The sequence below is a fragment of the Tursiops truncatus genome, chromosome 16 (assembly GCF_011762595.2).
Source record: "Tursiops truncatus isolate mTurTru1 chromosome 16, mTurTru1.mat.Y, whole genome shotgun sequence".
Classification (NCBI taxonomy): domain Eukaryota; kingdom Metazoa; phylum Chordata; class Mammalia; order Artiodactyla; family Delphinidae; genus Tursiops; species Tursiops truncatus.
Window position 1 is genome coordinate 16,075,064 of NC_047049.1, and position 143,984 is coordinate 16,219,047.

The following is a 143,984-nucleotide window of genomic DNA, read 5'->3' on the forward strand; positions in this document are numbered from 1 at the left end:
TCCATTCCTACAGCACCTATAGTTTAAGTTGTGGGCTCCAGTGGGGTGTAACCATCCAGCCAGCATCCGTTCATCCACCCATCACATAGTTATTGAGCAAACTGCTCTGAGTCTTCCACTATGAACCACGGATATGGAAATTATTAGGACAAGATCCTTGTTCAACGAGCTTATAGTCTAATCAGAGAGAGAAAACTTGTCTGCAAGTAGCTGGACCTCCAACAAGACTCCTTCAATGGAGTGCAGACTAGCTCCCACCTATCAAACCATTTGAAGAAGCGGAGAAGAAATTGTAACTAGAGGACATGGTCCTCTATTGACCTATATAATTTGAAAATTTTTTGGAATATATATTTGAATTTTTCCAAATACCTCTGATTTTAAATATTCTTTTCAGTTCATGCATCCTGACTACTGGTAAGGAAAAGCTAGATGTCATTGCAGTCAAAGGTTTTCTCTACCCAGTCTGTCTTCTCTGCTGTGTTCCTTCTCTGACTCAGACAGATTCATTCTTTGGACTTCAATCTTGTTACAATGTATCTGTCCTTGGAAGGGTAATACCCTAAGCCATATATCAGGTCCATCTTCATCCATCACCTGAAGCCCTGCTCTGGATGGGCTTTGGATGGGGTACTGCACAGGTGATACAAAGGTGCTTAAGTATGTCCAGGAGCCCTGGGCTACTGGGCTGAATAGGGGATGGAATCTTATAAATATCATGAAAGAAGCACCAACTGAATGCTTAGGGGATATTACCACTGGGACTTGGAACAAGTATTGGGGATGACTGGGAAGAAACTGAGAGAAGATCATGGGAAGTGGGAGACAATCAGAGAGATTCTTTTGGCCATTTCATCACTTTGCCCAGCGTCAGCTCTGTTGGACAGGAGCTTACCGGATGGGGGCCTGGAGACAAACCATTACAAGGCAGCATCTTTCAAGTCTCTGTGTTTCAGTTTTATAGATAAAGGGAGCCCTGCTGTCTCTTTCCCCGACAGCTTAGAGAGAAAACAAGTCAACATTGCCTTTTAGGTTAATGCAAATACCTTTTCTCTATGTGTAGGGGCAAATGGTTCCCTGAGAGACAAATATTCACGCAATCATGGAAAAATTTAACCAGAAATCAGGGAGCATGCCAGGGAGTGGCCACAAGGCATCAGAACTTTATCCAGCCTGGTAGCCCTGACACATGTCCCTGTGCTGTCACAGAGGTCCTCATCCCCCACAAAGACTTTGCCTTACTGCTGTTTCAACTCCAATTGTCAAGGTAATTTAAAAATAAATATGTTCTATAATGTGCATATCTAAGTGGATGTACAAGTTTAGCATAGATTTGTTATAAACAGACATTTTCCCTCAAGAAAACATACTCTGGACTTCCCTGGTGGCGCAGTGGTTAAGAATCCGCCTGCCAATGCAGGGGATACGGATTCGATCCCTGGTCCGGGAAGATCCCACATGCCGTGGAGCAGCTGAGCCCATGTGCCACAACTACTGAGCCCGCGTGCCACAACTATGAAGCCTGCACACCCTAGAACCTGTGCTCCTCAACGAGAGAAGCCACCGCAACAAGAAGCCCGTGCACCATAACGAAGAGTAGTCCCCGCTCGTCGCAACTAGAGAGAGCCCGCGCACAGCGACGAAGACCCAATGCAGCCAAAAATAAATAAATAAATTTAAAAAAAAAGAAAACATATTCTGTTCATCTAAACATATTTGGAGCACCAACTGTTTACCAAACACTAATGGGGCTGAAAAGCCAAGAGTCACCGACGTGAGGCATGGTGTCACAGTCTTCTGAGAAAGAAGCAGAAGTTGCGATTCATGCCTGCTGGGGGCGTTTCCTCTTTAGACCTAAAACTGCTCTATAAGCTACACCATCAACTCAAGCCTCCTGATGGACTCTCTTAAGTGCCACTACAAGGAATCTAAAGTGTTGTACCAATGTTCCTCTCCATTGATATTGTCTGAAACAAAGTTCAGAAAACCTCTCTTTTATCAATGTTTCAACTTCAGTCAAATGACTGGTTGCTTTCCGCAGTGGTGCTTCAAGCACTCGGTGGGCTGTGTTCTCTCAGTCAGCAATCTTGTCAGGAAGACCGAGGTCAGGAAAGACCTCGGAGCAAGGTCCAGAGAAGGTCAGTGACCTCTTCCAGGTTGGACAGCGAGTGAGGATGCCGGGTATGGCCTCCCACATATGCCGATTTACCAGGCGATACGTTTATCTCACCTCTGGCTGGGAAGAACCTTAGATGTCTATTGTGTATCAAAGCCCTCACTTTCCAGATAAGAAAACTGAGACAATTGAGACCAGAGTGAGCTACTGACTGTCTAAAGCCATGGAAGTATATGTTTTTAGAGAGAGAAGTCACCTTTGGTCTTTTATGATCTAGTTTCATCTCTAACCCAAAGGAGAATCACTTTTCACACGCTCTTCACCAGGTGATCACCCAGCCTCTGCTTGAACACCTCTGGCGGGGACGACATAACTTTTCCTGTCCATTCCATTCACAGATGTGTCAAATTGTTGTCTCGCCCTTCTCTATAATAAGAGGGCATCTGCTTTCCTGCTGCATCCATGGACAGCTGCTTCCAAATCTACCAGAACAAAACCTGGAGACTTCTGTGTCCCAGGGGAGTTACTCCCCCCATGGATCCCTTTACTGACTTGACTGCTAAGCTTGCCTTGCCTTAGTTTCCAGTGAGGGTTAGGTCCAGATAGACTTTATTTAGTGTAGCTTAGTATGTTTGTTTATTTTGCTTTTATTTATTTTTATTTTTTTAAACATCTTTATTGGAGTATAATTGCTTTACAATAGTGTGTTAGTTTCTGCTGTATAACAAAGTGAATTAGCTATACATATACATATAACTCCATATCTCCTCCCTCTTGCATATCCCTACCACCCTCCCTATCCCACCCCTCTAGGTGGTCACAAAGCACCGAGCTGATCTCCCTGTGCTCTGTGGCTGCTTCCCACTAGCTAGCTATTTTACATTTGGTAGTATATATATGTCCATGCCACTCTCTCACTTCGTCCCAGCTTCCCCTTCCCCCTCCCTGTGTCCTCAAGTACATTCTCTACATCTGTGTCTTTATTCCTGTCCTGCCCCTAGGTTCTTCAGAACCTTTTTTTTTTTTTATAGATTCCATATAGATGTGTTAGCATACGATATTTGTTTTTCTCGTTCTGACGTACTTCACTCTGTATGACAGACTCTAGCTCCATCCACCTCACTACAAATAATTCAGTTCTTTTATGGCTGAGTAATATTCCATTGTATATATGTGCCACATCTTCTATATCCATTCATCTGCTGATGGACACTTAGGTTGCTTCCATGTCCTGGCTATTGTAAATAGAGCTACAATGAACACTGTGGTACATGACTCTTTTTGAATTATGGTTTTCTCAGGGTATATGCCCAGTAGTGGGATTGCTTGGTCGTATGGTAGTTCTATTTTTAGTTTTTTAAGGAACCTCCATACTGTTCTCCACAGTGGCTGTATCAATTTACATTCCCACCAACAGTGCAAGGGGGTTCCCTTTTCTCCACACCCTCTCCAGCAATTATTGTTTCTAGATTTTTTGATGATGGCCATTCTGACTGGTGTGAGATGATATCTCATTGTAGTTTTGATTTGCATTTCTCTAATGATTAGTGATGTTGAGCATTCTTTCATGTGTTTGTTGGCAGTCTGTATATCTTCTTTGGAGAAATATCTATTTAGGTCTTCTGCCCATTTTTGGATTGGGTTGTTTGTTTTTTTGTTATTGAGCTGCATGAGCTGCTTGTGAATTTTGGAGATTAATCCTTTGTCAGTTGCTTCATTTGCAAATATTTTCTCCCATTCTGAGGGTTGTCTTTTGGTCTTCTTTATGGTTTCCTTTGCTGTGCAAAAGCTTTTAAGTTTCATTAGGTCCCATTTGTTTATTTTTATTTCCATTTCTCTAGGAGGTGGGTCAAAAAGGATCTTGCTGTGATTTATGTCATAGAATGTTCTGCCTATGTTTTCCTCTAAGAGTTTGATAGTTTCTGGCCTTACATTTAGGTCTTTAATCCATTTTGAGTTTATTTTTGTGTGTGGTGTTAGGGAGTGTTCTAATTTCATTCTTTTACATGTAGCGGTCCAGTTTTCCCAGCATGACTTATTGAAGAGGCTGTCTTTTCTCCATTGTATATTCTTGCCTCCTTTATCAAAAATAAGGTAACCATATATGCGTGGGTTTATCTCTGGGCTTTCTATCCTGTTCCGTTGATCTATATTTCTGTTTTTATGCCAGTACCATACTGTCTTGATTACTGTAGTATAGTCTGAAATCCGGGAGCCTGATTCCTTCAGCTCCGTTTTTCTTTCTCAAGATTGCTTTGGCTATTCGGGGTCTTTTGTATCTTCATACAAATTTTAAGATTTTTTTGTTCTAGTTGTGTAAAAAATGCCATTGGTAATTTGAAAGGGATAGCATTGAATCTGTAGATTGCTTTGGGTAGTGTAGTCATTTTCACAATGTTGATTCTTCCAATCTAAGAACATGGTATATCTCTCCATCTGTTAGTATCATCTTAAATTTCTTTCATCAGCGTCTTATAGTTTTCTGCATACAGGTCTTTTGTCTCCTTAGGTAGGTTTATTCCTAAGTATTTTATTCTTTTTGTTGCAATGATAAATGGGAGCGTTTCCTTAATTTCTCTTTCAGATTTTTCATCATTAGTGTATAGGAATGCAAGAGATTTCTGTGCATTTATTTTGTATCCTTCTACTTTACCAAATTCGTTGATTAGCTCTAGTAGTTTTCTGGTGGCATCTTTAGGATTCTCTATGTATAGTATCATGTCTTCTGCAAAGAGTGACAGCTTTACTTCTTCTTTTCCGATTTGGATTCCTTTTATTTCCTTTTCTTCTCTGATTGCTGTGGCTAAAACTTCCAAAACTATGTTGAATAAGAGTGGTGAGAGTGGGCAACCTTGTCTTGTTCCTGATCTTAGTGGAAATGCTTTCAGTTTTTCACCATTGAGGATAATGTTGGCTGTGGATTTGTCATATATGGCCTTTATTCTGTTGAGGAAAGTTCCCTCCAAGCCTACTTTCTGCAGGGTTTTTATCATAAATCGGTGTTGAATTTTGTCAAAAGCTTTCTCTGCATCTATTGAGATGATCATATGGTTTTTCTCCTTCAATTTGTTAATATGGTGTATCACGTTGATTGATTTGCGTATATTGAAGAATCCTTGCATTCCTGGAATAAACTCCACTTGATCATGGTGTATGATCCTTTTAATGTGCTGCTGGATTCTGTTTGCTAGTATTTTGTTGAGGATTTTTGCATCTATGTTCATCAGTGATATTGGCCTGTAGTTTTCATTCTTTGTGACATCCTTGTCTGGTTTTGGTATCAGGGATATGGTGGCCTCGTAGAATGAGTTGGGGAGTGTTCCTCCCTCTGCTATATTTTGGAACAGTTTGAGAAGGATAGGTGATAGCTCTTCTCTAAATGTTTGATAGAATTCGCCTGTGAAGCCATCTGCTCCTGGGCTTTTGCTTGTTGGAAGATTTTTAATCACAGTTTCAATTTCAGTGCTTGTGATTGGTCTGTTCATATTTTCTATTTCTTCCTGATTCAGTCTTGGCAGATTGTGCCTTTCTAAGAATTTGTCCATTTCTTCCATGTTGTGCATTTTATTGGCATAGAGTTGCTTGTAGTAATCTCTCATGATCTTTTGTATTTCTGCAGTGTCAGTTGTTACTTTTCCTTTTTCATTTCTAATTCTATTGATTTCAGTCTTCTCCCTTTTTTTCTGGATGAGTCTGGCTAATGGTTTATCAATTTTGTTTATCCTTTCAAAGGACCAGCTTTTAGTTTTATTGATCTTTGCTATCATTTCCTTCATTTCTTTTTCATTTATTTCTGATCTGATTTTTATGATTTCTTTCCTTCTGCTAACTTTGGGGTTTTTTTGTTCTTCTTTCTCTCATTGCTTTAGGTGCAAGGTTAGGTTGTTTATTCGAGATGTTTCCTGTTTCTTAAGGTAGGATTGTATTGCTATAGACTTCCCTCTTAGAACTGCTTTTGCTGCATCCCATAGATTTTGAGTCGTCGTGTCTCCATTGTCATTTGTTTCTAGGTATTTTTTGATTTCCTCTTTGATTTCTTCAGTGATCACTTCGTTATTAAGTAGTGTATTGTTTAGCCTCTATGTGTTTGTATTTTTTACAGATCTTTTCCTGTAATTGATATCTAGTCTCATAGCGTTGTGGTCAGAAAAGATACTTGATACAATTTCAATTTTCTTAAATTTACCAAGTCTTGATCTGTGACACAAGATATGATCTATCCTGGAGAATATTCCATAAGCACTTCAGAAAAATGTGTATTCTGTTGTTTTTGGATGGAATGTCCTATAAATATCAATTAAGTCCATCTTGTTTAATGTATCATTTAAAGCTTGTTTTTCCTTATTTATTTTCATTTTGGATGATCTGTCCATTGGTGAAAGTGGGGTGTTAAAGTCCCCTACTATGAATGTGTTACTGTCGATTTCCCCTTTTATGGCTGTTAGTATTTGCCTTATGTATTGAGATGCTGCTACGTTGGGTGCATAAATATTTACAATTGTTATATCTTCTTCTTGGATCGATCCCTTGATCATTATGTAGTGTCCTTGTTTGTCTCTTCTAATAGTCTTTATTTTAAAGTCTATTTTGTCTGATATGAGAATTGCTACTCCAGCTTTCTTTTGGTTTCCATTTGCATGAAATACCTTTTTCCATCCCCTTACTTTTAGTCTGTATGTGTCTCTAGGTCTGAAGTGGGTCTCTTGTAGACAGCAAATATATGGGTCTTGTTTTTGTATCCATTCAGCCAATCTGTGTCTTTTGGTGGGAGCATTTAGTCCATTTACATTTAAGGTAATTGTCGATATGTATGTTCCCATTCCCATTTTCTTAATTGTTTTGGGTTCGTTATTGTAGGTCTTTTCCTTCTTTTGTGTTTCTTGCCTAGAGAAGTTCCTTTAGCAGTTGTTGTAGAGCTGGTTTGGTGGTGCTGAACTCTCTCAGCTTTTGCTTGTCTGTAAAGGTTTTACTTTCTCCATCAAATCTGAATGAGATCCTTGCTGGGTAGAGTAATCTTGGTTGCAGGTTTTTCTCCTTCAACACTTTCAATATGTCCTGCCACTCCCTTCTGGCTTGCAGAGTTTATGCTGAAAGATCAGCTGTTAACCTTATGGGGATTCCCTTCTGTGTTATTTGTTGTTTTTCCCTTGCTGCTTTTAATATGCTTTCTTTGTATTTAATTTTTGACAGTTTGATTAATATGTGTCTTGGCGTATTTCTCCTTGGATTTATCCTGTATGGGACTCTCTGTGCTTCCTGGACTTGATTAACTATTTCCTTTCCCATATTAGGAAAGTTTTCAACTATAATCTCTTCAAATATTTTCTCAGTCCCTTTCTTTTTCTCTTCTTCTTCTGGAACCCCTATAATTTGAATGTTGGTGCATTTAATGTTGTCCCAGAGGTCTCTGAGACTGTCCTCAGTTCTTTTCATTCTTTTTTCTTTATTCTGCTCTGCAGTAGTTATTTCCACTATTTTATCTTCCAGGTCACTTATCCGTTCTTCTGCCTCAGTTATTCTGCTATTGATCCCAACTAGAGTATTTTTCATTTCATTTATTGTGTTGTTCATCATTGTTTGTTTCATCTTTAGTTCTTCTAGGTCCTTGTTAACTGTTTCTTGCATTTTGTCTATTCTATTTCCAAGATTTTGGATCATCTTTACTATCATTATTCTGAATTCTTTTTCAGGTAGACTGCCTATTTCCTCTGCATTTGTTTGGTCTGGTGGGTTTTTATCTTGCTCCTTCATCTGCTGTGTGTTTTTCTGTCTTTTCATTTTGCTTATCTTACTGTGTTTGGGGTTTCCTTTTTGTAGGCTGAAGGTTCGTAATTCCTGTTGTTTTTAGTGTCTGTCCCCAGTGGCTAAGGTTGGATCAGTGAGTTGTGTAGGCTTCCTGGTGGAGGGTACTAGTGCCTGTGTTCTGGTGGATGAGGCTGGAGCTTGTCTTTCTGGTGGGCAGGTCCACGTCTGGTGGTGTGTTTTGGGGTGTCTGTAGACTTATTATGATTTTGGGCAGCCTCTCTGCTAATGGGTGGGGTTGTGTTCCTGTCTTGCTAGTTGTTTGGCATAGGATGTCCAGCACTGTAGCTTGCTGGTCGTTGAGTGAAGCTGGGTGCTGTTGTTGAGATGGAGATCTCTGGGAGATTTTCGCCGTTTGATATTATGTGCAGCTGGGAGGCCTCTTGTGGACCAGTGTCCTGAAGTTGGCTCTCCCACCTCAGAGGCACAGCACTAACTCCTGGCTGCAGCACCAAGAGCCTTTCATCCACACGGCTCCTTAATTTGGGATGATTGGTTGTCTATTCAGGTGTTCCACAGATGCAGGGTACATCAAGTTGATTGTGGAGCTTTAATCCACTGCTTCTGAGGCTGCTGGGAGAGATTTCCGTTTCTCTTCTTTGTTCTCACAGCTCCCAGGGGCTCAGCTTTGGATTTGGCCCCCACCTGTGCGTGTAGGTCGCCAGAGGGCGTCTGTTCTTTGCTTAGAAAGGACGGGGTTAAAGGAGCCTCTGATTCGGAGGCTCTGGCTCACTCAGGCCGGGGGGCGGTAGGGAGGGTCACGGAGTGCCGGGCGGGCCTGCGGTGGCAGAGGCCGCCGTGACGTTGCAGCAGCCTGAGGCGCGCCATGCGTTCTCCCGGGGGAGTTGTCCCTGGATCCTGGGACCCTGGCAGTGGCGGGCTGCACAGGCTCCCCGGAAGGGGGGTGTGGATAGTGACTGTGCTCGCACACAGGCTTCTTGGTGGCGGCAGCAGCGGCCTTAGCGTCTTATGCCCGTCTCTGGGGTCTGCGCTGATAGCCGCGGCTCGCGCCCGACTCTGGAGCTCCTTTAAGTAGCGCTCTGAATCCCCTCTCCTCGCGCACCAGGAAATAAAGAGGGAAGAAAAAGTCTCTTGCCTCTTCGGCAGGTCCAGACTTTTCCCCGAACTCCCTGCCGGCTAGCCGCGGTGCACTAACCCCCTGCAGGCTGTGTTCACGCCGCCAACCCCAGTCCTCTCCCGGAGCTCCGACTGAAGCCGGAGCCTCAGCTCCCAGCCCCGCCCGCCCTGGCGGGTGAGCAGACAAGCCTCTCGGCTGGTGAGTGCCGGTCGGCCCTGATCCTCTGCTCTAGAATCTCTCCGCTTTGCCCTCCGCACCCCTGTTGCTGTGCTCTCCTCCGCGGCTCCGAAGCTCCCCCACTCCGCCACCCGCAGTCTCCGCCCGCGAAGGGGCTTCCTAGTGTGTGGACACTTTTCCTCCTTCACGGCTCCCTCCCGCTGGTGCAGGACCCGTCCCTATCCTTTTGTCTCTGTTTATTTTTTTCTTTTGCCCTAACCAGGTACGTGGGGGGTTCCTTGCCTTTTGGGAGGTCTGAGGTCTTCTGCCAGCGTTCAGTAGATGCTCTGTAGGAGTTGTTCCACGTGTAGATGTATCCAGGTCTTGTTTTTGTATCCAGTCAGTCTGTGTCTTTTGGTTGGAGCATTTAATCCAATTACATTTAAGGTGATTATTGATATGTATGTTCCTATTACGCTTTTCTTGATTGTTTTGGGTTTGTCATTGTAGGTCTTTTCTTTCTCTTGTGTTTCCTACCTAGAGAAGTTCCTTTAGCATTTGTTGTAGAGCTTGTTTGGTGGTGCTGAATTCTCTTAGCTTTTGCTTGTCTGTAAATGTTTTAATTTCTCCATCAAATCTGAATGAGATCCTTGCTGGGTAGAGTAATCTTGGTTGTAGGTTTTTCCCTTTCATCACTTCAAATATGTCCTGCCACTCCGTTCTGGCTTGCAGAGTTTCTTCTGAAAGATCAGCTGTTAACCTTGTGGGAATTCCCTTGTATGTTATTTGTTGTTTTTCCCTTGCTGCTTTTTTTTTTTTTTTTTTGCCATACGCGGGCCTCTCACTGTTGTGGCCTCTCCTGTTGTGGAGCACAGGCTCCGGATGTGCAGGCTCAGCAGCCATGACTCACGGGCCTAGGCGCTCTGTGACATGTGGGATCTTCCCAGACCCGGGCACGAACCCGTGTCTCCTGCTTCGGCAGGCGGACTCTCAACCACTGCGCCACCAGGAAAGCCCATCTCTTGCTGCTTTTAATATTTTTTCTTTGTATTTAATTTTTGATAGTTTGATTAATATGTGTCTTGGTGTGTTTCTCCTTGGATTTATCCTGTATGGGACTCTCTGCACTTCCTGGACTTGACTATTTCTTTTCCTATATTAGGGAAGTTTTCAACTATAATCTATTCAAATATCTTCTCAATCCCTTTCTTTTTCTCTTCTTCTTCTGTCAGTCCCTGTAATTTGAATGTTGGTGCATTTAATTTTGTCCCAGAGGTCTCTGAGACTCTCCTCAATTCTTTTCATTCTTTTTTTCTTTATTCTGCTCTGCAGTTGTTATTTCCACTATTTTATCTTCCAGGTCACTTATCCGTTCTTCTGCTTCAGTTATTCTGCTATTGATTGCTCCTAGAGAATTTTTAATTTCATTTATTGTGTTGTTCATCATTGTTTGTTTGCTCTTTAGCTCTTCTAGTTCCTTCTTAAACGTTTCTTGTATTTTCTCCATTTTATTTCCAGGATTTTGGATCATCTTTCCTATCATTATTCTGAATTCTTTTTCAGGTAGACTGCCTATTTCCTCTGCATTTGTTTGGTCTGGTGGGGTTTTATCTTGCTCCTTCATCTGCTGTGTTTTTCCCTCTCTTCTCATTTTGCTTAACTTACTGTGTTTGGGGGTCTCCTTTTCGCAGGCTGCAGGTGCATAGTTCCCGCTGTTTTGGTGTCTGCCCTCAGTGGCTAAGGTTGGTTCAGTGGGCTCTGTAGGCTTCCTGGTGGAGGGTACTAGTGCCTGTGTTCTGGTGGATGAGGCTGGATCTTGTCTTTCTGGTAGGCAGGACCGCACCTGGTGGTGTGTTTTGGGGTGTCTGTGAGCTTATTATGATTTTAGGCAGCCTCTCTGCTAATGGGTGGGGTTGTGTTCCTACTTGGCTAGTTGTTTGGCATAGGGTGTCCAGCACTGTAGCTTGCAGGTCGTTGAGTGGAGCTGGGTTTTAGTGTTGATACAGAGATCTTTGAGAGAGCTTTCGCTGTTTGGTATTACATGGAGCTGGGAGGTCTCTGGTGGACCAGTGTCCTGAACTCGGCTCTCCCACCTCAGAGGCACAGGCTTGACACCCAGCTGCAGCACCAAGACCCTGTCTGCCACACGGCTCTTTTGGGAAGTCTGAGGTCTTCTGCCAGTGTTCAGTAGGTGTTCTGTAGGAGTTGTTCCACATGTAGTTGTATTTCTGATGTATCTGTGGGGAGGAAGGTGATCTCCACATCTTACTCCTCTGCCGTCTTGAAGGTCTCCTCCCTATTTTGCTTTTATATATTAATGATAACCATCACCTTCAGAAAGTCCCACCCGTTTTCCATTCCTTTCTGAAGTGCAGAAGGCTCTCATTAGAACCTCCGTGAGTTCACTGCACTGTTTAAAATCAGGCACCAACAACAAAAAGCTTGCGTGTGCCTCCCCTGACACGCCTGCTTAAATATAATTATAGATCTGTCACAAAATGTGCGGGCTTATGACGGGTTGTCAGAGTCTTTCCCGAAGTGGGAGAGGTTGGGGGAAAAAATTTTTTTTAAGTTAACTGAAAAGGAACAAAGAGGAACAAATCAAGGACCAAATGTTTTTATGACAGTTTTGCATAACTACAGCGTGGCAGGCTTTGCCTGGATTCATGATAATGCAGAGGGTTCCTGGAGGAGAGAAAAATGAAGCTGTGTGCTGTACACTTAATTGGTCTTGACATCTCTCTTCTCTGAAGTTTTTATTCTTTTAACCCAGTGAGGAAGCAGGTGAGATGAAAGAACTAAAAATGTTCATTTTCGGGCTTCCCTGGTGGCGCGGTGGTTGAGAGTCCGCCTGCCGATGCAGGGGACACGGGTTTGTGCCCCGGTCCGGGAGGATCCCACATGCCGCGGAGCGGCTGGGCCCGTGAGCCATGGCCGCTGAGCCTGCGCGTCCGGAGCCTGTGCTCCGCAACGGGAGGGGCCACAACGGTGAGAGGCCCGCGTACAGCAAAAAAAAAAAAAAAAAAAAAAAAAAAAAAAAAAAAAAAATGTTCATTTTCTCTCATGCAGATGCAAACTGAGTAGACCAGAGGGCAGCCACTGAATACACACCCGGGTTTCTTTAAACGATGCCCTGCTCACATGATTCCTGTTATTAGTTGCGTTTCACGTCATGATGCCAGAGGGTGATGGGCTCTTAAGGATTTCTCGAAAAAGATTTAAAAATTTCTCTTTAAAGCCATTTGGATTTGCATCACAACACGAAGGAGAAGAATTCAGATCCTTCTGGGTTCTGTAAATGGGATCGGCAGAGGGTGTTCTCATTTTCTTCATTTCTTGGGGCCGCCTCTTTGAGGTCCTATGGGCAGCAACCCAGGCCTCCAAACGCTGAATGGATTCCTCTCTGGCCCATGCATCCGGTTGCTTCAAGGGCCAGTGTAGACACAGCCCCACCTTGCACAGCATTTGCAGAAACAATTTCATGTGGGATGTGTGACTGACCTGGTGCAGTGGCGCCTCTGCGGCCGTTGGGCTTTTCCATGGGCTTCCCTGCAAACTTCCCTCCTTGTTGTCCAAAACTGAATCTCCCTAGCGCTCTAGTGATTTGGCAGTGACTCAACAGAAATAAGATTTCAGAACTCTGCCTGGTTTCGAATGTGCTTTCCACTTTCTCACCAACCCACTTTTCTGACCACACCTTGCCCTGAATGAGAAGTACATCAGCAGGAAGACTCACTGGTCCTTAAATTGCTCCAGTGGCATATTTCTATTTAACTCTCCAGTGAACTTCCCCATCCTTCACGCAGCCAGGCTAAAGAGGGCATTTCATTCAGACATGGCTACAATGCCCTGCCCCAAAAACAGCATCATGAAAATCAGCTTACCGTTTCTTCCAAATGAGAAAGCAATCCCACCCTTTTTAACTCCCAGGAGCAATTGTAATGAGGATATGAACAAGCACCACAGATATCAATTGTCAAATGTAAGAACCTTTTCAAGTGCCCTAACCCTAATTGTAGACTATAGCAGTATGATGGTTTTAAAAGCCAGGTTGATGATGCCTCAAGTTAAGTTATATTATACCTGCACGTGCGAGGGAAAGGGACATCAAAGAAAAAATGGATTTGGATGGCGAACAGAAATAGATGCCGGGCACAGACATTGAACACCTCTGGCTTTCCTGGAGCCTGATGTTCGTTTCTTAGGCGAGGACAGTTAGGGACTTTCGTGAGAGCTGGGTGTGGCTTTGTTACGCCCTCTTACTTTCCTGTGAGTCTCTGAAGGCTTCTCATTTCCAGGCACCAAGGATGTATCAGTTGTCTTAATTGTTACCCTTTAAAGCCTATTCCTTTTTTTTTTTTTTTTTTGCGGTACGCGGGCCTCTCACTGTCGCGGCCTCTCCCGCTGCGGAGCACAGGCTCCGGACGCGCAAGCTCAGCGGCCGTGGCTCACGGGCCCAGCCGCTCCGCGGCATGTGGGATCTTCCCGGACCGGGGCACGAACCCGCATCCCCTGCATCGGCAGGCGGACTCTCAACCACTGTGCCACCAGGGAAGCCCTAAAGCCTATTCTTGTATTTTAACAAAGGAAAGTAATCTTTCGGGTGAGAAGTCAAGGTTGACCCAATGAATGCATGCAAAGTCAGGATTAGGTTATTATCAAGGAAATGCAGCTTCCTTACTCTCAACCTAGGGGACTAGAAAATTGCTTGGGAGAGGGAGGTCTTTGGGGGAATTGCTCAAGTGGAAGAATGACAACTATTTGTAATTAATATGTCATTTGTCTTTTTTATGGGCTTTGCGTTTTTGAATTTATTCTTGTATGTAATTTTAACTCTACCTCTTAAGATCTTTTTACCCTTTGATTTATCTAAATGTATCAGGTTCTAAAGTGACAGTATCTTAACAGAAAGGGTTTGCCCTCTATGAAGCAGTATTGGTGGCTGTAGCGTCTCGGACTTGGGTTTGAGTCCTGGCAGCGCTCTCTGGGTGACATTGGGGGCATGACTCCTAAGTGCTGTCTCCTGGCTGATAAATGGGGGATAATAACACCCTCACTTCCTGTGGTGCTGTGAAGGGTAGGATGACATAATGCACACAGCCACTTATACCAGGGCCGGGCACATGATGCAAAGAACATTAGCTCGTTCAGGGATTTCCGAGGAAAATGGCACTGAGTTTCCGATTCATCAGGCAAACGCCTGCATCTGTAAAGGTCTCTGCTCTCTATCATGCTTCCTAGGACCAAACCAGACAGCAAGAACACCCCGGCTGTGCCCACGTTTAAGCCCTAAGTAAATAACAGATATAATCTCATGGGGAGCAAGTGCATTTTGTTATGGGTATGGAAATATTTTATCAGTCTTCAGACAAAGTAAACAGTAGATGAAAGGACGCTTTTTTCCAATTTTTCTGACGTGTACAGCGAGAAAATAGCAGTGTGATCATCTCAGCGGCCTTAGGGGCACCTGGGGTACAGTAAACAAGACCATGATGGTGTTGAGTGCAAAATAAGAGTGCTGGACGGGCCTTTCTGGACTCCTGGGTTCTAAGCCCAGTTCTGCCACTAACAGTGGGACTGGGATAAGTCACAAGCTCCATGGGTCTGATTCCCTCTGAGAATGTGGTGGCTCGCCTAGTTGGTCCCCATGGTCCAGTAAACCTCTGAGTCCTCAAATCAGCTCTCAACAGCTGTCATTTCCCACTCTGGGGGTTAATAAAAGCGTTTTATGACAGCAGCAGGCTCAGAAAAAGGCTCAAGGCAAGATGTGTTTTTCTTCCCAGATATCTGTGTCTAGGGAAAACGACTCCACTGGCTATGCTCTGGGGTGACACAAGGCATCCCAGCCATCACCTCTCATCGGGATCCGCTTGGGGAATATGAGGTTGAGGGGACTTATGGTTAAATGGAGTCTTCTCCATTTGGAGGAGAAACACCTTTAACTGAAGCCTGCGGTGATTATCAGATGGCCGAAAAAACCTACCCAGTCTCCATCAGCATGATGGAAGGTCTTCACAGGGAGTTTTAGAACTTTCCATATTTAGTTCCAAACTGCACATACTAGTCACTCTTTTGCAAACCGGCCAGCTGTCTCTCAGTGGGAGTGCATGCTACTGTTTCTTCCTGACGTGGGTTTACTTGACACTGTCGTGCCTGCTCCGTCTGAAAGCAGAGTCCACTCGCCCTAACCAGAAGAACTGGAGAATCACATGCAGATCTCTGTGGCTCTTATATGAGGAAGGAGCCTTTTGCAGGAAAATGGGCCACCAGTTTGGTCGTGTGTCTGGTTTAATTGCTCATGATTTGTCAAGGTATAGCTGTCCTTTTAAAGTGCTACATAAGCAGAATGGAAGCAGAATTAACCCAAAGAATGCCTCATTTCCCATAATTCACTCCCCGAGTAAGCTGTTTACCTTCCATCAGCTCGCCAGCTACTGTGACATCTGTAGTAAGGGTGTCACGAGAAGTCCCTCGGCTTTGCTGCCGTCAAGGGCTTGCTTCCCACAAAGTGAGTGACACTCTTGCTGTTCTCTTAATTGTTTTTATTTAGATTCTTGACTCCAGTTTAAAGAAGGAAGGCCTTATTTAATCGATCATTTTTTAAAAGCAAAGGCTGGTATTGAGACTCGGGGTTGAATATGTGGTTGTGAGGGGCACACCTAGATACTGGTGAAGCTAAGTGCAGGATGGTGCTAAAAACAACAAAGTAAAACAAACAAACAAAAAAAACCCAGAAGCAATGAACTTGTGAGACTGTGACAAACCGTCCGCGAATTAGTGAATGAATGCTTTCCACCCAGGCCTGGTGCCTTTATATAGAGCACACAGCCTGGGCTTCAGACCCACCAACCTTTTCAAGGAGAGCAGCTTTATAAAATAGGTTGATACAAGATGGCAACACCTTTGCTGGGCTAAGACGGGAGAGGCTCCAAGGCCTGCTTTCCTTTTTTTCCCTCTCTCCTTTCCTTCTTTTTTTCTTTAAACCAGAACTTCCTACTTGTCTTAGTTTCCTGTTGCTTCTGTAACAAATGACCACAAACTTCGTGGCTTAAAACAGCACAGATTTGCTCTCTAACAGTTCTGGAGGTGGGAAATCGAAAATGTCTCACTGGGCTGAAATCAAGGTGTCAGGACTGCGTTCCTCCTGGACGCTCTGGGAAAGAATCTGTTTCCTTGCCTTTGTCAGCATCTGGAAGCTGCCCACATTCCTTGGTGACGTATTCAGAGGTTCCAAGGGCCAGGATGTGGTCATTGTCAGGGAGCCCTGATTCTGCCTTCCACACATCCAGAATCACTGAGTGCTCTGAGCGAGGGTGTGGGATGGGGTTAGGGCAGTGATTCCACACGCCAGTGATGCTCAGCGTGCTGCTCTAGCTCTTGGAGTCAGCTAGGAGTCCAGAGCTTCTGGAATGGATTCGGACCAAACGTATCATTCTGGATTCTTTCTTGCAAAACCATGCGGCCCGCTGTGCATTTTACCAAAACATGAACTCAGTGCACATGACAGAGGCAAGTGTATAAAAAAATATAAAGAATTATCCAGCATATTTTACAAATCTGAAGGCACCCGGAGACAAAAGGAAAAGATTTTCTGTTGAATTTAGCCCTTATTCTTCACAGGTAGACGAGTCTCTCAGATAAGAGTTTAGGAAGGGGAACCTTGTCTGCAGCGTAAGATACGAAAAATCCCAGAGTGCTTTTGAAGCAAGGATAAAGGGAGTTTTCACCAAGCGAGTGCATTTATTTTGACCCAACCCATACTTACCATTGTCTGCACCTGTTCCTTACCCTACGGTAAATACCATTAGGATGTTTTTCTTAAGCAAAGACCGTTGCTGAGTTTCCCCTTAGAAAGCAAAGGGCTGCCACTACCACCAAAAGCAAGAGCAACAGATATATTCTAATGCCTTTGGGACAAAACACATTTTTAAGGAAAATGTTCTTTTTGGGGACCTAAAATTGTCTTTAAAAGATTCCTTCCCGGGACTTCCTTGGTGGTGCAGTGGTTAAGAATCTGCCTGCCAATGCAGGGGATATGGCTTCGAGCCCTGGTCCGGGAAGATCCCACATGCCGCGGAGCGACTAAGCCCGTGCGCCACAACTGCTGAGCCTGCGCTCTAGAGCCTGTGAGCCACAACTACTGAGCCCATGTGACACAACTACTGAAGCCCACATGCCTAGAACCCACGCTCCGCAACAAGAGAAGCCACCACAATGAGAAGCCCGTACACCGCAACAGAGAGCAGCCCCTGCACACCACAACTAGAGAAAGCCCACGTGCAGCAATGAAGACCCAATGCAGCCAAAATAAATAAATAAATAAATTTATTAAAAAAAAAAATAGATCCCTTCCCTTCCTGCCCCTCCTCCCTCCACAGAATCACAATCTCCAAAAAAAATAATTTTGAAAGAAGAGGAGGTAGGTTGGATAAATGTCCATGGAACTTCTGGGCTATTCTCACTTCTTTTTGAGGGCCAGCAGCCTGCTGTGGGTTAGAAGATTATGTTCATTTGTAATAAATTTTGAGGCTAGGAAAAGCCAAGCTAATAGTCCTTTGACAAAGACCAATTTCATGCCCTTGTTTTAATCTTTAATCTAGTCACCATATGTTGTTTCTGAAGGATTAGTTAACTAAAAGGCCTTATTTTGAGGACAAGCTGGACTAACGTTGGCAATATGCCAGAAAAATGAGAAAATAATTGCAGAAATGTCTGCAAAAATGCTTAATAATTTCTTTTATTAATAAAAATTTTAAAACTTAAGTTGGACTGGAAAGAGAATATAGATTTTACTCCAAATTCACGAGCTTTTAACCCACAAGAAACAAATGCCCACAATTCTTTTAGAGAACACAATTAAAGGTCCACAGATAATAGTAATGACAGTACCTATGGGGTAGAGACATCTCTAAATCAACTGTATTTCTGAGGTAAAATTTAAACCAGTAAGCAAGCACTACCCAGTTAGAATTCAATATTGCCTTCTTGTTATTTTTTTTATACAATAGTAAATATTTGCATAGAGTTAATTTACATAGTTGCTGTATTGTTTTCCTAAGGCTGCTGTAGCAAAGAACTACAAACTTCGTGGCTTAAAACAATAGAAAAGTTTCTCTCCCAGCTCTGGAGGCTGTAAGTTCAAACTCAAGATGTTGACAGGGCCATGCTTCCTCTGAGTCCGGAGAAGGGTCTGTTTCATTCCTCTTTCCCTAGCTTCTGAGGGCTTCTGGCAACCTTTGTCGCTCTTCTGAGGGCTTCTGGCAACCCTTGTCACTCTTTAGATTGTAGATGCATCATTCCAGTCCCTGCCTCTGCCTCTGTCTTTATGTAGCCTGATCTCTGTGTGTCTCTGGATCTCTGTGTCTTCACATGGTCTTCTCTCTCACGTGTCTGTGTCCAAATTCCCCTCTTTTTATGAGGACACTGGTCACTGGATTAGGACCACCCTAATACCTTATGACCTCATCTTAAATAAGCACATCATCAAATACTTCCAAATAAGGTCACATTCTGACCGTTACCATTTCACTGGCTCTGCATTTCCATCTGTATAATGGGAATCACATTTCTTGTTCCTGTCTGGTTTTAGTATAATGGATGTATTATTCATTGTTCTCCAGTAAAATCTATCCTTTGAGTCTTACTCCTGAGATCTAGTAAGATAGGAGGTAAAATTTTCTGTGGAATTATTTTCATGTAACATGAAAATTATTAAGCACGGAATCTTTTTTCATATAAGTTTTTCAGACTTGCATTTCCTAGAACATACCTTGGGGAAGATCAGTTTAAGAATTTGCCCTATGTATCCAGTAAAAATAATAAAACTAAAGACGTAGGTATGTGGTCTGAATGCTTGTGTCCTTCTCACCGCCCCCCTCCAGTTCATATGTTGAAATCCTACCCCCCAAGGCAATGGCATTAGGAGGTGGGGCCTTTGAGAGGTGCTTAGGTCATGATGGTGAGCCCTGTTGAATGGGACTAAGCTCTTATAAAAAAGGCCCCAGAGAGCTAGCTCCTCCCTTCCACCATGTGAGGACACATGAGAGACTGACAGTCTGCACCCCAGGAGAGGGCTTTCACTGGAACCCAACCATGCTGGCACCCTGATCCTGAACTTCCAGCCTCCAGAACTCTGGGAAATTTGTATTGTTTACAAGCTACCCAGTATATGATATTTTGTTATAAGCAGACTGAATAGACTAAGAGAGTAAGTAATATTCTTATCTTCAACACACACACACACACACACACACACACACACACACACACACGCTGAACCACTGAGTGCCGCATGAGTTTTTGGCTTTAGGAGACTGTTTGGAGTTTCTACAAGTGCTGCTGAACATTTTCATTAGCTCTTGGATAAAGGCCTTCTTTCGTTGACAACTTTAAAAGATTTATGATGACTTTGGAGATGGCTACAGTTGCCAGTCATAAAAGAAAAAACAATCTCATGAGCACAAGGCAGGGAATGATGGTCCTTGCCTGGAGTACAACCCAAGAGGATGGGGGAGAGGAGGTCCCTTGTGGAATGACAGCGTGCAGGGCTTGGCTGACTCACTCCCCGGGGAAACTGGTTAAAATGATAAGAAAGGAACCATTAAAACCTCTGGAAATGGTCCTAAGGACAAGCAGTAAATGAAGAAACGTCTATTCAAGAAAAATCTACAAGAATGTGGTGAAGAGTTGAGTCTGTGGTATTTGAAACAAGACTGCTTCCTCCCTCATCTCTCCAGCTCAGTGAGGTGAGGACTCCACTCCAGACTGCTGTAGCCAAGAGCACAAGGCTGCCTAACCCCCCAGCTCCAAAATGGGGGGGCTTCCTTCCTGCAAAAAAGCAGGACTTGAGTGTTTCCAGCTCCCAGCTTCCTGCTTCTGAGGCTGAGTCCCAGGCCAGTGTGGTCAGGAGGTGGGTGCTCCCTGCTTCTCTCCAGCCCTCGCTAGTGGAATGAAGGCTGTACCTTGGGTAAAGTGCACCAGAAGCACTGGGGCCCCTATTGCGCTTGCCTGGCTCCTGAGATATTGGTAGAGGCAAAGCCAAGAGGACCTCCAGCTGCGGCCACCCCAACCCGCACTGAGCACTTAACCCCAAAACAGGAATGTCACTCAGGGAGAAGCTGTTGTGTCATTCCTGGTTCCAGAGCCCCGGCTCAGAGATTTTGCCCCAGGGGAGAGGGAGAGCAGGCTGTTAAACAGTTAGCTCCTAATCTCTTTCCAAAGGAACTGAATTTATTTATAACAGAGTGAAAAAGCGCAAATATAAAGGCACTCTGAAGAACAGTGGAGGCTGTGGTTAAAGGCAATACAGAGGTGATTCATGGACTTAAAGGACAGCCTAGATTAAAAAGATTTGGCTTAGACCATGGGGTGGCCGGTTTGGAGGAGAGAACTGAGAAATAAAACAGCTGAGGAGGAGCCCTCGTGAGGTCAGAACAAATCACAATTGCTGACCTCAGAGACTGTTCCTTTAAAGGAGCCACCATTTGATTGGACTCATTTGTAGAGCAGTTGAGTGCACTGTTGAAAACAATAGAGCAGTCTGCTGGAAATTAGTAGAGTTTAACAAACAGCTGGGTGTGGTCAGTGGAGGGGGAGAAAAGCCCTCTCGATACCGCAGTCACTCAGGGGTTATGGCAGGCACACCCAGAGCTGCACCTTCCTAAGGAGCAAAATCAGTCTTATCAATGTGTGTATGTATTGGGTTGGGGAAGGGGTGGAGAGACTTACAGTAAAATAAGCCAGCCAGTTACTAAAATTAAACAAGCAAAACAACAATAAGAAGTGGATGTCAGTATCCAGAGTTGCTATGTCATTGAATATGTCCAGTTTCCAACAAAAAAAATTGTGAGGTATGCAATGAAACAGGAAAGTATGACCCATACACCAGGAAAAAACAAAACAAAACAGCCAACAGTAACTGCCTGTGAGAGCACCAGATGTTGGATTTAACAGAAAAAGATTTCAAAATAGGTACAATAAATATGTTCACAGAACTAAAGGAAAGCCTGATTAAAGAAGTAAAGGAAGGTATGTTGCATTAAATAGAGAATGGCAATGAAGAGATAAAAATTATAAAAGAAGCAAATGGAAGTTCTCGAGTTTAAAAATATAATAATTGGAATAAAAAAATCACTAGATCAAGAGAATGAGAAGACAAGTGACAGATTGGGAGAAAATATTTGTAAAAGACTTATCTGATAAAGGACTAAAAAGCCAATAATAAGAAAATGAGCAAACTGATTTAAAAAGGGCAAAAGACCTGAATAGACACGTCTCCAAAGAAAATATACAGATGGCAAATAAGATGCTCATCGTTATATGTAAAAGATGCTCATCATTACATGTAATCAGGGAAATGCAAATTAAAACAACAATGAAATATTACTACACACCTATCAGAATGGCCAAAAACTAGAACACCAACAAGACCAAAATCTGCTAAAGATGTAGAACAACAGGAACTCTCATTCATTACTGGTGGGAATACAAAAACGGTACAGCCACGTTGGACAGCTTGTCAGTTTCCTTACAAAACTAAACATACTGTTACCATACAGTCCAGCAATTGCACGCCTTGGTATCTACCCAAATGAGTTGAAACCTTATGTCTACACAAAGACTTGCACACAGATGTTTAGAGCAACTTTATTCAGAATTGCCAAAACTTGGAAGCAACCAAGATATCCTCCAGTAGGTGAATGAGTAAATAAGTTGTGATACAGCCAAACAATGGAATATTATTTGGCTCTAAAATAAATGAGGTATCAAGCCATGAAAATACATGGAGGAATCTTAAATGCATACTATTAAATGAAATAAACCAATCTGAAAAGGCTACATATTGCATGATTCCAACCATGTGACATTCTGGAGAAGGGAAAACCACAGTGACAGTGAAAAGGTCACCAGTTGCCCAGGGTTAGGTGGGAGGGAAGGATTAACAATAAGAGCACAGAGGATTTTTAGGACAGGAAACTATTTGGTATGATACTGTGATGGTAGATACATATCATTATACATTTGCCAACGATAGAATGTACAACACCAAGAGTGAACCTTGGTGTATGTTATGGACTTTGGGTGATAAGGATGTGTCAGAGAAGGTTTATCAGTTGTAACAAATGTACCCCTGTGGTGCAGGATGTTGATAATGGGGCGGCTGTTCCTGTGTTGGGTCAGGGTACATATGGGAACTCTGTATTTCCTGCTCAATTTTGCTGTGAACCTAAAACTGCTCTAAAAAATAAAGTCTATTAAAAATTCACTAAAGAAGCTCAAATGTAGATTTGAACTAGCAGAAGAAAAATTAGTGAACCTGAAGACACATAAATAGAAAATATGCCAGCTGAAGAATAGAGAGCAAAAAGAAAGATGAATGCAGCCTCAGAGAAATAGGGGAAACCATCAAGCATGTCTGTATACACACCATAGAAGTATTGGAAGGAGAGGAGAGAGAGAAAGGAGCAGAAAAAAAAAACAAATTTTCCAAATTTATTGAAAAACAACCTACACATCCAGGAAATTCAATGAACTCCAAGTAGGATAAATACATAGAGATTGACAAATAAACATATCATGGTAAAAAATGGTGACAGTCAAAGACAAGAGAAAAATCTTGAAAGCAAGAAAAAAAAACTTGTCACAAGGGCATCTCCGTAAGATTAAGCACTGACTTCTCAGCAGAAACAATGGAGGCCAGAGGTTGGGGAATAACATGTAAAGTGCTCAAAGATAAAAACTGTCAACCAGAGGAGTTACTATAGAACCCACTAGTTGAAGGACATGGTCTACAACAAGACTGATCTTATGTTAAATCAACTGACTACAAGCCCGGTGGGATTCAGTAGCAAGCCACAGAACTCAGGACAACACTATAGTTACATGCAAATGAAGACACACGTAGTGTGAGGTCTGGGAGGACCCCAAACACAGAGCTTCAATGCCTTTTCCCAAGGGAATCAGTGTATGTCACCCTTCTGGCTCAATGATGTGACCAACCAGGAGCTCTACCATTCATGCCCAGAGTTTTTATTAGGTTATCATTACATAGGCACAATTTATTGAACACTGGACATGTGATTGAACTCTGTCTCTAGCTCTTTCCTTCCCTCTCCTCCCTGGAAGTCAGGAGGTCAGGCTGATGTCATGTGACTCAAAGTTCCGTCCCTCTAATCACATGGTTGATCTTTCCAGCATGAGCAGCCCCCATCCTGAAGCTATTGATACCTAGGGGCTCACTGTGAGTCAACTCATTGGCATAAATTTAGTTGTAATCCAAGGGGCTCATAAATAACAAAGATACTTCATCACTCGGGAAATTATAAGCGTTTTAGAAGCTCCATGCCAGGAACCTTGGGCAAAGACCAGATAAATATAATATTTATCATACCACAGTCATGGTGTGGCATTCTTTTTATATTGTATTGATATTCTTTTTATATCTTTTTAAATATATATATTTATATATTGAGTTTGTTGGTATTTTTTATTGAGGATTTTTACTTCTATATTCATAAGAGAGATTGGTTTATAGTTTTCTTGTGATGTCTTTGTCTTCTTTTTGGTAGCAGGCTGATAGGATGAATGGGGAAGTATTCTGCTATTTTTTTTGGAAGAGTTTTGTGAAGAATTGATGTTAATTCCTCTTTGAACATTTGGTAGAATTTACCAGTGAAGCCATCTATTGCTGGGATTTTTTTGTGGGAAGTTTTGCAATTAATAATTCAATCTATTTATTTTTATAAGTCTTTTAAGACTTTCGATTTCTTCTTGAGTCAGTTTCAGTCATTTTTGTCTTTTCAGAAATGTGTCCATTTTATCTGTTAAAATATTCATTTTATTCATTCATAATCCTTTTTATTTCTGTAAGTTCAGTAGTAATGTCCCCTCTTTCATTTCTGCTTCTTTGTATCACTGTTCTGGAGATGGTAGTGGGGATAGTGCCCTACATTTCTGGAGCGACACTCATGCTTTGTGAGCGTGGCACTGAGTGGGGGTGGCAGCCTCTCATCTTCTTGGCTTGTGTCCTATGCTGTGGAACCTCTGTCGAATGAGTGAGGTGGGGTGAGGTGTTCAGGGCCCCAGCGTTCTTGGCTTGCTGTGCCTGGGGTAGAGCCTTTACTGTATGAGTGAGGCTAGGTGGAGGAAGGCAGCCCATGACTCTTGGCTGCACTCACCTGGAATTTAGCAGAGAGGCAGGCATAAGAGGGAGGTGGGTGGGGGGAGGGGGATAAGAATGCAGGCAGCCTGCCCTCCTGGGGAACTACTGCAGCCCTTACCTGGGAACTGGAGAGAGGCCACACCCACCCAGAGTGGGGCTTCTGTTATACTGATCTGGGGCAAAGGGAGCGAGGGAATGAATGGGTCATGGTTCTAGTGCCATGGATTCTGGAGGTTTTAGTAGATTTTCTTGAATAAATGTTGCTTCCTTTGCTGTATGCAATTGGGACAATTTACAGAGATAGTTATTTATAGATAGTTTTCACCAGTTATGATTCACTGGAGAGAGGGTCCTCAGAACTCCTCATGTGACATTCCAGAAGTATGCCTAATCTCCAGCATTAGTTTGCCTTTCCACAGAATGTGCTTTACGTTTTTGCTTTATAACTTTAGGTGGCTGTGGACAGTTCAGGGAGGGCTGGTGAAAAACAGGAGACTAAGACAGACAACAGGGCTTCCCTGGTGGCGCAGTGGTTGAGAGCCCGCCTGCCGATGCAGGGGACGTGGGTTCGTGCCCCGGTCCGGGAAGATCCCACATGCCGCGGAGCGGCTGGGCCCGTGAGCCATGGCCGCTGAGCCTGCGCGTCCGGAGCCTGTGCTCCACAACGGGGGAGGCCACGGCAGTGAGAGGCCCGCGTACCGAAAAAAAAAAAAAAAAAAAAAAAAGACAACATAGGAGGCATATATATGGGGAATTAATATTGAATTGAAAAAAATGTTAAAATATGATATGATTAACTTTGAAAAGAGAAGGTTAAGGTTATGAAGAGCTTAGTACAAAGTGGAATGCTTATAATGCAGAGCAAGACACGTAGGTTACACACATAATCTCTTTGCAAGGTTGTTATATAATAGAACATCTTGCCCATAAAGGTTGCAGAATAGCATTTTAAAACAGACTGGATCCTTTACTTTAGATGGTTGGTCTCCTGAGTGACTAAAATGCAGCTTCCCCATCACCACATTCATTATGGTAGAATTTGACAGAGGTACTTTATTAACATAAATGGTTAAAATAACATCAGTGTTGTACCTTTTACCTACAACACTGAGCCAGAGTGAAGCACCCACGAATATTTTAAAGTTTTTAATAGCAAAGTGCAATTAAACCGAATGAGGTTCTGGGCCACGCGGATGATTATTTTGTTCTTCCTCCAGAAAGCTAAACAAATAAAAGCAGCTGTCTTTCCTACTTGACTTTCCGCAAAAGGCTGAGTTGGGCTTGTTGCTCCCCAGACTGGGGCACAGGGTAAACAGCCTCGTTAGATCCCTGGCAATGCTTGGATTCTTAGGGCATGTCAGCTTCCTGAACATGGGTAAGCTATTGTTTTTCCCTTTCCAGGATGAGGAGATAAACCCTACTTCAAATATTTATCCTCCTTATCTTTTTTTTTTTTTTTTTTTTTTTGCGGTACACGGTACACGGGCCTCTCACTGTTGTGGCCTCTCCCGTTGTGGAGCACAGGCTCCGGACGCGCAGTCTCAGCGGCCGTGGCTCACGGACCCAGCCGCTCTGCAGCATGTGGGATCCTCTCGGACCGGGGCACGAACCCGTGGTCCCCTGCATCTTTGGCAGGCGGACTCTCAACCACTGTGCCACCAGGGAAGCCTTATCCTCCTTATCTTGCTTACTCTAGCAAGGGACTTGGTTGTGGTGTCATTTCAAATGAAATGCCAAATATAGAACAATTTAAATTTAAAAAGATAGATATTATTTAATGAGATGCCTCTTTGCAAATTAAAATCTCAAAAATATTAGGGGAAATGCATGCTCTCATATGTTGGCAAGATTATAGAACTTGGCCTTTCTTTGGGATCCTCCCACTCTTCCAGTGGCAGTTCAGTAATTTCTTCAATAAGAGGAAGAAGTAGCCGGTATAGTGATACTACCTGACAGCTTCTCTTAGCAACAGAAAATATACGGAACATATATTTAAATGGTAATTTGCAAAGTTTGGTTAAAATTACTACTTATTAAAGTTATGCTCTAAGATACTAGGATTTGACTTTGGGGTCAAAAAGGGAAAACTAGTAACTACAGGTGGTGAAATATATACACAAATTATACATACTAAATTATATATGTATGTCGTGATTATATACATATAGATATATAGATTTAGATAGTGATCAATATATATATTAATATATATTGAGTATTATAGAGTCCTAAGGCATAAAAGTGGTTTAAAGTTTATAGAGATGTCTTTAAGCTAAAAAGCTAAATTCTATCTGAGATAAAAGTCAACTTAAAATGCTTTGATGAACAGCAAAAGTACAGTACTCACTAATGTGAAAAAAATTCTCATCTTAGTTTCACTAAAACCTAGTGATTTAAAAGCTGATTTGAAGCAATCCTGTTTATTTATTTTGAGGGGTTATCCCCCTCCTGGAAAATAACTAGCTGCACTGACACATCCGTGGATGCTGACAAAGTGTTGTTTCACGTACTGAAAGGCAAACTCCAGACTGCAGGAGTTTGGAAATACATTTGCCTGTCATTTCAGTTATCCAGGTTCCTTGATTATATCTGCTCCTAGACAGTTGACAAGATAAGGACTGAGCACAAAATATCACCAATGTCGATGTATTCCACGTGTCATGAAAAAAATCACATAATAAAGAGCAATATATTCTTTGGAAAGCTTTGAAGATCAAGGTCACAAGTCTGTAAAATAGCACAATTACTGTACGTTGGGCAGCCCATGATTTCCTGTAAACCTTCATTTTAATGGAGTTTAAAAATATCCTAAGTAAGGTTTTATATACATAAAGGATATTTAAAATATTTATTGTTGCATATTCATAAAGCAGAAAAGGGAGGGGATGAATATCCAATTTTTTTTTAACTCAAGATCCTTTTCTTTCTTTCTTTCTTTCATTTTCGGCTGCGTTGGGGCACGCGGGCTTTTCTCTAGTTGCAGAGAGCAGGGGCTACTCTTTGTTGCGATGCGTGGGCTTCTCATTGCAGCGGCTTCTCTTGTGGAGCACTGGCTCTAGGTGCATGGGCTTCAGTAGTTGTGGCACTCGGGTTCAGTAGTTGTGGCTCGCGGGCTCTAGAGCGCCAGCTCGGTAGTTGCGGCGCATGGACTTAGTTGCTCCGCGGCATGTGGGATCTTCCCAGACCAGGGCTCAAACCCATGTCCCCTGCACTGGCAGGTGGATTCTTAACCATTGCGCCACCAGGGAAGCCCAAGATCCTTTTCTTAGTAAGAAGTTTCTTAACTGCGTTAGGAGTTCAAAACGGCAATTGCATTAGGTAGAGATTGGATTTGCACAAAATTATAATAACAGAGTTACATTTGGTTACCTAAAGGTGTTTTAAATCATTTTCTGGGTCCTATTAAAAAATCTGTGTATCTTTATAAACATACTGATATTTGAATTGGTTTATAGTGTGTGTTTCATTCTAAAAAATGTTATAAAGTCCTAAGGCATAAATAACAAATTATTATTTTGAAGTAAAACTAAACAAAAAGATTTTTTCCATATATATTCCAAATCACAGAATCTTAGAATGATTCAGAACTTGAGGTCATCTGGTTTCATTTCCCACCCACTGTGATAAATACTTGATCCAACTACCTTATAGCCTCTATTTGAAGACATTCATGGGCAGAGAACTCAGTGCTCTCTGTGGCATGAATGACTCAATGTTTGGAGCATGGACTAGTTGTTAGTCACTGGGCTAAGTGCTTTTCTAATATTATCAAAAAATAATTCTGTGAGGTATTAATATCCAGTTAGACAGATGAAGAAACAATGTTGGAGGTGAAGGAAGTAACTTGCTCAAGGCCATTCTGTTATTAAGTGACAGTGTCAGGTCAGCTGGAACAAAATTGGTGTTTTAGACATGACACTTTGCTGTGTGACAAATTCACTCTCATTTTACATGAATTCTCTTTGCATATTCTAAGATAACCATCACAGGCTTTCCTCACTCCTACCCCCAAACAAACATTTTCTTTCTCATATTACTTCTCATTACCCTCTGGTTACCCTTACCAGGCCACCCACAAAGCTAGCAGTGCAATTGTGGGAAACAGAAGTAATCTTTTTCCCACTTTAATTTGCTCTAAAAAGTTAGAAATATTAATTTGCAAAAGTTCAAACAATACAAAAATATATCAGGTCAATAAATACTAGTCTTTCCCTATCCTCTGTATTTAACTCTATATAGTTATTAGGAATTTGTTGTGTCCTTCCAATTAGCTATTTCTTGTTTCTCTCTGTATATGCAGGCAGCCCTTGCTTTGAACAATTCTGATGTGCACAGTTTCAGTGAGTATAGTTTAACACCAGTTCCCCAACAACACAACTCCAGTTTCAGTTATCACAGTATACTAACTGTAATTACCTATGTACAAACCTCACTGCCAGCTCTTCAGTCCACAAATCACTATGTAATAACAGATGTGTCCCATGACCATGACTAATGTCACTTTCAAAGTCTGTTAGTGACTAGTCACTGTTCATATTATTTAGTTCATGCACAGATAGCAAATCATGCAGTTGTGTTGCCTTGTCTTCTAGTGATAGAGCCATGTGACATTTTACAAAAGTGGAAAATCGAAAGAGGGAATTGGCCTAAAAGACAAAAGGTACAGCAAAGAAATGAAAAGTGAAAACACTGGAAGTGAAATTTGAATGGAACGTAAATAGAGTTACAGAGGAAACAGCTGCCCATGGGAATGTTTGATGGGCTCTAGGTACACAACCAGAGAAACTGAGTGAACTTATTAACATAAATGAGGAAAGTGGCTGTGATGAAAAGAATGATGATGTCTCAGAGGAAGTGACACTGGCAAAAAAAAAACACTTCACATTAAAGGAACTCTTGGAGAATATAGCACAGTACTGAAAGCACAAAGATTAAAATGTTGGTAGCTCATCCAGACTTAGAAAGGAGTGTGACAATTTGCCAGGGCAGAGGAAAGGTACTTGCTCTATCTCATAAATTTATGATGGGAAGAAAGCAAACAATGTTCAAATACTCTTGATAAGTTTTCTTAACAAAGAAATGAAAACTTGAACTCTCAATATTTGTAATGTTTTAAATTACAGTGTGCTAAATATTAGCTTTATTTTAAAAAATTTCCCATACATTTATAACACTAAGAGTTTTTAATATTTTTAAAGGTCATGGAAAATACTACTTTCTCCCATTGATTATTAAGATTGCTTTGCAGTTTCAGCTTACATGCATGGTCTTTTTTTAAAAAAATTATTTATTTGGTTGTGTGGGGTCTTAGTTGTGGCACACGGTCTCCTTAGTTGTGGTATGCGAACTCTTAGTTGTGGCATGCATGTGGGATCTAGTTCCCTGACCAGGGATCGAACCCGGGCCCCCTGCATTGGGAACAGTCTTATCTGCTGCGCCACCGGGGAAGTCCCTGCATGGTCATTTTTATAATCTTGCATTACTGTACAAAGATTGTCTGTCATTTGTGTGTGTGTGTGTAAACAAGTATGCACCTGTATAGAACTAGTTTTTTTTTTTTTTTAACTAGAAGTTGGTACCTTTTGACCCCCTTCACCGATTTCACCTATCCCTCACTTCCCAGCCACCAGTCTGTTCTCTGTATCTATGAGCTCAGTTTTTTGGCTTGTTTGTTTGGGTTTTTGTTTGTTCTTAGATGCACATGAAAGTGAGATAATATGGTATTTGTCTGTCTGACTTATTTTGCTTATCATAATGTCCTCAAGGTCCATCCATGTTGATGCAAATGGCAAGATTTCTTTTTATGGCTGAATAATATTTTGTGTATATACGTGTGTGTATATACACACTCGTATATACACGCACATATATCACATTTTCTTTATCCATTCATCCATAAATGGACACAGGTTTTTTCCGTATCTTGGCTCTTGTAAATGCTGCTGCAATGAACATGGGGGTGTATATATCTTATCAAGTTAGTGTTTTCATTTTCTTCAGATAAATACCGAGAAGTGGAATTACTAGGTCATACGGTAGGTCTATTTTTAATTTTTTTAGGAAACGCCATACTGTTTTACATAATGGCTGCACCAATTTTAATGCATTCCCACCAACAGTGCACAAGGGTTCCCTTTTCTCCACATCCTTACCAACATTGTTTTTTTTTGTCTTTTTTGATTATATAGTTAAAAAAATAAAATAGGATATTTACATTAATTCTGTTGATGGACATTTAAGTTGTTTCCAGTTTTTCACTATTACAATTGCTGACACACTTTTGCGCACATATGCAAGTACTTGAACGAATCGATTTCTGTTAAGTACAACTACTGGGTCAAGACATTTATGCATTTAAAATTTTGATAGATATTGCCAAACAGCCCTTGAAAAAGATGTATAATTTATATTCCTTTAAACCATTACAAAAGTGCACATTTCCATGTGCCCTCACCAAGACTTCTTAAATTTTGCCAATTTCATGGGCAAAAAGTCAGATCTATCAGCAAATCCTATTGGGCTTACCTCTACAATGTGTCAAGTTCTATCCACTTCTCCCATACTAACCCAATTCATAATCCACTCTTTATTGCTTGGGCTAATAGCTTCCTAACTGCTTCCTCTCTCCTGGCCCCATTCCTCATAATCCATTTTTCACACAGCAGCCACAGTGATCTTCAAAAACATAAACTAGATCACATGACTCCCTGTTTAACATTCCTTAATGGCTTCTAGCTGAACTTTGAAAACTCAGAATGCAAATCGCTCAAAATGTGGCTGCTGCCTACCCTCTGACATTGTCCCCATCCTCCTGACCCCCACCCAGTTCAGCAAGTTTGTGCCAGCCTGATTGCCTCTTGTTTTTTAATGGAATGCAGGTGCACAAAATTGTATTATCCATAACCCTTGGTTTTATCACTCTCAGTAAAAACTCCTGAGTCACTTAACACACAAGCTAGGCTGTTGATACAACTCACATCTAACGGTCACCCTCATCTCCCTGCCTCCCACCCAAACTACCTACCAGTCTTAATCTGGTAGTTATCATTTGTTTCTCCTTTTTGACAGAATTTTATCTATATGTATTCCTAAAATATTTTCAGTTGTTTAAAATGCTATAGAAAGAGTATCATGACTTACTTACAGGATTCTAAGCAGTAAAATTATCTCATGATATACTTAAAACAGCACAAAAGAGAGAAACATGGCTTTAGAGGGAAAATATTTAATCTATTTCCTGAAAATAATGTACAAAGCTTTAGAAAAGCGGCATTAGGTTTCAGTGTACAGTATAAACAGATTCTTGTTTTCTATAATCACACATATTATACACTTCTTTTGAGTTGGTAACGAAGGCCACTGTGTACTCATTCCAACCATCTTCTGTTAACACATGCACTTGAAAGTCACTGAAAATAGACTTGAAATAAATGTAGAAACAGTGTTGTATAAAAATATATTACTCTATCTACATGACATGCTTAAAAATGCAGACCAAGTAAATTCTTTTAGAACTTGACCATATCTAGAAATATCAATAGATGACCCTGTAAATTGGATTTTCATTGCTTTCATTATTTTTGAAGAAAAAATAGATATAATCAAACCCTTGGAATGACAGAGATGAAGTTAGCACAGCAGACCAACTCTATTCTCAAAAATAAAATCACAAGTTTACACACAGAAGAAGGCAAGAGTCTGAGTTTTTAAAATCTGACAGATTTATGAAATGTTACAATTTGAGTGACTGTGTGTGTATATGTATGTGTGTGATATATTGATTTGTCCATAATCCACACATGAAGTAATGACAGCAGTTCAAACACTTCTAAACTGGCTCTCGATGTACCCTAACAGTGAACATTTCAAACTTTAAAAAAATATTAACCTATGTATAACATAATTAGAAACATATACCTCCAAGTAGAGAGAAATTACTTCTAAAGTCATGTCGGGTACTGTTCTCCTCCTTTGGAAACTGACGTATTAGGAATTTTAGAAGAAAAATTTACCAGAGCAAAACCAATCTACTGTTATCTGTTATTCTGGAACCATATAGTTCCTCACTGAAACTTCTATAGAAACTACTATACTATTGTTTTCCAAAAGCGGGAAGCCTAAGGTGTGGAGAGGAAGTGGTCGTGTGTTTTTACAGGTAGATTTGGACGATGAACATCAGAGGCACTCGGGGAAAACACATTCCAACTCCATACAAACACACACTTGTTAGTGTTTGAACAGTGTAACGAACACAACAGGTAGCCATCCTGCACGTGCTCACAGAATGAATATATTTCTGGTGGGATTAAGAATAATGACTACAACATCTAAAAATGGAAGATAGCTCCAAGGCTGAGCCCTTCTTCATTTTCAGAAAGGAACGTGTCTATTTTTACCCTTTGTTACCATAATTTATCAACTGTTTTGCCCTATATACCTTAACACATACTTTTCATGAGCATAGCACACTAGTTAAAGAATAAAAAATACTGTTTAAACTGGTTCTATTCAAATCTGAGGGCTAATTTTTTTCCCCTCAGTATTATGAGGTCTCATTTCATTTTATTGCAAATGTAAATATGTAACCAAGTATATTAAAAGCAAAAGGTAGTAAATTCTGCTTGTCCATCTAACTCATAAAAAAATCTGACACTCTTGCTTAATTCTGTATTACTGAAAAACACCAGGTCTGCAAGGTGCTGCTTAAAGAGGAAGGAATTCATACCGTGCCCTGACATGTTACAGAAATACTTCTGAGTATATGGCTGTTAGGCGCTCCGCTGTGCTTGTTTAGTGCTTCTTAGTATATGGTTGTTGGTATAGGCCGGGAAGTAGATTTGGAAATACTTGCGATTCTTTCCTTTTGGTTGTGGGGCTTTCAACAGAACAAAATGTCCTTCGGTCCACTTGAGAGCAACATGCCAGTGAGGAAGAGGGACACACCAAACAAGGAATAACTGTAGCCGGACAAACATTCCACAAGTATCTAGGGTTCGTATTTTCCAACTCCAACCTTTGAAAAAAACTAAACCAAATCAGCACACTAAGAAATGGAGGGGATGCAGTCAGAGAAGCTGACCACGCTGCCTCCTGTTCTGCTTTTCCCAGGCTGTGGTCAGACCGGCAGCCTCGGCCTGAAGCAGCCAGGCTGACCTGCAGTCTAATAATATGTGAAAGGGCCAAGGTCTGCTGGTCACAGAACACACACAGGAGATCAGTCCAGGCTCTACCTCTTAACGCCATGCTTTCTATTACCCTATTGCAAGGAAATGGGGGGAAAGAAAGCAAACTTTTAATTATTCAGGACAAAATCATGACTTGTGGCTAGCGTGAATTCATTTAAAAAAAAACCATGTGCCACAGGAGTCGGAAGAGGAGGAAACCTTGGTGATTAACAGTGAATTCTAAAGTATGACGCTATCATTACCTTTTCAAGTTGATGTACATTTCTTTAAGGGTTTCAGAAGTGGACTTTTATAACAATGTTAACAAATTATAATATTTAAATTAGCAAACGATTTAAATGAAAAACATCTGCATTCTTGTATTTAGATGACCATGAATCGTAATCAATGGTACGTAGCATTTTACTTCATACCTTTTAACAGTACCTAAAGCTGGAACGATAGGTTGACCTGGTGAAAACTTTACTATAATAGAACTGCAAATATCTGAGTCTTGCGGGGTGGGGTGAGGCCTACATACTTCAGTGCTATTTACGAATCAAGTAGGCAGATGACTTTGTGTTAACAGATTGGCCAAATATTACGTTTCTAGGGCTCACTTTGGTTATTAAAACGGTATTTTCTTAAATATGAATAAGCTTTTAAGGGTTTGAGAGAGTCCTGTGCTAAGAATTCTGTGAGAAGGTCTTACAATTACGTTCTGAAGACTAATTAAAATAGCACGTTTGGAACTAGAACTGAAAAGCTATTTAATTCTTTAATACATCCATCTGCTAAGAAAAACTGGATAATATCTGAATTTAAGAAAGAATGGTACATAAAATCTTCTGGGAAAAACAATTATACAGACTGTTCCAAACCCTGAAGGATAACTATGTATAATGAAAAGTCCCCAAAGCCAGTAAAATTAAACGGATTTACATTTCAGTCACCACTAGGATTTTTGGGGTTCTTTGTGTTGATTAGTTACTATATATAACTATGAAGATTTATGCTTAAAAAAAAAAAAATTGAGAGACAGGCATCACAGCATGGTAGTTGAGTAGATGTACCCAGGCTTGGCCAGTCCTCAATGTGTGATCTCCATTACACTGGTGTAACTGCTTATAACTTCTGTATGTCTCAGTTTCTTCATCAGGGAAATAAGGAAAATAGTACCTCCCTCATAAGGTGGTTGTGAGGATTAAATCAGTTAATACACAGAAAGCACTCAGAAAAGTGTCAGGCACATAGTAAGCAATGAATAAATTTAGCTATTATTACTTTAAGTACTGCCAAAGGCTTAAGAAAGCATTCACAAAAGTAAGTACTCTTAATCCCAGTCTGTTTTCACTCTACATGTAGGAGTACAGCTAGGAATTAGGAGATCTGTGTTCAAGTAAAAGGTCCATCACTCACTAGTCACCCTTAGTCATTCAACAAAACTGGCTGAGCAACTGCCCGCACCAGGCACCGCTCCAGCATCAGCCGTTATTCGGGGAGCGCTGATCTCGAGACACGTTGCCAACATTCTAAAGCTGCTTCCTCATCTGTAAAATGGACATAAGATCTACCTGTCTGATTCATAAGGTTATTCTGAAGCTCAAATGAGGCAAAATGCATGAAGGCACTTGGAAGATTTAGGAAAGCACCGTCAGAGTATGTTCCAGGAATGTGGTTTAGGGTATGTCTGGACCCTCTAAGGAAGTGTATTACTCAGTTCCAGGTCTTAAAAAAACAAAACTGTAGGTGTTTCTTTATAACAACGTTTATAAAACAGTACTATGTTTATTATAAAACTTTCTCTTCTTGAATTCCAACTCTGTGGAGAGTATTAAATACCAAACAGTTGATAGAGCAATTCGTTTCCTTTAGAAACTGTGGTTGCAAAGAAAATGTGAAGCCATGTGTTTATAGACATAAGTTATTATCATTATTATTAACTAAGCCAATAACTAGCAGTTTCATTTTTTACTAACTGCTATACAAACACTATTTCATTGATTCCTTACAGCAACTCCATAAGGCAGGTATAGCAACCCCAGTTTATAGGGCAGAATCCAAGCGACTGCAAAGTCTGTGCTCATAAACGCTACGCTACATCACACGATAAAAACTCCAGCAGAAAAAGCCATAATCATTTCTGTCTCCACCATATCACATACTTAAGAGAAGTGGTAGATCAAAGAGCTCTAAACTGTTCTGATCTTTGGTAATAAAAGTGACGTTAGAAAAGCTATTATAGAACAAGTCCTTACTGTTCAGTTCATTTTAAATCTTTAAAGCACATTCCCAGTTGGGTTTTTTTTTTTTTTAAATAACCCATTGCTCAATTTAAAAAAAATTACGGAAAAGTAGAAAACAAAAATATTCACAAGTCCACCATTCATAGTCCGCCACTGACACAGTCCCTCTGCATATATATTTTTATGCAACTTGTGAGCTATGAACTTTAGTTTTTGATGACTGTTCTTAAACATGATGCCAAATATAATGGCTAGACTGTTTTTAATTGGCAGATATAAACTAATGCTAAACGTTGGGTAAGCAGAGAATTATATTACAGAGGTATGTATCATCAATGTCTTCGCAAATTTTCCAACTATGGAAAAACAAGCAGAGAATAACATTTCAGTGGTACTAGCTCCAAAGTATATTGGCCATGTGAGAAATTGAGTTGATCTTTGTATCTGCATAAGTATATATACACATACATATATATATATATACACTCATCTACCTATACTAAGCTTTTTTTGGCTGTTTTAAGATTTATAGGTTTCTGCAGACCTGATAACACTATAGCTAAATATATTATTAGAACAGTTAAGGAGAAAATTGTTTAGTCATTGAACTTTACCAAAGTTACGCTTATGGGTGATTAAACTGTAAAGCTTCCCCTGTGAAAAGGTTAAATATTTGCTTCAGACAGCATTTTCAAGATAAGCAAAATGCTTTTCAGAGCTATCAATCCTGACTACAAATTCAGAAAAGAAAATTCTACCGTTTGTGAAATGATATCATAACGAGTGGCAGAAAAAATGGTGACAAAGCAGAATAATTTAGGGCAAAGATCCCAGCTATCATGTCTAAGTGTATGTAATGCCACATTACTGGCACTTCGATTACAGTGACTAACACTAAAATCTTTTTTTAAACTATCACTGAACATAACTTTTGCTTTTCCTCATGCATAAATTAAAAAAGATGCAGAAATCTTTATAGAAAACAAAGTCAGGAATCACAAAGTTTTTAAAAATAGACTTTCTAGTGCTTCCTCTTACGTAAGAGATTTATGTTAGTCATAAACTCTAGGAACCTATTTATATTGCTTAATATGATTTACAAAAAATCATACCAATCCATATAAATAATACTTTGAATGTAGAAAACAATGCAGACTAGTGGCTGGCTAAGAATAAGAATGTTCAGTAAAACTGTACTTTGAAAGTCAAGAAGAGCATAAGCTTAATACTAACAGAAAACTGTCTAGATAAAGTGAACATCTAAAATATTTTTGGATTTTAGTGTATATGAAAATACATACAGTGTGTATATTTGTGTATAATACTGAAAAAACAGTTATCAGGCATTCCTGAATTAGCAATTTAAAACTGTATATACTTCTTTCAGAGAGTGAAATTATTGTCCTTAAATAGGAAAAAATTAAGCCAACCTATCCTGTCCAACTGGAAATGAGAACTATAATAATAAAATGAGATTAAAAAATTACCATGGCCTATTCTCCATAAAAGAGCAAATTAATGTTATATATCCTTTTATTACAGAACATATTTTTTTTATGGAGAGAAAAGGTTTATGCGGTACTTATATATAATTTTAAACAGAATTCCTTTTAACTTTACATTTATAATACTTCTCTTTGAAAATATCTTTAGCAGGCTACAAATTAAATGAAAGTCATGATCTATGCATTTCCTTACTTCAGATTTAGGTAACTTGAATAAAAGAAGTGAATAGTATGTTCAAAACTATAGTTCAAAAAAATATAAAGATATGGGCAGATGATCATGCTTAAAAATTACACTTCAAATTGAGCACTGGTTTTGAAGGGAGAAGGCATATTATGCTATATTGTCTATAAATATTTACTGAATAAATATGATTCTCCTGTTTTTAAAAATCTTATAAGCTGACTAAACCACAAACATGTTGAATCAGTTTTAGTAAAAACAAGCAGAGGCTTTTAAAATAGTTATAAAGAGAAATTATGATTAAAAAAAACCTTTCAATATCTTCTGGTGACTATTTCTTTTAAGGTTAAAAAAAACCCCACCAAAAAAGTGTCATCAAATCACTGTATGTTTCAGCCTTAATATTTTAAAGTAATATATTAAGATATACTATACATATTAATAGCATGAAAGTACTTCACATTGAAATTTTCACTTTGAAGCCTTGACAGTAATTTTTAAAAACATCACAATAAATGGTCATAATTTAAATTCTGAATATGGGAACCAAAAAAACCCCCAAACCCAACAACATCTGCATTTAACGCTTCAACTGAAATGTAAACTTCTAAGACAACATACATACCCATTTGCATCAGATTCAGTGTCACAGTTCTTTAAGTGGTATCACAGACAGTAATGTGTCCCAAAGTCCCTTTCTCCTCGAAAGTCATAACATTTCTGTGGATTCATCCGTTATTTGGTAAGACTGTTCATTCAGAAAAAAGTTAAAGGAGTGAGCCTGTATGTCCTTAGAGACTCTAACTTTTAGAAATATAGAAATATATTTTCTGTATATTGAAACATACAGAATATTTAACATACCATTAATAATGGTATGTTAAAATAGCAAATAATTTAAAATAGACTGAATAAATATATCTCAAATGAGAAAATCGCAGAAGAGAACAAAGAACATTTTTACCACCTAGGTACTCTTTAAGCTGCTACTGTGATGAAAAGACGTTTTTGGGGGCCTAAAACAGAACTTGCACCTTGAATGGCAGGCGTCCTTTAAATATGTGGACTGGATCTTAACTCTGTTTAAAGTTATTGTGCAATTTACACATTCAGATGTGCTGCTTGATAAATGTAAAAAAGTTAGTTAAAATATTTGGTATCGGGGCTTCCCTGGTGGCGCAGTAGTTGGGAGTCCGCCTGCCGATGCAGGGGACACGGGTTCGTGCCCCGGTCCGGGAAGATTCCACATACCGCGGAGCGGCTGGGCCCGTGAGCCACGGCCGCTGAGCCTGCGCGTCCAGAGCCTGTGCTCCTCAACTGGAGAGGCCACAACAGTGAGAGGCCCGCGTACCGCAAAAAAAAAAAAAAAAAAAAAAAAAAAAAATTTGGTACCATTATTGTTATCAGTATTCACTGCAAATTATCTCATGATAATATTCTGTCCTATAATGTGGACTTAGGTCTTGTGCCAAATAGCAGCACAGATTACAGGATCATGGTTCAAATCATGGTCAATGACTTAGCTGGTACACAGTGAGAAGGAAGGAATTTGTCTATAATAAATAAATAAGGAGCCTAGCTTTATTTTAGTATCAGTTGCTAGAACTCAACAATGGGTTTCTGGGTACCCAGAGGCAGAAATAAAGTTTCTTTTCATAAATTACACAGTGATGGTGGGGATGGAGAACAGGAGGCACTGGGATGCTAGCCAGCTTGCTAAAATATATACTTGAGTTCTACTGGAGGTATGTAGTCTTGTTGTGTATCGGTTATTTGTAAAGGCTGACTGAACAAAATTCCCTTCATCATACAGGCACTGCTGTCTGCACTACAGTAATAAAGAAATACGCTGATAGAGAGAACGGCTTCGAGTGATAAACAATCCCCAGGGATCTGCAGTGAGATTGTTGGTTGACTGGAAATGCTCTCTATCTCTCCAGATGGTATCTGTCCTTGAAGAAGCCATTCATTGCCTAGAAAATAAAAAGGTAAATTATTAAGACTGCATAAGAAGTCAAGTAGGAAATTGGACAGACCTTACGAACACTAGATTCATTCAATCAACAAATATTTACTGAAAGCCTCTAAGTGCCAGGCATTGTGCTCTGTGTGGAGGATACAAAGTAAGATAGAAGAAGTTCCTCGTCTAATCATGTTGATGTCAAATTAAAATTCTTCCTTTGAACACTGTAAAATAAATTATAAAGTTATTTCTATTGAAATCCAGATGAATACTGCCAATATGGTTATAGATTTAAAATGTGATTATGGAATTTAAAATGAAAACTATTAATAAGTGCTAGAAATAAACATAGGATACTTCAGAAAATAGATCATTTTTACCAGATAAGTGTCTAGAAATATAATATGCAAACTACAAAATAATCCAGGGAATACAAATGTATGTATAACTCTGCAGTGACTTTCAAGACGATGAATTATTGAATATCCAAAGGTGGTAATAAAAAAAAGCCACTGATTTTTTTAGAAACAAGTAACACTGAATACATTATTCCAAGGGACTCAATGTAGAAAACGAAAAGACTTTGTCTACCTCATTTTAACACACAAAACTCCTCTGAGACTTAAATACATAGATTATCTATGTAACAAAAGTCTAAAAAACCACTAAAAATCATTGTCTTCTAGTATTAAAGTTTTTAAAATGTTTTTATTCACCCAGTGCCTTCTCTCAGAAGGAACATATGCGTCATATTGAGGAAGTGCATACTTAGGCTGACACTCAGCATTAGCTAATTAAGAGCCATCACTTGGGAAATGCAGGACCTGCTTTCCCGCCATCTTAAATAGAATACATTGAACGTAATCTCACGATTTAACGACAACTCGGGGCCATCTGTACAAAAACTGGACCATCTACTGAGTAGTGATGAAATTCTATGTCTACTTTTTAGCTTTTCTCTCTTTTGACCTCAGGATGAGTCAACAGACTAGAGCACCTGCCTCTACTGGTCCTCTTCATCTCTCCTTTAGTTTATTGCTTCTAATATTCTGTTGATTGAAAAATTAAATCTGAGATACATATATCAAATAAGAGTAAGGAGAATGTGAAAGGCTGAGAATCTAAAGAGTTAAGTGCAGAGCTTTTAAACAATTCTTTTAAAATTCTCTGGCCTTTTTGCTTGCTTCTGGACTGAAGAATATGTTTTATTTTAATGTTTGATTTTGTTAGATAGCAGGCTAGTGGGGGAACTTCTTATGTTAAATAAAAACAGGAAAATAGTAAATTACACTATCTTAATGTCCAATTCTAGAAATACAACAGTGTTTCTCTAGATAATTTTTGGACACATCACGTGTATCTAAAATAGACAGCTAAAAATAGCTAAGAACTTTCTCTTTAGATCACTTCACTTTCCTTTAATACTATCCATGTTTTGTACTCCAATAACTTGATACTAATTAACTTGTGTATTTGACAGGGTTAAAATAAACATGTTAATTTACCAGTATCCTATTAAAAAAATACTCTGTTAATTTAATTTTTCTGTGTGCGGTTAAAGAGCAGTTATCTCCAAATGATGCAATGCTTTCAGACTAATGGACACAGGCAGGACAGTTAAACTGGCAGTTGAGGACTTGCTCTGAACATACAGAGGACTGCGGAATGAATGGCCAGGGTTTGAGTTCTCTTCTGCCCAAACATCCTCGTCTAGTACTGCACGGGTCAGCCCTCTCCTTTGTGGGGAGTAGATGGGGGTTATTTCCCCACAGGCTCAGTCAGTCACTCCAGAGCCAGCAAACTCTAACTCAGCAGTTCCTTCCGGCAGATCTCTCTGTTCTCTTGGTGTGGATACCAAGTGGGCAGTTGCAGGACAGTAGCTGCTGCTCTGAGAAGGTACCAAGGTAAGAAGGCATAAAGCCTGGATCTGGGTGATGTACAAAAGAAAAGTGTGTGAGAGGGCCTGAGACAGGAGGAGTCGGGCAGCAAATTCAAAACTGAGTGAGAACCTGTGAAAGAGCACGGGAGGCTAGGACACAGCAAGATCACTAGGGACGGGAACTTACTACTGTTCACTTTCAAATTGTTGCCTACTCTCTTAGAGATGTTGGAAAGCACTGCTAGAAGACAAGCAGTACACTGATTACTTATAAGTTCATGAAATAAGTTCACACTGTGATTCAAACACACACCCAAATCTTTACATAATTTACAGTAACTGAATACTTTCAAGAATAGACTCAAACAGGAAATGTTCTGCGATTAAGAGATCACAAATTAGTGACTGAGGACAAAGGCTCTGCCTGGACTCTAATCATAGTAATTCATCTGTATTTAATTACACATCCTCCTCCAACGATGTTTTTTATTCTACTTGAATGGCATACTTTTAAGCAACGGCTTTGGCATTCTTGTAGCAAGAAAGTTAATGGGGCTCAAATTCTACCTTTGGAATCCCTAGAGGAGAAAACACAGCTTCAGGCTTAATAACTGGTAAGTCAAGTCCTAATGATACTACCGAAATAAAATGAACAGCAACTGAAAGCTCTAAAGCGTTTGACAGACGCTATCTGGAAAAGTGAAAGATAATAATAAAACCACCAAAGAACTGAATTAGAGTTTGTGTCAAGTTAATTCAGTTAAAAGCAAGAATATATTAAAAAAAATCAAACTCCAGGGAAAAATCAATTTAATTCTTTAGAAGAGAATCTGAGATTTAGTGGTATAGTGGTAATCATAATTAATACTGGATCAGGACCCCAGAGACCTGCTGATTAAACTGCTTAGCCAATACCTACACTTCTGCTCCCTTGTGCCTCACCTTGGCTGGAGACAAACAGCCTCCACGTGGACTAGCCTAACTTTCAATTCATGACAGCCAGCCTCAAACACAGCCTCCCGGCCGTTCAGCAATCACACTGTATTTCCCTCATGCAGTCACCCTCCCACCTTCCTGACCTTCTTCTTTTTTCAAACCGCCAAAACCTCCCCCACCACCTCTCACTCCCACTCTCAGCTGATAGCTGTGCTTCCCAATAATTAAGAAAACAGAAGCATGCAGAAGAGTGCTTCCACAAGCATCCACTTCAGTTACCCATCTAGATCTCTGGGTCGCATACCGGGCCCTCCCTCCTTACCGTGGAAATGAGGTCCACATTCCTGGCAAAGGCCAGCCTGCCACCTCTCCTATCCTCCTATCCTTTAGGATACCCCGCAACACATACCATCAGTCCTTTCCTCTACTGATCTTTGCCATCAATATAACAAACACACTGCTCGCTCAACTCCGTTTTCCCCTGAGGGCAAGTGCTCTCTTTTCCCTTATCTTTTTAGCTCAGCTCCTCTAAGAGCTATCTATATTTACTTTCTCCAGTTCCTCTCCTTCAATTCTTTTTTAACCTGCTCTAATCAGGCACCTCCTCCATCACTCTGAAACGGCCCTGGTCGAGGACATCAATTAACTATAACATTGAATCAACGATCAGTTCTTAGTCCGTATTTCACCTGATCTATCAATCGCGCTCAACACAGCTGATCCTTACGCTCCTTAAAACACCTGCTCCAGGAAACTACCCTCTCTCTTGGTTTTGCTTCTACCTGCTTATTCACTCTTCAGTCTTCCATGTGGGTCCCTACCTCCCTCCTTGATCTCTTTATGCTGCAGTGCTCTAGAACGGGGTCACCAAAGTATAGTCTGTGGACCGGTGCTGGTTCACAAACCATGGTGAGTTAAGTACAGAAACCGAGAGTGGGGTTTGGAAACTTTTGTAACATCCCAATGCATAACTGGTGGCTTTGAATTTTATGTCTTTAAAAAACTAACTTCGTTTTTAGGACTAATAACCCTAGAGCTAGTTTGAGATGGAGTAGCACAATGGAAAAGACACTACACTAAGAACCAGCAGAGCTGGGTTCAAATTCCATCTTTTGACCTAATTCAATATATGCCCTTCAGCAAATCACTTTATCTCTTTGAGCCCGTAGTCTCACTTATAAAATAAGAGTTTTAAAACAGATGGTGTCCTTTGGTGCCTCTCAGCCCTAATATTCAAGGGCCTAACATTCTAAGACCACACGAGTCTGTCTCATGTAATGAATTTGCTTAATAGCAAATGGCGGCAATTATGATTAACTTCAGGTGAGTTACACTGTTATTTAATAAAAGAATCTCAAAGGCTAAAGAAAACTGCTAAAGTGGGGTTCAATCTGGATCTTTCTGTTTTACAAGACCTTCCTCAAATCCTGCCCAACTGTAAACATATCACAAATGAGAAAAATTACTAGATCAAATCTCAAGAATTTATGAAATATTTGCATTTGCAAGATTATTGTCATACCTTCAGCTGATAGAAACCAGCAACTGGGTGCTCCTTCAGTTAGCTTTGTTCCTGATGGGAGGTCTAACCTTAGCTTGAACTGAAGAGTTTGCCCTGGAGATGCAGCCACCGGGGAAAGTCTAATGTCTGGAGCAGATTTAGGTAGTCTGGGTAAGGTCTTCTGTTTTTCTGCTGGGAATGGGCCGTCCACCATAGCACTTTCAGATCTGAAGACTGGGAGCTAGAAAACAAGAAAATCTGTTTTTTAAAGCACAAGTACTTTATAGTATTCTAGACTGACAGAGCTTATTTTCAGACTTCAGTACAAACATGAGATTCTGTGTCAAGGAAACTTAATTGCCATTCTCTTCTGAATCAGAAGTTGTTTACTTAAATTTCCTCATGATTATTTTGCAGGTTCAGAAAAATATTTCATCCTGGCCAAAAAACTGCCAACATTTATGAATGAAACTGAATTAACTGTCCAATATGTTTATAGATAGCAGGAAATTAAAATAAAACTTTATCAATTTAAATGTAGTGGATATAATATACACCCTCTTATAATTTTCATTGCCAACTATAAGATGTCATTCATCTTGTATCAGAGATCTATGTCAAGAGAAATGACACTTATGATGGGAATCTGTGTTTTTATTTTAAAACACATCTTGGAAATTCCTAGAATTTTAGGAAAAAAACTTGCATTTTTCCAGGCAAATGTGATATATAAAGGGCTAACTTGTATTAGAGACCATGTCCATATCTTTAAAATTAGAACTTACTTAAGTTTCTTCCAATCTTATTTTTAAGTCTTGAGAAATGTGGCTCCTAGAGCTTCCTTTAAAGATTATTTGGTAATGGATTCACCGTAGGAAACAAAGATTACCCACTAGTCAGAGGATCATTAAAAAAAAAAAAAACACCCAAGATTAAACAACCCAACCCACATAGTTTGTATGTGTAGTGTGTCAGTATGTCCATACATTTAAAAAGAGATGAGTCCTTTTTTTTTTTCCCTTTTCTGAAAGTTCATCAAATTCTCTCCAACTTCTAGAATCTTTCTCAAACACTCTTGGCACAAATGGAATTTTTATTTTAAAAATAACAGGATATCCTTGGAATAGGCACCCACTCACTACTCTACCCACGTTTCACTTTCACCACTAGAGATGGCCTAACCAAAAGTGCCTCTGTTGTTGCTGAGGATCTTAGAATCTTTCTCAAAATGATGCCCTTTAACTTAAAGATTACTTACCACAGAAACTGTTTTTGTTTCTAAATCCATCACTTTAATTTGATGGTTATTGGTGTCTGCCACATATAATAACTGACCATTCTCTCCAATACACAAGCCTCCTGGTTCATTAAAAGTTGAGTCGGTGAAATTGGAACCGATAACATTACTTGCATCTCCAGTTCCCGCTAATGTTGTACAGTTTTTTGTTTTTGGATCCACAACTTTAATCTAAGAAGATAGAACAAAAATTTATATATCTGAAGCTCAACTGCACATTTCTAGTATGGAAAAGTATCATATTAAGCAAGCCAGAGAATTCCTGATTGACATTAGTATTCTTAATAAATCTCAGAAAAAGAACAGACATTTCCATATTTTCTTAAAAAGCCAAACATTCAAATTACAGTCTAAGGGGAGATATTTCATTCTGAGGGCTAAACACTATAAAATCCCCAGTTACGTCCTGTCTTCTAGAAGCAATCTTTGATAAAATTATTTATGGAATTAAAAAAAAAATTTTAATGTTCTTCTCTCCCCTCACAATGGGACAGAGTGGAACTGACTTTCTTCTCATGAATATCTAACATTGGCTGAGGATTTGGCTACTTACGTTAAACTTATGACTCCTCGCTGTGTTTCAATTACATTAAATTCACAGCCTCTCATCACAAAAATATTAACATTTGGGTTCCACTGATTTTATAAAAAGGAAAAATGCACAGTAAGAATGCAGTAGAGACAAAAAAAATGGAAATGCTGATGAAAATGGAATTACTTGCTAACAGGCATGGCAACTGTGCAAAGGCTCAAAAATGTTCATTCGTTAGTTGACATGTTAATTTCCCTGCTACCCGCCTGGTCCTCATTTACTCAACATGTTACTAAGCAGCTTTAATGGCTTGCAATTCACAAGTTTTGGCTAGTCATGGGGAATTTGTTCAGTCCTTTCCCCCCAGCTCAGAGTACCATCACATCCTCTCTGCAAGAAAGGACCAAGAAAAGAACAGAAAGGCTTATGTACAGTTGTCCAAAACTGTCACTCCTCGCTATATTTTAGCGGCAATTGTAGGAGGCTCACAGATCTTTCAGCATTTTAAATACCGCAAGTGAAAAGCAGGGTATTATATAATTCTTTCAAGACTCACCTTGTGATTGTAAGAGTCTGCCACGTAAACTAAATTCCTTCTCTTGTCCCAAGTTACTCCAAGTGGGTGTTGAAGCTTTGCATTGATTCCTACTCCATCAACATCACCAAAAGCAAATAAATTCTTTTTTTTTTTAAAAAAAAAGAAAGAAACAGCATGTATTAAAATTTTTTTACAGTGCTTTGTTAGGGTATAAAGTGAAAATTAAGATAGCTGTATATGCTACTTAAAGGGGAAAAAGTCTGATTTCATATAAATAGGGCTGGGCATTTGACTGAAATTAGAAAAAAATGATAGAATTCTGAACTTGAATTAATTTGTGGTGTTTAGGAATTTTATTCACAAAAATCACACATCTGATCAGGAACAGGTCAAGTCTACTGATCTGGTGCTCTTTCCACCCTACTGCCAGATATCTAATCTACGTTTTCCCCTTGCTTGGTAATCAATATTTTATCCTTCCTTTTCTCCTGAAACTTTGACATTTATATATAATCAAGTCGAGTCATTTTATTTTCTTAGGTGGTTTTGTTACTTGTAGTTCTTCATACTCACATTTCCTTTGGTTTGACTTCCATTTTAACATGGACAAGCCAAGAACTTTCTCCTTCCTAAATTTTATTAACTCTTCACAATTCAGAAAATCACAAGCTTGTCAAGCAGGCGCACCACATGAGAGTGCTTCTCATTACCATAGGATCTCTCTCTCCTCCCACGAGGTGCTTTACTGCTCCATCTTTCAGCGAGACGGTTCTCACTGTACTGCTCTCACTATCTGCTACAAACAGGCAGCTCCAGGGATCCTCTGAGGCCAGAGAAAGACCTGAAGGTTGGGCAAAACCGGCTTTGTGAGGATATGAGTTATTTCGATTCTCTTCATTTCCACTTCCAGCAAACCGAAGGCAGGTTCCTTTTTTTAACTCACTAAAAAAGACAAATTCATAGGTGAAGTCAACATTGTTATACTGTGTCCAATTTCATTAAACAAATGAATGTAAATCAATGGTGACAGCATTATATACAAAAAAAAAAAATCCAGTGATCTTGGCCTAAATTGTGCAAATCACCTTTCACTGTCGTTTCTAATCATTAACTTATTTATCCACTGTGTAGAGACCTTTCTACCTTTTTAAATTTTTGACATACACAAAAATGAAACTATTCTCAATGGCAAGACAGGAAATCACTGACGAAGTTAGAAATATAAGAATAAAGATCATATCATTGATGGGATAGTTTTTTTTTTTTTCCTCCAAGTGATGAGAGGTAGGTACAGCTAGATCCCACCTTTACTTCCTGACCTCTTCTTAGCTTCATGCAACATTAGGTTCTGAAAAGGAATTAAAAAGATCTAGGTAACCTTTTCTAGCTCTTGATAGCTTAAAGCTTAAATTTTCATTAAAAATGTTTTATTTTCTTGTATATAAGTAGAGACTAGAAAAAAGAATTAAAAGAATAATTTGTGAAAGACAGCCAGGTACTCATTTTAAGATAATAATATGATTACACTGCTTTAACTAATCGATTGTACAAATCCATTTCTTATATACAGTAGGGAAATTTCTATTTAAAGGACTATCGTAATGATTCCTTTTGTAATGCAGAGAAAGTTTTATACCTTGGCTTCTAAGTTTATGTCAGAGGAACTGTAAGGAAGACATGGTAATGTCCTGGGTTGAGGGAAGGGAAGAAGCTGACTTCAGATGCAAAATAACGAGACTGTATGTATATCATTTCCTAATAGGGCACAACATGCAAAAGTCTAAAATGACCATCATATCATTTCCTAGTTGATATGATCCCAATGCTAACTTTGGTGGGGAGCCAGGAGTGGAGGCAAAGGGATACAAAATGTATAAATACAGCCATTTATTCAAGGGACTCGTAAAAATAACCTACTCAGAGGAATACATGTAATGACCAATACGCCAAACAAACAAAGGAGTTACAACAATTTTAAAAAGGAGTTCCCTTAATTAAAGGTAGAAAGAGTGGGGAGAAACGGTAACTTCTAAAAGCTCAGGAGTTATTACCACTTGAAGATCAGTAACAAATAAAGATAAAGGGTCCTTAAAATTATAATACAGGTCAATGTGATCCAAATGGACACTTTACTATTGCAAACAAGTGACAACTCTACTTATGTGGAAATTTAGTCCACATTGTTGACCATCTAGGTCCGAAACAGCCATCGCTTACAACAGCATATTCTGGTCACCTCTGCTACTACTTTCTTCCTCATCTTATATGTTATCGGTCCTGTCGCTGTTTGGGCTACTATCGTCTCTGGCCTGGATAACAGCAATCGTCTCCTCACTTGTAGCTCTGTCTCCAGTACCGTCACACTCCAAATGCTGCCAGTGTCCTTTCAAAAACACAAATCTTATGTCGCTTCCCCGCTTAAAACTTCCTATAAAGGTATAAGCAGAATAACTTTCAAATCTCTAAAGAAGACTCACAAGGCACTTCATGATCTGGCTGCTACTGACATCACTAGGGTCATTTCTTGCCTAGAAAACCTCTACTCTTCTGAACTCCTTTCTACTCTCTATCAGGTTTTAGTTTAGTACCATCTTCCAGGAAGCCTTCCTTGATACCTCAGATCTTATTTATATCAGGTGTTCCTCTTATTTATGTAAGGGACAACTTCCATTTAAAGGACTACTGCAGTGATTCCTTTTGCACACAGCGCCTGTACTTCCCAACTATTTTTTGTTTGTTTTTGCTGATCTGATTCTTCCTCTGAGAACAGTAACCACATTTTTTCATTTTATTCTTAATATAGTAAACATATCATTTCATCCCTACGGCCAAGCACAGTGCCTAGTTTGCTTAATAAATATTTGTTAGATGAATGATTAAATGTTGCAAAACATCGTACAAAGCAACACACACATATACACTCTTTAGAATATCTGATATTTTGGATTATCTATATAACTGCCCCTTTCTACTGATAAAGGTAACTGAGGTGACTGACACTTACTTTCTAGGGTGGTTTGACAGTCTTTATGGTCTATGACTTTCATTCATTTATTTCTTCTGCAGACCCTTACTGAGCTCCTATCATGTGTCAGATACTGTGCTAGGTACAGGGGACACAAAAGTGAATGCGAAAGGGTCCTTTCCTTTAAGAGGCAGTCTACTAGGAGAGAACGGTTATGTAAACAAGTGCAACCAAAAACAGAAGGTGAGAGAGAGAGGGGTGAGAGGGAGGGAGAGGGGAAGAAGGGAGAGATGGGAGGGGAGGGCGGGGAGGGGAGGGCGGGGAAGGGAGGGAAAGAGAACCCTAACCCCAGTGTCAGGGAGAATAGGACAGGCTCTATAGAAAAAATACAAGAAAATTTGTAAAGACACTACTTTTCCAGCTTTATACCCCTAACAGTGGCAGCAATGCTACCAACATTTACTGTACATGCCAGGCACCAGGCTGAGCTCTTCACACACATTAATTCTCAAAACAAGCCTATGAGGTAGATATAAATAAGGAAACTGAGGCTTAGAAAGTTAAAGTGACTCTCCCAAGCTCATGTAGATAAGTGGCAAAGCCAGGACTCAATCTCAGGCCTGACTACAAAACCTGAGCTATTAACTACTCTGCTATGCAGTCTTCAGATATCTGAATTAATGATCAGGGATATTAGAAATACGCATTAAAATAAAAGATGCTCCCAGTTCTCCTTGTGGATGCTCGGGGGGACCGCTCTTCCCAAGCTCCCCAAGGTTGGGTGTGGTCACGAGCCTTACTTGGGCTGACGAAATATGAGTAGAAGTGATGTGTGTCACTTCTGAGGAGTTTTCAGAGCCAGTGAGCAACTCACCAGCTCTGTCTCTCTCTGCCAGGACAGCTGGCAGAGCTCCAGACGGTGGCTGCTGCATCACTGGGGGGCAGAGTAGTGCTCCCCCAGCAAACAGACCTCGTCCTAAGCCACCAGGGACCTGGGCCGCTGGTTATGGTGGCACAGCCCAGCACATCCTGACCAGCACAGTGAGAGCTACGAGGATGAAGACTTCGGGAACAGGAGTTCTGTGAACGCCACGTTTACCCAAAGAGAGATGTTACCGAAGTTACCACTTACTTTTTCTTTGGTAATCTGCCACAGTCCAACAGGAATGCCCATATCTGATGAGTCCCTGCCATGGCTATCCACAGAATGTCATCTCTTTGGACCTCTGAACCTTTATGAAAATAAACAGTAATTACTATAGATATATCTGGTTAATACAAACATTCCCAATCTTTCAGAAATTTAAATTAAGGGAAGACAGTAGTATGTTTATAAATCATCCGATAGAAGAAAGTAAAAATATTTGCAATGTTTTAAGTCATTTTGGAAATTTTTCCATTTTCCTCATGAAAAGTTTACTTCTTTAGACTTATAAATTTACATTCACAGAAATCCGAAGTATTCTTAATAGCAAAATGTCCCTCTGCATCTCTGGGCACAATGTTTTTAAACATCTGATTTCTTATTTTATGTGACAGAAGAAATGGGTTGACACACACTCTCCAAAGAAACTCTGGCACTCAAGTACCTAAATTACATGCTTTAGGAATATAGGAATAGTTCTTTGAACAATTTCTCATGAAAGGACTGTATCTTTTAATAGTTTAAGAAATGTATATTTCTACCCCAGTATTAGCTTTTAAGACTTAGACTCACATCACTGCTGCTCTTTAAAAATCTACTGTTTAATTGTGAACCTTTTTCAAAAAGATATGGTTGACATGTAATCAAGCTAAGAGTACACTATATTACAATATAGCTGTTTTCTAAAATTAATAAATAATGTTGTTTTTTTAGACTGATATTACAACTTATTACAATGTGACAAGGCTCTGTTTCTCAAATTAATTCTATTTTTAAAATATTTAATTAAGCTGTATTCTGAAGCTACTTTTACATGTAGTTGAGACATTTTCACTAAAATAATTTGGTCAGACATATGCTAAAATAAATATATCGGAAAGGCTATTTTATTTGTACTTTCTTTAACTTCAAGTAGTTGTGTCCAGAAGGAATTTTTCTTCCTTAACTTGAATTACTTTCAAGTGTCTTTTAATTTAACAAAATTAAATTTTATTTAATTTAAATTTTGTTTAATTTAACAAAAATAATGTTGATGGTCAATAAACTGTGGTTGCTATGTGCCAAGCACTTTACAGAGATTATCACTTGAATCTTCTCAAAAGGCCCTTCTTACAGGCCTTTTACAAAAGAAACTGAGGCTTAGACAGGTTAGCTAACTTACCAGAATCACAGAGCTAGTAAATGAAGGAACTGGAATCTGAACCCAGGAAGTCCAACAAGAAAATCTATTTAACGTGCTGCCTCTTTCGCTGTGTTAATTGCTATCATATGAAATCTAAAGGAAAGTAGTTTACTTCCACTTAATTTTTCATAGTCAAATATTTTTAATAAACATAAATTAAAAGTGACAGTGCATCCATGTATTCTGGGGACTCAGTCTCTGCTTAATCACTTTAGAACTAGATCAAAAACTTTTCATTATTATATTCTTTTATTTTATTTTGCCCCTGCCATGTGAAGACAACGGTTGAAGGTGACCGTCTATAAGCCAGAAGAGAGCTCTCACCAGAAACCAATCATGCTGGCACCTTGACCTTGGACTTCTAGCCTCCAGAACTGTGAGAAAATAAAATTCTGTTGTTTAAGCCACCCAGTCTGTGGCATTTTGTTATGGCAGCCCGAACTAAGACATTCCCCCTGAGAACAGAAATGAGACAAGGAGATCTGCTATCAACACTTATTTAGTATCATATGAAGGTCCTAATTCATACAAGAAAAAGAAGCAAAAAGCATGAAGATTGGAAATAAAACTATAATCATTAGAAGATGACATGGGTTTAAAGCCTCCCTACTTTGCCAAAGAAGAGCTGTGTTGGTATATACAGGAGTGAAAGACCAAATCAGGTCTCCATCATCTACTTCTCCAAACAGGCCAGGCTAGTTCAACTAGGGTCTACCTATGAGGCCAAAGCTTCATCGTAATATTAGTGTGAGCATCTGTTTGGTCTTAGTCTCTGTGTACTTATTCCCTTTAGAAGCTGGAGGTATGAGAAATAGTGTAGAAGCAGAGGCTGTGTCAGGTCGGGACTCAGGAGTTTATGATTCTACATACCAGTTGATGAGGATGATAATGAGGACGGGGGGCATGGTGGTGAAAATGAAAACCATTTGGAACATTTCCTGTTTAAGGCACTGAGCTAATAATAAGCACTTTGTATGGATTATTTCCTTTAACAACATTAGCAAGTCTAGTTATTATCATCTCCATTTTATGAAGAAATTGAAAGTCAAAGGGGTTAAATAATTTGTTGGTATTCACACAGCTAAACCTGGAATAATAATCCATTAGTGAGTCCAATTCCAGATTATTAGTGTTCTGATCAGAATGAAGGAACTACAGGAGTGAGCCTGTGCTCTTCTGGCCAACACTCTGCTTGGCCCGTTCTCTTTTCCCTCCCTTCCACCCCTGCTCCATGGACTTAGCTTTGGATTCAATTACCCAAGTGCATTTTAATGTGTGATCAGAAATTGAGATCTGATCAAAGGTAACCAAGGCTTTACACTCCAGTATTTGTGGCTAGGTCACTCCTTCTGCCCTTCTCTTCTTGTAGCCTCTGGAATAGCCGGTGGCCAAATAATCTCTTTCAAGTATTTTTTCCAGTCCCTCGCCTTTGCATTTTTGGTTTGGTTCAGCTTATCAACATCTTGAGATTTTTATAATGAGAATCTTATAGCAAACAACAATAACAACGGACACTTATATAGTACTTTCTATGTGCCAGGCACTGTTCTGGGTGCTTTCCATATAGTAATTCTCCCAATTCTCACAATAAACATTTGAGGTAGATACTATTAGTATCTCCCATTGAGATGAGGAAACTGAAGCATCAAGAGGCTGAGTAACTTGTCCAAAGTCACACAACTACTAAGATGTGAAACTAGTTAGAACCCAAGTGGTCTGGCCCCAGAGTCCAGGCTCATCACTTCCTTACTAAACTGCCACTCAAGAAGTTTTTACCCTGCCTAACCATTTCAGTGAGGGCTGAAGAGTTTGTTCTTGTAAATAAAATGGGAGTTAAAAAAAATGGGGGGGGGGTGTAGTCTGGCATTTATAATGTCTATCAAACTAATAATCATGTTTATACTGTTCATCCTGGATTTTTAAATCTAAAGTATATAGTTGTGGGACTTCTCTGGTGGTGCAGTGGTTAAGAATCCTCCTGCCAATGCAGGGGACATGGGTTCAATCCCTAGTCCTGGAAGATCCCACATGCCATGGAACAGCTAAGCCTGTGCACCACAACTACTGAGCCTGCACTCTAGAGCCCGCGTGCCACAACTACGGAAGCCTGTGCGCCTACAGCCTGTGCTCTGCAACAAGAGAAGCCACCACAATGAGAAGCCCGCACACCACAACAAAGAATAGCCCTTGCTTGCCGCAACTAGAAAAAGCCTGTGCACAGCAATGAAGACCCAACACAACCAAAAATAAATAAGTAAAATAAAATAAAAAATAAAATTTCCATCCTGTTGGGAAGAAGTCTCTTGACTTTCCCCTCAGCTTTAAAAAAAAAAGGGGGGGCTTCCCTGGTGAAGCAGTGGTTGAGAATCTGCCTGCTGATGCAGGGGACACGGGTTTGTGCCCCAGTCTAGGAAGATCCCACATTCTGTGGAGCGGCTGGGCCTGTGAGCCATGGCCGCTGAGCCTGCGCCTCCAGAGCCTGTGCTCCGCTCCGCAACGGGAGAGGCCACAACAGTGAGAGACCCGCGTACCCCAAAAAAAAAAAAAAAAAAAAAAAAAAAAGAGTAGGGGTTCCCTGGTGGTGCAGTGGTTGAGAATCTGCCTGCCAATGCAGGGGACACGGGTTCAAGCCCTGGTCTGGGAGGATCCCACATGCTGTGGAGCAACTGGGCCCGTGAGCCACAACTACTAAGCCTGCGCGTCTGGAGCCTGTGCTCCACAACAAGAGAGGCCGCGACAGTGAGAGGCCCGCGCAACGTGATGAAGAGTGGCCCCTGCTCGCCGCAACTAGAGAAAGCCCTCGCACAGAAACGAAGACCCAACACAGCAAAAAATAAAAATGAATAAATTTATTAAAAAAAAAAGTATATAGTTGTATCACCAAGTATGGGTATTAGTTCCTTCTAACAAGAATGTGGCAATCATGAACATTTCAACCTTAAATTAAGAGTACACTTGGGACTTCCCTGGTGGCGCAGTGGTTAAGAATCCGCCTGCCAATGCAGGGGACATGGGTTCGATCCCAGGTTCAGGAAGATCCCACATGCTGTGGAGCAACTAAGCCCGTGAGCCACAACTACTGAAGCCCATGTGCCTAGAGCCCGTTCTCTGTAACAAGAGAAGCCACCACAATGAGAAGACCCTGTACCACAACAATGAGTAACCCCCACTCGACACAACTAGAGAAAGCCTGCGTGCAGCAACGAGGACCCAAAAATAAATAAATTAAATAAATTTATATATATATAAAAAAAAGAGTGTCCTTAGAATCACTGACTTACAGCAGTCACAAATTAATATTAAAAAAAGGACAATGCCAATAGCTAAAAAGGTTTTGGGAGTTAAGTATTTTTAAAGGCAAAATGCCTCATAATTATCAATTATCAAGAAGGATTAGTGAAATAGTTTCAGAAAACAGGAACAAAATCAGCAAATGAAATATGAATATAAAAATTACCTGCAGTCCAGCTTTTACAAATTCTGTGTTATTTTAAGCAACTATGATCAAAATAGATCCCACTGACTAGAACCCTCTTAATGGCATCTGTGAAAGCATCCATTAGTGTAAATGGTTTTTTCTGTGCAGCTTCTAAATCTCCCCTGTAAAGCAAAGCCTTAATCCACTAGGAAAAAGCAACAAAGTCTGTCACTGCCAGGGCACAGGAAAAGACTAATTATAACTGGAGGAGGAGGAGAGGAAAAAAAAAAACTCTCTACCTCTGGTGGAGGGGCAAGGAAATGTCTTTGGCCAAAGACCCCAGACAACAAGTAGAGATTTCCCACTGCTGGGAGAGAAGCAGGAAATGCTTCAAAACCACTCACAAATATAAGACAGAGTTAAGCTGCCAGAGAGAGAAGGAAGAGAATCACTGAAAAAGCTCTAAGCTCTCCACCTTGTTTCATGGAGGCCCAGGCACACAGTGCCTCCCTAAGACTGAGGCTCACCAGAACAACAGAGAACTCTCCCTCAGCCCCAATGCAATCTAGTACAGAAAGACAGCAGCAGTCTATCCCTTGGGGATCTGTGCTGGCTGACTGAAAGCTGACGGTGGAGTACTAACACTAAGAAAAAGTCTCTAGCATCTAGCCCCCCAGGCTTAGGCAACAGCACACTGCTAGAGGACTGTGAAAGCTATGGTGATTTGACAGAACTCACAGCAATAATAAAATCCAGATCCAGGCCAGCTTCTGACTAAATTGACTCGACCTCCCATAATAATGACAAATACTATTGATCTCAGCCTCTATAGTTCCATGCATGACTGGCATTTAACAAAAAATGAGAAGACGCACTTAAATGTAAGCAAAACAAAATTAAAAAACAAACAAAAAAACATTTTCAAGAGACAAAGCGATCAACAGAAACAGACTCAGAGCTGACCTGAAATTTAGATCTATGACATAGACTTTGAAATCACTACGTTTACTATGGTAAAGAATCTAGAGAAAAAGACGGTCAACATACCTAAATAGATGGGGAATTTGAGAAGATAGATGAAATCTCTAAGAAATATTAAAATGGAAATACTGTTAGAAAAAGAATAATATCAGAAATGAAAAATTCCTTCAACAAGCTCATCAGGTGACTAGACACAGCTGAGGAAACAATCGATGACCCTAAAGATAAATCAACAGAAACTATGCACGCTGAAACACAAAGAGAAAAGGGTGACATTTAAAAAAACCCAAAACCATAATATGTAAAAGTTGTTGAATATAATATTAGAATCTAACATACGAGTAACTGAAATCCCAGAAAGAAGAGAAAGGAGCAGAAAAACTATTTGAGAAGATAATGGTTGAGAATTTTTCCAAATAACAAAGGACATCAAGAATCCTAAGCAGGTAACTCCTCGACATATCAATCAAACTGCTGAAAACCAAAGAGAAAATCTTGAAGGCAGCCAGAGGAAAAAACACATTTTTTATACTAAGGAACTAGGAAAAGAATTAAATCAGACTTCTTGTTTATACTATGTAAGCTATAACACAGTGGAATGACATCTTTAAAATATCAAAAAAAAAAAAAAAAAAAGCCAATCCAGACTTATTTATGGAGTAAAAATAGCTTTCAAAAATGAATGCTAATTACTTTTTCAGACCCTCCCCCTCCAAAGAAAGGGCTAAGAGAAATCACTGTTAGCAGACATGTGCTGCAAGAAATGTTAAAGTTAGTTCTACATGCAAAAGCAAAATTATTCCAGCCAGACACGGGATTTTTAAGAAATCAGCAACGTTGGGAAACAGTCTGGTAGTTTCTTATAAAATTACACATACATTTATCATATGATCTAGCAATTTCATTCCTAAGCATTTGCCCAAGAGAAAATATATGTCCACATAAAAGCCTGTACACAAACGTTTATAGAGGCTTTAATCATAATTGCCATAAACCAGAGACAGCTGAAATGCTTACCAACTGGTGAGTTAATAAACAAATTGTGGTACAGCTGTACAATGGAATACTACTCAGCAATAAAAAAGAACTACTGACACATGCAAGAACATGGATGAATCGCTGATTATGGTAATTGAAAGAAACCAGACATACAAAACTATACTGAGGAACAAGAAATCATTGTTGCCAGTGGGTGGAGTGGGTAGAGTGGGTGGTAGAGGGCGAGGGAGGGAGACTGAACAGAGTCATAAGAGAACTTTTTGGGGTGATGGAAATATTCTATATCTTGATTGTAGCAATGGTTATAAAGATTCTTCATAATAGAACTTACACCTATTAAGGGTAAATGTTACTTTCTGTAAATTATTACCTCATCATTCGAACTGAAAAAAACCCTTATAAACACCAAGTCAGTGTGATAATAGTTATTCAGATATAAAAATACTACTACTGTTTTTATTTTGTTAAAATAAAAACACACTAGTCACATTATATAAAATTTATTTCTCAAAAAAATGTTGTATCATCTGATAAGATAAATGTATTTTATTTACAGCATATTAATGGAAGTCAGAGAAACATATTATCTAAGCTGTAGATTACCAGACTAGCATACTAAATAGTTGGATTTCAATCATTAAAGGTCAAATAAGTACAACTAAATTTCTATCTAGGGAAATGCTGATTAAAGGGCCAAGGAAGGTTAATGGCATTTGGGCACACTATCCTTTCTGTAAATGATTTAAAATCAGGTGAAGTCTGAAGTACTTAGAGACTAGCAGGGGTTCTGACCTTTACGATAAAAGAAATTCTCGGGTTATTGTCGGGCATGAGTGGAGACAGCACAGACTTGGTATGCATTTTAGAAACATGGCAATGTTTCCGGTGAAAAAATGAATTTATTGGAGTTCTTTTTAATTATTTTTAGTGCATTATAAAGTTTTAACCATATTTAGAGTGATAATCAAAAATGGACAAAGATGAAAATAACTTTTATAAAGTGATTTTTTGTAAAAATCAATTTATGTGAATTATTTCCATGCTTTTATCACTGTAATGGCATAATTAGGTTAAAAATTCAGGTACTATTTAAAATACAAACACACACACATTTAAATATTACATATATATTTAAAATAATCAGAGGTATTTCAAGTCCCTTTCCCTAATCTCTTTTTGAAGTATGCTGTTCATTATCTGAGTCTTTTGGTGGGGTATATATTCAACTGTATATTGTCTTTGTTATTTTTCACTCTCTTTATCTGATCTATTTTCTTTCCTTTTAAGGTTTAATTTTTACTTAAATATGCATATGAATGGATAACTGTTCTACATAAAGTTTAAATAATAACTAAACATCCATGTGCACAACACCAGCTCAAGAAAAGGGAAGATTATTTGAAAACTTCCTGCACCCCTCTGTTAGCATATCCTCCTCCTCTTCCCAGAAGGAACTACCAGTCTAAAAATGTGTTTTTCATTATCTTCTTTGATTTTAAAATTTTACCATGTCTGAATGGATCTCTCAATGTATAGTTAATCTTGCTTGCTATTGAACATTCTATAAAAGGTGCTTTCTCCACTCAACAGATTTCCTGATACTTCTCCATGTTGTCAGGTGTAACTGTGGTCCATTGTTTGCACTGCAGAACAGCTTAATATGTGAAGATACCACAATACCTTATCTATTTTTCATGTTTTCCTTCTGATAATTCCATCCTTTCTCATATTCCTAACTATGGTAGAATTTCAGAAATATTCTATATAATTCTTAAAGTATTAAAGAATTTAAGTGCTTACAAGAACAATTTTTCTTAACCACAGTCCCCTTCAAGTTGCATTTAATCCCACATCTGCTTAAACCAGTTGTACAATTACATAATTTAAATATATTCAAACCAATTCAATATGAATGAATTGGAAGGAAGTTTTTCCTCTGAAAACAAAGTTAATACTTTGGAAAGACAATAAAGGCAAGTAGCAAAGTCAAATTGTTAGTGAATAAGATGTGGAAAGACAATTGAAAAGAATAGGTTTTAAAATTTTCAGTCCTGTTTTCTTTGCAGGTGTTTTAAAAACTCATCACAGTTTAAGGAAACCAAAACAATACATTGTGATTGGTATAAGACTGTCAGAAAAGACACACTTAAACATCAAAAGACTAGTTAAAAATGTACATTCTATAGGGCTTCCCTGGTGGCGCAGTGGTTGAGAGTCCGCCTGCTGATGCAGGGGACAGGGGTTCGTGCCCCGGTCCAGGAAGATCCCACATGCCGCGGAGCGGCTGGGCCCGTGAGCCGTGGCCGCTGAGCCTGCGCGTCTGGAGCCTGTACTCCGCAACGGGAGAGGCCACAACAGTGAGAGGCCCGCATACCGCCAAAAAAAAAAAAAAAAGTACATTCTATAAATGTACACTTATAGTCCTTAAAGCATTTTTAGTTTTATGATTAACAGATTTTTTCTTCCATATGGATCAATTATCATACCCAATCAGTTCAGTAAATTATTCTACTGGGGCTTCCCTGGTGGCACAGTGGTTGACAGTCCGCCTGCCAATGCAGGGGACACGGGTTCGTGCCCCGGTCCGGGAAGATCCCACATGCCACGGAGCGGCTGGGCCCGTGAGCCATAGCCGCTGAGTCTGCGCGTCTGGAGTCTGTGCTCCATAGCGGGAGAGGCCACAGCAGTGAGAGGCCTGAGTACAGCAAAAAATAAATAAATAAAAATAAATTATTCTACTGGATTATTTACTTCTACTTTTATTTCACAAAGTATTCAGGTAGTTTACAAGGAAATAAACCCTAGTAAGATAAATAAATTTAAAATAAGAAAATTGAAGCAATAGGTAAATAGAGTAGAAAAGAAAGATGCAGCCAAGTAATATTAAAATATGAATGTCAGCCCAGAGATGGAAACAACCTAAGTGCCCATCATCGGATGAATGGATAAAGAAGATGTGGCACATATATACAATGGAATATTACTCAGCCATAAAAAGAAACGAAATTGAGCTATTTGTAATGAGGTGGATAGACCTAGAGTCTGTCATACAGAGTGAAGTAAGTCAGAGAAAGACAAATACCGTATGCTAACACATATGTATGGAATCTAAGAAAAAAAATGTCATGAAGAACCTAGGGGTAAGACAGGAATAAAGACACAGACCTACTGGAGAACAGACTTGAGGATATGGGGAGGGGGAAGGGTGAGCTGTGACAAAGCGAGGGAGAGGCATGGACATATATACACTACCAAACAAGGTAGATAGCTAGTGGGAAGCAGCCGCATAGCACAGGGAGATCAGCTCGGTGCTTTGTGACCGCCTGGAGGGGTGGGATAGGGAGGGTGGGAGGGAGGGAGACGCAAGAGGGAAGAGATATGGGAACATATGTATATGTATAACTGATTCACTTTGTTATAAAGCAGAAACTAACACACCATTGTAAAGCAATTATACCCCAATAAAGATGTTAAAAAAAAAAATGAATGTCATGTTTCCGTTACACTTTGCTAGAGACAAATCTGTCTCTAAGTTTCCTAGGAATCAATACAACAAAGCAAACACAATCAGTTATGATATTCAAATTATCCAGGAGCTTAAAAACAAACTTGATACTTAGAAAAAAACATAATTATCTATAACACAGAAAAATTCTCTAGTAGATAATCAGACAGGTTATTTATAACATAATAACTGAAATTAGCAGCAAACCCTTATAGTAAAAACAGTTCAGAAGTCCCACAGGACTGTGTTTTGATGAAATATATAACATGAAACATATACATATATAAATGAATGTAAGATATGTTGATGTGTTAATATATTTTTAAATGAATGACATGATGTCAAAATACAGTTAAGTAAAAACAATTGTAAGGAGAGCAATTATTCTATGATCCAATTTCCCCATACTCTGACAATAATGCATTAATCCAGGATTAGACTTCAGAGTGATTTAAAGCAGTGGCTCTTAAAATGTTTTGGGATAACACACCACTTCGAAACTGATGAGAATCTGACCAACTCCCCCAAACCTTAAATAGAATTTCTGGGAAATTTAAGTACTTCGCAAAATCTAACCATGAATGCCTTGAGTATATAACTCAAGGTTAAAAACTCTTGTAGTCATTGTGATTATAGGTCCTTCATACAGTACTTGAAAACCATTTTCTCTTAGCATTTTGAAAGGTGTTGAGCTTATTTAGGTGCATTCAAGATTACTCCTCTTGCCAAGTACCTGGAGTGAAGCTAATTTAAACTGTAAGTTAAATGTGGAACCATATGCTTTTAATGATCTATTGAGCTAAGGTAGGATTCACTTCCTTTTCTAAAAGCTGAGCTTAATAAAGACACAAGCCTCAGCACATCACTCCAGTTGGAAGCTGAGGGAGTACTTGTCAACAGAGCCAATATTTTTCTTGGAAAGCAATTTGGGTACACTCTCAATATGAAATAAACAACCAGAAATTCCATGCCATAAAGTATGACTGAAAAATTTTTAGCCTATAAAAATATGTAAGTACGTTATTAAATAAATCCAACTTAGTAAAGCATCCAGTAAAGTACACCCTGTTTTTAAGCAATGTATATTCTGAAATATGTAACAGACTGAATTACTGGTCTCAAGTCTTTATTCCTCTGTGGTAATAATACAACCACACCCTTGCCATTGCCTCACTGTAGGCAAAGTGCATATCCCTGCCCCATAACTTTGAGCTTAGTTACGTGACTTGCTTTAATGACAGTAGGTAAGCAGATACGACATGAGCAAAGGCTTTAAATGTGTGTAACTGGGCTTACTCTCCTGTGCTCCTGCCTTTTGCCAAAAGAATATACCTCAGTCAGCTACTGGCTCAAGAAAAAGTAGAAACAAATGGAGATCTGGACCCAAAAAACAGTCTGGAACCAAGCCCAGGCTCAGCCTTGATCAACTGAACCCCAACCCTGTATGTAAGTGAGAAATAAAGGTTCAGGTTTACATGAGTTTGGGGATGATTTCTTATGAAGCTTTACTGTGGCAATTACTGATAGACAGTAAATACAGGCTGTAAGATGTAAAATATAAATATCAATAACTGAATTGCTATATGGACTATTAACTATAAATCACTGGGGCCTTACATATTAAGAGAATTTTTTTTTCCCTTGAGGGAAGGTAATAACATACCAAAATAACAGTTCTCATCCACTTTGACTATTTTACTAACAGATATATTTCAGACTGTTTTTCCATCTATAAGATTATGTTCAAATAGCTCAGGTGTGTACCAAAAGCAGAGAGGCAAGTCCGGTTAAGTCCTGATGGGGATGAGTATTTTCAACCCTGATATTATTTAGAATTGCTGGTGCACGGTGATAAAAAGAAGATCGAGGTGTAGTTGGTTTTCTTATTGTTTTTAAAATCTCTACATATAATATATCCCCTTATTGACTGCTCTTGAGACACACTGCTCCCTCTACCTTCTCAACCCCTCCCCACTCTGAGCCACTAAAACAACTCGTCATTATTAGGGCACCAAATTCCCAAAATGGACTTTTCAAAAATGACTTACACAAAATACCTAAGTTACATATATTAAGTGCAGGTAGTACCAGAAGTTCATTCAGTTACTTTATAAATATTAAAAGCTTTAAAAAAAAGTTAATCACAATGAAAAAATTAAGGTCTTTGAATTATAACCAAATTGGCATCATAAAAAAATTATCTCAAATGTAAAATCATCCAACTAAGATGGTGCTTAAGTCACTCTATAAATATATTAAAATCATACAAACCATTTAGCTCCAAGTTCCATTTTCAATATATTCTACTAAATTTCTTTCTTCATTACTCTGTTTTTAAACATGTAGGATAACCATGTCAGCAACGCTGAGGGCCAGTGAAAAATGAGAGTACTAGCGCTCCTGGATTATCTTTTAGTCAAGTAATATATAGGTAACAAAGATTGTAAAAATAAGGCAAATCTCATTTTCAATTTTCTAAGTAATTCAGTAGGATAAAGTTTTTACTTTTTAAATTAAGTTTTATTTTTTAATCTTAACTTTTTCTTCCAGTTTTATTTATATAATTGACATATATAGCACTGTATAAGTTTAAGATGTACAACATAATGATTTGACTTATATACATCATGAAATAATTACATTAAGTTTAGTGAATATCCATCACCTGATATAGATTAAAAAAGAAGAGAAAAAATTTTTTTCCTTATGATGAGAACTCTTAGGATTTACTCATCTTAACAACTTTCATACACACATACAGCACTGTTAGTTATATTAATCATGTTGTACATTATAGCCCTACTTCTTATGTATCTTATAACTGGAATTTTGTACTTTTTGACCACCTTCATCCAAATCCCCCACCCCTGCCTCTGGTGACCACAAATCTGATCTCTTTCTCTATACGTTTGTTTGTTTTTTGAAGTATAATCGACTACAACTCTATGATAGCTCCTGGTACACAACGTAGTGATTTGATATTTCTATACATTGCAGAATGATCACCGTAAGTCTAGTTACCAAAGATATTATATTATTATTGACTATATTCCTCATGTTGCACACTGCATTCCTGTGACTCATTTCTTTTGTAACTGGAAATTTGTGCCTCAATTTTCCTCACCTATTTCACTCATCCCCACCATCCCCTTCCTTGTTTGTTGTATCTATGACTCTTTCTGTTTTGTTATGTTTGCTCATTTGTTTTTAGATTCCACATATAAGTGAAATTATACAGTATTTGTCTTTCTCACCCTCTAGGTCCATTCATGTTGTCACAAACGGCAAGATTTCATTCTTTTTTATGGCTGAGTAATATTCCATTGTATATAGTTTTTTTAACTACTCAAAAGAAGCTATAATAATTAAATAAAAATTTTATTGATAATTAAAAAAACCCTCTCATTTCTTGATTTTTTACACGACAGTAAATAAAAAGGACATTGTTAAACAGTATAGTGTGTGAATAATCTTTTGAAATTCTGAAACTATAGTCTGTCCAACTTCAGAATATTCAGAACTATCTTAATTGGAAGCTGCAACTAAGATGAAATTCTTTAACATTAGAGAAATACATACCCTATCTTGTGTATAAAATGTAGTATGTATGTAATGTTACATGTAATATATAATGATATATTTACTCTATCTTCTATATATTACCGTTGGCTTTGTTTTTATGCAATTAACAAATCCCAAGTCATTGGTATAAAAGCATAAAATAACTAGTAAAAGAATTAGTCAAAAATGAATGTTCCCATAATATCTTAAAACTTTTACTTAGCAAAATTTACTTATATTTAATATCAAAAGTTTACATACCTGACCTTCCAAAAACTATATCCCAAGGAGAGCTAATGGGCTGTTCTTCTCCTTTAGCTCCACCTTCTTTATCTGTACCTTGAATTCCAATGCCAGCTACAGTGCTCACCATCTCAGCTTCTAGGTCAATCTATAGACATTAATACAGGTTTTATGCAATGCATCTATTTCCCGTAGAATATACAGAAAACGTGTACTTTATTTACAGTATGTGTGAACTTATTATATGTTAATTAATAAAACTGAGTGGTTTTTAGTGTGTAAAAAAAAAACCATGTGCAACACACTTAAAAAAAAAAAGCTTAAAGAAAAAGGCTAATCAAGTACATGGTGACCAGGTTATTGAAATGCATAAAACTCAGTCCTTTTCATTTCTCCATCCGTCCATTCCCCCACTTTCCTCTTACTCCCCTCCCTCATCATGCCTCTACCAGAACTGCTGTTGATCTCATCTCAACTATAAAATATTTTAAAAGGTGAAATTTGAAAATTTAAAGCAGAATCAAGGAAAACACTTGCTTCTTAAATTAAGTGTATGTATTTCAATTATGCTTGGCTAGTAACTGACACATATGGAGCTTAATATGTGGTAAGAACTAATCCAAGGATCAACCATCCATCCATCCATCCACTCATCTTAATAACCCTATGACTGTGATTTTGATAACTTTAGAGGAAACTGAGGCACAGATCATTCAGTAAGAGCCCAAGATTTTACAGCTAGTAAGTCAAGGATCTTGGATTTGAACCAGTTCTAGCTCTACTATGTTATATAGCCTCTGCTTCATAAACCAAAAAATCAATGCATTCTACTGAAAAAAGATGCTCTGGTTTCATCTCCTGAGACACTTTCAACATTTTATCATGAAAATTTTCAAACACAGAGAAAGCTGAAGGAATACTGCACCAAACATCCATATATCAACAGTTCACTGACTTGCTTTACCACGTATCTCATCCAGCTATCAATCCTTCAATTCATTTACATTTTCCGATGCATTTCAAAGTAAATCATAAACATTAGTACACTGTCCCTAAATATTTCAGTAGGCTTGTCATTAACTAGAGTTCCATATTTGTTCAGATCTCCTTTTTCCTTTTTTGAGGCAAAACTTACAACGAAATGCACAAATCTTAAGTGTATCACCTGATAAATTCTCAAAGATGCATAAACCTGTGTGGCCCCAACTTATATACAGAACGTTACCTTCACTCCAGAAAGTTCCCTCATACCTCCTTCCAGTCATTCTTGAACCCAGTGGCAAACAGTGTTAATTTTTTATTTCCATCACAGATTAGTTGTAACTCTTCTAGGATCTCAGATAAATGGAGTCATACAGTAATGAACTCTTTTGTGTGAGGCTTCTTTCATTTAACATGTTTGAGATTTATTCATGTTCCTTTTTATTGCTGAGCAGTATTCCATATAAGGAATACATCACAGTTCATTTATATATTTTCTTACTCACAGACAGCTGGGCTATTTCCAGTTTGGGGGCCTTCAAATAGAGTTGCTATTAATATTCTTGTATAAGCCTTTTTGTGGACATGCTTTCACTTCTCTTGGGTATACACAGAGGACTGTAACTGCTATGTTATAGGGAAAGTATATGATTAGTTTGATTAAAAAACTCCCAAAAGGTTTTCTCCAGTGCTCTATCATTTTCTGTTCCCACCAATGATGTATGAGAGTTCAAACTGCTCCACATCCTTGCCAACCTATGGTATTGTCAGTCTTTTTAATTTTAACCATTATACTGGGTATACAGTGGTATTTCATTGTGGTTTGAACGTACACTTCCTTCTCAGCTCATGATGTTGATCACTTTTCTATGTGCTTGTGGTCATTCTTATATCTTCTTTTGAAAAATATTCAAATCTTTGGCTCATTTTTCATTGGTCTGCCTTCTCATTTTTCAGTTGTAGAAGCCTTTATATTTCATGGATACTAATCCCCTACATAGATGCGTTTTTGTGAATTTTTGTGACTATTTTCTGACAGCCTGTGGCTTTTCACTTTAACAGTGAAGTTTAATAGAAGTTTTACATTTAGATAAATTTGAATTTATAGTTTTTTTTCTTTTATGATTATTGTTTCTGTGTCCTGTCTTTGAGAAACCTTTGCCTACATGCAAGTCACAAGGATATTCTCATGTTTTCTTGTAAAAGCTTCATAGTTTTAGCATTTACATTTAGGTCTGTGATGCATCTTGAATTGATGTTTGTATATGGTGTGTGAAGTAGGTGTCATATGTATTTTTTCCCCATGTTGGTATTTAGTTGTTCAAGCACAATGTGCAGAAATGACTTTCCTTTCTCCCCTGATTTCATGCTTTTTAGAAAATCAAGTGACATGTATACACTGATGTGTATACAATTGATGACTGATAAGAACCTGCAGTACAAACAAACAAACAAACAAAAAAACAACTAATACTAAACTTTCTTTGGGTTATTTGTATGGAAATATGTTAATATAAATGTTTCAGACATTACATGAAATTTCTAAAAATCTTATATGTTCTGGTATAATGTTATAATTCATAATTCTAGTTATTACTTTAAAATGTATATCTCAGAAATAACTAAATTTCCTTGTCAACTGCATTATTATCAACTTTCATCAAATCTTTAACTGTGGTCATTTTTAAGTCTTTTGTCATTTACAGACAGTTCTGGGTGTACTCTGATGCTTTTGCAAAAATGTTCCTATAAAAGGGTTTCATCTTCAAGGAATTCATGGAAAAGACTCTGACAAGTACAGGTTTTTGGTAACTGACTATACTGCTGAACTGAATGAATAAGCATTTTCAGAACTCTAATGGAAAACTGATGAATTCATAAAAGTGCTAACAAAAGATCAAGATGAAAAAAAATTAATTACATGGGACTGAGTGAACTGATGAGGATGATTATAATTTTTGTGACTTTCTGTTTGAATAAAAAGAAGAAAAAAATCCCACAAGGACTCAGAAGCAAAAACTATACCAATCAATTTTCACTGGAAAGTAAACGAGCCGTTACAGTGGAGAATTACTGGACTGAATGTCAATATCATGACATAGTATGAGTGTGTTTCGTGTTTGGTAATTGCAATCATTGTTGCTTTTGTTGCGGTCATCCATTTACAATGCTTGGTGTCAGTTTATCTCTTGTAAAAATAAAATTGTGTGTGTGTGTGTGTGTGTCTGTGTCTGTGTGTGTGTGTATGTGTGGAAAAAAAGGAGTTTTCAGTTAACTAATAGTCATGCTCTATAGAAACAGTATTTTAGAAGCAATATTCTGATTACCACTTATCCAGGTGATTGATTAACATAAACCTCAAGGAAAAGAAATCCTAGTATGGAGTTCTCTTTCAGTAAGTGCACACTTCTTAAGATGACTCCCATGAATACCGACACCCATAGACTGAAATTCATTTTTTTTCACTTTTCTCCCAAACCCACATCACCAAAATTCCAAGCTATTACCTTAGAGCTTCTTGTAAAAAAAAAAAAAAAAAAAAAAGAAAATCAAGTAACTGCACAGGTGTAAGGTTACTTCTAGGTGCTGCATTCTTTTTTACTGATCTATATATCTATCCTTATGAAAGTATGACATTGTCTTGATTATACATAGTACAGCATGAGTATATAGCATAGCATTATAGCAAATCTTCAAATCAGATAGTGTAAATCTTTCAACTTTGTTCTTTTTCAATATTGTTTTAGATATAATAATCCTTTGCTTGCATTTCCACATAAATTTTGGAACCTATTTGTTAATATCTACCAAAAAAGCCTGATGGCGTTTTAATTGGGACGGCACTGAATCTATAGATCAATTTAGAGCAAACTGAATTTTGAGTTTTTCAATCCAATATTAATTTTTGTCAGCAATATTTATAGTTTGAAGTATATAGTTTGAAGTTCAAACTGCTCCACATCCTTGCCAACCTATGGTATTGTCAGTCTTTTTAATTTTAACCATTATACTGGATATACAGTGGGCTTGTATATATTTCCAAAAACTTATTCTAAGTATTTTATTTTGGTTGCTAAGTAAATAGAATTTAAAAATTCCATTTCCAGTTGACTATTACTAGTATATAATAAATATAAAACAAATAAAAATAAAATAAAATAAAAATACAGTTGATATTTATATACTGATTTTGTATTTTGCAACCTTTCTAAATTCACTTATTAGTTCAAGTAACTCTGTATAGATTTCTTAGAATTTTCTATGTACATGTCATGTCACTGACAAATAGAGTTATTCTTCTTTCTTCTCATCCTCTATATCTTTTATTTCTCTTTCTTGCCTTATTATAATGGCTAGTACTTCCAGTACAATGTTTAATAGGCAGGGTAAGAGTGGGGCTCCCTGCCTTGTTCCCCCTCTTGAAGGGAAAGTATTCAATACTTTGCATTAAGTGTAGCTGTAGGCTTTTTGCAGATGGCCTGATTTTATCATACTGAGGACATTCATTTCCATTTGAAGTTCACAATTTTAACATGATTAGGTATTAAATGTTTTCCAATGTTTTTCTGAATCTAGTGAAGCATCATCTTTTATTCTGTTACTATGGTGAATTACATTTATCACCAGATTTATTCTGGTGAAATCCTCTTGCATTATTTTTAGTAGCTGCTCTATAATATCCTGAAATTGTAAAGAATATTCATCAGTGTAACTTTATTTATATTTTTACTGAACTCAAAATCTGCAAAATATAATCTGCAAAAATACCATAGGCAGCTACAGATGGGCCCTTGAAATAGATCTTGATTTAAGAAATGTATCACAGAAACTGATAGGATAGTTTAAAAAATCCTCTTGGAAGAAGCCCAGGGCCCAGGTAATGTTACAAGGGAGTTTTAATAAATATTCAAAACCATTAATTCCTATGTTAGACAAATTATTCCAAAAAACAGAAAAAGAATGAAAACCAGCTCATTTGATGAGCTTAGTGTGACCTTGATTCCAAAATCTGGTGAGAACAGTACAAGAAAATATAGAGCCATTTAATTTTAAAATATTAAATATAATTTTGGATAATCAAATCCAATTTGACTTTTTAAAAAATTCATGATTAGGTAAGGTTTATCACAGGATTAAAAAGATGGTTCAACATCAAAAGTATCTATTAATGTAATTCATCACATCAGAATACTAAGGGCAAAAAACTATACAATTATTTCCATTAATGTAGAAAATGCATTTAATAAAATCATATAATAATTCTTAGTAACAAGGAATAAAGTTTCTTAACTTCATAAATATTTTATTTCCTAAAGCTATGGAAAATATTAAACTTGTGGAGAAAGTTTACAAGAGTTCCATTTAAGACTACGAGCATGACAAGACACCCACTATGGCTGTAATGCTTAAAAGCAATATAATAAAAGGAAATGGGAAGTATAAAAATAAGAAGGAAAGATAAAACTGTCATTTGTTCCTTCAAAAAATATAATTTACTTACATGAGAAAGAAACAGAAGTTTTTGCAGAAATGGATAAGTTGATCCTAAAATTCATATGGAATTGCAAGGGATTCAGAACAGTCAAAACAATGTTGAAAAAGAAATAAGTAGGAGGATTCATACTTTCTGATTTCACAACTTATTAAAAGTTATAGCAATCAAAACAGTGTGGTACTGGTATAAGGACAGATACATAGATCAATGGAATAGACTTGAAAGTCCAGAAATAAACCCATGCATGTATGAATAATTTTCAAAAGGTTGCCAAGACTATTCAATGGTGAAATAATAGTCTCTTCCATAAATGGTTCTGGGATAACTGGATCCACATGTAAAAGAATGAAGTTGGACCCTTACTTCATACCATATGCAAAAATCAACTAAAAATGGATCTAAGAGCTAACTGTGAGAGCCATAACTATAAAAACCTTAGAAGAAAACATAGGAATAAATCTTCGTGACCTTGGATTTGGCAGTGGATTCTTACAAGACACAAAAAATATAAGCAATGATAGAAATAAATAAATTGGGAATCATCAAAATATAAAACTTCTGTACATCAAAAGACATGATTAAGAAAGTGAAAGGAGGAGGAGGGAGGAACCAAGATGGCGGAGTAGAAGGACGTGCTCTCACTCCCTCTTGGGAGAACACCAAAATCACAACTAGCTGCTGGACAATCATCGACAGGAAGACACTGGAACTCACCAAAATAGATACCCCACATCCAAAGACAAAGAAGAGGCCACAATGAGATGGTAGGAGGGGCACAATCACAGTAAAATCAAATCCCGTAACTGCTGGGTGGGTGACTCACAGACTGGAGAACACTTATAACACAGAAGTCCACCTACTGGAGTGAAGGTTCCGAGCCCCAAGTCAGGCTTCCCAACCTGGGCGTCCGGCAACAGGAGGAGGAATTCCTAGAGAATCAGACGTTGAAGCCTTGTGGGAATTGATTGCAGGACTTCGACAGGACTGGGGGAAACAGAGATTCCACTCTTGGAGGGCACACACAAAGTAGTGTGTGCATCGGGACCCAGGTGAAGGAGCAGTGACCCCAGGGGAAACTGAACCAGACCTACTTGCTACTGTTGGAGGGTCTCCTGCAGAGGCAGTGGGGGGTGGGGGGAGCTGTGGCTCACCGTGGGGACGGAGACGCTGGCAGTGGAGGTTCTGGGAAGTACTCCTTAGCGAGAGCCCTCCCAGAGTGTCATTAGCCCCACCAAAGAGCCCAGGTAGGCTCCAGTGTTGGGTTGCCTCAGGCAAAACAATCAACAGGTAGGGAACCCAGCCCCACCCATCAGCAGACAAGCAGATTAAAGTTTTACTGAGCTCTGCCCACCAGAGCAACAGTCAGCTCTACCCACCACCAGTCCCTCCCATCAGGAAACTTACACAAGCCTCTTAGGTAGCCTCATACACCAGAGGGCAGAGAGCAGAAGCAATAAGAACTACAATCCTGCAGCCTGTGGAACTAAAACCACATTCACAGAAAGATAGACAAGATGAAAAGGTAGAAGGCTATGTACCAGATGAAGGAACAAGATAAAACCCCCCAAAAACAACTAAATGAAGTGGAGATAGGCAACCTTCCAGAAAGAGAATTCAGAATAATGATAGTGAAGATGGTCCAGGACCTCGGAAAAAGAATGGAGGCAAAGATCGAGAAGATGCAAGAAATGTTTAACAAAGACCTAGAAGAATTAAAGAACAAACAAACAGAGATGAACAATACAATAACTGAAATGAAAACTACACTAGAAGGAATCAATAGTAGAATAACTGAGGCAGAAGAACGGATAAGTGACCTGGAAGACAGAATGGTGGAATTCACTGCTGCAGAACAGAATAAAGAAAAAAGAATGAAAAGAAATGAAGACAGCCTAAGCGACCTCTGGGACAACATTAAACACAACAACATTCGCATTATAAGTGTCCCAGAAGGAGAAGAGAGAGACAAAGGACCCGAGAAAATATCTGAAGAGATTATAGTCGAAAACTTCCCTAACATGGGAAAGGAAATAGCCACCCAAGTCCAGGAAGCGCAGACAGTCCCATACAGAATAAACCCAAGGAGAAACATGCCGAGACACATAGTAATCAAATTAGCAAAAATTAAAACAAAGAAAGATTACTGAAAGCAGCAAGGGAAAAACGAAAAATAACATACAAGGGAACTCCCATGAGGTTAACAGCTGATTTCTCAGCAGAAACTCTACAAGCCAGAAGGGAGTGGCATGATATACTTACAGTGATGAAAGGGAAGAACCTACAACCAAGATTACTCTACCCAGCAAGGATCTCACTCAGATTCGATGGAGAAATCAAAAGCTTTAGAGACAAGCAAAAGATAAGAGAATTCAGCACCACCAAACCAACTCTATAACAAATGCTAAAGGAACTTCTCTAAGTGGGAAACACAAGAGAAAAAAAGGATCTACAAAAACAAACCCAAAGGGCTTCCCTGGTGGCGCAGTGGTGGAGGGTCCGCCTGCCGATGCAGGGGACACGGGTTCGTGCCCCGGTCTGGGAAGATCCCACATGCCGCAGGGCGGCTGGGCCCGTGAGCCATGGCCGCTGAGCCTGCGCGTCCAGAGCCTGTGCTCCGCAACAGGAGAGGCCACAACAGTGAGAGGCCCACGTACCGCAAAAAGACAAACAAACAAAAAAAACAAACCCAACACAATTAAGAAAATGGTCATAGGAACATACATATCGATAATTACCTTAAACGTGAATGGATTAAATGCTCCAACCAAAAGACACAGGCTTGCTGAATGGATACAAAAACAAGAACCATATATATGCTGTTTACAAGAGACCCACTTCAGACCTAGGGACACATACAGACTGAAAGTGAGAGGATGGAAAAAGATATTCCATGCAAATGGAAATCAAAAGAAAGCTGGAGTAGCTATACTCATACCACATAAAATAGACTTTAAAATAGAGAATGTTACAAGAGACAAGGAAGGACACTACATAATGATCAAGGGATCAATCCAAGAAGAAGATATAACAATTGTAAATATTTATGCACCCAACATAGGAGCACCTCAATACATAAGGCAACTGCTAACAGCTATAAAAGAGGAAATTGACAGTAACACAATAGTAGTGGGGGACTTTAACACCTCAGTTAAACCAATGGACAGATCATCCAAAATAAAAATAAATAAGGAAACAGAAGCTTTAAATGACACAATAGACCAGACAGATTTAATTAATATTTATAGGACATTCCATCCAAAACAGCAGATTACACTTCCTTCTCAAGTGCGCATGGAACATTCTCCAGGATAGATCACATCTTGGGTCACAAATCAAGCCTCAGTAAATTTAGGAAAATTGAAATCATTTCAAGCACTATGAGATGAGAAATGAATTACAGGGAAAAAAACGTAAAAAACAGAAACACATGGAGGCTAAACAATACGTTACTGAACAACCAAGAGATCACTGAAGAAATCAAACAGGAAATCAAAAAATACCTAGAGACAAATGACAATGAAAACACGACAATCGAAAACCTATGGGATGCAGCAAAAGCAGTTCTAAGAGGGAAGTTTATAGCTATAAAGCCTACCTCAAGAAACAAGAAAAATCTCAAGTAAACAGTCTAACCTTACACCTAAAGGAGCTAGAGAAAGAAGAACAAACAAAACCCAAAGTTAGCAGAAGGAAAGAAGTCATAAAGATCAGAGCAAAAATAAATGAAATAGAAACAAAGAAAACAATAGCAAAGATCAATAAAACTAAAAACTGGTTCTTTGAGAAGATAAACAAAATTGATAAACCATTAGGCAGACTAATCAAGAAAAAGATGGAGAGGACTCAAAACAATAAAACTAGAAATGAAAAAGGAGAAGTTACAACAGACACCACAGAAATACAAAGCATCCTAAGAGACTACTACAAGGAACTCTATGCCAATAAAATGGACAACCTGGAAGAAATGGACAAATTCTTAGAAATACACAACCTGCCAAGACTGAATCAGGAAGAAATAGAAAATATGAACAGACCAATCACAATCAAGAAATTGAAACTGTGATTAAACATCTTCCAACAAACAGAAGCCCAGGACCAGATGGCTTCACAGGCAAATTCTGTCAAACATTTAGAGAAGAGCTAACACCTATCCTTCTCAAACTCTTCCAAAATACAGCAGAGGGAGGAACACTCCCAAACTCATTCTACGAGGCCACCATCACCCTGATACCAAAACCAGACAAGGATGTCACAAAGAAAGAAAACTACAGGCCAATATCACTGATGAACATAGATGCAAAAATCCTCAACAAAATACTAGCAAACAGAATCCAACAGCACATTAAGAGGATCATACACCATTATTAAGTGGGGTTTATTCCAGGAATGCAAGGATTCTTCAATATACGCAAATCAATCAATGTGATACACCATATTAAAAAACTGAAGGAGAAAAACCATATGGTCACCTCAATAGATGCAGAGAAAGCTTCCGACAAAATTCAACACCCATTTATGATAAAAGCCCTCTAGAAAGTAGGCATAGAGGGAACTTACCTCAACATAATAAAGGCCATATATGACAAACCCACAGCCAACATCGTCCTCAATGGTGAAAAACTGAAAGCATTTCCACTAAGATCAGGAACAAGACAAGGTTGTCTACTCTCACCACTACTATTCAACATAGTTTTGGAAGTTTTAGCCACAGCAATCAGAGAAGAAAAGGAAATAAAAGGAATCCAAATCAGAAAAGAAGAAGTAAAGCTGTCACTGTTTTCAGATGACATGATACTATACATAGAGAATCCTAAAGACGCTACCAGAAAACTACTAGAGCTAATCAATGAATTTGGTAAAGTAGCAGGATACAAAATTAATGCACAAAAATCTCTTGCATTCCTATACACTAATGATGAAATATCTGAAACTGAAATCAAGAAAACACTCCCATTTACCACTGCAACAAAAAGAATAAATTATCTAGGAATAAACCTAGGTACCTAAGGAGACAAAAGACCTGTATGCAGAAAATTATAAGACACTGATGAAAGAAATTAAAGATGATGCAAATAGATGGAGAGATATACCATGTTCTTGGATTGGAAGAATCAACATTGTGAAAATGACTCTACTACCCAAAGCAATCTACAGATTCAATGCAATCCCTATCAACCTACCACTGGCATTTTTCACAGAACTAGAACAAAAAATCTTAAAATTTGTATGGAGACACAAAAGACCATGAATAGTCAAAGCAACCTTGAGAATGAAAAACGGAGCTGGAGGAATAAGGTTCCCTGACTTCAGACTATACTACAAAGCTACAGTAATCAAGACAGTATGGTACTGGCACAAAAATAGAAATATAGATCAATGGAACAGGATAGAAAGCCCAGAGATAAACCCACGCACATATGGTCACCTTATCTTTGACAAAGGAGGCAGGAATGTACAGTGGAGAAAGGACAGCCTCTTCAATAAGTGGTGCTGGGAAAACTGGACAGGTACACGTAAAACTATGAGATTAGAACACTCCCTAACACCATACACAAAAATAAGCTCAAAATGGATTAAAGACCTAAATGTAAGGCCAGACACTATCAATCTCTTAGAGGAAAACATAGGCAGAACATTCTCTGACATAAATCACAGCAAGATTGTTTTTGACCCACCTCCTAGAGAAATGGAAATAAAAACAAAAATAAACAAATGGGACCTAATGAAACTTCAAAGCTTTTGCACAGCAAAGGAAACCATAAACAAGATGAAAAGACAACCCTCAGAATGGGAGAAAACATTTGCAAATGAAGCAACTGACAAAGGATTAATCTCCAAAATTTACAAGCAGCTCATGCAGCTCAATATCAAAAAAACAAACAACCCAATCCAAAAATGGGCAGAAGACCTAAATAGACATTTCTCCAAAGAAGATATACAGATTGCCAACAAACACATGAAAGAATGCTCAACATCATTAATCATTAGAGAAATGCAAATCAAAACTACAATGAGATATCATCTCACACCGGTCAGAATGGCCATCATCAAAAAATCTGGAAACAATAAATGCTGGAGAGGGTGTGGAGAAAAGGGAACCCTCTTGCACTGTTGGTGGGAATGTGAATTGGTACAGCCACTATGGAGAACAGTATGGAGGTTCCTTAAAAAACTACAAATAGAACTACCATGTGACCCAGCAATCCCACTACTGGGCATATACCCTGACAAAACCATAATTCAAAAAGAGTCATGCACCAAAATGTTCATTGCAGCTCTATTTACAATAGCCAGGAGACGGAAACAACCTAAGTGTCCATCATCCGATGAATGGATAAAGAAGATGTGGCACATATATACAATGGAATATTACTCAGCCATAAAAAGAAACGAAATTGAGTTATTTGTAGTGAGGTGGATGGACCTAGAGTCTGTCATACAGAGTGAAGTAAGTCAGAAAGGGAAAGACAAATACCGTATGGTAACACATATATATATGGAATCTTAAAAAAAAAAATGTCATGAAGAACATGGGGGTAAGACAGGAATAAAGACACAGACCTACTAGAGAATGGACTTGAGGATATGGGAAGGAGGAGGGGGAGCTGTGACAAAGTGAGAGAGTGGCATGGACATATATACACTACCAAACGTAAAATAGATAGCTAGTGGGAAGCAGCCGCATAGCACAGGGAGATCAACTTGGTGCTTTGTGGCCACCTAGAGGGGTGGGATAGGGAGGGTGGGAGGGAGGGAGACGCAAGAGGGAAGAGATATGGGAACATATGTATAACTGATTCACTTTGTTATAAAGCAGAAACTAACACACCATTGTAAAGCAATTATACTCCAATAAAGATGTTAAAAAAAAGCAATTGACTTTTGTATATATATAAAAAAAAGACAACTCACAGAATGTGGGCAAGTATTGAAAATCATATATCTGATAAGGAATTTGCATCTAGAATATATAAAGAACTCTTACAACTCAATAATAAAAAACACAAAAACCCAATAAAAAATTGTCAATGAATCTGAATAGACACTTCTCAAAAGATGATAAACAAATGGTCCATATACGTAGGAAAAGATGCTCAACATCATTCCTCATTAGAGAAACACATATTCCAAACCACAATGATAGGCCACTTCATATCTAGCAGAATGCCTAGAAGTTTAAAAATGGAAAATGAAAAAAAGAAAAAAAAAGAAAATGAAAATGATAAGTAATGGTGAAGATATGGAGAAATTGTAACCCACATATATTGCAGGTAGATATGTAAAATGATGCAACCACTGTGGTTTAGCACGTTCTCAAAAAGTTAAACACAAAATATAAAACATATGAATCAACATTTCCAGTATTTACAGACTTACCCATGAGAAATAAAAATGTATGTCCACACAAAACTTATATGTGAATTATTCATAAATAGCCAAAAATTGGAAAACACCTTAAATGCCCACCAACTGTTAAACAGATAAAATGTGGTTTATACATGCAACAGAATGCTATCCAGCAATACAAAGGAATTAATTACTGACATGTTACATCATCAATGAACCTCAAAAACATTACACAGAATAAAAGAAGCCAGACACATAAGACCATATACTGTATGATTCTGTTTATATGAAATGTTCAAAGAGGCAAATTTACAGAGACAAAAAGTAGATTAGGGCTGGGGGTGGGAACGGGGATTAACTGTAATTGGGCATGAGGGTTCTTACTAGGAGGATGAAAATGTTCTAAAAATGATTTATGGTGATGGTTACACAACTTGTTAAATTTACTAAAAATTCCTGAATTATTTTCATGAAATGCGTGACCTTTGTACTATGTAAAATATATCACAATAAAGTTGTTATAAACACACACACACAAAAAAAAAAAAAAAAAACCACACACAAAATACTACATGTTTTACAAGGTCACAGAAAAATAAGAAAATGTGAATCAAACATATCAGAAAGGCTGCCTATAGGAGTACTTATGTACAGGGAATGGCAGGGGAAATGGGAATGGAGATGAAGAGGAATTTACAAATTAATAAATAAGTTATTCTAACAAGAGACAGGTCGGCATGGAACGATGATGTTCATGAGCTGTGAATGTAGGAGTATGATCAACCCTCTGCAAATGAGATCTTAAACAAATGTAAAATACAATAAATATTTTTATACTTTTAAAACTTTTGTTTTTTTAAAACAAAAGGAAGAAATCATAATGCTCTCATTTCCATTTTTGCAGACACTAAACTAAGTCATAAAAATGACCTCGAGTAACCTGTATTTGTTATCATGATTATGCTACTTAAAAAGTATTTGAAATGCAGTCAATACTCCAAAACCCACTAAGTCCTAAAGCAAGAGAAATAACATAAAATCAAAAAAGGACAAGTACTCCCTGTATGTTGTGGGCTACATATATTACTACTTCAATATCCTGTTAGATATCTATGACACTATGATGAATTTTAGAAGCATAGAACCCTCAAAAGATAATGATAAGGAAATACTGACCTCTAAGGAGTTAGTAACATAAAAGCACTCTTCCCAGAGTATACAACATTAAGCTATTAGTCCTATGAAAAGTTCTGCCTAAAAAGGGCTCCTTGGTCAAATAAGTTTAGAAATACCACACACATATCCCCCCACTAGTGTATTCACAATATATTAGCATATTAAAATATATTAGCAAGACTTTCAAAAAATAAGTCTGCTTTAAGGGCTTCCCTGATGGTGCAGTGGTTGAGAGTCCGCCTGCCGACGCAGGGGACGCGGGTCTGTGCCCCAGTCTGGGAAGATCCCACATGCCGCAGAGCGGCTAGGCCTGTGAGCCATGGCCGCTGAGCCTGTGCATCCGGAGCCTGTGCTCCACAATGGGAGAGGCCACAACAGTGAGAGGCCCACGTACCGCAAAAAAAAAAAAAAAGTCTGATTTATAAATCCACAAAATCCTTTTCTCATGTAACATCTTTTCATATTAAGAGGAATTCACGCTTTAGAAAATGCTTCTTTCAACAGATGTTATTTGCTTATAAATTAATTCAACAAATATCTAATAAACACCTACTGTGGGCCAGGCACTGTTTTAGGTGCTTAGGATTTCAGTAGTAAAGAAAACAAATGTCATGCCCTCATGGAGATTTACATTACAGTGGTTATTATTAAATGTTCTACATATGTTTTTTCCTATTATATATATATTAGTTGATAATTTTTATAATATAAATGGGCAAAAATATCAAGAGAGAGAAATAGCGAGAAAAGCAAGGAAGTACCTAAATGTACTTAGGTACAATATATAGTACATATATGTTCAGACAGAATGGGTTAGATGAACTTACTTATTTTCCAAACAGAAATAACAACTTAAAGACCAACAGATTACAGTCAGAATACTCATCAATAAGAAATGTTTAAAATAACTAGGTAATACTATGCAGTCATAGTCATATGACTAACATGGAAAAAAAAAGTTAAAAAAAGAATGTAGGAATTATGTATGTACATTATGATTCCATTTGTTTAAAGAAGAAGATTCTCTAGAGACAGTCCTTTCAATATAAAATTATTCGTACATGAGTAGAAAATTTCTGAAGACACAAATTTTAACAATGGTTGGTTACCCCTGGAGAGCCTGAATAGATGACTAGGAGACCTTTTTTACCTTTACATATTAATTCATTTTTTTAAAAACAAGATCATATATTACTTTTATAATGAGATAAAATAAATTTTAAGACTAATTGACAGATAAGTATTCCCAGACAAAGCATAAGAGCTGAAGGGATGCAGGAGTGGTATGTTTTTTTTCTTTCTAAGTTTGAGAAAATTTAACTGAAAAAGGACAAAGCATCTCTTTATAAATAGTAGTTAGGAAAATACCTCAAAATGAGGAGCTTTTGGGTGATTAGGCACATGACTTTAAAATAAAGGATTAAGAAAACGATTTGATGTGTTTTGTCTAAGAATAAAGTCAAAGCAAGTAACCTCTGAACAAAGCTGAATGAGGATGATCTGAAGTATTTAAGCAACACCCTCTCACTTCAAATATTTATGTAGCAAGTAAATATAAGTTTTTCTGATTAGAAGGATTAAAACTTTATTTAAAATGGAAAATTACCTTTCTTATAAGGTGGTTTTCTGTATCTGCCACATATATGATATTATCCATTATGGCTACACCTTGTGGTGAGTTAAAAGTTGACTCTGAAAACATTCCATCTTTTCTTCCAGGGTTGGGTCCTACAAGACAAGATAGCTGTAAGACAAAATTTTTCCACTTAAAGTTATCTCAAATTAACACCGAAAAAATAAAATTTGTATTTAAAGCTGGGATTTTAATATAAATAACTTGATACTTCTACCTAAAAACTAAACTGTATCCCAAGATACCTATTTTTCTCAAGAGTAAGTTTTGCTAATGACAGGACTTACTAGATAATGGTTACTAGTACACTTTAGTAGTAGATATCAGAAGAAATTACTTTAAAAAGCATCTGAATTACCTATTATCTAGACTAGAAAGAATTAAAAAATACCTTAAATCTTTTACAATCTAGAGGAATGATTTTTAACAATTTTGGAAGATAAACTCCTTTGATTACAACTGAAAATTACGAACCCTTTCCTTACAAAAATACACATGCCCATAAAATGTCACAGGAATTTCAAGGGGTTCCTAAATCATGAGGATCATTCAAGCATTTCTTAATAGCCCATGAATCCCAAGTTAACAGACTTCGTTTAAACCCTAGCTCTTCCTAGCTGATGATCTGGGCAAGTTCTGTGTGTCTCAGTTTCTCTTTTGTAAAATGGAATTAATAATATACCTAACTCATAGCACTGTGAGGACTAAATAAATTAATACAGGTAAAGTGCTTAGAATAATGCCAGGCATATTTTTGTTTGCTATTATTACTGTTATTAATAATACTATTTATTACTGTTGGTGATGAGAGTTCCCTGGGGAAAAAAAAGGGAGAGTACTGTGATCACTTCAGATTGGAAAATACTGTATACTATAACCTCCTCTCATATATTCATGAGATACATTAGGCAGAGTAAAAGATCTGAGTACAGTGACACCACCACCACCAAAAATCTTTTAAAGCACATCTGACCAGCATTTCCTGAGTGTATCTAACCACGGAATTCTTTTTTAAAAATTGTAGAATAACTATAAATTTATCACAAGATAACAATATTCCTAGAAACATATTTGGAAAAGGTAGCTTGCTGCCGGTTCCTCTGTTTAACAAAGGAGAATATCCATCTAAACTAGAAAATTTTAGAAATCTATTAAAAACTTTTAACCATTTAAGTGTAATTTGCTATAACAGATGCTTTTTGAGTAACAACTGTCATAACTTCCTGTTATTAACCAAAATACCAAGTTGCCCAAGCAAAATAAACAATATAGAACACACACATACTCTAACAGAAACAACAAATAAGAAACAAATGAATTCAAGAGCTAAGGGAATGATACCTTGGCATACTAAGAATAGCCTCACAGGACTTAGGAAACAATTAGTTTATTTTCTAGTTTATTTATTAGTTTATTTGCATCAGGAATGTTGAGATCCCTACTTTATGTACTTACACTGCACGTGTGACCAAAGTAGGATTGCAAAGAGATGAATTACTTTTCTCTTTGACTAATTATGTTGTCAGATGTCAGTTCAGCCTGGTGAGCAGGATTAATAATGTACTTAACAGATTTTATTAATTATATAAGATGTCAATAAGAGCCCTTTTTAGATCAAGACCAGGGAGATATGAAAGAAAATGATCTATGCCTATATGATACTTTTATTTCACTACAACCAAATGGAATGGATTCAGAAGTATGCTTAAGTTCTTATGGAAGGAGAGAAAAGTATAATAATATACAAATCCTAGGTTATTTCATAATCTAAGACTCAACTTCCTAGGGTATTGCTGTGGTCTTAAAAAACATATGGCTAGGGACTTCCCTGGTGGCGCAGTGGTTAAGAATCCGCCTGCCAATGCAGGGGACACGGGTTCGAGCCCTGGTCCGGGAAGCTCCCACATGCCGGAGAGCAACTAAGCCCGTGTGCCACAACTACTGAACCAGCACACTAGAGCCCGCAAGCCACAACTACTCAGCCCGCGTGCCACAACTACTGAAGCCTGCTTGCCTAGAGCCCGTGCTCTGCAACAAGAGAAGCCACCACAATGAGAAGCCTGTGCACTGCAACAAACAGTAGCCCCCACTCGCTGCAACTAGAGGAAGCCCGCACGCAGCAACAAAGACCCAACGCAGCCATAAACAAATAAATAAATATATATATATATGGCTATATTTTGATGGAAAGTGAAATACTTCCATTTAAAATGCCTGAAATCTAAAATGTATATAATACTTTCATAAGATACAATACTGTGGCAGTTTTTTGAAAAAACAAGATGGGACATATGAATATACTTGAAAATTACACAAAAGATTTCCTCCTTTTGATCTTAATGGAGTTTTTTTTGGGTAGTTTTGTTTGTTTTTGAGGGAGTGAGAAGAGATTAATTCAGACACAATTAACAAAATAATTTCTGATGAAGTTAAAATCAGTGTATATTGCCCTTCTACAATTAGTTCTTATTTATAAATTTCAATTTTAATGCATTTCCTTGAACTAGTTTTTTACATGTATAATGTAAAATACATTATATAACATGATTAGCAAACTTTACCTCCAATGCTGTACTGAATTTGTCCATTCCTCCAGACGACCAAAATTCTATGATGTCCAGTGTCTGCTATTACCAATCTATTAGAAACATGGTCTACTGTTACTTTGCCAGGAAACAGCAATGGTGAAGGTGGCAAAGAATCTTTATAGAGTTTTATTCCAATTTTATTATCTCTGATCTGTCCCCTGTCTTTGTAATATTTTAAAGCTATTGAAGTATATAAAAATAATTTCTCTCTATGTCCTTCTCCAATCAAAGAAAACAACATGTTTCCACGGGGTCCAAGTATGATCAGAGTTGGCCAGCAGGAAACTTCTAGTTCTTGCCAAAGGCTGGCATCTGCATCATTAACCACAGGGTGGGTGATGTTGTATCGAAGAATAGCACTCTTAACGTTATCCAGGACTTTTTCATTTGGAAACTTAGCCGAGTGAACACCAACAATCAGAAGACCATCTAAACGGGAAAAGTTATACGTTGAACATTATGAAGTATTAAAGTTTGAATATCACCATCCACATATTAGGTTTTGGGTCATATATAAATATAAACAGTCAGAGATTAAAAAAGAGGAAACATAGAACTAAATTAGTATCTTCAACTGCGTTTACACTCATGAATAAAAAATTAACATTTAAATCTAAATTCAAACACATATGATCAAAACCATGCAGCTATTTTAAGTTTAAAACCCTGTGTCCTTTATCTAGATAAAGCTTTAAAATAATATTCTCTATTTTCTTAGAAGATGTTGAAATTTTATAACTTTTTTCCACCTGTTTTAATCCCCTTTGAAATTCACAGTGACTATGATTGCTTTTTGTTGGTATTTATTATCACATTATCCTCTTAAATTTTTCTGACCTAACTCTATTATAGATTAACATAATGAATATAAGCAAGATGTTTCCATAAGGTCTTTATTTAAAATTCCTATTGTATAGTTCTTAAAACAAACCTTGTTGTAGACAGCAGACCTGCTGAAAACTAAAAACAACATATTTCTTCTATCTAATCAATACAGTATATCAAGAAAATAATATAGAAAAAAAAAGTATGAAGTGTTAGGCTGGATTCAGAGAAAAACTCAGCATTGATTACCAAGTAACATGTTACCTCGGGCATGTTACTTAATCTCTCTGTGCATCAGTTTTCTTATTTGTAAAATGGGAAAATAACAGGAATTGCCTCATAGGTCAGTTTTGAAGATTTAAAAAGATAAATCTGTATAAGACATTTAGCATAGTACCTAGTTTACTGTAAAACTTCAACAAATGTTCATTATTATTATTTTTTAAAGTTATAAGTACAAAGATAACCAATAAAAGAGAAATACAACACTTCCTACATATCAAAAGAAATAAGTAAAATAGCAAAAAAGCACATCATGTTGAGAAACAGCAAATAAAACCTAATACACAAAATAACACAATAACTATACATAACACTACTTATAAATAAATGTGAATGGGTTTAACTCACCTACTAAAATGATTTGGATCAGAAAAGCTAAAAATAAAGATATGCACAAAGATACGTGGGCAAGTGAAAGCGACAGGAACATAAGGGTGTGATCCTGGTAGGTAGGATCTACCCAACAAGGTAGATTTCAAGCCCCAAAGCATTTAAACAGGGCAAAGGAAGAAACGTTTTAATGTGAAAAGCATTCACAACAAAGATAAAACAATTAGGAATATCCATGTACCAAGCAATAAAGGAAGCAACTTATTTCTATTTTAAAAGTTTTCTTAAAAAAAACAAAAGTTTTCTATTTTTGTTCCAGTGGTTACTTTCTATTAATACTTTTTAATCATATTATAAAAGTATTAATCCCCATTTTTTATAACCTTTTGCTATCTGACCTATCATTTTTAAATGGCATCCTTTACCACTTATTACCTATACAATAATCAATAGTCTTCTGTTTCCCCTCTCTCCTTTTTCTTTCCATCTTTCTTTAGTTGCATTCTTTCTAATTTTGTCAGAATATATGATTTTATATTATTCTTCTACTCTTGGGTGATGGATTTATAGATTTAGCTAAGTTGGAATTGTTTTCCAGTATTCTATTCCCTGCCTAGCTCTGGGTTATCCTGGACCACAAGATATTATGTGAGAGAACTGGAAGGTGTTAAGGGCAGCAGCAGCCATATCCTCTCTTGTTGGAAGACTAGTGCAGGGCACCAGGTGCTACTGCAGTTTACACACTCTGTAGCTCATCTACTGGCTCACCTCAGTGGTTGTGGGGTAGCAGCTGGGCCCCGGCAGCTGCACCAGCTCCTGCCAGATCTCCTCCCTCAGCTCTTGCAACTCTTGGGCCAGGCAAGTTTTTAGCTCCTGATGAGGGGAACAAACTTATTTTTCTGGTCACCTCATTATTTAAATTGGAAGCTTACATAGGTTCCAGTTCATCCTTACGGGTTCCAGTTCATGCGTGCAGGTTGTAGTTTACCCTTGATCTCCCCTACTTCTTATCCATCTTTCCTTTCCAACTGCCTGAACTTCTGACTTCAAATTGAGGCATCAGACACAGAAGCAACAGCTATATACATGTAGACTAGTTAACCAGCTCCCACAATTACATAAAGTCAAGTGCCGTTAACAAATCCTTATTACTTCTCCTTACTCCTAGTGGTCCTTCTCCCCTGATCAAACTCTGCCTGATTCACCAAAACGCCTCATCCTCGTTGGTCACAGCTCTACAAATACATGTATGAAGTCTTCATTCATCCGTCCGGAGTTTCCTTAGTCATACCTGGTTAGAATCTCCCTCAAGTAGATTCACCAGAAAGGGCACATGGGCACAGTATTCTCTGAGTTCTTGGACATTCAGAACCGTCTTTCTAGGACTTCCCTGGTGGTACAATGGTTAAGAATCTGCCTGCCAATGCAGGCGACACGGGTTCGAGCCGTGGTCCACGAGGATCCCACATGCCACAAAGCAACTAAGCCCGTGCACCACAACTACTGAGCCTGCGCTCTACAGCCCGCAAGCCACAACTACTGAGCCCATGTGCCACAACTACTGAAGCCTGAGTGCCTACAGCCCGTGCTCCGCAACAAGAGAAGCCACCGCTCGCGCCAACTAGAGAAAGCCTGCTCGCAGCAACGAAGACCCGACGCAGCCAAAAAATACAAAATAAATTTATTAAAACAAATTAAAAAAAACTTTCTATAACCTTGATTGATTCTTGAAAGGCAGCTGCTTAGATATAAAATCCTTGGTTTGTACCTCCTTAAGATTCTTAGAAACGTTGCTTCACTGTTACCTTGCTTTGTATGTTATTTGTGAAAAGTCTGTCCAGTCTAATTTACATGTCTTTCAAAGTCATCTTTTCCTAGAGGCCCTGAGGACTTTTTTTTTAAACATCTTTAAAGTGTAATAGTTTTACTAGGATACTTCTTAGGCTGTTCTGGGTATTTTCCCTGGTATCTAGTAGGCCCTTTCAATATGTAGATTTAAGGTTCCTTTTATTTCTGGAATGTCTTCTTGGATTCTAATTTTAGATATTAGTTCTGGTCAGTTGTTTTGATTTTCTTCTCCAGTCTCCAAAGTAGTCTTATGTTGGACCTCTTCTCCTAGTCTTCCAATTCAATCATTTCCTCTCTAACCCTTTTTACTACTTCTTTTTTTTTTAAGCTCGTTTTCAGTCTCTAAGTCTGTTTTTATATCCCTGCTTTAGCTCAATGCCCCTTATAACATTTTTACATGAATTTATTACCCCTTGGACACCCTGTAATTTAGTCTTCATCTCTAATATTATTCGGACTTTTTTCTTCTATTTCTTTTCTGGTTCAATCAACACTCATTTCTTCTTTTGTTTTGCGGGGGTGGGGGGGCGCGTCCATTTCTGTTTTTAGTTTTTAAATTTCTGATTCAAGCTTTTTCATTATTCCTAAATACTTTTAGAGAATATGTCATTCAGTATGGAGGACTGTGTTATAGTTTCTGTCAACTTTTTGATTAAGTGAGAATTTTCAACAGCATTTCAACTTTGAATCACATTTTCAGCTTTTTACAGTTTTATATGGATGTGATCTGCTTTTTAATAATCCTAATCAGTTTTTGGACAGAGCTCCTAGTTTGAGAGTGCCCTCTTCTGACAGTCCCCCTTTTCTGTGCAGTCTCTTTTCAGAGAGCGCCGTTGGAAGAAGGAGTTGATGTGTATATTCTTTTGTTTCTGCAGCATCCTTAACTCTTCCCTCTTATCTTCTTCGTTCCCTTCAGTAGACTATCTCCAAGGGAAACTACACACACCTCTACATATCTGATTCTCTTCCAGAAGCGATGCTTCTCTGAGGCTTCTGTTCCCAGTCCCACACTCTTTCAAGAGCTAGTACTATGTTCTAGTATATCCAAACCTGTGTTCAGTATTTTGCACTTAGTGTTGGAGTTTCTCTTTCTGCAGGTAAGGGGATTACTCTTTTTGTGCTTTGCCTAAGTCCTCTGAACCACTTTCTTTTTTTCATGGAGTCTTTTAAGCCTCCCCCATTTCTGTTCTCAGCACCTGCTGGCTAGTAGCAGCAGGATCTTTAATGGAAGTAAGTTCATTTCACAACTTACAGGTAATTTGAAGGCCATGATATTCTCTGTCTCCTAGTATTGCTGAAGGTAGGATCAAGTGTGGTTCTATTTACTCTCCCTGTTGTTTTTATGTTTGGGGAGCGGGCGAAAGGGACATGGGGAGATTCAAAATTAGGTAGCCACCATTCTCCTCCAAACCCAGAAGTAGCAGAGATAGATTTTTGTTTTTAACATCAGGTTTACTGAGATATAATTTAAAGTAATTTTGTACTTTGATAATTTGTTAATTGAGTAAATAAATATAAGTGAGTCCTAAAACCAGCCTCTAACTTAATGGAGAAGAACTAGAAGTTTTCCAGTAAGATAAGGAACAAGGCAGAGATGTCCACTGCTTCCACTACTATTTAACAATGAGTAGGAAGGGTGATAGTAGACAACAAAATCAGACAAGAGAAATCAGTTATAGGCGTAAGAACTGGAAATTTTCTTTGCAGATAATATGATAGTATGTTAGGGAAACTCCACAGAAGCAATTACAAAACTAACCCAAATAATAAAAGATTCAGGAAGTTGTGGAATATAAAATTAACACACAGAAATCAATAGACTTTATATACCTACATAATACCCAGTTTTGGAGGATATAATGGTAAACAAAACCCCATTTACAATAAATAGCCATAAACATGAAAAGACTTGTTCAACTCCACTCTAAAATGCAATTTAAAACTACACCGAGATACCATTTCTCATATACTAAACCAGTAAAAATATGTCAACACATTTTACTGGAGCGGCAACGGGGAAAGAGACACCATACACTGTTAGTAAGAATGCAAACTGAGGGAATTCCCTGGCAGTCCAGTGGTTAGGACTCTGCACTTCCACTGCAGGGGGCCCAGGTTTGATCCCTGGTCAGGGAACTAAGATCCCGAAAGCTGTGTGGTGTGGCCGAAAAAAAAAAAAAAAGAATGCAAACTGGTACAGTCCTCCTGGTACGGAACATGGCAACATCTAACAAAATTGTATATACATTTTACTTTGACCCAGCAATCCCACTTCTAGGAATTTACCCTTAAGATATACTACCAGCAGTACAAAAATGTATCTGCAAGATTATTCACTGTTAGTTTAATATTATAAACAAAGTAAGGGCCAATACACAGGATAGGAGAGTGGCTGAATAAATTATGGTACACACAAAGTACTATGCAGCTACTAAAACTAACCAGGAGTTCTTTATAAACTGATATGGAGTGACTACCAGGAAAAATGTCACATGATAGAAGTGAAGTGCACAAAAATGTCAATAGTATGTCAGTTTTTATGTTAAAAAAAGAAGAAATTTTAAAAAAGAAAAAGAATGGGACGGAAAGAATGAGAACGTAGGAATAGGCAGAAGAAATGGGTGGATGGATCTATACTTTCTGCATAGTTCTGACTTTCAGACCATGTTATAATTTTGCATACTCGAAAACAAAATCAACAGAAATGGAGAAAGGGGGCCTAAAAGTACAAACAGAAACAAATGAATCTAGCTACATTTCAAATGAATAACATAACCTCACGGGGGGTGAGAGGGACTAGTTTAAGTAATTTTTAAATTAGTTGAGAGGGACTGGAAGCAAAGACACCTCAACAGCAACAAACACGTCTAGTGCCCGGATCCTGGTTTCTCAAAACCATTCCCAATGTTCAATACTAAAAGGAATGAGAGCTCCTTGGAGAAGAGGCTGACTCAGAGATGGGGCTGGGAAAGCAGAAGATGAACCCGGAAATATTTTGTTGTGACAAGTAAAGAAGCGCTCAGAGAATGATAAGGACATGTCAGAAGGACACAGGTGATAGCTTGAAGGGGATCCCATTAGTCAAATACAGAAAATTTGAAAATCACAACAAATGATTGATGATTTATAATAACAAATTTAAAAAGAAACCATGAGTTGAGTCCAAATATATTTTATATATATAATATATATACACAATATATACCTTATTACTTCAAAAAATGTATTTTTTTCCTTTGGTCAATATATCCCAACACTTCTTTGAAAAAGTGATGACTGAGGTGAGATCTAAATGATGAGAAGATGTTAACTATGTGAAGAGAGCAACAGAGGAGATTTCAGGGAGAGAAAACAACACATTGAAAAGTGGGGCAAGACAGAGATTGAAGAAGGTAAGTGACTAAACACAGAGAACAAAGGGGAGCATGGGACAAAACAAGAATAAACATACAGATAGGGTCAGTCTCGTAAGTCATAATAAGGATTGAGATCTTTTTCTTAAAAGCAATGGAAGTCAGATGGAGAATGAAGTGCAAGTCTCAAAGATACTTCAAACTAAACTCACGAACTTCCCCTCCAAACGTCCTTTCTACAGCGTTTCCTGTCACCAAATGGCACCACCGTCTTTCCAATTACACAAGCCAGAAACCTACCTAGGATATCTCTGTGATAACCAACCAGCCCTCTCTCATCACCCATAGTTAATCCATGACTGAGTCCTATTGATCTTAACAGCTATAACGGGCTAAGCTATTATCATATCTCACAGGGAGCACGACAGCCTTGTCATCAATCCATTTCTTGTCCACTAATTAGTTGCCCACCCAGGAGATGAACTGATCTTTAAAAAACACAAATCTGATCACATCACCCTCTGGCAGAAAATCCTTCCTAGGCTTTCCCAATGGAAAACCACATGCAAAAATCACATCTCACCTCTCCAGCATCTTTTTCCACTCTTCTTCCCCTCCCTCAGGGTACTGTAGCGACCAGGACTTTCTTAGTTCGTCCAGAATATCATTATTCCTCTTGCTTTAAAGCCTTGACACATAGTGTCTCTCTGCCTGGAACCTTCTCACCTAGTAAAGTCATTCCTGTCTTTTAGATCTCAGCTCAATTTTTACTCTTAAAAAAGCTTTCTTTAATTCTTCCAGATTAGAGTAAACCTCAATATTTGTTTTCATAGCAGTCTGTAATTTTCTTCTTTTTTTTTTTTTTGTCGGTACGCGGACCTCTCACTGCTGCGGCCTCTCCCGTTGCGGAGCACAGGCTCCAGACGCGCAGGCTCAGCAGCCATGGCTCACAGGCCCAGGCGCTCCACGGCATGTGGGATCTTCCCGGACCGGGGCACGAACCCGTGTCCTCTGCATCGGCAGGCAGACTCTCAACCACTGCGCCACCAGGGAAGCCCTGTAATTTTCCTTCTTAGCACTAATCAGAAATTATAAAAATATTTGTGTGGTTATTTGATTGTAAGTTTTCCCCTTGTTACACTGTAATTCCTATTAATTATTTAGGGATCATACACTATTTTATTATTTACCAGCATAGTGTCTCATACATAATAGGAAATGAATGGACAGGACATAAATACTGAAGAAACATATTTGTACAATATATAAACCACATCGTATTGTCTAAATAGAATATCTATATTGATCTACATACAAGGACAACTGCCAAATAGCTATGCATCTCATTTTTTCAGTGTCAACAACCTTAAAGTGTACAGAAATTTTTCTTAAAATATTTTGCTTGTTCTATTAATCATACAGAATAAAAAACAGGATGTAAAAGATTCTTCCCTTCATGGATCTTTTGCCAACACATGGATCAAAACTACTACATTTAAAATAAAACATGGAAAGAAGAAAAGGAAGAAAGAGAGTCGAGAGGGAGAGGAAAAAGAAAGGGAAAGAGAAAAGGTAAAACCAAATAAAAAGAATAGCTGCTTCTAAAATATTAGTAATAAAATAACCTTTTAAAATCATTGAAGAAACTTCAGGGAATTCCCTGGCAGTCCAGGGGTTAGGACTCCGTGATTCCACTGCAGGGGGCATGGGTTCGATCCCTGGTCAGGGAACTAACTCCAAAGGTCTTATTTTTCAGAAACGAATAGACATATAAATACAATTATGCATAGTAATATATAACATTTAAATATAGTATATAGCAAACAGTACAGTTTAATCACAGGCAGTATAATAACTTAGTTCAATGCAAAAACTAAAAATATTTAAGGAGTTTTAGATGTTACAAAACCTGTAAATTGAGGCATTTTGAGATCTAAAAGACGAGCATGACTTTACTAGGCAAGAAAAGATGAAGGCAGGTCACAGAGGCTAGAATACCCCGAGGGGAGGGAAGGGAAGAAGGATGTGGAGAGATGGAAACATGAAGTAAAAAAATCGGGGGCTTCCCTGGTGGCGCAGTGGTTGAGAGTCCGCCTGCCGATGCAGGGGACGCGGGTTCGTGCCCCGGTCCGGGAGGATCCCACATGCCGCGGAGCGGCTGGGCCTGTGAGCCATGGCCGCTAGGCCTGCGCGTCCGGAGCCTGTGATCCGCAACGGGAGAGGCCACAACAGTGAGAGGCCCGCGTACCGCAAAAAAAAATAAATAAATAAATAAATCAAAAATCACCCAAACACTACATTAAAGCAGAGATGAGAAACATATGTGAATCTTTTTTAAATTTCAAAAACTGACATTTCCCTGTGTCTACATTAAACACTGAAAGTTTGCCATAAATCAGCCAATATTTTCATCATACTTTATTTAAGAACAAAGAATAATCAGTATATGGGGTGCTGCAGAAAGGAAGTGTGAAGTGTGTACAGAAAAGAGTTAACATAGCAGGCCCCACTACTATTCTTTCAAAGACCTGCTTACAGGGCTGGTCCTTGCCTGTATTTCGGAAGCGTTCCCATCATTCCCAGAACTGATGAGAGTAGCTCACAAGGCCTAAAGTGCTGGGTGCTGTCTCTAGTGAGCTTCCCTGGTTGGCAACATCCAAACTCGCTGTAACAACTCTTTGCTGGGGGAATTAAGCACCTCCTACGCGACTCCACCCAGAGAGGACTCGGCTTGCTCCTGGCCTCCCCTGGATTCAGCCCCAGGCGTTTTTTCCCTTGGCTGATTCTGCTTCGTGTCCTTTTGTTGTAATAAATTATAGCCATGAGTACAGCTACATGCTGAATCCTGTGAGTCCTCCTAAAGAATTATTGACCTGGGGGTGGTTTTGGGAACTCTGACACAGAGTAAAACTGTATATTGACTCATTAAAAGGTATAGTTTCCCTATAAATTAGAAATACATTCTTCTAATTTTTAATAAAGTGAAAAACAGCATATACCACATAACGAGAATACCAGCGTTTACTCAGCAGTGTTATGGCATTTAGGTTTTTAAAGTCTGATTTAATTATATATTAACATTCACCTAGCAAACACATTTTAAAATATGCCAACTTTTCCTACTAGATGTTTTCTTATAAAACAAGTCCTTTTCAGGGCTTCCCTGGTGGCGCAGTGGTTGAGAGTCTGCCTGCCGATGCAGGGGACACGGGTTCGTGCCCCGGTCCGGGAAGATCCCACATGCTGCGGAGCGGCTGGGCCCGTGAGCCATGGCCGCTGAGCCTGCGAGTCCGGAGCCTGTGCTCCGCAACGGGAGAGGCCACAACAGTGAGAGGCCCGCGTACCGCAAAAAACAAAAACAAGTGCTTTTCCTTAGATGATAGCCATTGTGCTAAATTTGGGTATTATATATCATTAATGTATCCAGCATAAACAGGTAAAAGAAATTAGAAACCCTCAAGGAGAAACCAGAACCATTCATTACTATTAAGTATCTTTTTACTTTTGCTTTAGATCTTTGGCATTTATAATTTCTTTTACACTATTGTGAAAGTGATACTGGTCACCATTACAAACCAGACTTTAAAAGCTGTTTACAGAGGAAGGAGACTGAGTATTAAAGCAGGCTTCTTTCAGAGTGTTTTTGAATTAAAATGCACTTCCTCACGCAGCTGAGCATTTCCAGATTACTGATAAAATGAACTGAATATTTCATGGAATAGAAACAGGCTGCTTAATGTCTCTTCAAGAACATAAATAGGATTGCTGAAGATAAATTCAGAAACATCAGATAGTAATGAAATAAGACACAGCATCATGATAAATTAGGAGATTGCAATTAACACATACATACTACTATACATAAAATAGATAACTAACAAGGAACTACTGTATAGCACAGGGAACTCTACTCAATATTCTGTAATAACCTATATGAGAAAAGAATCTGAAAAAGAATGGATATATACATATATATAACTCATTCACTTTGCTGTACACCTGAAACTAACACAACATTGTAAATCAACTATATACTCCAATAAAAATTAAAAAAAAAAAGACAGCAACAAGAAAGCAAATTTAGTGACAGCCTACTGAACTTTCATATGATAATCTCTAGGTATGCCTGCTTTTGTGAATATGAACTGAACTTATCTTCTAAGCAATACAAAAATCTTTTATTTCTAAGTTACCAGCATTTTCATACAGCAGCATAATGAAGTAATGTTTCTTTGAAATTACAATGTTGAAACCACTTACAAAGTATTTTACTTTTCAGAAGTGTATTTATATATAAAAATAGTTATTATTTTTTGTCACAATGTGTTATAAAAGTATTTTCAGTAAACTGGTAAAGAGATTGTTAAGGATCCATTCTAAGAAGCCACTGAATTTGCTTCAGGTATGGGGTTAACCAATTAAGTTAAACAGTCCATTAGGGGTGATCTTAAGTAGGAAATGGTTAACTTTGGGATTTTTAACCCAGTCTGTAAGTGCCATTCTGAAACACAAATCGTACTGTCATCCTCCTCTTAAACAAGTAAATCAAAAACAACCTTGAATATCTCTGTACTTTCAGTAGATGAAAAAGTCCATTAACTATTAAGAACGTTATACAAAGCCCTTCGTAACGCAAGCCTGAACCTAATCTGCCTTCCTCCCCACTATTTACCACTCTCCAAACCTACTCCTCTGTGCTTCCCCTCCTTGTTTACCTGTCACTTCCTCAGCCAGGAGTGTCCCTCCTGCCCCATTTTCATTTTCAGCTGCACTCCTGCTCATTTTTCAAGTTCCAGCTTAATTGTCTCCTTCTTTTGAGAAATATTTTCCAAAGCTTCCAGGCAAAGCGAGTTAGTCCTTTCCCCATGTTCCATAATGCTTTAATTCAGCTTTGTTACGTATTTCCCCAGCAGTTAGAGTACCCTGCACATAATACTCAATAAATGTATTTATTACATGGATTTGAACAAGACACATAAGTATCCAAAACCTAGGAGATAATGAAATACTCATGTTTCTTAAATATAGATGAATTTTTGAAAACATGGTTTAGCGATTGGGAATATTTGAGTTCTTGGTAAATCTCACCCATAGGCAATTCCAAGATACAGCCCGTTACAATTTAAAAGCATCTGAAGTTTCACCTGCACTGAAGGTTTTATCCAACACTCCTTTTTTTAAACTAAGTTTCAAGAAATCCTTCATTTTTGTACATGTATACTCTATTCTCATCTTTACTCTCACAAGATCAGTAACCCCCTCTTCTTTTTAGTCACTGCAAAGAGGACAGCTTCAATTAATTTAAGCCTAATTAAATGGAACCTTTAATTAGTTTCATTTATCCCATATGCTCTCTTTTTAAAAAGAAGTAAACAAGAAAAAATCTGAAAAAATGTCAAAGTTCTAAAGAAAATACTAAGTATAACCTCTTACATTTTCAGAATTTGTAATACCATAAAAAAGGATTTCCTAGTGTGCTTTGGAAAACATTAACCTTTATAAATAATTTTTAAATAAAGCAGGGTCAAAGAAAAAGTATCTAATATTTTGCCTTCCAAAATATTAGCACAGGTAGTAGTTTATGTCATTTGAAATTAAAGGAAGCTTATTCATATTTCCTAATAAGAACTTTAAACCTTTTTATCACAACAAGAAGAATATAAAATTAGTCACACATTTCATTTTTTCTTTTTCTCATAGAACAAATTTAGGTAAGTCCAGGTATACAAAATGACCTTTTTAAAATACTTGGATCATGAAAAAAGTAAACTATGTCCTATCTTTAAAGAAAGACCATAGACTAAATGCTGGTTCTTTAGGAAGGCAAACCATCATCACTAAGCTTAACTCTTCATGAAAAGGTACATGGAGTCCTTAATTCATAGATTAGAAATTACTTTAGAATCACTGAAGTCTTGCCAAATGTTTCATTCTCCTATGAGCAAAATGAGTCAGCTACTCTTCCAGTGACTATGCCAGGACAGACTGTTAGAAACCAATTTAAAGGGCAGATACCTTTATCAGAGTATGTGTGCTCTAATGCATGAAGATCAGGCAACAGGTGAATACAGTTTATGCAGCAGTAGGTGAAGAAATCAAGGACAACCACTTTTCCACATAGATCCTTGTAGACAGAAATAGATTCTTCTGTGTTCAGCCATTCTAATCCTGAAATTTACACAAAATAAAAAATAATTAAAGGAAATGATCAAGATAATTTACTTAAAACTTTCTATTAAAATGTGAACAATTATTATTTCTAAGGAAGGGACTGGCAAGGCAGGAAGGGAGTGGGGAGGCAGAAGATGAGAAAGCTACTGCTATGAGACAGTCTGCAGATATAGTAAGAAAAAGCTACTAAATTCTTTCAGAAATGGCATATTAGTCTGTGTGTGAAAGGAAGTAAGATTAACATATTTAGGTAAAAATAAGAGGAAATATCAAATATTAAAAGGACTTAAGTACATGATTAGGTACAAATGGGCTACTGAGAATGAAGGTCAACCTTAAGAATAAATATCAAGAAACAGTGTTAAAATATAAGGATAAACATACAAAATACCTAAGCCAATTTCATAAAAGAGCTGAAATGCTCTGGATTTGAATAAGACCTTAAATACAAAATATTTTAAATGCAAAGTTAAGCAAAACACACTGCTATTATTATAGATTTCATGGAAGCAACATTAATATTGAAGAAGAGCATGTTCCCTTCCCTCCAAAGAAAAACAGAATCTCATTAATCTGTGCTTTTGTAAATTAGAATTTATAATTACTTGACCATGATTTACAATTTTAACTATGCACTATGAAGAAAAATTTTGTTAAACAAAAGTAGATTAAAAGTACAGCATCTCTGTTTAACCAATTTAAGGAAACAAAGATAATGAGTTAGTTGCTTATAAGTAAATAAATGCAGCTACTAAAAGTATTAATTATAACTTGAAGCAGGTATTTGGAAATATTTTATAGAAACTGAAAGCCAAAGCTGGGTGGAACAAATGAATAATAACAGCTAACAACTAATAACAGCAACTGAAGTCACTCAATTAAAACAAAATTCTAAAAAAAAAAAAGTCTGCAAATCAAACTAATATTTCTGCCAATTAGTCACACCTAGTGAGGTTTAGGGTACAGTGAGGTCTTAAATATCCATTTTGATAAAGTTTTAATAGTATGCCAGATCAAGTGACCCTATAAAACTTCAAAGTAATTATGTATATTTCAAATCCTAATTTTAAAATATTTATGAATTTGTCTCAAATTTATTTTCTGTAAATAGTCAAGTGACTTAGATTGGAGAGGCAGGGAAAGTATAATTACATGTCACTTACTGTGCTAGGTGCTTACCAGACTTAATAATTCACTTTATAATAACAATAATAACAATGAATATAACTTTAAAAGCTGCTAATAATGACATTTACTGAGCTCCCCTACGAAGTAAGAACTTTAGATACACCATATAGTCTGCATAATAAACCTGAAAGGTAAATAATTGCTTCCATTTTATAAGTGAGAAAAGTAAGGCTTGGCAAAGTCAACTAACTTGCTCAAAATCATGCAACTGACAAATGGAATAACTGGGATTTAATTCTGGATCTGTCTGAATCCATCCATTATACCACACAGCTTCTCATAAAACATGTTTCTTTGAAGAAATTAACAAAGCACAGTGTTTCTGAGTTATGTTTATGACTTCCTGATTACAGTAACTGATAAAGAAACCAAGAAAAAACTCACATCTAGTATTCTGTTCTCAATAATCAGGTCCAGCAGAAAATTTGTGTCAAATATGAAGCCTGAATATTTTGTTGTATTACGTATGAGTCACAAAGATCAAAGCTCACAGTAATAAAATACACTCATCGTAGATACAAACAAGAAAATAAAAACACTGGCCCAAATCCTAGCTGCTGGCATGCCCATTTTACGACAGGGTACGATATATAACTAACTTCTTACAGACTTTAAAAAAAAATACACATTCATCTATATAAACTTTTAAAGTTTCTTTGATGGGATAAGCACTAATGCACCCAATTCTTTTGATAGAATTCCACAATAATTCAAGTCCAGTATAGGATTAATAACATAAAGTAAGCACGTATGAAGGCGAGAGCAAAAGGCTTCGAAAGACGAGGCTGTCGTCAGAGGCAAGGTTCCAATAGACCTCCCATGAGATACTGAACCCTGCCACATCGAACCAATTAACTATACATGTGGTTTCAGTGTCATGCCAGGAGGCACGCCACCACCAGCAGTCAAAACAATGCCAGTCCCAACCAAAGAAGGTAAAGTTCGGTTTCATTTATCATAGCAAGATGAGCTTCACAAACAGCACTGCTGGGACTATCAGTTCCCTCGTGCTCCAAACATTCACAGAGCCAGGATTCAAACCTGGAAACTGGCCATAATTGATTCAGATTTTTAAAATTACAAGGTTCACGACTTTGAACGGAAGAGTGACACAGTTAAGAAACCGGCCGATGCAGTGCGGGGGAGTGCGGGGGGGGGGTGTCTGTATAATCCAACTCTAGTCGTTCTCAGTTGTGAGGCCCTCGGCAGACGACTTAACCTCCCTGTCCCCGGGCCTCAGTTTCCCAACTATAAAATAGGGTTAAGAAGAGCACCTCAAATGGTTTGCAGAGAGGATTAAATAAGATAATACCCTTGTGTTTAGGGCTGTGTGTGGCCCATAAGAAGTGATCAATAAATGGAAGCTAGGATGATGCACAAAGACGATGACGATGCTGGGCAACCAGACTGAATGGGCACGGACACTGGAATCACTGCCAACAGGGGTCACGAAACAGTCAGGGAAAGTCTATTGAGTTAACACACGGCCCGGGCAGATAGGGAGGAAACAGAGACAAAGATGCATGTGCCCGCCCTCCACAAACCCCCGCGCCGCCGCCGCCGCCGCCGCCGCCTGGGGACAGAGGCTCGGCTGGGCGAAGCGCCTCTGCCCGGCGCGGCCGCAGAACCACGCCTCGCCCACCGCTTCAGGGGAGGGCGCCGTCCCCGAGGAAGGGGAGGTTCCGGGAGGGGTCCCCACCCCGAAGCCAGCCCCTCACCTTCCGGAAACTCGGGCACTGACAAGTCCTGCTCCCAGCCGTCCACCTTCTGCAGATACTGGTAGACCAGGCTGTCCTTCTCCTCCTGGGTGACGGCATCGAGCAGAGCGTACTCCAGCGAGGTCTGAGCCGGGAGCAGGCCCGAGAGGCTGCAGCTCCGGGCTCCGGGCGCCGCCATGTTCTCTCCGGACGGTCCAGAGGCGGCCGCAGAGCCCGCGGGACGGTCTCGTTTGGAGGGAGAGGGACTTACGGTCCTCTGGTTTCAAAACCGCACATTCGCCTCACTCTCCACCAGCCCCACTCCACGCTCACAGCACTTTTTTCAAACGCTAAAGTACAAATTGACGCAATTCCCCGGCACGTAATTAAACTACCGTCCCAACCTACCCCGCCCCTTCTAAATCTTCTCGCCGCAGCGGAGCCTGGACATTCAGAGCGCCAGATTCAACACGGAAAAGGCTTCTGGGCCAGCGTTCTAGAAGCTCCAAGAGAGCAATTCCCCACCCTTCACTTTGGAAATTAGCAGGTTTTAGAACTAAAACAAAACAAAATAAATCCGTAGGATTTAAAAGGGCCCTAACTTTTTTTCTTTTTAAAGTCTCACGTTTAGACCAGGATCAGCTGATTCGACACAGCATTGGGAACGCGAAGCTGTTCCCGCCACGGCACGAAAGGTAAAGGAGTAGGCTTCTTAAAGTTGGGAGTGACTAGCCAATGGCCTTGGCTTATATGCAAACGCAGCATTTTGTTACCCTACAGTGCTGAAAGTGCGGGTGCGAATAGATTGTCAGCCAAGCAGGGGGAGGGGGCAGGATGGGAGCGGACGCAGCTGGAGCTACTCCCGAGGCGCGAGGGTGGCAGGTGGGCGACCGCGGGGATCCCTGAGGGCCCGGCCTCTGTCTTCAGAAGTGGAGAGCACTGGTGGCTTTTGTGGAGCGAGCTGTGCTGGCAGCTCCCTCGCTCCCTTCCCTGGAGGGGGTGAGGGCCCACTCCGCTGGCCTTGCAGCCTTTAATGCCCAAAGAGGCGGTCGAGCCGGTGGGAGGCATCAGGCAGGTGAAGCTTGGTTTTGAGGCTGCTGGAGAGAGAGCTGATCGCCTTCAGGCAGACTACCTCTGGAGTCTGGTGATAGGAGTGTGGGTGGCCTCAGTGCAAGCACAACTTCACGTACTTGAATTTTGTTTGTTCATTGTGCAGTGTTTGTTCGTTGCCGCTGGAGGAAGATACTGGATTGACCCAGGAAACTGAAGTTGTCGAATATCCACCAGTCACGGATAAAGGCGCGTTTTTTTTTTTTTTTTTTGCTAATCACACACATTTGATTATGGTGTGACTAGTGTTACTAGCAAACTGAAGTAGCCATTAAGTGTTTGGAACACCTGCTGAGCCAGTTGCCCAGGGGCTGTGGTTGGGTTTGTGAATTATTTGGACAATTGTCCAGTTGAAAGAGAGCTGACAGGAGCTTTATAACAATTTTACGAAGCTCCTTCTAAGATTGAACTGTTAAACCTATACTTCCCATTGGGGTTTAGTGTTCAAAGTATTACTGACACTACTTTTTATGAATCAAGTCCTGGAAAAAGCCAAGATACCTGAATCGAAATACACACAATGGAAAACTCAGATGTTAATTTTATTGTGCTATAAATGAAACAGTAGGTGTTCTCACGTATAAGGTTTGTAGTTTGCCAATATATTCATTATCAGAGCTTTAGATTCCCATCAAGTTGGTGGGTTTTCTGTTACTTTATTTTCCTGAGCAAAATAATTCCATTTAAAAATTTTGTAACAAGACATAGACCCTCAATTTACTTAAGATTAGTGCTTCTTTAATGATCAAAATCATTTTGCCATGTTAGAGGATGCTTTTCTGGAACAAGACATCTGGGAATACAAATCCAAAAGAAAACCCAAACAAGTACATCCAAATAATTGCTCTGAGAATATTCCAGAATCTGTTGAGAAAGCAACAGATGGACAATACCAGTCAAAACGAAACAGAAATAAAAAAAGAAATGTAAAAGGTAAAAAGAAGGTTAAGGCCCCCGAAACGTGCCTTGGAGAAACAGACAGTCAGACTTCTGTCGCTTCCAGTCAGAACTCTAGTTGTGGAGATGGTATTCAGCAGTGTCAAGACAGGGAGGCCACTCCAGGAAAGCACTGTAGGACTCACAAAAACAAACACGTGTCTCCGAAGATACGACCAGTTTATGATGGGTACTGTCCAAACTGCCAGATGCCTTTTTCCTCGTTGCTAGGTCAAACACCTCGATGGCATGTTTTTGAGTGTTTGGATTCCATACCAGTCTCCGAAACAGGTAAGATTCCAAAAAAGATAGTGGACTCTAAATAGTCAAAAAGACTTGCATTAGGCCAGACATATCAGTCCAGTGAAACAAGCCAGGTAAGCAGTAAACCAAAAATGAGGTGAGATACTCAAAGTATAAATGACTTAACCGTAGAAGGAAACAAGGTAATGCATTGGTACGCTTCTTGTGAAGGGTAAAAAGATAACAGTCAATTCAAGTTGCAAACTTGAAAACAGTATAAATGCATTTTACTATTTCATAAGAGTCCCTAAAAATCTGTGATTTTTCATAAATGTTAATTGAGCACATATTATGGTAGATATTTTCAGCTGCATAAGGTAGGTGGTATTGACATCTGATAGATGAGGGGTCTTAAAAGCTAAACAACTTGCCCATTTTGTTATCTTTTATGAAACAAACTTTTAGAGAATCATGAATGTAGTCCAGCCTTCTAAATACGGCTGTGTTGGGGTCATCATGCTAATGGACAGAAAGAAGAACTAGGAAGGAGTGTTTGGTTATTAAGATTCTAATAAATAAAATTGTGCCAAATGAGAACTGAAGTAATACTATGTTTCTGTTATCATTTAAACTATATAATAAATATCATGTTTAATATGTAGAAAATCCTACTTGTAGTATATGGAGAATGGATGGTTATTGATGATTTGATTATTTAAAAGATATATACCATACATAAATTTTTAAATCTCAAAGAATCAAAATTCATTAAAATAAAAATAATATTCAGTATGGCTTTCGTGTTAACTAAGATTCAGAAGACGTTTTATTATTAACTTCTAGTTCTCATTTTAAAGTACTGCATGAAGATGCAAAATAACTTAAAAAAAATTGGCACCAGCCTTATACAACCGAGAAAGCCTCATCAAATGCTAGTAATTTGTTTTTCAGTGGCTTGAAAGTCAGAAATGGCAGCTGGAATCCCGTGGTGAGCACTCAGGGTGAAATATCTTATAGATGAAGCTACCTCAAAGAGTTTTTCTCTTGGTTTTTTCACTGATTAAACTCCTTTGAATGGATAATCTCAGGTGGATTCTTCTTGAATTGAATTTTATTCTATAACATATACTTTTATGAGGTGGGTTTTTAAGCAATGAAGTCTCCAGTTTAATGTGACATCTTTTTGCGGGGGGAGTGGATCATTTTTTGACGGGCCTGAAAATGAACATACAAGGGGTGGGGTATGCCAAGATGCTTTACAGACTGTTTCTCAGTCATAAAGGTATGACAGGGAATAGTTTCCAGATTATTAAAGCCTTATTATTAACCAGTTTATCAAACTTAATTTCAAATCTTAGAACAGAACCTAAAATGTTTAGGGTATGAACAGCTCTAATTAAGATTGCTATTACTGTTTCATATACAGTGTGAATATTAAATAACAGAACCTAATTTGGTACTGCAACTGTCATACATATGTGTTGCCTGATAAGACAAAAATTGAGGTAGAACTTTAGTCTGTGAGAGACATACTAGCCTTCTCTACTCTTTATTGCTTGAGCAATAGGGACGGAGTGAAACTGATGGGATCAATTTGTAGCACCTGGTTCAGAAATACCTAGTTCAAGCATGACATGCATTTTGGAGGAGCTCATATTTGTGAAAGTTTTTAGTGGGGAGAAAAAGGTGTTAGTCTTAAATTTTGGGGGGGAAAAGAGTATTTGAAAAGAAATTTAAAAGAATATATTGATTTAAAAATAATAACTAGCACCTTGCAAAACCATACTGGATTACTGTTATTGTGTGCTGATTTTTTGTTTATATAATGATAGCTATTGTCCTAAGGCCTCAAAGTTGGACTGATGACTTTCCACTTACATGTTAATTTATAGCGCTAATACTGTCAAAGCTTAGTCTGTGCTTTGATCCGGTAATACTTTTTTCTTTATTAAAATTTTCAGAGTGTCCTGATGCTCTTCAGTGTTCCTCAACAATTCCTTCTCATTACAAGAGATACACTCATCACCTGCTAGCTCAAAGCAGGGCTGGTAATAGTCTTTTCAGCGATCCATCCCATGAGTCAGGTGGGAGTTTCAGTGAGGCTAATTCAGGCTTTCTTTGTAGCCGTAAGGAAAGATGGTCTCCATATCAGAAACAAACAGATAACTTAAAAAAAAATGTTTCAACTGATCCCTTGTTAGTGACACAATGTCTAAGAAAATCTCAGTCTCCAACTGAAACTGATAAAAAGGTTTCCTCTTCAACAAATAGCCAAACTTCCCAACAAGTCCCACAATTTACAGAACTTGTTAATAATGACAAACTGGTAGGATTTGGTTTGCCTCCTGCTGAAGAATTAGACAGTCAAAACAGCCCAGAGCACATAAATTTGACATTGCCACAAAATGACTTTAGCAACTGTGAAATCTCCTATTCTCCACTTCAAAGTGATGAAGAAACTTATGATACAGATGAAAAGCTGGATGATTCACAACAGGAACTATTTTTTACAGAAAGCTCTAAAGATGGCAGCTTAGAAGAAGATGAAAATAGCTCCACTTTGTCTAAAAAACTCCATGACCCTTTACTGAAGGACCAGGAGGAGAGCTGCCCCGAAGTGGATAGCTTCTTAACTCAGGATAAATACGATGAAGAATTGTATAAATGCAACACTCTAAATGATTCCTCTCAACTTACTTTCCAAAATAAGAGTATTATTTTACGTGATGATCCAGCATATACTGATGATTTTATATTGTTTCCACCTGCATTAGCAGAGAGGTTTACTTCTCCTAGTTACCAAGCTACTAAAGCAAAACCTGATGAGCCAGAATTTCACTCATCTCAATCAAATAAACAGGTAATTGAAGAATCAGCTGTTTACAATCAAATTTCTCTTCCCTTACTTAAGAGTAAAATGTCAAAACCTTTTGAAAGCCACGGAGGAGGGTGTCATTCTTTCCAACCAACCCAAAGTAAAACTAGAGAATTATCAAGTAAGAATTTCAATGCTAAGCACAATACGAACTCAGCATGTTTCTGCAGAAAGGCATTAGATGGTATGCTGGACAGTAAAGTTACAGCTTTAAATACAGAGATATTTTCTAGTACACCTACTGCTGCTAAGTCTTTGAAAATATTGCTATCTGGCCCTAAGTGTAATGCATCACAACCTTCTACTAAGGTAATGAAGCAAATGGATATAGGTGTGTATTTTGGACTACCACCCAAAAGAAAAGAAGAGAAATTGCTGGTGGAAAGTGCATTAGAAGGGATGAACTTAAATACAGTTGTAAGTCCTAATGAGAAGAGGTCCCGGCAGCGCAAGAGGAAAACAGAAAAATCTTTAAGTGATTTAGAATTAGAGGCAAATAATTTAAGTGAGAGTCAGCCCTCTGTGGAACTTTCTCGTAAGAGGTCACAGCATCAAAGAAAGAGACTTAAAAAGTCAGATTCATTGCAGGAAGGAGTACATCAGAAGAGTTCAGGTCACCGTAACAAGACAGAACCTGGAACAGTCAAGTTAAGTAAAGACAGAGTCTTCGTAAAATCAGCTCATGGCAGGCTGCAGAGAGGGAACACGAAAATCCCAGAGTCATCGAATGCAGGAGAATTAAGGAAAAGGACATGTCCATTCTATAAGAAAATACCTGGTAAGTTGAAATATCAAGGCTTCCTATATCTACGAAGATGCAACTTTTTTGTATTTCATGTTCATTGCCCATGTTATGTGTGTGTGAAACAATTTTTTTGTGTGTTTACTTTTTATACCTCATTGACCTGTAACAGACTTTTTTTCCTATTTAATCTTTTTTACTCCATTCAATTCAGCAAACTTTTATTAAACATATTTTATATATAAGGTACTATACTATTTAGATAGATATTACAGATCTGACAAAGATTCATATAGATCAGCTTAATACAGAAGGAGGAAAGGCTCTCTGTAAGTACCATAATAACAGCTTCTAAGCACTTAAGAAAAATGCAAGTACTAAATAGCTTCGAAGAAGGAAAATGTCACAGGTTATGCAGGTCATAATAAATGCTAAACATTTTTAAACCATATCATAACTTAGTTTCTCAGTCTTTTCATGTTCTTATAATTTCTCATGTCTTCATAGATGAGTTAGTAGAAAAATGTGTCGTAAAATGAATTTTATTATTGAAGAAAACAGGTACCTTTCTTCTGAAAAGAATATAAAACTGCCCAAATATACTTGGTTTCAGAAAAAAATTTTAATATGCTTTTTTGATATTCTAAATCTATTCAGTATAATTTGTTCAAAATATTTGTGTAAAGAAAAGCATTTATGTACATCATAGTACCAGTTCTGTTTTTAATAATTATTTTGATTAATTTTCTGTATTTTAAGTGAGCCCAGAATTAGTGGGCCACGTGTGGATAGGTCTCCCTAGAATTGTGGAGGTATGTTTATTTACCTGCATATCACAGTCAGCGCACTTGTTTTTTCTCATGAACAAATTTCAGAACAGCTCCATCTTTTTTATTTATTTTTTTCATTATTGCTCCTCTAGGGAGGCTGTTTAGGCTTTTTGTTTGTTTGTTTGTTTCCCTTCCTCCTTCCCACCTCCCACAATGAAATTCAAATACTACAGAGACCCTGTTTATCTGTTATTGTACTGTGGCCCTTTGGAGGGCCATTAGATTATTTTTGCCCCTTAGGAGCATACCAATATCACCCCCATTGAGAATTCATGTTTTAAAAGAAAGTTAGCATTCTCCTTTTGCTGTTTTGCAGAAGTAAAGGATTTTAGGTGCCCAGTAAGTATTGTGAAAACATTCAGCAAAACAAAAAAGTAACTCATTCGTAGCTAGTATTTTTAATTTTTTTGTACAGTTATTCATTAAAAAGCCTATACCGGGATATTTAATGGAAACTTATAAGACTCATTTTCATCTCTAGTATCACCTTTTGCTGCATTCATGTGGTGTAGATTTTTAAATTAAAATGTAAAGTTCAGTTGGAAATGAGATGTAAAGGTGTCAGAGGGTTTGCTATATAAGCAAATTGGGTTGCTTTTACTTAGTTAGCTATCGCTCAAGCAGCTGTGTTGATGTTTTCATTGTAGGAACTGGCTTTACAGTCGATGCCTTTCGGTATGGATCGGTTGAAGGTTGCACGGCCTATTTTCTCACACATTTTCATTCTGATCATTATGCTGGATTGTCTAAAAACTTCACGTTTCCTGTTTATTGTAGTGAGGTAAGTTTTAGTATCCTAAATCCTGAATTTGTAGAATGCAGCGAATTTCTAATCAGTCTGGTTAAAAAAAGGTAATTAAGATTGTAAGATCTATCATTCTTCTAGAAAATATATGAAAAAACAGACTCCACATTGAGATTCTAAAAGTAAATGAGTTATTGTCAATAGTTACAATAGATTTTTTAAATTATGCTTTATTATGTGGAAACAATAAATATTGATACCTCATGATGTACTGAAACATGTAAGTTTCATTCAGTAAATATTTACTGCATGCCTAAAAAGATACTCAAGGCAAAATACCTAACTTCAGGGAACCTTCAGGCTATACACTCACAGACAGTACCGCAATGGGATCTGTATTGTAATAGAAAAGTGAACAGAATGCCTAAAAGTAGGGAGAAGCGGGGCTTTACTGTGTCCTAGGCTAAAGTTAGAAAAAGTTTCACGGTGAAAGAGATACCTTGAAATAATTATGAAAAGGTGAGCATTTTAATGTGTATTACTAAGGGCTTTGGCTAGAATTTGATTTTATCCTCAAGCATTCTTGAATTATCTTCTTTTTATTAATGAAGCAGCCGAGGCTTGGAGAGGTTAAGTGGCCCCAAGTCACAGAGCTAGTAATGGCAGAGCCAGAATTTGAACGCAGGTCTGTCTCATTTCAGAGCAAGGCAGAGGGAAGAGCAGAGAGCCTTCCAGGTAGAGAAGAGTTTGTGTAAAGGCACAGACACCTAAGAAGTATGCCCATTCCAGGAACTTCAGATAATTCAGAATCACTAAAGACAAGATAGGGAATAACAGGAGATAAATCCACAGAAATGGGTAGGGGCCAGATCATGAAGGGTTTTGTATGATGTGATGGGGATAATGGACTTTTTACAGGTGAGGGAGCATCAGTGACAGTGTTTAAGCAGAGTTGTGACACAGTTATTTTAGAAAGTTCTTCCTGGCATTCTGGAGGGTTTACATGAGTATAAGTGGGAGAACCAGGAGATTATTAAGATATTTGGGTTCTAAACTAGATATGAAATAAAAGACGTATTTAATGTTTTAATGTATCAGCAATAAGCACATCCTGTTTTGCAGATAACTGGCAATCTGTTGAAGAGCAAACTTCACGTGCCAGAACAATATATCCATCCATTGCCGACAGACACTGAATGTATAGTGAATGGTGTCAAGGTTGTTTTGCTAGATGCCAATCAGTAAGTATTAAAGCTACCTTAGTAATACCCTATTTTTAAATATTCAAAAGGAAAACACATTGCATGGTTATTTAAGAACTTTTTATTGGAACTATTATGCTTGATATTTCATAAATGTCTTATTTAAGTAAGATAAGAAATAGTTAAGTAAAGTGTGTTTCTCCTTTTGAAAAAAAATGTACCCAATTACAGGATCAAAGATTAAACATAGAGAGATTCTCTCAGTGTTCTCTAACCCATTTTTTAATGCAGTTTAAATTACTATGCTTTACATGAGGCTCCATCTTATTTTTTTTTTAAATCTTTTAACATTGCTGCTGTTCTTAAAGAGATAACCTTTTGCCATTTTCTTTAATATCACTTACATAAATTAACAGCTGGTACAAATTAACAGCTGGTACTCCATTCAGATTCTAGAGGGTTTTTTTTTTCTTTTCCTTTAAGAAATCCTTTAGGTTTTTGATACTAAAGTCTTGGAAGATTTTTTTCTTGGAAATTGGTTTTCTTTTTTTCTCATTTTTTTAAATGTAAAGTACTGTCAGGATTCACATTGCCAAAATGTAACTGTCAGTCAGCTATGCATCTTTGTAATTTCCATAGAATGTTAGCCTTATGTCCCTTAGAGATCATAGATGCCTAGAGAATTAAAATTAAGACTAAACCTAGGTTTCCTAAATTCCAGGCTTGTTATTTTTTCAGGTTGCCTATAAGTTTTTGTCTGCTAACTTCGCTGCTGTTTATTTTTTTAATCACCAATTATGATAACTCAGGTTCTGATTTATTTTTTTTTTTTGGTCAACTTTATTGAGGTACAATTTACATAAATAAAATGGACCCATTTTAAATCTTTGCTGAATTTTGACAAAAGTAAACACCCATGTAATTCCCACCACAATAAAAATATGGAAAATATTCCCCACCACAAAAGTTTTCCTTGTGTTCCTTCCCAGTCAATCCCCAACCCCGACTCTGACCCAGGAAACCATTGATGTGTTTTCTATGACTGTGGATTAGATTTGTCTTTACTAGGGATTCATCGAAATGAAATCATATAGTATCTTCTGTTTTGTATCTGGCTTCTGTCACTCCTCATGTTTTTGAGATTCATTCATGCTGTTGTGTGTTCCTTTTACTTACTGAGTACTATCTATTGTATGGACACAATACAATTATTCTTTCCATTCACTTCTTGTTGGACAACTGATTTTTGTTTATTGATCTTGTATCCTGAGACCTTGCTAAGCTTGCTCATTAGTTGTTGTAGGTTTTTTGTAGATTCTTGAAAATTTTCTACATATGTCATCCACAAATAAAGATGCTTTCGTTTTACTTCTTTCTTTCCATTTAGAATGATATTTTTTCTCTTATTTATTGTACGGGATTATGCCTTCAATACGGTGTTGAATAGGAGTGATGTGAGCAGACATATTGCCGTGTTCTCGATCTTAAGGGGAACGCTTTCAGTCTTTCTCCGTTAAGTATGATGTTTGCAATAGGGTTTTCATAGATGCCTTTTATCAGGTTGAGGAAAATCCCTTCTATTCCTATTCTGCTGGGAGTTTGTAGTCGTGAATGGGTGTTGAACTTTGTCAAATGTTTCTCTGGCATCTATTGAGGTGATAATACAACTTTTGTCCTCTATAATGTTAATGGGGTAAATGACAAAGATGGACTTAAACCAGCCTTGCATTACTGAGATAAACCCCACTTGGTCTTCATGTATTACCCTTTTTCAAAATATATAGCTGGATTTGATATGCTAATATTTTGTTAAGGAATTTTGTGTCTGTTTTAAAAAGTATATTGGTCTATAGGGTTTTTTTTTAACTACACTTTTGTCTTATTTTGATGTCAGAGTAATACTGGTCTCATGAAATATTCCTTCCTCTATTTTCTAAAAGGTGTCATGTAGTAATTATTATTATTTCTTCCCTAAGAGTTTAGTGGAAAATCTCTAGTGAAGTCATCAGGGCCTGAATTTGGGAGTCAGGGAGATAAGGGGAAGTTTTTAATTACAATTGTAATTACTTCCTGTGTTTTCCTAGAATTTAAAATGAAAATTCTCTGTGTTTCGGCAGTAATTTCCAAACCCCATTGTGTCAGGGGTCCCCGAGACCACCTTGAGGCTCAATGGTTCACCAGATGGACTCACAGGACACAGAAAAGCTGTTTTATTTGTGGTTACAGCTTATCACAGTGAATGGATACAGATTAAATCAGCAAAGGGAAAAAGGCAAATGGAGGCAAATCCAGGAGAAACCAGGTGCAAGTTTCAAGGTGTCCTCTTCTAGTGGAGTGGCACAGATGTGCTTAATTCTCCCAGCAACAGTGTGTAACAACACATAGGAGGTGTGGCCAACCAGGGAAGCTCAGTTGAACCTTGGTATCCAGGGGTTTTATTGAGGGTCAATCATGTACACATGCAACACCCATGCTGATTGACCTGGGGTACTTAGACGCCAGTCCCCTAGAGCAAAGACAGATATTCACCATAGATCACACTGTTAACATAAACTGTCTTATCAGACTAGTAACACATGGCCCAATGTGTCAGGCGTACAAAACACTCTTAGCAGGCAGAATATTTCAAGGACTCTAAACTTATCTCCCAAGGGCGAGCCAATGACTATTCCCAAGGACAGGCCTTTCTTGGGGACCTGTGGAGTTTGCACAACACTGGCCTGCTGAATTAACCCTTTCCTGCACACCATTTTTTGTGTGTGTGTGACATAAACTTCCTTAAGTTAAAATGCTACATACCTTTGTAGTACAATGCTATGTCATTGTGGTCAGCTAATAAAGTATATTAATTTGTTGATATTGAAATGAACACTCTTTCTTTAGATGCTTTGCCTGTGTTAAGAATATTCCTTTGAAATGTTTGTGTTCAGCTGTCCAGGTGCTGTCATGATCCTTTTTTATCTTCCTAATGGTTATGTCATACTACACACTGGAGACTTCAGAGCAGATCCCACCATGGAACGTTCTCTTCTTGCAGGCCAGAAAGTCCACACGCTTTACTTAGATACAACGTAAGAGAAACTTTGTTTGTGTACTTCTTTTTTCCACCAACAGCATTTGCCCTGCATGTTATGAATAATTTGAACTTTTGCTTAGGTAATCAAAATGATGGCTTACTGTCAATTATCATTTTAAGTATTAGGTGGATGCTGTTTGAAAAAATATATACTTAAGAACAAATTTTGGATTGCATGGCTTAACTGACTCCAGCTCAATTTTTTATGTAATATCCTTTTGAAAATATGGTTTATGTAAAAACCTTGCTACTGAAACAAGGATGAAAAATTTGGGAGCAAACTTTAGGAAAACGCCCTTTAAAGTTATCCTTTCAAAGTGTCTGTGTAACTATTAAGCATGATTGTGATGAAAAAAACAGAGAATGAGATTCTGTCTGAATATTCAAACTTACTTTGTTCCTTTCTCCAAAAGGTAATCTATAAGTGGCAACCTTGAATTCCTAAGTGCTACATAATGGTATAAGCTATTATCTTCTTTTATATATTGAGATACCTCATCAATTGGTCAGAAATTATGTTAACCATTTCAACCTGTTTCAAGAAGAAGTGAGTTTGGATGGCATATCTTAGTAAGAGATGGTCTTTCCACAACCAGTTTTCTAATACTATAGTTAATTCTTCCATTCACCTAAATACTAGGTGAACTAAGAAAATAATTTTTTTTAAACTTTGTTACTTAATTCTACATACAATTCTGGATTTCTTTGTGAGTATTTATAGGAGAAAGGACTAAGTCTTTTCTTAATAATAAGAATTATGGCTGAACAGCAAAAACAATTTTGAAAATTGGAAAAATATTTCTTTAATGTGTGTACTTTATGAGATTTTTCGTGAAAAAGTGCTTAATTTTCATCTCAAATATCTATAACTAATAGTGTTAATTTTTCATTGGGTGTTACTGTATTGAAGTAGACCCAACTGGATCTGCTGTAGTCCCATGATACTATATATATTTCTATATCTCCTAAAAGAAAATAACAACCAGATGAATATTAACTGTTTGATTTAATGCTACTTCACCAAATTCATGTTCAGTTTCATTATCTTAAAATATATATATATTTTTTGGGCTTCCCTGGTGGCGCAGTGGTTGAGAGTCCGCCTGCGATGCAGGGGACACAGGTTCGTGCCCCGGTCCGGGAAGATCCCACATGCTGCGGAGCGGCTGGGCCCGTGAGCCGTGGCCGCTCAGCCTGTGCGTCCGGAGCCTGTGCTCCGCAGCAGAAGAGGCCACAGCAGTGAGAGGCCCGCGTACCGCAAAAAAAAAAAAAAAAAAAAAAATATATATATATATATATGTATATATATATAACTTTTTTAACTAAATCAGAATTCTTTAGTCCAAAAAGATAATCCCTATAAATCATATTTCCTTTGATAGGGATTGGGGTTAAAAAAAAAGATATTAAGGCTTATAATTCATAGCTAAAATAGCTACTTAGAAATATTCTTGAAGGAAAAAAAATGCAGTTTCTTTATTTGAGGGTTATAAAAGAAATAGAATTAAAAAGGTATATTGAAATGTATAGTTATAGTTCCATCATAAATAATCAATAGCTGGTAACAAATATTTTAACCACAGGCACTGGTGAGATAACTGCGGTGGTGTTAATGTACTATACTGCTGTTGTATGTAATTTTGCTAAAGCTTGTTTTCTAAAATAGCATCCAACTTAATGCTATGACTTTCTTGTTGTTCTTTTAATAAGTACCATATTTCCATATTACAGATATTGCAGCCCAGAATACTGTTTTCCGTCTCAGCAAGAGGTTATCCAGTTTGCCATCAACACTGCCTTTGAGACTGTAACTCTAAACCCATGTGCTCTTGTTGTCTGTGGCACTTATTCTATTGGAAAAGAGAAAGTCTTCCTAGGTGGGTGGTAGCTGTAGCTAATTTACTGTATTCTAAAGATCAGATTCTTTTTGCATAAAGCCCTTTCAGGCTCTGTTCTTTCAGTTGATATTTATTTCCTGAAACAGTTCAATATTACCTTTGAGGTTGAAAGAAAAATTTGGTAGAGTTTGATTCATTTAAATTTTGAAAGCCTTAACTTAATGGAAACATTTGATAAGTATGTTTACGGTAGCCTTTATATCTGCAAAATGTTTATAGAGCAAAAGTCCATGCTACATTAGTATTTTAGTGAACTTTGAAAGATGACTAGTGCATAGGTCTTTCACTGCATTCTTTGATGATAACCATCAATTAATTATTTTAGAGACCAGTTTTAGTTTTTGTTCCTAAATGATTTTTGGATATGTAACTGTAGTTTGTCTATATAGTATTGTACTATTTTGCAAAGTACTTCCATTTCTTCTTAACTGTGGTCCCATAATGTCAAACATTAAGACGTGAAATGATAAAGCTAAGGTTTTAACTCCTCCAAATTTTGTTTTTTCCCTCCCTCTAACTCTTTCCATACATCTTATGCAATTTTTAAATACTAGGTCTTTAAAAATAAATTCTTGGCTTTCTCACAATTTATTCCACATAGTTAACTGACAAACCTGTTCAACCTTTTTGAGATATTATGGCAAAAGTGTGAATGTTTTGAATTTCTTTTAATTTGGTAAATTCTTATTTTAAAGTTAAGTTGTAATTTTATTTTTTTCATAAGCTGTAATTTTACTATTTTTAAACTTTTCCTTTAGCCATTGCTGATGTTTTAGGTTCAAAAGTGGGCATGTCCAAAGAAAAATATAGCACATTACAGTGCTTCAATATACCAGAAATTAATTCCCTCATCACTACAGACATGTGCAATTCGCTGGTTCACCTTCTCCCAATGATGCAAATTAATTTTAAGGTAAGCATTCAAGAGACATGTCTTTTTAGGATGAACTAGAAAAGGCAATCTGATGATTGTAAACTAGAATCCCATTTTACTTGCATTTAACGTAGAGGAATTCAGTTACAGTGGAGTCAAAGTAAACTTTGCCCTAGAAAATTTTTTAAGTGGAATTTTAAATGTTTTAAGTTTGTGTGTGTGTGCAGCTGTATAGAGTAATTCATATGCCCACCAGGCGTTTAAGAACTAGAGAACTGTCCTAAAGGAAGAAACAAAAATAGAAAAGTGTGCAGCTCTCTGGTCATTCAAACATTCTGAGATTGTTCTCCATTCTTCCTGGATGAGTAGGGAAATGAGTGGAGAGTTCTAGGGAGTTCTTACTTTTCTTCAGGTCTATTCTGTATAATATTAAGCCACTATAACATTGATATACGTTGAAAATATACTGGTGAGGATTAAATGAAACAGTAGAAGTGAAAGAGAAAGTTCTAGTGCTAGTTCTGAGATATAAATTAAGATACATATGACATGACCTCCCTGTGATTTATGGGGGCTCATTTGTCAGATTTATTCAGATACTAAGATTCATTCCATTTACTAATGTTTTGACACCTTGCAATGGAATACATCAAACCTATGTATTAAAAGTAATTCAGGGCTTCCCTGGTGGCGCAGTGGTTGAGAATCTGCCTGCTAATGCAGGGGACACGGGTTTGAGCCCCGGTCTGGGAGCATCCCACATGCCGCGGAGCAACTAGGCCCGTGAGCCACAACTACTGAGCCTGCGCATCTGGAGCCTGTGCTCCGCAACAAGAGAAGCCGCGATAGTGAGAGGCCCGCGCACCGCAATCAAGAGTGGCCCCCACTCACCGCAACTAGAGAAAGCCCTCACCCAGAAACGAAGACCCAACACAGCAAAAATAAATTAATTAATTAATAAACTCCTACCCCCAACATCTTAAAAAAAAAAAGTAATTCAGAACATAATGTACACCAAAAAATGTTTTTAATTTTGCTATAATGTTTATGAAATAACTTTTATGGAGCTTTTTGAAATAGCTTAGGTGTTGATTACTGTATCTGTCTTATAAATAATAACACTTACATTGTGTAAAGAAAATTAGGATTTTAGTTCTGTCCCTTGGGTAAGGAAATTCTCACTGATGTAACTACTCTTTTCATGAGATTATGGTAAAAATTTTATGGCCTATTTTCATGAGTATATAATTCATAAAAATGTCTAGGATAATCAAGTCATAGTGTTGTCCATTGGTGTTTAAGCCAGCTTTGCAAACATATGTTAAATTTGAGAGGCATCCAGTTTAATGGAGGCTAATGAGGATGTTGGTTAATTATAAAATGAACACTGATATCCTGCGGAGGGTATAGCATATTTTTATAATTTTTATAAAGATTACTTCATGCAATACAGCCTTATTTCCTGCTAACTTAGCTTCATTTGGACAAATTATCCATTTAGGGGGACAAAAGGGGTGGGGAAGTAAGAATATTATGGAAATGAAGGGACTAGACCTTTCCAAGAATAGTGTTTAAAAGTGCCGTATGCTGTGGAGAGGTCATATGAGGAAAAAATGACCTGCACAAGAACTGTTTCAGTGAAGTGATGTTGGAGAAAGCCAGTGACAGCAGAGGGCTAAGGAATGAATGAGAAGGTGTACAGATGGCCAAGGAGCACATAAAAAGAGGATCAACACTGTTAGCCATCAGGGAACTGCAGATCAAAACCACAGTGAGACACCACTGTACACTCACAAGGATAGCTGTACTAAGAAAGACAGTGCCAGTTGTTGGTGAGGATATGGAGAAACTGGAACCCTCATGCGTTGCTAATGAGATTTTTAAGTGGTGCAGCTGCTTTAGAAAGCAGTTTGTTAATTTCTTTCAAAGTTAAACATGGAGTGACTATATGACCAGCGATTCCAGTCCTAGGTATATGCCTAGGAGAATTGAACATGTGTCCACTTCTACACAGATGTTCACAGCAGCATTATTCATAATAGCAAAAAACTGGAAACAACTCAGATGTCCATCAAATGATGGATGGATAAACAAAATGTTATATATACTTAAAATAGAAATATTCTTCAGCTGTAAAAAGGAACGAATTACTGCTACATGCTACTATATGAATGAGCATTGAGAACATGCCAAGTGAAAGAAGCCAGACACAAAAGGCCACATATTGTGTGATTCCATTTATATGAAACATCCAGAATAGGTAAATCTGAAGAAGTAAGTAGATTAGTGGTTTCCAGGGCTTGAGGGAGAGGGAATGGGGAGTGACTGCTAATGAGTACAGTGTTTTATGGAGGGGTGATGAAATGTTCTAGAATTAGAAGTGGTGATGGTCATACAACTTTGTGGCTATACCAACAACCACTGAACTGTATGCTTAAAAAACACCCCCAAACCTGGCAGTGACCTGCTTTGAAGACAAAAAACAAAAAAAGGAATATCTGAAATCGTTGCCTGTATTATTTCCATTGTTTGTCATAGGTTGTTGGTATTGTTCAGTAGCCCTTCCCCTTCCTCCATGAAAGTGGCCAGATATCGATGACATTTTTTACAATTTCATATCTTCAGAACACAGACGGAGCAGAAGCTGACAGTTACCATAGACTATATTTTAGTTAGTACTTAAAGCCAGTTTTTTTTAACCAGCCAAAAATAGTTTTATTGTATCAGAGCTAATGACTTTTTTGTGAAAATGTAAACCTGATACAATTGTCAGGGTTTCTAAGGCAGGCTTGAAAGACTTAGAAACCCTATAAATAAAACCATTCGTGCTGCCTAGTTCAACATCCCAAGTTCATATACGTAAGTATATAGTTTACTATCACCTCTGATTTAAACCTGATTCATGGGATGTGGCAAAACATTATAACAGTAATGTTATAAATGATTATTTGCATACTGAAAAAATAACTTTAGGGGCATCTACTGAATGCATTTTAATCACAAACTGGTTACCACTAAACAGAGAGACAAGTCATAGATCAGGGACTTTATGTTGACTAAATGATAATAAAATTCCTCATGATAGTAGTTCTGCAGTTGTGGTTAATGAAAGACTAGTGGCTGTCAGCAGTCTTCTCTGTGTGTTTGGCTTATATGATAATATCCTATGTTTTTGTTTGTGGTACAGATTAATGATGTTTTCATGGTAACTCTAACTTGTCTCATGAGAAGCATGAAATTACTTCTGAGTGGGTTCTCCCGAGTGTTTGAACAGAGGCAAATAAGAATGGATAAGTTTGATGACCTGCATTGATAGCTGGACTCTCAGTTTATGATATTATGTGTTTAATTGCGCTAAACCTGTTTCCTATTATTTCCTTTTCTTTGTGAGGACAGGAAGAGAGAGGGATTAGTAATTAAGCAAATAGTATTACGATAGATCTTAGACTAAGTAAGACAAAAATCTGAAAATTTGCAGGGCCAGGGATATGGTAATGAAAACTTAGTTATATAGCTATATAACTTAAACTTTTTTGGGGGGGGTAGTAGTTGGTAAGAAATATGACTGTTTAATGGTAGGTATACAAATTAATAAAAGATCATTATTTGATGCAAAAGAGAAATCAAAGGGTTATTATTAATTTGTCAAGTGAAATCTTAATGTCTGATAAACACAGTAAACTGTTCAACCTTTAAATAGTAATCAAAAAGAAAAATTTTTAAAAAATGATGTGTTTGTCTTCTACCAAATTGGTGGACTTTTAAAAAAGGTAATATTCCTGTGCTGAGATTTAGAGAAATTGGCACTCTTCATCCACTTGGATAATAATGGAAAAGAGGGTAAATCCTCAACTATCTCCATTTCTAGGAATTTATACTAAAAAATGAGTCCTTTCTGAAGAGATCAATCTGTAAGTTCCTAGGTGCTGATGGTATAATAGATGATGAGAGTCTTAAAAAGTTAGGAAAGAGTAGATGGTTTCCATTAAAAAAAAAAAAAAAAGACTCAGAAGGTGGTGTTTATTGATGTCTTCCCCTTAGGCTGTAAACTTCCAAAAGGTGAAGGCTGTGTCTCACCACTCTGACATCAGCACCTGGTGTTAATACTGGAACAGATATTTATTGAACAAATGAATAGATGGATGAGTGAATTTGTCTTTATCATTTCTTCAGAACTTCCTACCAGCATCTTTTAAAAATTCAGTAGAGTATGTATGGTTAAAGAAGAAAAAGAAGACTTCTAGAAATCCAAGATGATACTATATACACTTTAGGTTTTTTATTGTTTTAAATAAAATTAAAATTCTATTATAAATTTACACTAAGCCTTTGACACTCTGGGTTGAATCTTTAGCCCAAAAAGTATTAGAGTTTGTTTTGTATCCCTCTTGTCATTGTTATATTTATCTGGATTTCTCTTATCTTTCAAAGGTTGAACCTTTGTCATTGATTTTCTGAGAATCTTACCTAATGTCCTCACTAATGATGACCTCACTAATGATGACCTCAAGATTTATTAGCATATTACTTCTGATCATAGCACTGTGAAAAGTTTTGAAATTATTCTAGTTCATGCATAAAGGGTGAAAAGGAGTAAACACTTGAAAAGGGAACACTAGATACTATGCATCTTAAAATGTATGTCTGAGTTGAGTATAATGCCATTATAAAGTTATTTCCATATTTTATCCATCTGTCAGACCTCTACTGGTGTATATGTATGAGGATATGTTTGGATTGATGTTTACCAGTGTTAATATCAGTATGTCTCATAAGGATAGTATTAGATGCTAGTATCTCTAATATCCTAATAATTGTAGGATTTGGAGAGGTGTTTGTTTTGTTTGTTTTTGGTAGCTATCTGAATTGTAATTTTAAAACACATGATTACTTATCTTTAAAGTTGCCTCATCTTATTTTTCTCAGACTGTACTTAAATTTGTTTAACTTAGGTAAGTAAAGGGGAAAAGATTTTTTTTTCTGTGATTTTATTTTTGGGGGGAGCACAGCACTAGGTTTTCCAAGTTAATGTTCACCAAGTGAAAACTCCGTGACTGTGCCAATGTAACATTTTAATCATTCTGTTTTATTCCATATAACCCATCTTCACTGACCATTAAATAAATATCCTTTTTTTATTTAACAGGGTTTACAGAATCATTTGAAGAAGTGTGGTGGGAAATATGATCAGATTTTGGCTTTTCGACCTACAGGATGGACGCATTCTAACAAGTTAACTAGTATGGCGGGTATTATTCCCCAGACCAAAGGAAACATTTCAATATATGGTATAATTATTCAATTTTTTTACTCTTAATGTTTGTAATTACCTTACATTTTTTTTAAAAGCAGTAAAACTAAGATCCAGGGAAAAAGAGGCACCAAAGAATCTTTAATAATTTAACAGGTTCAAATCATTCCTCATGCTCCACACCTGTATCTTTAGTATGTTGTAAATGCATATAAGGGAGTATGACTGTAGTAAATAGACATTGACTAATACAGATCAGTCTGTATGTGTGATCAGTGACATGTAGGAGAGATTGTAGAACTACTTGAAAGGAGGGGTGGGTAGTGCCATTGTGTTCTGGAAGTTTAAATGACGCTGCGACATCAAGAACAGGAAGACAGTGGATTAGATGTGATGACAGCAAGAGATACAGACTTGACTTTAATTTTTTCATCTTTGGAGGATGTTTACCATTGTCCTCAGAGATTGGCTTATTACAATAATGGCTGATGGAAACATTTTTGGATCCCAGTTTTCTCAAAACAGGACCCTTTCTCCCTCTTTCTCTGAGGTATTTGATCTTCAGTAAAGAAGATGAAGAGATTTTTAGTACTTAATTTTTTTTTTCCTTTTTATGCGTACAAAGCTTGGGGATGGAATCTGCTTACTTGCCGTGGAAATCAGGAGTCTTCTGCTTGTCACTCTTTAAATTTTACTCATATTTCTTCCAGAATTTTCCTGAAATCAATAGCTGGGCAAAGTGCTTAAAGGGAAGAATTGTTTAAAAAGAAAAGCCTACTTATAAATAAGAATCTATAGAAATGCCTATTATTAAGTGTCTACATAGCAAAGTAATAGAATTTTTTAATGTTCAAAAGTTTTTGTATCATTTTAATGTTTATTTATTGTAAAAGATACTAGCAAATTTTGTTATCAGAAAAAAAGCACCAATGAATTTTTGGCAAAAATACTCTGGATTGCTTTCCTTTTCTCTTTTATTTTATTTTGGGCTTGTGCAGTTTTCTTTATTAGTTTGATTTTTAGTAGGCAGTGTCTTTCGTGTTGCAGGGATTCCTTATAGTGAACACAGCAGCTACCTAGAGATGAAACGTTTTGTTCAATGGCTGAAGCCGCAGAAAATCATACCTACCGTGAATGTTGGCACCTTGAGATCCAGGCGCACAATGGAGAAATATTTTGAAGAGTGGAAGCTGGAAGCTGGATATTGATGTTACCTCAGAGGACTCAGAAGTAGTTAAGTAACTTAGGCCTAGCTTGTTAGTAGTTAAATCTTCAGTGATATGATATTTCACTTTATGTGAAAAACCTCATGAAGGTCACTCATACAGCTTATTTTCTCATTTACGTTTGAATAACATGTTCACAGTGCAGGACCTCTCAGCATCATCAATGATAATTGAGACTGGTCTGCCTAGTACCCTTGTTTCTTGCCCCTCCCTGTGGGGCTGTTGTATTCCGCATCCAACAGTAGGAGCGTAAACATAGGCAGGTTTGGGGACCAAAGGATTCATGATTATAAACTAGATTGAAAGCATTATATGTAAGTAATTACGTATCTTTAAAATTATTTAATATGGGGCATATTTTTATGAGATAAAGCTTTTCTATGATATGTATACTTAAATAAAAAATTGATCTTAAATTTGCCATAGTGTCGTTTGGTTTTTAGGATTTATAACTGACATTTATGCAATCTTATAAAATTTCAGTGACAGTAAGTCAAAATTTGACTCTGAAAAAGATGACTCAAAGAGACTAGACAACTACCCAGTAAATGATGGAGAAAAGTTTGAGTGAATAATGTTTATCTGAATTGTTTACTCAAGACATTAGATAAGTAAAAGTTTAGATTGCAATTCTTTGTTTGTTTGTTTGTTTTTGTTTTTGCGGTACGCGGGCCTCTCACTGTTGTGGCCTCTCCCGTTGTGGAGCCTGTGCTCCGGACGCGCAGGCTCAGCGGCCATGGCTCATGGGCCCAGCCGCTCTGCGGCATGTGGGATCTTCCCGGACCGGGGCACGAACCCGCGTCCCCTGCATCGGCAGGCGGACTCTTAACCACTGCGCCACCAGGGAAGCCCGCAATTTTTTTTTTTTAAAGTGAGATTATATAATTTATTTATGAGTCTTGATCTCTCCAACAGAGATTAACTGATCCAAAATGAAAATTTGGGGCAATACATGTTAAAAATGTTTTTATAGGGTTTAAATAAGAAAATGGCTAGCATAATGAAAGTATGCATGTGTATATATGTGTCTTCTTCCATTGCCTCTAATGAAATTAATTTACGGATTCCTTAATGTTTTAATGGAAAATTATTTTCTGTGATGATTTCGGTCACCAGAAGAATAGTACTCTCCACGAACTTTATTTTCATAAACTTGGATTTTACTTTGTTATGGTGGTGTTAGTAGGGAATCATGTTTAGGGAAGGAAAAGCATTTGGGGCCCAGTAGTAATAAATCCAGTGTAACTATGTTCTGAGTTGATTTCAATTACATAGTTAAAATATTTTGACTTCTTTGGGCTTGGTGTTTTAAACATTTTATAAATCATTAATTAAGAGTTATAACTAGAAAAATTGCATGTAGTCTACAAATATAGGTATTTTTAACATAGAGGAGATGGCCAAGTCATTAAGGTCTTTTTTTTTTTTTTTTGAGTAATAGTTTTTTCCTAGAATTGTCATTTTTCATTGGTAAAAAGATTTTTCATGATTTTGAACGTTTTGCTTTGGAAATCCAGGCATGTTATTTAAAAGCAGCCTCAGCCATCTGATTTTCGAACACAAAAACATCTTTCTACACAATTAGCACCATTTTGGCAGCTTGGAATGATTTGTTTTGCTGTTATTATTGCAGAATATGCAAAACCTCATTTAGGGACCATCCCAAATATGGGATTTATTTTACAAATAAGTCGCAACAACCGAACTTTTCAAGGCTCTGTTGAGAACTGTATGTGAAATTCTTAGTTCCAATAACCTAACACTTTGGTAGGTAAAAATGTTCAATTTTAAAGCAAAACAAAAGAAGAAAAAAATCTACCATCAACCCAAAATAAATGGATGGCAGCTCTTGAACATCCTTACCATGTGTAGAGAAGGAGAAATAGAATTAAGCCAACAAAGGGGAAAATGCTTTACTATACATTACATGTATTCGGAACTTTTCAGAAAGCTCCTTTACACTCTTATCTAAACATTGAATTACCAGATGCACCGACACTTGACAAGATGTTTTCAAGTTCTCATGACTTTGATTTAATAGGAAAACCTTTTCCACTTGATGTCAATGCCTTTTATTTCTAAGTTATTTATCATTGACCCTGTATTTATTAATGTACCTAAATATGAAACTGGTTTTCAGAAAAACTAAATTATTGCTTTCTTCAGTTATTGAGTTATATTCTTGTGAACCAAATGCATTTAGAATTTCCTTATTTGGTCCTGAATAACCATCTATACTAGACTAGGGAACTCCAAGTACTAATACCCAAAATTATCTGTCTTGAAAGACTATTGATATTGCCTTGTAACTTTTCTGGTTGTCTTATTGCTGTTCATTCAGTTCATTTGGTATTGATCTTAGAAAAATTCCAAATAAGTTATCTGAAATCAGCAAAATCATAAGCTAATGGTTATAGTTAATAGAATGGTTTAGGTATGAGAATTCCTTCTAATCTGAATAGTTGGAAGCTTTTAACTTGGTAATCATTTTGTATGCTAATTATATTTCAACTTTCCCTTAGTATCTACCCCTTCTCCAGAAAGTAGGCATACGCTTTTTGCTTAGGAACTCAATCCCCCATGATTGCACTGTTCTACTTTTGGTAAGCCAGAAATATTTTATAAAACACTTGTTATGGAGTGGACCAATTATACAACACCAAGTATAACACAAAATTATTCTTTTCTTAAACAGTCATAGCCAGGCCAGAACTAGGGTGAGGCAGGAGAGATGCCTAGAATGTAAAATTTAAAGAGGCAAAAGGTAAAAATCCTTGTTAAGGCTGACCCTGCACTTGCATGACCCTGAGAGTGAGTGTCTCCTTAAACGCTATTCTAGGAACTCTCTCTTGCCTCAACCTAGTTCCAGGTCCTGATTCATAGCGCCTAATTATGTTTCTTTGCTATTTTGGTGAATCCAAAGTGGTTTTCTAAATAGAATATCGTTATACCTTTGTTTTTAATATACATTGAAACATAAATATTGTAATCTGAATTTAGGAGAGTACATTTTCAAGAATTTCCAGATTCATCGATATAGAGCTAATTATACCAGCACCAAAACCCAGATTCCTTTGAGATCCTTCCGGGATCTTGGGATATTGTAAACACTTTCAGGGCAGGGCTCATATCTTACTCATCTTATGATCTAGTACCTTTTTCAGTATGTGGTCTGGTTCAGAGATGGTAAATGCTTGAATGAATCTTGAATAAACAGTGAAAAATCCATCTATGTTCTAAGAATCTGACTTCCAAAATTCTTTTACATGTTTTCCTCAGGTGAAAATAGTGTGATTCCAGAAGAACCACTAAAAATAAAAATATATTGAAACTACTCAGTTGATTGTTTGGGTATATTAACATGTCCATTACTTCAGTGTGGGAACAATTTAGAGAATAAAGTTTTATTTTTTGTCAAGATCTATCACTTTAGTTTAATTGTCACTAAAATCAGTCACTGAGTATTTGAATCCTCTCTCTTAGAACTTATTCTATCTGTTGAGTAACCGCTATGTGCCCCACACTATTCTTGGTGGTGTGTGGAAATTAAGAATAATTCAATCTAACAAGGATTTATTGAGTGATTATTCTGTGTAAGGTGAAGGGGGTATAAACATGTTCTTTGTTCAGGGATTCACACATAAATAAAATAGTCTCAAATGTCAGAAAAGTAGTATTAGGAGTGAAAGACATGTCCCTAGGCACCGTGACAAGTGGTATAATACCAAACACTTCAAAGGGAGAAATTAATTCTGATAAGGAAGAGTCCATAGAGAAGATGCCTTTTTACACAGTCCTTAAAACATTAACAGACCTTTCATAGGCTGGAGTGAAATCTAAGAGTTAACAGACCTTTCATAGGCTGGAGAGAAATCTAAGAGTTAACAGACCTTTCATAGGCTGGAGAGAAATCTAAGAGTTAACAGACCTTTCATAGACTGGAGAGAAATCTAAGAGACAGCCAAGTCCTGGAGCTGTGACAGTGTAAGTTTGCAAGAGGAGCTTTGAGCAATTCGTGTGTTGGCGTGTGGAGCTCAGACTAGAAGGAATAGGTGGAGGAAGATGGCACACAACTCTGATAACCCTACTAAGGAGTTTAGAGGTTATTCTGAAGAATATTGAGAGTTTTTGAAGATCTGGGGGCAGTCAACATATACCTATGTGTTGGAAATGAAGTAAAAGTGAGATAGATATTGATATATACACACTTATACATATATGAATATACACAGCTTGACAGGAGAACTGGGCTAAGCCTTGAACCTTGAGAAACACGATAATTATGGAATATCTGAGGTGTTGACATTTAACACAAAATCCTTGCCTTTGAGGAGCTTAGCATTTCCATAGGGGGCTGGAAAAAAAGCTAATATATGTAAGATAGTTAAGAGATAAATTAGTGTGGTTTTAGATCTTGAGAAAGGAAAGTTTGGGTAGGTTGGAGTTGTATGAGCTAGTTGATGAAATAGGATACACGTGAAACTAGTTAAGAAACAAAACCGCATGTAAACAATTCATGAGTGATCAATTGAACTGGTCTTTAAGAAGTTCATTTAATTTAAATTAAACTTGGTTTATATAAGTGCTGCTGTTCTGTTTGGGACTACATTTTGTGGTTTAAATACCTATAAAGCTATTGTAGATTACATAGGGATTTAAAACACCTAAGAACACTATTTGTTTGTCCTAAATATGATAGACTTTTTTTCAATGAAAGAGGAAATTTCGTAAAGTCAAATTACATTACCTGTATAAGCCCTTCTGCTGTTTCAAAATGGAAAGCAAGGAGCTTAAGATCATAAAGCAATGCTCAAAGCAATGCTTTAATACACTATTAGATAATGTTATTAAACTGTTTTTTTTTAAGTTTGTTTGAAAGAACTGTTGTGGACTTCCTGCCGAGGCTCTGAGCTCTGATTAGGTATCACGTGGGATAAGCAGATAAAATTGTAAATGAACCAAAAGCAACAGTATCTGGAAGGGGAATAAAGGCCAAATACCCTTGTTTTGCTAAATCAGTCAGTTTTTTTTATTAGTGGCTTTTATCCATGGAAAGAGTGCTAAACTCTGTTTTGTTATGTTTTGGTTTTCTTTTTTTTTTTTTAATAGCTTTATTGAGTTATAATTCACATACCACCACATCACTTACCTATTGAAAGTGTACAATTCATTGGGTTTTGGTATACTTATGGAGTTGTGCAACCATTGCCACAATCAGTTTTAGATTATTTTTCACCCCCAAAGAAATCCTATGCTCATTAGTAGTCACTCCCCAGGCATCTCCTCTCCTCCCCACCACCCAACTGACTACCACCCGCCCCCTCGTCCTGGGCAACAACAAATCTTCCTGTCCCTGTAGATTTACCTATTCTGGACATTTCATATAAACAGAATCTAGTACATGGTCTTTTGTTACTGGCTTTTTTGACAATGTTTTCAAGGTTCACCCATATTGTAGCATGTATCAATGTAAGTATTCCATTACTTTTTTATGGCTAAATAATATTCCAGTGTTTGAAAATACCCACTTTGTCCATTCATCAGCTAGTGGATATGTGGGTTATCCACTTTTTGGCTCTTGTGAATAATACTGCTGTTAACATTTTGTACAAATTTTTATGTGAACATATATTTTCATTTCTCTTGTGTATGTACCTAGAAGTGGAATTGCTGCGGTCGATAACAGCAGCTGACTTGAATAAGCAATGCAATGCAATTTATAAAAATGGTCAACAGTGTTGATGTGAATATATAAATGTAAATCTTTATCCAGTTTTTAAACATTAAAATTGCAGCATGAACAACTGACACTGCAGAAATACAAAGTATCATGAGCGATTACTACAAGCAACTATATGCCAATAAAATGGACAACCTGGAAAAAATGGACAAATTCTTAGAAAAGCACAACCTTCTGAGACTGAACCAGGAAGAAATAGAAAATATGAACAGACCAATCACAAGAACTGAAATTGAAACTGTGATTAAAAATCTTCCAACAAACAAAAGCCCAGGACCAGATGGCTTCATGGGTGAATTCTATCAAACATTTAGAGAAGAGCTAACACCTATCCTTCTCAAACTCTTCCAAAATATAGCAGAGGGAGGAATACTCCCAAACTCATTCTAAGAGGCCACCATCACCCTGATAAGAAAACCAGACAAAGATGTCACAAAGAAAGAAAACTACAGGCCAATAACACTGATGAACATAGATGCAAAAATCCTCAACAAAATACTAGCAAACAGAATCCAACAGCACATTAAAAGGATCATACACCATGATCAAGTGGGGTTTATTCCAGGAATGCAAGGATTCTTCAATATATGCAAATCAATCAATGTGATACACCATATTAACAAACTGAAGGAGGAAAACCATATGATCATCTCAATAGATGCAGAAAACGCTTTCGACAAAATTCAACATCCATTTATGATAAAAACCCTCCAGAAAATAGGCATAGAGGGAACTTACCTCAACATAATAAAGGCCATATATGACAAACCCACAGCCAACATCATTCTCAATGGTGAAAAACTGAAACCATTTCCTCTAAGATCAGGAAAAAGACAAGGTTGTCCACTCTCACTACTACTATTCAACATAGTGTTGGAAGTTTTAGACACAGCAATCAGAGAAGAAAAAGAAAAGGAATCCAAATCGGAAAAGAAGTGAAGCTGTCACTGTTTGCAGATGACATGATACTATACATAGAGAATCCTAAAGATGCTACCAGAAAACTACTAGAGTTAATCAATGAATTTGATAAAGTAGCAGGATACAAAATTAATGCACAGAAATCTCTTGCATTCCTATACACTAATGGTGAAAAATCTGAAAGAGAAATTAAGGAAACACTCCCATTTACCATTGCAACAAAAAGAATAAAATACCTAGGAATAAACCTACCTAAGGAGAAAAAAGACCTGTATGCAGAAAATTATAAGACACTGATGAAAGAAATTAAAGATGATACAAATAGATGGAGGGATATACCATATTCTTGGACTGGAAGAATCAACATTGTGAAAATGACTATACTACCCAAAGCAATCTACAGATTCAGTGCAATCACTATCAAACTACCAATGGCATTTTTCATAGAACTAGAACAAATAATGTCACAATTTGTATGGAAACACAAAAGACCCCGAATAGCCAAAGCAATCTTGAGAAAGAAAAACGGAGCTGGAGGAATCAGGCTCCCTGACTTCAGACTATACTACAAAGCTACAGTCATCAAGACGGTATGGTACTGGCACAAAAACAGAAAGATAGATCAATGGAACAGGATAGAAAGCCCAGAGATAAACCCATGCACATATGGACACCTTATCTTTGATAAAGGTGGCAGTAATGTACAATGGAGAAAGGACAGCCTCTTCAATAAGTGGTGCTGGGAAAACTGGACAGGTACATGTAAAAGTATGAGATTAGATCACTCCCTAACACCATACACAAAAATAAGCTCAAAATGGATTAAAGACCTAAATGTAAGGCCAGAAACTATCAAACTCTTAGAGGAAAACATAGGCAGAACACTCTATGACATAAATCAAAGCAAGATCCTTTCTGACCCACCTCCTAGAGTAATGGAAATAAAAACAAAAATAAACAAATGGGACCTAATGAAACTTCAAAGCTTTTGCACAGCAAAGGAAACCATAAACAAGACCAAAAGACAACCCTCAGAATGGGAGAAAATATTTGCAAATGAAGCAACCGACAAAGGATTAATCTCCAAAATTTACAAGCAGCTCATGCAGCTCAATAACAAGAAAACAAACAACCCAATCCAAAAATGGGCAGAAGACCTAAATAGACATTTCTCCAAAGAAGATATACAGACTGCCAACAAACACATGAAAGAATGCTCAACATCATTAATCATTAGAGAAATGCAAATCAAAACTACAATGAGATATCATCTCACACCAGTCAGAATGGCCATCATCAAAAAATCTAGAAACAATAAATGCTGGAGAAGGTGTGGAGAAAAGGGAACACTCTTGCACTGCTGGTGGGAATGTGAATTGGTTCAGCCACTATGGAGAACAGTATGGAGGTTCCTTAAAAAACTACAAATAGAACTACCATATGACCCAGCAATCCCACTACTGGGCATATACCCTGAGAAAACCAAAATTCAAAAAGAGTCATGTACCAAAATGTTCATTGCAGCTCTATTTACAATAGCCCGGAGATGGAAACAACCTAAGTGCCCGTCATCGGATGAATGGATAAAGAAGATGTGGCACATATATACAATGGAATATTACTCAGCCATAAAAAGAAACGAAATTGAGCTATTTGTAATGAGGTGGGTAGACCTAGAGTCTGTCATACAGAGTGAAGTAAGTCAGAAAGAAAAAGACAAATACCGTATGCTAACACATATATATGGAATTTAAGAAAAAAATGTCATGAAGAACCTAGGGGTAAAGCAGGAATAAAGACGCAGACCTCTTAGAGAACGGACTTGAGGTTATGGGGAGGGGGAAGGGTGAGCTGTGACAGGGCGAGAGAGAGGCATGGGCATATACACAGTAACAAACGCAGTAAGGTAGATAGCTAGTGGGAAGCAGCCGCATGGCACAGGGATATTGGCTCGGTGCTTTGTGACAGCCTGGAGGGGTGGGATGGGGAGGGTGGGAGGGAGGGAGACACAACAGGGAAGACATATGGGAACATATGTTTATGTATGACTGATTCACTTTGTTATAAAGCAGAAACTAACACACCATTGTAAAGCAATTATACCCCAATAAAGATGTTAAAAAAAAATTTAAAAAAAAAAAAAAAAAAAGAAGATGTGGCACATATATACAATGGAATATTACTCAGCCATAAAAAGAAACAAAATTGAGTTATTTGTAGTGAGGTGGATGGAGCTAGAGTCTGTCATACAGAGTGAAGTAAGTCAGAAAGAGAAAAACAAATACTGTATGGTAAAACATATATGGAATCTAAAAAAAAAAAAAAAAGGTCCTGAAGAACCTAGGGGCAAGACAGGAATAAAGACGCAGACATAGAGAATGGACTTGAGGATATGGGGAGGGGGAAGGGTAAGCTGGGACGAAGTGAGAGAGTGGCATACACTACCAAATGTAAAATAGCTAGTTAGTGGGAAGCAGCCACATAGCACAGGGAAATCAGCTTGGTGCTTTGTGACCACCTAGAGGGGTGGGACAGGGAGGACAGGAGGGAGACGTAAGAGCGAGGAGATATGGAGATATATGTATATGTATAGCTGATTCACTTTGTTATAGAGCAGAAACTAACACACCATTGTAAAGCAATTATGCTCCAATAAGGATGTTAAAAAAAATAAATAAAATAAAATAAGGGCTTCCCTGGTGGCGTAGTGGTTGAGAGTCCGCCTGCCGATGCAGGGGACACGGGTTTGTGCCCCGGTCCGGGAAGATCCCACATGCCGCGGAGCGGCTGGGCCCGTGAGCCATGACCGCTGAGCCTGCGCGTCCGGAGCCTGTGCTCCGCAACGGGAGAGGCCACGACAGTGAGAGGCCCGCGTACCGCAAAATAAATAAATAAAATAAAATAAAATTGCAGCATGCTATTTAAGATCTTTTGTGAAGGCTCGATAATGAGATAAAGAACTTATTTGGGTCCTGTTTAGTCTTAAATCCTCTAATTATATAATTCCTGGTTAACATCCAGGTTCTTTTAAGTACATAATAAAGCAGTGTTTTAAACAGTTCAGCTATTCACGTCATGAGAAGAATCGGCCAAGAAACTTATCTTTTTGTTTCTAAGCTGTTGACGTTTATATAAGAACTCTTTACTTACCCCAGGTTGTGTTCTAGTAATTTATTCATATGTATTAAAATTTTTAACAAGTTTCTGACGAAGAACAGGTGAGTTAAGTCAGGAGTCGTGAGAAGGTCAGCATAAAGTTCTTTTTGTCACCATTTGAAATCCCTGGACAAGTGGAAACAGATGGGTTTGGTTACATTACCCTTGCTGTGCCAAATAAACAATTAAGGAAAATGTTGAATATCCTTTGCTACACGTCTGTGTCTAGGCTAGGAATCATGCTTAACGTTAACAATGCTGGCCTTTCCAGCTGCTCAATATTTAATGGTAGAAGCTTGAAAATTTTTTTAATACATAGCATGGAAACGTTCATTTAAATCCTCCTTGAATGACTTAGTTCATTAATTCAGGAAACATTTACTGGGTGCTAATTATCTGTAAGACACTCTGCTGGGCAGAGGAAGGGGCTTGATTCCTTACGGGGACCAGGTAGCATTTAAAGTGAATTTTAAACATGAGTACAATTGGGATACTCATAAAAGATAAAAGCTCAGAGTGGCTGTTGTATCTAAAAAAAAATCAAAGATGCTTGTGAGAAAGGTTCCACTGAAGGACTAGGTGGGCAGCATCCATACAGCCTAGAAACATTTAAGTGTCCACAAAAGGAGCTCAGGCAATAAACAGAACATTTCGAAAACAACCCAAAATACGGAGATACCTGCGTTTACAGGGCTTGTGGAATATACAAAGTAAATGGGGAGTCATAATATTGAATACATTATAGGGGAAATAGGATGGTGTGGGCAGAGATAGCGTCCAAGTTGGGAGTTGAAAGATGAGTGTGGCCTGAGCATCCCCTCCTGGCATTCAGACACATTCAAAGCAACAACCTGACAGAGGCATTCTGGAAGCCTTTTGAATCTTCCACGTCTCACAAAAGTATCAAAAGGGGAGTCTTCTTTTCAATGTATATTTGTTAAAAGTTATTGTAAAAGGAGAGAATTCTTAAGCTAAAATATTAATGGAATTAATATTAATGGAATTTCAATTAAACTGGTGGATAGAGCATGCTTATTTTTCTCCTCTCCTTCCCAAAATTCATTAACATGGTAGTAAAGGTATTAAAAAGAAATAGATTCACAAGAATAATTCCATCAGTGGTTGAGAGATTAAACAAGAAATTTCTGGAAGACAGAAAAAGATCAACTGGACAGACTAGATGACAGATGGTATGATAGAGACTCTGGAATGAATTGAAGCTGTGTAATTGTGTGCATATGTGTATAATTATGTAAGTGAAAAACACATGATACTATTAACATGAGGCAAACCAAAGGCTACACAAGAAAGGAAAATGAACTTCAGTTAAACTACTTGGTTCTGCAATGAGCAAAATTAACACTGATGTTAACAGTGATAATGATTTAATCAAAGTCAGTGATGTAATGCTAATAAGGAATGGAAAAGGGGAAGATGTGAGAGAGAATAGTTAAATCAGTTCCCTGCTGAAAAGTCTCCCGTGGGTTCTGAATGCAATTAGAGTAAAAGTGAAATTCCTTACCATGGTTTAAAATTTCCACATGGTCTGGTCCCTGTCTGCTTCCCTGAACCCATAGCCTCCCACCCTCCCCTCTTGAACCATCATTCAGTGACACTGGACTTTCTCTTCTTTAAACAAGTCAAGGTCTTGCTCTCCTCAGAGCCTTTGCCCTTGATATTTCCTGTGTGTAAAATGTTCTTTTGTCAGAGAATAAGTTGGTCCCTGTTATCCATTCTCTTCTCCCACAGGAATAGAATTTTAGCTCAGCACATGGCTGTCCAGAATAGAAAACACATTTCAAGTTTCTCTTGCAGCTAGCTGTGACTATGTGACTAAGTTCTGGCCAAAAGTATGTGAGCATAAGACATAGGAAATTTCTGAGTTGTGCCCTTATAAAGAAGAGATGCACCCTTCTCTTTCTTCCATCTTGTTCTGGGAAACATGAATGTAGTGAAGATATCTTGGACCTTACAGATGAGGAACAAGAAAATAGAAGCAGCCTGGACCCCTGGCTGGCCTACCCTCAGGCTATTACATAAGGAAAAAAAAAAGAAAAAGAAAACAAAGTCACTTGTTTAGGCCATTGTTATAGGGTCTGTTACATGCACCCGACCCTTATCCTAATTAATACCGTTCTTGTTCTAGATCTTCACAATATAGGCTCAACTCAAATGTCATTTCGGAGGAACATTTCTTGACCACCTTACCTGAAGTCATTCTTACTCTGTTTTACTTTCTTTATAGCACATAGTAGTGTATTGGATTGTCGTATTTAGTTATTTGCTTTTTAATTGGCTTTCTCCTAGAATTAAGTTTCACAACGTAATAATCTTGTCTGTTTTGCTCATTGCCTGGAACAGCGTCTGGCACATAGTAGTGAGTAAAAGGTATTGGTTGAATTATTGACTCCATCACACTGCAAGTCAAAAGATAAAATAGATCAATCAATAAAAAGTGGCATACCCATATTATTTGGAAATATAGAGATCAGTTAGTAAAAATATTAGCTAAATTAGCTAAAATATTCTTAAATGGCCGCTTCTGGGGACCAGGGCTGGAGGGGAGACCGTTGGCACAGGGTGCTATTGTTTTTTTATTATAAACCCTTTAATACTATTTGATTTTTTTAACGTGCATTTATCACTTTGGGAAAGATCAAATTTAAAAATAAACAAATCAATAAAACACTGTGTGGTCATCACAGTGGTAGAAAAATGTTTAATGACATGGAAATATGAAAATAAAAAGAGTAGGTTATTGGGCTTCCCTGGTGGCGCAGTGGTTGAGAGACCGCCTGCTGATGCAGGGGACACGGGTTCGTGCCCGGTCCGGGAAGATCCCACGTGCCGCGGAGCGGCTGGGCCCGTGAGCCATGGGCACTGAGCCCGTGCGTCCGGAGCCTGTGCTCCGCAACGGGAGGGGCCACAACAGTGAGAGGCCCGCGTACCGCAAAAAAAAAAAAAAAAAAAGAGTAGGTTACATAACACGTCAATATGTAGAGCAGGATCCATTTCTGTATATATATGAAGCGTATATGCATAAAAAGATGCTAGGTTAGAGTCAATGCATATGGCAAATTCCTAACTTTAGATATAAATGGATATTCAGGTTTTATTAATAGAATCAGCTTTTTCCTGATTAACAATGTTGAATGAATATTTAAAGACTTTAGGTTTGAAGAGACACCATGTTATCTTCCTTCCTAGGTGTCCTACAGGCCACTTAATGAGCCATTTCTTGAGGAGTTTTACCCTAATCTAAGAGCGGTAAGGAGCCACTGGAATGTGTTAAGCAGGGATGGCGTGATAAGATTGGTTTCAGGCAGTTTTCTCTCCCTGAATTGTGGAAATGGTTTGGAAAGCCAAGCCTAGAATCAGAGAAACGATTCAGGAAGCAGTTGACGTAATCAAGGCAAGAAATGATGGATTCCTAAAGTGGGAAAGCAGCGGCTGGGTTAGAGAGAGGAGGGCTGCCTCAAGAACAACAGGACAGTGTTAGCAGGATTGGTGAGAGTGAGGCATGTTCACAACTATAAGCTCCGTGAGGTCAAGGACAGTTTTTACTACTCCATCCCAGGGCCAAACTAGAACAGTTGCTGGTACATGTGGACACAGTGAATATTTGTGATCTAGAGAAGATGAAAGAATCAAGGGTGAGCTCAGAAGTCTGACTAGGTTACCTGGGTGACTGATGGGCTGTTCGCTGAGCAGTGACATGAGGGGCAGCGTGGAGAGAGGGAGACCAGTAAGTAGCTTGAACTTGTTGGCTTACAGATTCCTGGTGCCTGTTGACATAAAGGCAGTTGGGGAACATTTGGATCTCCAGTGCTAGAAGATCTTGGCTAGAAATAGGTTTGAGAGTCACCAGCATTAAATGAGGAATGCTGCCAACAGAACATTAAGATCAGTTCTGAAAAATGCCCGTAGTATTTAGAACAAAGAGGTCATGAGTGATGATCACTTGGGGAGCTTAGAATATATGAGGAGATAGGGACTGGGGACCATTTTATTGTATTAAGGAGACTGACAGAGTGAGCTACCACCTTTTCCTCCCTTTTAGGGTTTTCCCCTTTTAATTTTAATGCTCCTCTGAACTTGTAACCACTACTACATTGTCGCTTTCTTATCAAGTTTCCAGTGACTAATTTGGCAGCAGGAAGGTTTTTCCACTTGGTCACATTTGTAATCAGTGCACTATCAGTGAGCTGACAGCACTTTGTTTGTGCTGGTCAGAATGTGGCCCTACAAAACCAGTCCTCCAAACGCTTGGCTTTTCCTGCTCTATGATTACATCCACGGTTCCTATGTGTCTTTTTCACCTTTCCTAGAATAACGATATACACACACACATGCACACACACACACACTCAAGATCCAGAAAAAGATAACAGATTTTGTAACTGTACAAATTATGCTGCTGTCATATTTTTGATTATTGATTGACATTTGGATTGTGTATTTTTCCAAATTTTCTTGACTAAGGATATTCTCAGCACATGAATATTTTTCTTTTTTTTTTTGGCCTCACCAGGCGGCATATGGGATCTTAGTTCTCTGACCAGGGATCGAACCTGTGCCCCTTGCGGTGAAAGTGAGGGGTCCTAACCACTGGACCATCAGGGAATCCCCACATGGATATTTCCTGAATACAGCATTCCCCCACCTTTTTCTTTTTTCCCTCAAGCCATTATTTCTCTTTTAGCACACCTCCATAATATTATTGCTTTTCCTTTGTAATTAACCAGCCATGCTTCTTGCTTCTACTTAACACGGAATCTCTCATCTTGTATTTCATGATTTTCTCTTTACAATAATTCTTGTAAGCAATAAGTGATTTGGCAAATTACATAAGAATATTAAAGGCATGATTATTTTGCGGTAGCTTGTACTGTATTCAAACAAAATGTCTCTAATTGTATGCCACCTATTTTGTCATCAAAACATTTACTCAGCACCTTCTCGGTGACAGGCACCACACATGTGCTAGAAATTTCAATAGCAAATACAGGCCTGAGAAGCTATTCAATAATTTTCTGAATGAATGAGAAACCTCAGGCAGTCACTGATACAGACGGGAGTTTGTGGGGAGAGTATGAAATGAGATTAGACGTCACACTTGGAAAACCCTGTAGATAAAGCCATGACAGCAATGGTGGTCCCTACCACAGCAGCCCAAACAGGAGCCGATAAAGTGATGGATGGCAGGTCTTGAGTACCTTTCAGAGATGAACATGAATGTGTAAAGTACCCTCACTCCCCGTGGCTCTTTGATGATGAAAACTTTTTGGTTGGAATGGCCACCAACCGAAGGAAGAAGGAAATTTTTCTAGCTCCAATTAAACATGGTGAAATTAGCCAGATGAGCTGGGAACACTAACATCATTACATGATGCTCAAAGGAGTCAGGTGTTAGCTCTGCAAAAAGGCCATTGCTTTCATCATCATACAACTTGTAATTAATTTATGACTCTCTGAGAAGAGATATTGCTGACACAGGAGGTGTCGTAATGAAAAATTTTGGCTTAGTGTCCAGAGACTATAATTTAGGCCTGATTCTGCCACTAATTTCTGACCTTGGGCAGATGAATTCACTTCCCTGAATTACTGAAATGAGGCCTGTTTCCTCCACTAGAATGAGAGAGCTGATAGATCTCTGGGTCATGGCTATATAATTCTATGAGTCTGTTAGCTCAGTTGCTATTTTGTTCAGAGTGTTTCATGCTTTTCCAGGACTTGGACATGATGGTTTTGGTCAAGCTACTTATCACAATATATATATTCTATAATATTAAAATATGTTAGATGAGAAAATGTTTTAAATCAATTTATTTTATTATTTAATTTAAATATATATGTATGTGTATATTTATATATATATAAATATATAAATGGCAGAACTTCCTTCAGTTTAGATTTGGGACCTTGAAGGTAAAGTAATGGAAGAATTGATCCCTTATAGTGGTATTAACTAAAATGGTTGTATTAACTCTAAACTAGGACCAGGAGCCAATAGCAATAGACCTGCCCATCAGTAAGTGAATGAAAGAATGAGTAAGCAGAGCACATTCATTCTTCTGCATTCTCAGGAGATAGTGAGCACACAGGAGCAAAACAAATCCACAAATGCAGATTATTCATTTTGACAAACAAGGTGTTATACAAGCAGTTGGTAAGACCTATATATTACATCAGTTGCTAAATAGTGACATAGTTTAGAACTGCAGTGCCCGGATTCAGCCTAGTGATGCAGTACGTTAACAGGTTCTGGCAGATCTATGCAACCTCTTTGGTGATTTTGTTGGTTAATAATATACTGCAGTATCTGCTCTTCCCCTGAACTTAGAATAAATTGATGATCCAAGAGGCATCAAAAAGAAGGATATATTTGAAGGTTTGGGGTGGCTTTGGGGAGAATAGAAGTTGAGCGACCCTGAGTAAGAACTGCTCATTTGGGCTTCCCTGGTGGCGCAGTGGTTGAGAGCCCGCCTGCCGATGCAGGGGACACGGGTTTGTGCCCCGGTCCGGGAAGATCCCACGTGCCGCGGAGCGGCTGGGCCCGTGAGCCATGGCCGCTGAGCCTGCGCGTCTGGAGCCTGTGCTCCGGAACGGGAGAGGCCACAGCAGTGAGAGGCCCGTGTACTGCAAAAAAAAAAAAAAAGAACTGCTCATTCATTTCCTACTCATAGGAGGGAATTTTGCATCCCATTCCCTTCCATATACTCAGGATTCCCTCCATAGGCTTAAGATAGCCAGATTCTCAGATGGAAAATAGCTTAATTCCCTATAAGGCAAGATAGAGGCCTGGCCCCTAGTGGGAGCACCAGAGGACAAGCTATTTTGCTTTTGGAAAAAAGAGTGGCTTTTTAAAGTTCCATTCTTTCTCTCTCTCTCTTTTTCTCTCAATTAGTCTCCAGAGCCAGCTTTTCAACCACAAGTAAGATGGTTACAAACACACCAGATTCAATCTCCACTGGTCATTGTTCACCCATTTTGGCAACACCTATCTTCCTAACAGCTAGAGGATCAAAAGATAATAAGCACTACCCTCTGTTTATCCCTAAAGGGGTCCCTGGAGACAAGCTTTTCACCGTTTCTTGGCTTTGGTGAGAGAGGATGTTGCTAGCCGACTGCCATTTTAGTGGTCAGATTACAGCGTCAAGACTAACAGGGCAGCTGGTTTGCTTCACCGATAAAAGAATGAAAGTCCTTGCTTGTAAATAGCTTTGTCTGCGTTAGCAACCTCTTAAATTAGCCTTGCTGCCCTTGCATTCCCCAACGGCTACTTCAAAACCCTGCTCCTTCTTAGGCTGAGTCACCCTGGTGACTAACCGTGGTAATCAGCTCCTGGAGGTTTTCATCGCGGCAGAGTCTTAGCGCCTGTGTGCGATGGCTCTGAATCTGGTGGGATATGGTGAATCTGGGTTCTATGTTTGCCTGCTCCTGGTAATGGGAGTGTTTGTGTGGAGAGGGATGGGGGAGGAATGCTCCCCTGCTAGGATCCGAGCAACGGGGTGCTACTGAATTTCGCCACCACTTTATACACACCTATCAGATTCGTCCTAAAAATAAGAAAGGTAATTTATTCCCAGTTTTATTCCTAAAAATAAGAAAGGTAATTGTGCCAAGACTGCAGAGAGCAGCCTTTCAGCTCTTCAGAAGTTCTGAGTCTCACCTGTAAGTTCTGATAGCAGATGATACTTTCTACCTACTCCGTCTTCTTAAAAATAGTCACCTGACAGACTTTGCAACAGCTGGTGGAAAAGGAGGTTGGATAGTGAAAGGAGAAAAGAATACAGTGCCTAGAACAGGAGGGGGAGGAGGAGAAGCAGGATGAGGGGGGAGGGGGAGAGCAGGAAGGAGAAGAAGGTGGCAACCAGATGATGAAATGAGACCATTTTTTGTAACAGAGCATTTGCCTTTATCTCTTCCGAGGTGTCCAGAAACCTCCCACTGTGGACTGTTCAGTTCACTCACAGAAGGACTTTCTAACTCCTCATGGGTTTCTTTCTGCGCTTAGAGATCGCTCAGATGACAGCTTAATAAAGGGGTGAGTATAGCTAAAACAGCTCTCCTTCATTCCAGGGTTTCTCAGAGTATGATCCGTGGGCATTTCTCAGAATTACCTGGGGCCCTAGTTTAAAAAAAAAAAAAGACAAATTCCTGGACCTCAATCAGTATCTCCAATGGGTGGAGGGGGAATCTGGGGATTTACAATCTGCAGGGTTTTTTTTCCTTTGTATTTAAGGAGGAAGGACGCAGATTATTCTTAAGGCCCCCCAAAATTCGTGAATCACTGCTTTAATCCACAGGCCTCAGAGCTCCATTTTTCTCCCTGTAAAGGATAAAATTTAACAGTATTGTAGCACTTGCATCATTAGCCAAGAAATGTAGGTGTTGCTTAGTTCTAAGCATCCTGAAACGTTAAAGAAATATGTGTGCACAAATATTGAAAGAGAAAACAGTTGCTTCATTGCTATGATGTATAGTCAGATATCAGGAAAGATACCAGCAACGTAAGTCACGAAAAGGAAGTAAATTAGGAAGCTCATCTACTGGTGGCTTAAGAATATAAGTACTATATACAAGGAAAAAGATGACACACCTGAAAGCAAAGCTTGAATGAGGAAGTGGCTTTGTTAGGGGTCTCTCAGCAGACTTTACTGCAGTGAATTTCTAGCACAGGCTGCCTCCTCTCCATGATGGAGGCATTCTTCCCTGCCTCGTGGTGGACACAACAGCTCATTACCCACAGTTTGCATGTTGTGGGTCCAGGAAATGCAGCTGACTTCGAATAGTACTATGAATTTGAGATGGAAAAACATTGAGATCTAGTGCCTGGCCAGGTAGCTGGCTTATCCCCAAAATGCAAGCCCATGTTTCTGGGTTTTCTCTCCTGGGGACTCAATGTGCAGGGGCTTCCAGAAGATAATCAGAAATGACCCACAGAAGGGTAGAAAGACAACCCACCTCATGGTGTCAGATAAAACATCAGGTACACCTGAAAACCTGGTATCTGAGAATAACTCAAGACACGAGCAAACAAACACCAACCAAAAAAGCCCCTATGCTTTCCATTTTGTATTCTGTAATGACCCATCTCTTAAACTTTTTTTTTTTCATGGATAGGAGTAGAAGCAAGAAATTCTTATATGTACTTAAACTTAAACCAAATTAACTCTATCAAAAATAGAATCATTTTAAATAAACAATGGAATTGAAGAATGGAACATTCCAAGAAGAAAACAATCAATAATTAAAGTTTTTTGTAGGTCAGTAATCCACTGAGTGGATTAAATGAACATTTTGTGGAACGATGAATTGGATAGAAAACAGTTCTGCTTTTTATGTATTTATAAAAGTTTATGTTGCTAAATTAGGGAGTTTTTCATTTTTATACAATCCTTATAGGTTTTGACAAATACTGCTTGCCTACTGACTATTATTAACTCAAACAATAAAACAGCTAGTTATTTTATCAGCAACACAAGTTTATTCGGGAGCAGCAAAGAATTGCAGTTCAGGACATGCGATTATGGTGAACCACATGCAAGTCTAGTAAAACAAAAGAGAGGAAACTTTTATAGAGGAGAAGGGGAAGTTGGGAGGGGCTGTTAAACAAAAAGTCCATTGGAAAAAACTGGGATTTCTAAGTATAGTAGCTTTTTATTAGCTGAATTGTAACTGTGTCATTGATTTCTTGTCATGAATCAAGTAACAGAGCTGAAACTGACATTTAACTTTGTAAACTTCAAGTGCTGGAATGCCTGAAATCATTACATTACACGAGGATTACTCAAAAAGCTGTCCTTCTGTTCTTGTGTTTTGTCAGCCTTTGAAATATTTAGCATGTGTGGATTTGAATCCAATAAAAGATATGTGCTTTCTATGTACCTTAGAATGAGAAAATAGTGAGAGAACTTCACTTGTAGTAATTGGGGCTTTCCTGTGATGAAGGGAACAAATATGGCCATTCTGCATTGTAAAAGCTGAGATTGAATTTTGATGTTGTTGTTTTTTTGTTTTTTTAAACATCTTTATTGGAGTATAATTGCTTTACAATGGTGTGTTAGTTTCTGCTCTATAACAAAGTGAATCAGCTATGCATATACATATATCCCCGTATGTCCTCCCTCTTGCATCTCCCTCCCACCCTCCTTGTCCCACCCCTCTAGGTGGTCACAAAGCACCGAGCTGATCTCCCTGTGCTATGCGGCTGGTTTCCACTAGCTATTTTCCATTTGGTAGTGTATATATGTCCATGCCACTCTCTCACTTCGTCCCAGCTTACCCTTCCCACTCCCCGTGTCCTCAAGTCCATTCTCTACGTCTGTCTTTATTCCTGTCCTGACCCTAGGTTCTTCAGAACCATTTTTGTTTTTAGATTCCATATATATGTGTGTTAGCAAATGGTATTTGTTTTTCTCTTTCTGACTTACTTCACTCTGTATGACAGACTCTAGGTCCATCCACCTCACTACAAATAACTCGATTTTGTTTCTTTTTATGGCTGAGTAATATTCCATATTATATATATATATACATATATATATGTATATATATATCTGCCACATCTTCTTTATCCATTCATCTGTTGATGGACACTTAGGTTGCTTCCATGTCCTGGCTATTGTAAATAGAGCTGCAGTGAATATTGTGGTACATGACTCTTTGAATTATGGTTTTCTCAGGGTATATGCCCAGTAGTGGGCTTGCTGGGTCATATGGTAGTTCTATTTTTAGTTTTTTAAGGAACCTCCATACTGTTCTCCATAGTGGCTGTATCAATTTACATTCCCACCAACAGTGCAAGAGGGTTCCCTTTTCTCCACACCCTCTCCAGCATTTATTGTTTGTAGATTTTTTGATGATGGCCGTTCTGACTGGTGTGAGGTGATACCTCATTGTAGTGTTGACTTGCATTTCTCTAATGATTAGTGATGTTGAGCATGAGATTGAATTTTGTACCATTCTTGGTACTGTTTTCTTCTGACTCCAAATTTTGAAAGTACAAATGAAAGCCATGCCTTTTTTGGATTAAAATAAATGATAGACAATAATCTCCTTTTTGCTTGTCTAGTGTTTTATTATTTACAAATCCCTGTCTCACTCATCTCACTTATCCAAATCCAGACCAATATACGCAGATGTCCTAAAAGTCCTTACTTAGAGCTCTGGTTATCAGTTTGTTCTCTTTCAAGAACCAGGTCTGCACAAGCTGGGAAAGTTCCTGGAGGTAGGTTGGAATAGAAGACCCCTCCCACTTTTGTCCCACATCCTTATATCCCTCCAAATGCCACTACTTCTGCTTTCATGTGTTCTACTCAGACTGGTAACCTAGTGTCATTCCATCTTAGGGAACCTGTAGGGAGCTGGGGGAATAGAATGACACCACACTTTTTATTCCTTTTTTGTTCCTGGCAGACTTTCAAACCATCAGATCTTCTATGAGATGTTTAATGCTTCTTACCAATTCATCCAATGAAGCTGGGGGTTAGGAGTGCTAGGTTCAAGTTCTCATTTTGCTACTGAGTTACCATGGGCATGTCTTTTGACTTTCTGGAGTCTTTCAACCTTACTCTGAAGATGAGACTGTTAGACCAAATGGCCTCCCATACTCCATCCTATTCCAGTACTTTCTGTATTATGGAGAATCTTTGACTCTCTGCTGTGAATGAGACATATAGGAGACTGTAAGGACAGACAGGAAACAGAAGTCCTGGTACCTGCCCTTCAGTAACTACAGTGCAGTTGAGGGGTTAAGGCTTTCAAACAAGAGTCAAGTTATCAGTCCAAGGCTATGTGTTATGAAATGCCCGAGCAGCTGACTGCCGAGACTCACAATTCTGATTGCAGAGCTTGAAAATAATACTGGATACAGTTTGTAAAAAAATCTGTGAGCTCTTGGGAGGCCAAATATCATCAACAGTCTTTTGCAATTTATTGGAGTAGGGACAGGCATCTGCGAATTGTAGATATTTACATAGATGAAATGTAATACTCTAAGGGGATTAGACTGCATCTCAGTAAAAATGAAATGTCTAGTCACCATATTGTAAATTTAATTCCAACCAGAATCCTTATTAAGCCTTTTGGGGCAGGAGGACATGGGGATATAAACATTTTAAAACTCGGCTATTCTCCAGAAGCCAGCACTCTTTCCAGTTGCTGAGAAGAGAATGTCCTATTTTAGTCACATTAAGTAACTTTAATTGAACTATTAACTCCTTATTAGCTAGTTTGAGACTAAGAAAAAGTCAAGGCATGTACAAGTATTTAGAACAATGGCTACTTTTGTGATGAGTATTCTTAACCATTCTTGGTAACAAGTCAGGGCCTTCATTAGATCAAAGCCCCTAGTATAGGGCTCTGTACATGGGAGACACTCAAAAAATGGTAGTTGAGGGATTGACCTTGAGATTCCAATATACCCGAAAGCCAACTTTAAAGAAAATAATTAGCAGTTGCACATTTGAAAATTTTGTACGTGGTTTGCATTTCAATTGTTTTTCCATCTAAGCCATATTTTTCAAATGAGGAAACTGGGGGTCATAGAGATTAATTTGCTCAAGATTACACTGCCATGGCGTCAAGATTCCTTCACCTTTAATTTTAAATTCCATGGTTCTTTCCAAAGTCTTGAATGTTTAGAACATAAATACAGAGATAGATAGATACAGATATTTCTCTCAATAACTTTGCATTTTTTGGAAGCAAAGAAATCCTTGAGAAAGAAACATCTTTTAATCTGTGATTTCTTCTTTTCCTTCCCATTCCGTTTTCCAGGATTTCATATATCTTGCCTTGGTTTAATGTGTTGAACTTCCCAAATATCAGACTTAAAGATAAGTTTCAGAAAAAGTCAAAAAACACAACCTTGAGAATAATTTTTAAGAAGTCCTCCAGTCTTTAAAGATTCCTTTTGGTGCCCAATGTACATTTGAAGCGGAGTAGGACCCTATATGGTCCTTGCCCCACCATGTCCTCAGCCTGCCTTTTGTCGGTGGAAAACTTTAGCCAAAGAATAAGTTTAATCAGACAAGTGAGAAATGCAGAAACAGAGGAAAACAGTCAAAGGACACCAAATAATAATAGTTTAGTCATTAAGCATAGTCAAGGACCTTTAGGTCCTCCTTAAGGGCTATAGATAATATTCTGAGCCATATCCTGTGAGCTGTCTTTTAGATACTGAAAGCCCCACCAGGTGGAAGAAGTGAACTACATGATGACAAGACTGTAGCCATGACACAAGCTGCCACAATTCTAAGAATTGGCCTCAAAGAAATGGAAACAAACTGACCCTGGAACTGAAGATTAACTATGCCCGAAACAATTGAGATGACACTGGTCAGACCACCAATGACCAATTTCAAGGTAACTGTCAGAGCTGACTGGATTGTTTCTGCATGTAGCCCCCTCCTTCTGTCTATAAAAGCTCTTGCCCCCTGATTGTCGGGGGAGGGGGGAGTCGGCCTTTGGCCAGGCGTCCGCCCTCTCCCCACCCCCTGAGTTGCCGGCCTCCGAAATAAAGCAACTTTCCTTTCCTACCAACACTTGTCTCTTGAGAACTGGCTTTCGAGCGGCGAGTAGCCGGACCTGGGTTTGGTAACACATTGGCCAGGCTTCTTAACCAGGGCTGGCGTCTGGCCTGGTTTTTTATTTCCCTCTACTGCTACCTGCTGGTAGTGGATCTGCAATGGCATCTTCTAGACCATAGACCATGTGATCATTCATGTTTCTAGGGTCAGATTCTCTGTAAATCAGTGATCCTCAACTTCAGCTGCTTATTAGAACAACATGGGATGTTTTCAAGAGTACTGATGCCCAAGTCTCACCCCTAGAGATTCGGATTCAATTTGGTCTGGGGAGGGGCTCATGCATTGGTATATTTTCAAAAGCTCACCAGAGAATTCTAAATTGTAGCCAAGATTGAGAAACACTGAGCTAAATCAATTAAATCTCCCTAGTACAGATAATAGGAAGGTTAATATAACTGTGAAAAGTATGCATTCGATTTTGTCATATCTAGACCAGTACCCCAATTTATTTCTTAGCGCTGGTACAACTCATTGCAGCTCTAGGTAATTTTTATGGATTAAAAAAAATTGAAATCAATTATTTTCTCTGCAAACTTTCAGGATTTTCCTCATGACTAAACAGGAATCCAGCCTAAAATAAGTTAGCTTTATTTTTTTTACTGCATTTCATATTATAAGCTATGATATAAATGAATACTAAAAATAAAATGAGTTATGAAAAATGTATAATTCAGAAAGAGGTGGCTTGCATTTCATATTAATGTTCCTGTAAGCTTAGCATTCCTTTGTCACGTGAGTCCATGTTAGACTAAGTCAGAGACTTTCTTAGTATTATAAGCAGGCAGATTCAAAACACAATTTATTTGAGATTGAATTTCTGTCCAGTCATGAGGAAAACTGAAAATTTCAGAAAGAGAAATTAATATAAGCTTTACACACACACACACACACACACACACACACACACACACACACACCACATCATGTACAGATCTTATATATTTTCACAAATTACAAATGAATGGGAAAAGGGATTTGATTTTCTTGGAAGTGAATTTAACAGATGATCCAAAGAACATCTATTAGAATAAATAAATGTTTATCCTGTATTCCCAGGAGGTATTCCATAGGCCTGCAGGTCGGGAAGAATTTCCACACCCTAGTCAATCCCAATCTCAAATAGCCCAAAGGAAAACATGGCATATTTATCCTTTAGATCCTCATTATTTCTGGGAGCCTTTATATCTTGTCAGGACAGAATGTCAGAATCTATCATCACCTATACCTGTGAGGCCTTGACACTTTGACCGGCTGGACTTCCTAGCATTTGGGAAACTACAGCTGTGGCATTTTTTCTTTAACTGCATGAACTTTCTGGAAAAAGAACAAAACCCAAAACCAAACCAACCAAAAAAAACTCACCTGGTATCTTTCGGCCTTTAGGCCTTCCCTTAGCTTAAAAAACTTTTTAAACACACAAAAAATTCACAGTCTTGTTAAGCAGTGTTTTCTCAGTCTGATGGGGGAGAATTGCCAGTGTTAGCCTCAAGGGCAATTTTTATGGAAAAAAAATTATGTAATGGAATACAAACCATTACTTAACAAGATGATTCTGAAAATTTCACTGAACTTAAAAGATTTCCAATAAATATGG

The 143,984-nt window shown here is 38.0% G+C and overlaps 2 protein-coding genes and 1 non-coding gene across 5 annotated transcripts; 2 read left to right on the forward strand and 1 right to left on the reverse strand.

Moving 5' to 3' along the window:
* Positions 1-31,521: 31,521 nt before the first annotated feature.
* Positions 31,522-98,332, reverse strand: NHLRC2 (NHL repeat containing 2). Of its 2 annotated transcripts, XM_019940037.3 has the most exons (11): positions 97,992-98,332; positions 94,930-95,082; positions 82,250-82,705; positions 79,662-79,783; positions 64,075-64,204; positions 50,155-50,254; positions 46,768-46,999; positions 46,076-46,198; positions 44,949-45,158; positions 43,712-43,931; positions 31,522-39,384 (listed from the first exon to the last, which is right to left on the reverse strand). In XM_019940037.3, exons 1-11 carry the CDS (start codon positions 98,167-98,169, stop codon positions 39,128-39,130), a joined length of 2,181 nt encoding a protein of 726 aa, XP_019795596.1. In that variant the 5' UTR covers positions 98,170-98,332; the 3' UTR covers positions 31,522-39,127. The 2 variants fall into 2 exon arrangements, with proteins under 2 accessions (XP_019795596.1, XP_073650056.1); XM_073793955.1 differs by lacking the exon at positions 82,250-82,705 and having other exon boundaries at positions 97,992-98,331.
* Positions 87,625-87,697, forward strand: TRNAG-UCC (transfer RNA glycine (anticodon UCC)). The gene has a single exon. It is a non-coding gene; the product is annotated as a tRNA-Gly (tRNA).
* Positions 98,333-98,554: 222 nt separating the features above from the next.
* On the forward strand, positions 98,555-119,399 carry DCLRE1A (DNA cross-link repair 1A). Of its 2 annotated transcripts, none has more exons than XM_019940036.3 (10): positions 98,555-98,665; positions 99,187-100,307; positions 102,221-103,912; positions 105,354-105,487; positions 106,574-106,692; positions 109,584-109,724; positions 111,461-111,606; positions 112,386-112,540; positions 117,648-117,789; positions 118,800-119,399. In XM_019940036.3, exons 2-10 carry the CDS (start codon positions 99,842-99,844, stop codon positions 118,958-118,960), a joined length of 3,156 nt encoding a protein of 1,051 aa, XP_019795595.2. In that variant the 5' UTR covers positions 98,555-98,665; positions 99,187-99,841; the 3' UTR covers positions 118,961-119,399. The 2 variants fall into 2 exon arrangements, with proteins under 2 accessions (XP_019795595.2, XP_004316647.3); XM_004316599.4 differs by lacking the exon at positions 98,555-98,665 and adding an exon at positions 98,783-98,852.
* Positions 119,400-143,984: the final 24,585 nt, after the last annotated feature.

Excerpts from the sequence above, each read along its gene's own strand:
- DCLRE1A (XM_019940036.3), top strand. The coding sequence starts at position 99,842 with ATGTTAGAGGATGCTTTTCTGGAACAAGACATCTGGGAATACAAATCC. Across the intron at positions 111,607-112,385 it reads AAAAGAGAAAGTCTTCCTAG|CCATTGCTGATGTTTTAGGT; the intron begins GTGGGTGGTAGC and ends CTTTTCCTTTAG. Across the intron at positions 117,790-118,799 it reads AGGAAACATTTCAATATATG|GGATTCCTTATAGTGAACAC; the intron begins GTATAATTATTC and ends TTCGTGTTGCAG.
- NHLRC2 (XM_019940037.3), bottom strand. The coding sequence starts at position 98,169 with ATGGCGGCGCCCGGAGCCCGGAGCTGCAGCCTCTCGGGCCTGCTCCCG. Across the intron at positions 47,000-50,154 it reads GGCAGATTACCAAAGAAAAA|TGAGTTAAAAAAAGGAACCT; the intron begins GTAAGTGGTAAC and ends TGTCTTTTTTAG. Across the intron at positions 45,159-46,075 it reads CAGACTCTTACAATCACAAG|ATTAAAGTTGTGGATCCAAA; the intron begins GTGAGTCTTGAA and ends CTATCTTCTTAG.